General features: G+C 39.7%; 11 protein-coding genes across 14 annotated transcripts; 4 read left to right on the top strand and 7 right to left on the bottom strand.

Moving 5' to 3' along the window:
* Nucleotides 1-4,307: 4,307 nt before the first annotated feature.
* LOC128733972 (cysteine-rich motor neuron 1 protein-like) lies at nucleotides 4,308-32,786 on the bottom strand. 4 transcript variants are annotated; one of them, XM_053827897.1, is made up of 3 exons: nucleotides 32,700-32,786; nucleotides 31,919-32,016; nucleotides 4,308-6,857 (listed from the first exon to the last, which is right to left on the bottom strand). In XM_053827897.1, exons 2-3 carry the CDS (start codon nucleotides 31,974-31,976, stop codon nucleotides 5,908-5,910), a joined length of 1,008 nt encoding a protein of 335 aa, XP_053683872.1. In that variant the 5' UTR covers nucleotides 31,977-32,016; nucleotides 32,700-32,786; the 3' UTR covers nucleotides 4,308-5,907. The 4 variants fall into 4 exon arrangements, with proteins under 4 accessions (XP_053683872.1, XP_053683873.1, XP_053683874.1 ...); XM_053827898.1 differs by having other exon boundaries at nucleotides 32,631-32,750; XM_053827899.1 differs by having other exon boundaries at nucleotides 32,738-32,747.
* A 920-nt stretch (nucleotides 32,787-33,706) lies between these two features.
* LOC128738907 (cysteine-rich motor neuron 1 protein) lies at nucleotides 33,707-45,467 on the bottom strand. The gene is made up of 6 exons (XM_053834385.1): nucleotides 45,259-45,467; nucleotides 34,579-34,706; nucleotides 34,169-34,335; nucleotides 34,013-34,097; nucleotides 33,842-33,885; nucleotides 33,707-33,790 (listed from the first exon to the last, which is right to left on the bottom strand). The coding sequence occupies exons 1-6, from the start codon at nucleotides 45,465-45,467 to the stop codon at nucleotides 33,707-33,709; spliced, it is 717 nt and encodes a 238-aa protein (XP_053690360.1).
* A 2,308-nt stretch (nucleotides 45,468-47,775) lies between these two features.
* On the top strand, nucleotides 47,776-48,825 carry LOC128737979 (uncharacterized). The gene has a single exon (XM_053832772.1). The coding sequence runs from the start codon at nucleotides 47,776-47,778 to the stop codon at nucleotides 48,823-48,825; it is 1,050 nt and encodes a 349-aa protein (XP_053688747.1).
* Nucleotides 48,826-48,926: 101 nt separating this feature from the next.
* LOC128738908 (uncharacterized) lies at nucleotides 48,927-50,141 on the bottom strand. The gene is made up of 2 exons (XM_053834386.1): nucleotides 49,965-50,141; nucleotides 48,927-49,907 (listed from the first exon to the last, which is right to left on the bottom strand). The coding sequence occupies exons 1-2, from the start codon at nucleotides 50,139-50,141 to the stop codon at nucleotides 48,927-48,929; spliced, it is 1,158 nt and encodes a 385-aa protein (XP_053690361.1).
* Nucleotides 50,142-51,656: 1,515 nt separating this feature from the next.
* LOC128738059 (uncharacterized) lies at nucleotides 51,657-53,537 on the bottom strand. Its single transcript, XM_053832886.1, has 2 exons — nucleotides 53,169-53,537; nucleotides 51,657-52,013 (listed from the first exon to the last, which is right to left on the bottom strand). The coding sequence occupies exons 1-2, from the start codon at nucleotides 53,502-53,504 to the stop codon at nucleotides 51,657-51,659; spliced, it is 693 nt and encodes a 230-aa protein (XP_053688861.1). The 5' UTR covers nucleotides 53,505-53,537.
* Nucleotides 53,538-59,381: 5,844 nt separating this feature from the next.
* On the top strand, nucleotides 59,382-61,386 carry LOC128733672 (histone acetyltransferase KAT8-like). The gene is made up of 2 exons (XM_053827420.1): nucleotides 59,382-59,733; nucleotides 59,799-61,386. The coding sequence occupies exons 1-2, from the start codon at nucleotides 59,599-59,601 to the stop codon at nucleotides 61,143-61,145; spliced, it is 1,482 nt and encodes a 493-aa protein (XP_053683395.1). The 5' UTR covers nucleotides 59,382-59,598; the 3' UTR covers nucleotides 61,146-61,386.
* Nucleotides 61,173-62,270, bottom strand: LOC128733673 (haloacid dehalogenase-like hydrolase domain-containing protein 2). The gene is made up of 3 exons (XM_053827421.1): nucleotides 62,103-62,270; nucleotides 61,525-62,044; nucleotides 61,173-61,470 (listed from the first exon to the last, which is right to left on the bottom strand). Exons 1-3 carry the CDS (start codon nucleotides 62,192-62,194, stop codon nucleotides 61,297-61,299), a joined length of 786 nt encoding a protein of 261 aa, XP_053683396.1. The 5' UTR covers nucleotides 62,195-62,270; the 3' UTR covers nucleotides 61,173-61,296.
* A 5,293-nt stretch (nucleotides 62,271-67,563) lies between these two features.
* LOC128733898 (uncharacterized) lies at nucleotides 67,564-70,209 on the top strand. The gene is made up of 5 exons (XM_053827752.1): nucleotides 67,564-68,071; nucleotides 68,150-68,389; nucleotides 68,478-68,649; nucleotides 68,709-69,466; nucleotides 69,534-70,209. Exons 1-5 carry the CDS (start codon nucleotides 67,669-67,671, stop codon nucleotides 69,671-69,673), a joined length of 1,713 nt encoding a protein of 570 aa, XP_053683727.1. The 5' UTR covers nucleotides 67,564-67,668; the 3' UTR covers nucleotides 69,674-70,209.
* LOC128733897 (N-acetylglucosamine-1-phosphotransferase subunits alpha/beta) lies at nucleotides 70,008-72,543 on the bottom strand. Its single transcript, XM_053827751.1, has 4 exons — nucleotides 72,241-72,543; nucleotides 71,010-72,175; nucleotides 70,754-70,955; nucleotides 70,008-70,697 (listed from the first exon to the last, which is right to left on the bottom strand). Exons 1-4 carry the CDS (start codon nucleotides 72,355-72,357, stop codon nucleotides 70,170-70,172), a joined length of 2,013 nt encoding a protein of 670 aa, XP_053683726.1. The 5' UTR covers nucleotides 72,358-72,543; the 3' UTR covers nucleotides 70,008-70,169.
* Nucleotides 72,544-77,115: 4,572 nt separating this feature from the next.
* On the top strand, nucleotides 77,116-83,592 carry LOC128738595 (mediator of RNA polymerase II transcription subunit 1). Its single transcript, XM_053833848.1, has 6 exons — nucleotides 77,116-77,232; nucleotides 77,532-77,865; nucleotides 77,930-78,063; nucleotides 78,124-78,970; nucleotides 79,040-81,422; nucleotides 81,533-83,592. Exons 2-6 carry the CDS (start codon nucleotides 77,563-77,565, stop codon nucleotides 83,074-83,076), a joined length of 5,211 nt encoding a protein of 1,736 aa, XP_053689823.1. The 5' UTR covers nucleotides 77,116-77,232; nucleotides 77,532-77,562; the 3' UTR covers nucleotides 83,077-83,592.
* On the bottom strand, nucleotides 83,518-115,683 carry LOC128738596 (uncharacterized). Its single transcript, XM_053833849.1, has 5 exons — nucleotides 115,551-115,683; nucleotides 109,227-109,238; nucleotides 97,978-98,026; nucleotides 84,121-84,350; nucleotides 83,518-84,055 (listed from the first exon to the last, which is right to left on the bottom strand). Exons 1-5 carry the CDS (start codon nucleotides 115,681-115,683, stop codon nucleotides 83,865-83,867), a joined length of 615 nt encoding a protein of 204 aa, XP_053689824.1. The 3' UTR covers nucleotides 83,518-83,864.
* Nucleotides 115,684-119,567: the final 3,884 nt, after the last annotated feature.

A 119,567-nucleotide genomic window follows, 5' to 3' on the forward strand; every position in this document is an offset into this window, starting at 1 on the left:
TGTCGAGGTCAATTGCCAAGGCTAGGAGTTGGCTACTTTTGCTAAATGCCGCTTGCCGGATCACACCTTCCATAGCGATGTTGAATAATATACAGGACAGTTCATCCCTTTGCCGCAACACTTTGCGCGACTCGAGGGGACTCGAGAGTGGCCCCGAAATACGCACGTAGCACATTATTCGCTCTTGTTAGCTTTGATCAGTTTCGTAAATGCCAGGAAAACCGTTTTCGTGCATTATCTGTCATAGCTTCAGCACTGACGAACTGACATGACACATAGAAGAAAATCCTTTAAAAACCATCGTCCTACACACTTTGCTTGCGCACTAGCACCCTCTGTTATGCATGTCGCGGAGTAGCTTGCATTTGCAGGGTTTTATGCAGTAGGGTTTTTACATTTGTATGCTTTTATACTGAAAACTCTAAGCAACATTCGCGCGCCGCGGTGTGCCCATGTTGCGAAACATACTTTTTTGAAAAATGAATGGTTTTTGATTGGACGATGGAATTAACGCGAGTGTCTCGTCTGTTTGTCTGTGACTTCAGTATTGGCATCGGAACACGCCAAACGGCATCGGAACGCAACACAGAGACTACTTCGTAAGCAACGAACACCGGTAAATAAACGCGCTTTCAAAGATGTTAATGATTACTGCTTAGAATTGATGCAATATACTGCTCATTCTTCATTGTTTATACTACAGATAAAATGAATTCAGCATCACCAACCCAAAACCAACAATTTGACCGAATCACTTGCGTTCATGTTCATGTTCGTGTTGTTCTCTACATTCATTCTTTCTCGATAATAGTGAATGAAATCAAATGTGAATCATTCATTCATTCATTCGCTTTGAACTGCCGACTACGGCAAATGAAACTACAATAAACGTAATCATTGCTCCAAAGTATTGATTAATTGCCTTCAACTTGGCAGTCAATTTTAAAAACTAAACATTGAGACCCAAAATATCGGTCAAGAACAAGAAAATTGACTGACAGGTTAGACGAGCAAACATTCAGCACTGCAATTCATGAATGAATTGTACTGAATGGTAGAAAACTGAGAAAGATAAATACTGTCATTAGCTCAGTAGTCATATCCATGGGCTGACAGATAAAGGATACTACCAGGGGTAAATCTATGTGCGCTGAATGCGTTTTATATTCGCCTTCATGCAGGGCTGTCAACGGTCAAGCCTACGGTTAGAGCTGAATAGTTCTTCCTACAAATCCTACGGTTTGCGAAATAGTCCTAAAAGGATTCCATTCCTTTTAATGTGATCCTGGGCGGAGCGGAACCCTCGCCAATTACCGAATCTTGCGAATTGTTTGCCGATAGTTTTTTTTCTGTATTCGCTAGTAGCTGTACTACACAATCTGACGCTGAAATAGCTACGTCGGATGTCCTTAATGGTGCTGCTGATCTGGATGTTTTTGACATCACTCCACATATGGTTATTACTGATGCCAAGATATTGAAGAGCTTCTACTCACTTGGTCCAGATGGTATGCGGGCTATTATTTTCTGTCGCTGCGCTAATGCTTTTGCCCTGCCCTTCCGTCGGATTTTAAACAAATCGTTTGAGCAGCGAAAGTTTCCTACGTTGTGGAAACAGTCGTACATGTTTCCCGTATTCAAGAAGGGAGGAAAGTAAAACGTAGGAAAGTACAGAGGCATTACAAGTCTTTCTGCCGGATCAAAGCTTTTTGCAGTCATCGTCACTAGTGTAATTTTGAACAACAAAAATTATATTTCAGTAGATGCCGGGTCGATCTGTGCTGTATTCACAACCCAACATACATTTTTGTTGTATAACAGCTTATCATTTTTTTTTATCATTTATCATTTATAACAGCTTATCAAGCGCTTGTTATCCGGTAATTAGTTATAAAACGGTTGAATAAACTACTATTAAAAAAAAAGTTTGTTGGGAAGTACCTGCATCTCACAAATGGAAGCCGGAATACAAATCGATGCTGTGTACACAGATATTAAGGCCGCGTTCGACACTGTAGATCCTCAAAGACTCTTGCCACAAGCTCTCTGAACTGGGTGTATCTGATAGACTGACATCACGGTTGAACTCATATCTTACAGACCGTACTTTACGTGTCAAGCTGTATTCCACAGTTTCTCGTGCATTCAGCAATATTTCTGAGGTCCCACAAAGCAGAAACTTGGGGCCTTTGCTTTTCGCCTTGTACTTCAACGTCATTGCTATTATGCTGCGTTTCGGATGCGTATACTGGTATATGCCGGCAATCTACAGATCTACCTAGCAAACACTGCTGGACACCTTCGCTGATTGGTGTAACAGAAACAAACGAACAATAAGCATCGCTAAATGTGTGGTTATAACATTTTTAACATCGTTGTAGTGTGCCTATCTTTTTTGACTATCAGATAAACGGAGCTGTTCTCGAACGATCGAGATCAGAATAATGATCTTGGATGAAGAGCTGACGTTCAAACAAACAGTATACTGCTGTCAACTCTAGAGCTCCGCAGCAACTGGGTTTCATCACAAAAATTGCCCTGGACTTTAAAGATCCGCGTTGCTTGAAAGCATTGTACTGCGCATTAGTACGACCAATACTTGAGAACGCTTGTATCAGCTGGTACCCTCATAATTTGTGTTAGACAGCTAGAATAGAACGTGTTCAACGAAGATTTGTCCGCATCGTTGTAAGACATTTACCGTTGCGTCTACCTAATAATCTTCCTCGCTACGAAGACCGATGCCAGCTTTTAGATTTGGATACACTAGAGAGTCGTTAGAAGCTTCAACAAGCGACATTTGTGGCCAAACTTCTCAATAATGATCTTGATGCTCCGGGTTTGCTGCCTCGCATTGATTTTTGAGCTTCACGTAGACAGCTTCGTTCATGAAATACATGAAAATATGATGCATGGATACGTTGTAATCCCGAGATTTCTGGATATGTCGGAGATCGGAAGCGCTCTGCACTTAGGTGATGCGTGGGAGCAAGTGGTGCGCTCCGTTGCGAATTATATTTTGACGTTACTTTAGATAGCATTTAAAACGTGCTGTTGAATAAGTTGTAGACTTAGAAAGCGAAGAGCAGCAAGAAGGCCATCATCAAACAGAACAGACCCATGGTCTCGGACAGGGCGAAACCCCTACCTAATGGTGTAGGAGAACATACCGATACCGGCACCAGATCCAGCGAACTTCGCGGCCGAAGTTAGGACGGAGGTAGGCTTTCATTCCGTTGAGAATCAGGTTACGGGCGACTGGAGCAAAACGAGCAGCTGACGAGCAGGGATGGTTCGATCACTTTGACTCAATTTTGATTCATTTGACAGTAGCGTCCTAACCGAGCAAAATTTGACAAATTGATGTATGGGACATTTGTAGATAATAACTAGATCTACAATTTTGCTGAATAAAGTGTTGCTGTATCTTTTATAGTTACGGTACTACAATGCTAGTACATCATTAGTAACTAAATGAACGTTCATTTAGTTACTAAAGAGGTACTAGCATTGTAGCGCCGTAACTACAAAAGTTACAGCAACACTATATTTAGCAAAAATGTAGATCTAGTTATTATCTACAAATGTCCCATCCACCAATTTGTCAAATTTTGCTCGGCTGAGACGGTAGTGTCAAATGAATCAAAATTGAGTCAAAGTGATCGAACCATCCCTGCTGACGAGACGATCATTTTGAATTAGTTTTGCTGTGCCGTTAAGACTGTCGGAGAAATTGCGCACCGCAACAACTATAAACTAGGCGATGAAACGCTGGAAACATCCACAGTGGAGGCGGGGGCAATCGCAAACAGTTGATCACTGCCGTTCCTAACCATTCCAGCCCTTACATCAAACAAACTGGCAAACTTGAGTGGCGTTCGCCCACCGGCTGTGGAGGTAACAAAATTACCAGACACTCTGCGGCAATGTTGGAACCAAATCCAGTATCCTTTTGACGTATTCTGACGTTAATGGGCCAAGCAATTTCAGCCTTGACTAAGGCTCGCCTCATTTTTGAATAGGTCCTACTGTCGCTTACCAATTGTAAAAACCAATTACCAGAATTGTAAATAAATTGTAATTGTAACTCAAGTTGAAACTTTTTCATATTGCAAAAGCAAAATTTACCTTTTTAAGACGTTTATCATAAAATCGAACACCCGAAAAAAGGGTTGAAAGCCAACATTTTCCAGGAGATTCACTCGGATTACCATTTTTAGGGATAATAAAACAAGTACATTTCGGATTCGCTCCAACCACACCGCGTGCGGTGTGGATCGTGAAATGAAAACTCAAACCATCGCCATGTTTTTACTATTTATTTACATCTCACAATGATGTCGATGTTTTTTCTACATTCTGAACATAGATTTCTGTTTTGTTAGTAGGCAAAAGTGATAAGAATTTGTTTTATACACAATATAGAAATAATGCTGAATTATTGCTTTACCAGAATAATTGAAAATACGCTTCTGTGGTAGGTGTGTTCTGTGTGTTAGGTTATTTGCTTTAGTTTGCTTCTTGGTTTTTACATATATTGCCGTGTTAGGTAATGATACCATGATTTGTTTGTTTGTTATCTGTCCATTAAACTGCAGCTAAAAATGGTGGATATACCTATGCTATAGTTTTTTTTGCGTACATATCATAATGCGGCGCCTATTGTTCAATAGAAGCTTCCAGAATGGCTTTGGCGACTATATCCGCTCTCTTATGCACTATTCGAACATTTACTTACCAACATCCATAGAGATGTTTGATTTAGGAAATACCGATTGTGTCTTTTTTTGTTATACTTTAGAGGAAGAGGTATTTTTTAATGATAGTAACCATTAGTGTAGACAAATAATTAAAAAAATACAGGACATCTAGATGTTTATATGAACATTCAAGATCAGGATAAACTGACAGTGTAGTTATACAATACAATAATACGGGACTGTTTTTTTTTATTTTGAAAAGCTGTGGCCCCTAGATTGGGACTAACGGCAAGCGAAAGCTATTAAGGTTCTTGTTATTCCATATAAAAAGTTGATTAATAGAATGCGGGCAGATTTACACTGATACATCTGCTGCTGTTCATTTGATAACGATTGATATCTGCCCTCATTGGAAGCATTTTAGTCTATTTCGTACCTCACTATCCTCTCTTTCGCTCTCTTTAATCAATGTCTTGCTCAAAATACTCGATAAAAATACCATAACAAAAATCAAAATAAATAATACTTAGATTTTATAACGGCAAAAATAAAAATTAGCTTATCGTTTACGGCTATCGGCGGTAGTTTTTAATAAACAACTTGAACAAAGACACTCCTGTTGGTTGATCAAACTTTGTTCATCGGTGTGTTTTGTTGAATCGTAATAAATAAATAATTTATTTTTGCCATTTCAACAGTCTAAATTCAACAAAATAAACATTTTGCTTGCGTGTTATATTTTTCCTAAAAACAATATCTTACAACAGTAGTATTAACAAGTTTGGTAAAATATTTCTTTGATTGGGTATAAAAACTAAGTAATTTTGCAAAAAAAATATCGTCTATGTACAATTTATCACAATATTCTTAACTTATCGACAGTGATTTGTGGATGCACATAAAGAGTTTTTATTTTTAGTACAGATATGCCATTGATCTGCAGAGCCACGCAAGTCTTCGCAGCTGATGGAAGACTATCACTCGGCTGTGCATGCTATTCAGACTCTAAATACGCTATAAAATAATGTCGAGGGTGTACTATTAACAAATAGTTGTGGTCTTTCAACAGTTTATAAAACCATAGCATATATAATATTATATTTAATACCGTTCTACAGATTTTCCTAAATGATACAATCGTTTTGATTGAGTAATATTCTACGAAGCAGTTCTGTATGGTTATATTGTTACGAGTACTACGCAGTTCTCACGCAATTTGTACAACACTGTATTTGGTGTCTTTGCGGTTATAGCAGCACCACCAGATAGTCAGGAAGAATACTGCAAACCCACAGAAGCACAACAGCACTACAATCCAAAGTGGGGTACTGTTGAACTCGCTACTGCTATCACTATGCGTATGATGGTGATGGGGACCTCGGTGAACACTACCATTAGTATTGTCGTCATCTGTAACAGTAACGTTGACTTTCGGATGTGGAAAATCAGTTTCGATGCTTGTTTGGTTTCGAACTACTCTGGCACACGCACATAAATCACAATTCCCCTGTCGTCGATACCCGTATTGGCAATGGATATTGCAGTGCTGAATATCTTGACAAAAGTTAGTCGCGTCGTCATCGCAAACGGGGCAACATTCGCCTGGAATCATCTTATGGTTGAGACAGCCTGGATTTTTGCAAACAGACTGTTGACACTTTACTTCACCGTAGTGGCACACGCAAGTAGTACACTCATCACTGCGCCATTTTTCGCCATGCTGTCGGTAGATATCGTGCATACAGTAGCTGTTTCTACACGGAAAGCAGCAATTGCCAGGGACTCCATACGGTAGGTCGTTCGGATCGGTGGGTGCGGTCGTATTAGCAGGTATATGGTCTGGGGGACATTCCTGGTCGCAGTAGTTCGGCTTGCAGACACACTCGTAGCTGGGACAGCAGTGCTGAATTAGCATCTCATCATCGGTGATACTACGCTTGTGACCGTGATGCTCGTAAGCGCCGGGAATTATTTTGATGGTCTCACGCTGCCGTGCATCGGAGGCTATGGCACGTTCACGGCGCACAATCTCACTAGTTTTGCTGCGTATGTGGTGAGGAATGTTACCGTACAAATGGATTACTTTCGGTTTCGGGTGGCTGTCGGCGGGACATGGCTCCGGCCGAGGGCATGCTACGTTCTTGCACTCGACTTTGTCTGCAAATAGAGCATAAACGGGCGTATTAGGCTTCGGTCACAGGGCGAGCGAGGCAATGTGAATAAAACTTATCATTTTTAACGCAGGACTGCGTCTTGCCACATAGTGTGTACATATTAAAGGTCTTTTCTAAACAGGCTAGAGCACAATGTGTTGTTTTTTACTGTTTTATTTTTAAGAAGTTATAAAAAATTGAATTTGTGTTATTGATTCCAGCATCTCGCCGTTTACGGTGAAATAACGGTTACTATTAGTGCAACATACGTTTCTCATGGTTTACTGTGACTGAGTATTGGTTGCTACTGTCAAAAACGTGGTTTCGATTAATCAGGAGCCCCGTTGCTATGCACGCTCGAAGTATTTTACAATGTATTTTATCGGTTAAGTTGATTCTTGAAAATTTACTTCATTAAACAGTTTAAAACACCAAAAGAAAATGTTTTGGGTGATAAACATTGAAGACGATTAGATAAATATCGGTGCACCGGATAAAGTGATAAAAACTAGGTATATGAAGTAAACAGAAAATTGTACGATTCATTGTGAAATTGGCTTCAAATCTTATACCCAAGACGGCAGACCTGTCTGCGAGACTAGCCATCGGAGCCCTAGGAAGCTTACTCCTGATATGTGCAAAGACAAGAAAAGGAGCCTGATTACCGAAAGATCGGAGGTGTCCAGGCGTTGGAAACGACATTTCGATGTACTGTTGAATGCGAAAAAGATAGAGCTGTCAACAGAAACAGGGTAACAATTAAGGATGATGGACAAACTTTGGACGAGGTTAAAAAAGCAATTAGACAGATAAAAACGACAAAGCAGCTGGAAAGGACGAATCGGGAGCGAACGGCTGTATTATGCAATCCATCAGGTTATACTTAAGGTATGGACTGCGGAGGTATTACTTATCGACTGGTTGGAAGGCCTCATACACCCTTTTCACAAATGATTCAAATGCAGCACGACGGACCAAATGTTCACCTTGTGACAAATCCTTGATAAATTCCAAGAGCTCAATTTGCAGGGTCACTTTTCGTTTATAGACTTTAAAGCAGAGGATGATTCAGTTAAACGAAATGAGGTGGGGTGGATTATGCTTGAACATGGTTTTCCAGCAAAACTGATTGAGCTGATACATTCGAGCCTCGACGGTTCCAAATCAAGTGTCAGAATAGCGGATGAGACATTCTAGGTGCTAATGTGGCCGTCATGCTCCATACATTACCGATGTCCCGTTTATAGGTTTTGGCAACTGAAGCTAAGCAGAAGCCCAAGACCGGTAAACGTGCAGATACCCAAGTAACAATCCACAAGCAAATTGGTCTTATTCATTTCTTATAGTAGTTTTATCAGAGCATTGCAAAGTCTATCAGGCTCAGCGGTTTTAATTAGATTCTTCTGCTAGATTAGTTTATTTTAACAATACTGCCAAAAAGCTCTATTAAAACCGTATATTTTTGAAGGAGAAATCATACTCTTAAGAAAGAGCATTCTAGAATCTAGCGTAAACAACTAATCTGTCAAAATGGGCGTCTGAACCTGGAGATTAGTGGAAAAATATGAATCTTTTAAACGAAAGTTAAGCAAAAATCTGTCCAATATTTTGAAAACTCCTTCATATGAACAATCAGCGAAGTCACAAAATAATGAAGATGTCAGGACTAACTGAGCTGGGAAAGGACGGTGCCGGTGATGATGCATCAATGGTAGATTTGTTTGTAATTAGATAAATTTGGTTCGACAGTCTGTGAAAAGCGCATGATGTCTTGCAGGTGTTCTTTGAGAAGACAACCATAAAATTATCAACACTTGTGGTGGTTTTCTTTTAGTTTTAAGCAACCCTTGGAAATACTCTTATGAACATTTTTTAGTGTGGGCCTCCCTAGTTTTATAAGGGTTTTATGGTTGTTTCATTGCAGTTTTATAGAATTACAAGTTTTTGTTTTAGTAGTGTTAGAATTACAAGTTATCTTCTTCGATCTAAATCGAACTTACGTCTATGTCTAAGCCCAACACTAAGTTCAAGCTAAAATCCACTTCCAAGCCTAAGGCCAGATCTTACCCAAGCCCACACACAGCCCAAACCCAAGTCCGGATTCTTGTGTAAGCTCCGTCGCATGGTATTTCGTACCCAGAACACAACTTTTCTGATTTTTATATAACGGTTATATGATATTTATTAACAACTAAGCTCTTGCAACTAAGCTGTTTGTTCAATCTAAAAGCGTGATCGACTCGACTACTGCACTGCATAACGCTGGAAAACCTCCGGCCCCAGGATACTCTTCTAGATGCCGTTACACCGGCTGTTATTAGACCGGTAGCTTTTTGTGGACTTGAAGCTGGGACGCTTCTCATGGAGGACGTACGCGCAATGGTCGTGTTCCAGTGAAACGTGCTGCGAGTGCAAACTGTAAGCGGAGAGTGGCGGAGGCGTATGAAGCACGAGCTGCTTGAAGAGATTCCGGTCGAACATTTGGCGAAAGTCAATATGCTACAGTAGGTCAGACACAGCGTAAGGATGCCGGACTCAGTGCGACGATTCTCTTCAAGAACCCTACCCGAACGTGCCAAGATGGCTTAACCAGGTCGAAGTTGTGACTTCTGAGACGCCTGAGAAATTGGTGGTGACGCAAGATCGAGTTGAATGGAGACGACTGCTTGAAACAGCACGAGCAACCCTGACTCTATGGTGACAACGACAACGACAATTTCGTTACTAAAAAATTGATACCAATGAATCCCTCAAAATAGCGCCCATCGTTAACTACAATTGTTTTCCATCGGTAAGTCTTCGCCCTTTGAAGTTATCCTTAGATCGAGACATTTTTGATGTCTATATCAGCGAGACTGCTTATCAACCATCATGTATCGTTAAACGATACAAATAATAACCAGTCGGTGCAATATCTACAGAGAACGGGCGGGTAGGATGGGACTGTCAATTTGATGGTTTTAACCATTTATGTAGGTTTTAACGGGTTGGCTTCTCAGTTGGTTTCATGGTACGATACTGGTTTAACAAGCCAGTTGTTGTATGTTTGAGTTTCGGCAGGGAGTGGTTGTTAGCGTCCAAAGAAACCTAGCACTAGCCCCGTTAGTGTCTTGTACTCTAACAGCTGGTTGCATAGTCTGTTGGACAAAAACAGAAGGTCAAGTTTCGAAAACGAAATATAGCATCCAAGCCGTATATTTACCGTGCTTGGCATCGTGAGGTCAATCATTGTCGTGCTCAGTTTTAACAGCTCATAATAAAAAAACACAGGTCTGATCTAATCAAATAGTTATACAGTGTAGCTTTCACAGCGTAAATAGTTGGTCGAGTTGACGATATAGAAACACGAGACATTCTTTTCTTTGGATTGCTGCAATGAATACATGTTCATCACTTTGTTTTCAAATCATAAGGAACCCAAGTTCCTTTGCAAATCATCTAAATCCATGTTGTCATACCATTTGCAGTGTCAAAAACTGGATCGACTTTAAGTTGATCTACTAAAAGAAAAACAAATTCGTCAAAAATTCGATACTAAGCCAGGCCTCATTCGGCTTCTTTTTTTTATTTTTTTATTTTTATTACAGTCACTTTAACAGTTTAGGTAATTCGTGATCACTTCTGCAGGGCTGGTATTCGAACCCGGGTCCTCATTCGGCTTCATTTTAAGCGGTTTTAGACCAAGATCCTTGCGTAAAGTCTTCCACGTGGCCGAGTAACACAATCTCAACTGTTGGGTACGACGATGAATGGACAATTCACGGTCCCCATCAACTTCGGTGCATTGAATGTTCGCTTACTTGACCGATTGTGACGACCATAAAATGGTCTACGTTTACGAAGCACATGTCTTCCAGAGCAGCAATTTTGATAGAAAAAATTTAATGATTTGTAAATGTCACCCGGGTGTAAGTCTTTCCGTGCTGAAATGGCAATACAAATTGAGAATTGTGTACCTTGACACCTGTCACGAATCAAGCGTGTGCTGTCAAAAATAAACGTTTGAAAAGCAAACCACCCAAAAAATTACTTTTTACTTTATCTTATTTCATTGCACATCACGGTTACGTTTTACGTATTTTATTTCACATCAGAGATCACAAAATGCATACCGAATCAAGAACCTTGAAAACAGTCAACTCGTACTGTCAGATAGTGTGTACGGAAATAAAGTTTTTCTTTTCTATTAGGCCGGCTTGAAACTGTACGGTAACAAATTAAAACGTTGTTATGTTTACCTGGCGTGCCATGTAGTCAATATATGGCATGTTTATCATCAGTTTCTACATAAAAAACCCTACCCGACAGTGCTGCTATTCGGTAATGTCGAAATCTAGTCAGTGTCTGTCAACGGAACAATGACACCTCTTATCGGTCCCGTTATCACCGATTGCGTCTTCATTACATGCAACAAATCGCAACAAATCAGTTCTACTCTGATTCTTCGTCCGTAATCACGCATAGTGAAGTATAAATAACCGTACACGAGGGAAACCATGTTTAAAATAATAGTCGTTTTAGTCACTGCGTTGCTATTTGCTTTGATGAATGGCAGCCCCATTCCGACGGACAATGTGGACTGTACGGATCAAAGCAACCAAGGTGTATTCTACCCCCATCCGGCGTCATGCCAAAGTTATCTCGTATGCTTCATGGGCCAACTTGTCGAGGGACAGTGCGGTTTTGGACTGCTGTTCGATCTAGAGCGGCAGATGTGCGAAGCTGAATCACGTGTACGCTGTAGAAGCCGAAGATTCGAAATGGTGAACAGAAAATAATCATGCAATCTGCCGCTTGCTGATGAGTAATCGCTAATGATATTTTGATGAAGCTGTAGCCCTTCTTCAGTCATACGACGGTTTGTACATCTGTATCATGACTCAGTTTCCTCGACATTGATAGTAGTGATATTCTTTACCTACAGCTTTCCCACATGTAGTTTGTCATAAACTATTTTTGTACCGTATATACACCGTTGCGATGTCGACATCGTCTAGATAAGGCCTGCCAGGACTCGAAACAACCAGGATGTGCAGCTTGCAGTGCAGCACATTCATCTGGTTTCTGATATCAACTTTTAAAGGAGCTTTTATAATTTGCAGTCCATACCGAGAAAGACTAGTTAGTGCTTATGAGTAGCAGTATTTTGTACAATCTGAAAATTAGCTATTTTGAATGTGACGTTTAAACTTTAACTAGGGTTGAAGAAGCTTTGAATTGCTCAATAAATAATAAGACAGAGAGGTAAAAGTTCATAGTGTCCTTATCAAGTTGAAAAAATGAAAGAACTTTCTAGCAGAATGCACCGGTAATAAATTGCCACTGCAATCCGCTAGGGAGTACGGAGCGGGCCAAAGCTAATGTACGGTTTACTGATTGTTAAAAGCATGCAAGCATGAGGAATTTTTCCACTACTTAGAAAGCAAGAACATTAAAAGATGCAAAGTTGACATATTTTTCCTTACCGTCGACGTACGGTTAAAGGGTATGAATTATGCTAGCCGCATACGATTTACGGTGGACTTTGCTCTTACTGTGTGTAGCAAATCTCTGATAGGTACATACAATTGAAATATGTCTTTTTTTGCAAACGATGGGTAACTTTATAAACCGATACGGTTGACAGTTTCAAACTTCACTATATGCTATGCGATGACGCTGCACGGTCGAACTGGCGCGTGCATGCGAACAAGCAGGCGGGTTTGTTATTGGAAACTTTTACTGTCGATTGCCAGTGCCAGTAACAAAACAAAACGAGAGAAAAAAATCTGTTTTTCATTTTATCAAGTTAGTCTATGAAGCAATCTCATGTGAAATTGTTACTGTGTGGTGTAGGTACTGAGGATCAAATTACGCGAACAAAACAATTGGAAGATCAGCAGTTTATTGCTGTCTGCCGGTTCTTTCTCTATCGTATATTCATATAATTGAATCTGACTGTATGAACAAAATGAACATGTAAACCCAAAAGGATAGATGTGATATCGGACTACGTCCTTGAAAACGAAACGAACGATTCTATGATACGAATTCAACTGTCTGTTTAATTAGCTCTCTTTACCTTTTATAATCGTTTGAATGGAAACAACTGGTATAAAAATCATTAAGGTAGTTTAACAAATTATAATCAAAATCAATTAGGCGTTACAACGGACACCACAGTATTATATCCCGTCCCGGCGATAATCAGTCATCGCCAGAATCACCTAAATAATCTTCCTCATCATCACTAGTCTCTACAGATGTACTAACTGCCCAGGGTTTCATCCTCTCCGCCGCGAATATTGTCGACGTTCGTTTTTGAGTAAAACGAACTCCAGGAACGTCGGTAATCAGGTAACGATCGTTTCCAACTGCCTTTTGAATGATGAACGGTCCCTTGTAGCGCGGCTCCAACTTTTTGCTTTGACCAGTGGAATGCACGTCATTTTCCACCAGCACTAAATCACCTTCACGATATTGCTGCGCCGGCTGCCGTCGTTTGTCGAATTGCATCTTCTGCTTTTGTTGTTCACGCTCGATCCTGGTTTGTACAGTTTTGCGCAGTTCTTCAGATCGACCTACAGGAGTTTCCACTGAGAACATCATCAACAACTGGTTCTGCATTATGTCACGCGGATTGTAGCTAAACAATAACGAATGGGGCGACGTCTTTGTTGAATCGTTTACCAACGTGTTCAATCCCCACTGTATCAACCGGAGTTGCTTATCCCAACATTTGTCGTTGTCTTTCACCATACATCTCACTGAATGCAATACGTTCCGATTCTCGCGCTCAACCTGTCCGTTAGCACGAGGAGTTCCGACTGCCACTCTTACATGAGCAATACCCAGCTGCACACAAAACTCTTCAAAATCCTTTGACGTGTATGCCGTTCCTCTGTCGGTAATTATTCGGTTAGGCTTACCGAACGTAGCGAAAACGTCACTCAACATTTGGATCACTGGTTGCGTCTTCGTGTTTCGAACAGCCCTCAATACAACGTATTTAGTGAACCCATCTACCAACACTATAATGTACTCGTTTAGGAGAGTAGAACGAATAAATGGGCCTAGATGGTCCAGATGGATCGTGTCGAACGGCACAGGAATCTTTTGTATTGGATGAAGCAATCCTTCCTTCCTACCGCTCTTGCTCTTCACGTAGGCACAATACACGCACGAATTTATATACCGCTTCAAATAGTTTTTCATCCGGCGAAACCAAAAATTTCTTCTTACAGCTTCAAACACTTTATCAGCACCTTTGTGGCCTAAATCGTCGTGGTAGCTACGTGTGATTCGCCACCGTGCACGAGTAGGCACTACCCACTTCAACCCATCACTGCACCGTCGCATCACACCTTCATCGCGCAAAGCATACTCCTTATGTATCTGCCTACCACGATTATCAACCGGAGGTGCAGACAGAATCCGCATTAACTCGTACAAATTTTCGTCTTCTCGCTGCAATAATTTTAACCACTCATCTTCTCTGATATCAATTTGCATCACACTGGCCATCGCAGGCTCGGTTTCTTCACACACTGGCTCTTCAACTGGGTTGCGACTCAAGCAATCGGCGTGCTTCATTTTGGTTCCTTTTCGATGGTCGAGCTCGTAGTCATACTCGAGTAGTTTTAGTAGCCACTTTCCCACCACGGGTAACATTTGCTTTTTCGCGACCGTCTTCTTCACAGCTTCGCAGTCGGTAACAATTTTCACATGGCGGCCCAGTACATATTTCCGAAAACGTTCTAATGATTCCACTATAGCCAAAGCTTCCAGCTCATAGCTGTACTTCTTACATTCGGTCGGTGACGTTTTTCTACTGAAATAACTGATTGGATGTAAACCGTCATCCATTTTCTGCAACAGAATACCCGACAAGCCGTGAGAACACGCATCTGTGTGTAGCTCAATCTCTTTTGCTGGATCATACATCACTATCACTGGTCGATTTACTAATATCACTTTGAGTCTCTCAAAGGCCGATTGTTGCGCATTATCCCACAGGAACTCAGCGTCTTTTTTAGTTAACCGAGTCAAAGGTTCGGCGATCAAACTAAATTCTCTCACAAAGCGTCTAAAATAATTAGCCAGTCCCAAAAACTCTCTAATGTTTCGCACATTTGCAGGAACGGGAAAATCTTTGATAGCACCAATTTTTGCCAATCCTGGCTTTATTTCCCCCTCACTGATTTCAAACCCCAAAAACTCCACTTGCTTCTTTAAAAATTGTGTTTTTTCCAAATTCACTGTTAATCCATTCTCCGATAACGCATTTAACAGTACTTCAAACTTTTTCATCACTTCACTTTCGTTACATCCACCAAAAGTAACATCGTCCAGGTATGCCACGAATCCCATACGACGAAGTGGTGCAATCACAGCATCAATCATTCGCTGAAATACCGCACTGCCATTGGACAACCCGAAGGGCATCTTCAAGTATTCGTAATGGCCCATCGGTGTAGAAAAAGCTGTAAACTTCCGGCTTTCCAACGATACTGGAATCTGGTGGTAACCGCGGAACAAATCCACCGCTATAAAAAGTCGTCCTCCCACTAATCTGTTCAAGCAATCCTCGATGATCGGCATAGGCCATTTGTCCTTTACCGTCTTTGCATTAAGAGCCCGGTAATCCACCACCATGCGCCAATCTCCACTCTTTTTCTTAACTAAAACCGTAGGACTGTTGTACGGCGACTTTGATTGCTGGATTATTCCTGCCGCCAGCAGGCTCTCCACTGTATCGTCCACCACCTTTTCACGGGAGTATTCCATCGGGTACTGTTTAGTGTATATGGGCTTCTCATCTACCAATTCGATTAGCATCTCACAATTTTTGGCTGTGCCCATCTCTTTGTAGTTCTTTGCAAAGCAATGCCGATATCGTTTAACTACACTTAAAATCTTTTGGCGCTCATTATCACCACCATCCACATTTATCTCAGTAGCTGATATAGGCTCGTATGCCCGAATGTTACACATATTCGGATGAGTGCCACTCGGTCCTGAAGATTGTTCGATACTACTAAAGGTGATCTGTGGTTGCTCTTCATCGATTTTTTCGATACGAACGCTTCCCTTCTCTTTGACGAATCGGACATCATCGCGATCGAGAACATCTCGTCCAATTATCACTGTATTCATCTGCACTTTATTCGGCACTACTAAAAGACTAACTTCCAACTTCAATCCATCCACTTCTATTTTTTCGGAGCTACGCTCTCGCACTTGTACTTTATTACCGCCAAATCCAACCAATTGCATTGTGCATGGTTCCAGGTTAGTCAAAATTTCTCGGCAACTTTCCTTTATAGTGGTTACCGCCGAACCGCAATCATACAAAGCATCTACACTGTGTACACCAATTTTCAGTGTTTTCACATAGCTACTCGTTTGGCCAATTTCATGCATCACTTTAGGAAAAGCCTTTTGATTCGGGATCTTGGTACAATTTTTCGCTACATGACCCCTCTCATTGCAACGAAAGCATTCGATATTAGAGGAAGGTCGTGTACTTTTCCTCTCACTGCACATTGCTGCTACATGCCCAATACCACTACAACGATAACACTTGATACCCGATCCAGCATCTCCTTTTATCACTGGTTTAGAAGAAGATCCACGAGAGACATCCGTCGTTTTCAGTTGCTTCACTTCGGCCAGCCACTTCAGCTGTTTCAATAGTTCCGGCAAAGTATCGACCTGAGCGATTGTTCCATAACGGCCTTCCAGACCAGACACTATATATTTGATCGTGGCCTGATCAGGAAGTTTTCCCTTTCTAGCCAATGCCACGTGGCTATAGAAATACGTCTCCAAGCTTTCTCCCGCCATTTTCTTACGATTCATCATAGTTTGGTGAATGTTCACGATATCTATCGCCGTTGGAAAATCGATTACCAGCTTAGCTTTAAATTCACTCCAATTCTTCACCGTAGCACCGGAAAACCAAATTTTGGCTGCTCCCTGCAAATTCACTATGCCACATTGCAGCATCCAGGCATCATCGCCGTTATACAATGCTGCCGCCTTCTCGATGGATTCGATCCATTGTTCGGCAGTTGGCGTCGTTGGCACATCAGGGTCAAACGGTAGCACTATGTCCTTCACATCACGTACGTCGAACCGGCGCACATTTCCCGCCGAAATTGTTTGCAACGTTTTAATCAGCAATCTCATTGTTTCGTTATCCATTATGTCACTGTTATCACCTGGACTCTGCTTATAGCGCGGATCTCGAGCGTTTATACGTTCAAATTGTTCACGATCAGATTGGATTGTCTCGTTATTAGAATTGCCCCCACTGAACAAGTTTTTCAACAGGCCCAAAGCACCAGCACTATGCTCGCCCGTTTCCGTATGTCCAACAACTTGTTCGGCTACCTCTCTGGAAATCTCTTCCAACTTTTCGTCGTGATCACTCATCACCTTCCGGCAAACACCAAAAATATCCAATCTACCGCTACGATCGCTAACATGAACTTTATACTGACCGTCGCGACAATAGCATTACGCGCGCTAAGTATCTATCCTGTCTACAGAATTGTAAACCCAAAAGGATAGATGTGATATCGGACTACGTCCTTGAAAACGAAACGAACGATTCTATGATACGAATTCAACTGTCTGTTTAATTAGCTCTCTTTACCTTTTATAATCGTTTGAATGGAAACAACTGGTATAAAAATCATTAAGGTAGTTTAACAAATTATAATCAAAATCAATTAGGCGTTACAAACAGAAAACTAAAATCAGCTGTTTCCTGAACACCGAATACCTACATATAAATGAATAAATATAATCAATATAATCGTGGAATAAAATTAATATTGTCTTTTGTACATTGACGGATTTCGCAATTCTGGTACTACTGAAATACACAGCATTTCCATAACCAATGAAGCCGCTTGGTAAATAATATACTAAGTACGGTGTGGTGCAACGATTTTTTAAAAAGCAGATCCGAGGTGGAATAAATGACTTTTTAGAAGAGCAGCGAACGAATTACCATGTGATTACCAGCCTTTCCGCCACTTCGAAGCTATCTGAGATTAGCCTCAGCGATCGAATCCTACAAACCACGACCAGCATGGTTTTGTTAGACTTATTAGACTTCATTACCACTTGTTTGACGGCTATGGATGGCAGAACACAAGTTTATGTCTGAGATCTGAGGATCTGAGAGTGGCTTTCGAGAAAATTGATCATAAAGTATTACTCCGTAAATTATTACGAATGAGAAAATCGACCAGATTGGTGAGGTGGTTCCCCTGCTATTTGTTAATATGGCTGGGGTTCCGCATGGGGGTAATTTTGGACCACATTCGTTCGGCATTTTCTTCAACGATGTTGCACTCTTGCTTGGTTATAGATGCAAATTTATTTGCGCTGATGATTTGAAAATCTACGTAGTGATGCGCTGCATCGAGCACTGCCTCCATTTGTAAATGTTGCTAAACGTGTTCGTCAGTTGGTGTCAGCGAAACAAACTCGTTATCAGTATTGCAAAATGCAACATTATGACCTTTTATCGTTCTAAACGTTCCGATTATTTTTAACTATCAAATCGACGGTACTATTCTCAACCGAGTGGACCATGTAAGCAAAGCAAAGTCTTGGGCTCAAACGTCTTTCTAAAACTTGACCATTCTTTATCGATAGACTTCGCGGCCGGCTGAACTACAGGACAGTAACAGGTTTAGTACAAAAATCTGCTGACTCTATCTAGCAGATTCGAACATACGACGACTGACTTGTGCAGCATGTAACGGACCTTGATTCTACTGGATCCTAAGCTTATGTTCCATGCGCACTTACATGTCTATTATTTCCCAGGCCAACAGACAACTTGGCTTCATCTCCGAAATTACTAGGGACTGTACGGATCCCCATTACCTGAGGCCGTTATATTGTTCCCCCGTTAGACCGATCCTTGAAAACGCTTCCGTAATAAGGACACCGAACAACATAACATGGGAACTCAACGATCGAACGTACCAAAAAAAAAAAGATTTATACGGCTACGACGCTTTCAGAAATTTCCTGTGGCATGAACCTTGAAATCTTCCAGCGTACCCAGATAGGTGTCAACTGCTTAGTCTCGAGACGCTCGCTCGGAGACCATAGATGCAGTAAGGTCCTTTCGTTGTTGAACTACTTGCCGGCGACACCGCTTACCCCATCGTTTATCCCTTCAAGCTTGATTTCCGCGCTTCTGGAAGGACCTTGCGACAGTTATTGCAGCCAGGATTTTATCGTACACGTTATAGTTACAACCAGCCTACATGCTGCGATGGTTCACCTATTTACTTCTGTCGAATCTGTGCTCGAGTTTGGAATGTCTTCATTCCTATTTTCTAATTGCACTCACGCACTTACTAAGACAAATTTTTTAGGTGAACTGGTCAAACGTTAGTTTGGTATCAAGTAAAACAGCAAGGTTACCTTGGTCTACCTTACGCAGCTCAGTACCATCGATTTGGTAGTAAAAACGAATCGAGGTCTTCGTGGGATAAAAACTCATAACTTCACATTTTGCCACACTCAACGTTAACCAGATTCAATTACACCGGTCGACAAATATATCGAGTAAAACAAGCAGATGGCGACAGTCGTCCAGTTTTTCAATAGTCAGAAACAGTTTTAGATCATCAGCGTCACAAGTCTGAAACCGATATCCAACATCTGAGTGCCATCTTTGCAGAAAGGTGAAAATAACAACGGTCCCATATTGCTTCCTTACGGAACACCAGAGGTATTGGAGAATTGCAACGAAATACAGAAACCAAGTTTCACGCGCAGTACCCTGCCTTGCAAGTACGAGCTCAGTCACTGCACTAATTGTTGATGTACAGCGAGACGGCAAACTTTACGCAGTAGAATTGTATGGTCAATCCGGTCAAAATCTGCCTTAAATCCGTGTAAATTACGTCAACTTGCTTTTTATGCTCTATTTGCGAAATATAGGTCGAGGTAAATTCAAATAAATTCGTACAAATGGAACGGCCAAGCATAAAACCATGCTGAGCTGATGATATATATTTTTTGTGTGAGGCGCTATTACACCACTAACAGTAATCTCGAACAGTTATGAGTCATAACTTATGACACAACAGAAAGGCTAGTAATTCCGCGACAATTCCTTACGTTCCAATGCTCGCCTGTTTTATAATCTGGGAACATAAACGACTGCTTTCACTCGGGAATATACCTTATTAAATGATTTGTTGAAACCGATGCATAAAGGAATGGTCAATGGTTCAATACAGTGAGTTAAAACTACAGCTGTATTGCCATTTGCAAATAGCTGACAAGAATCAGAAATGTTTGTAGATTCAATTCCATCAGAGGACTCGCGGGATGGAATAGATGAGCATTTCTTTTTCGAATTGACGAAATTCTCAAAGTTTTTAGTTGTTTTCGGAGGTCGGTTTGTTATTGCATTAATTCGGGTAACCATGGATCATTTGGGCACCAATTTCAGTTTACAGGATAACTCGGATAACCGCCCAGTTAGCTTCGAGGTACGATGCTGGTCTAACAAGCCAATCGTCATATGTTCGAATATCGGCTGGGCGGTGCTGCTAGAATCAATAGGTTCGTTACATTAGACCCCTAATTGTCCTGTACTCTAATAATCGGCTGTGAAATCTGTCGATAAAGAAGGGTCAAGTCAGTCTAAAAAAGACGTGTTATAACCCAAGACATTGTTTTTTGGCTAACACGAGGTGTCAGAGGTATCGTACAGTGCTTACCGAATAAGTTATTGCTGCAGTAGAGTGTTGTGTCAAGGACGAGACGAATTAAGCCATTCGGCATCGTACTTCATAATAGAAGTATAGAAGAATCTGTGAAAGCGTTTGGGCTCACAAATTGATTAGAGACTTATTTGAACCTCAATTACGGGTCCGCAATGTGGAGGATCTATTATTTCTACAAGATGGTGCAACATGCCACACAGCACGTGTCGCAATACCATTATTAGAAGAAATGTTTCCCGATCAAATGAAAATAACAAATTTATAACAGAATGAGTTCTAAATAACAAGCTTTTATAACAAAATTTTCTTTGCATTTAGTTATAAACTTGGTCTCGCTAGTAGTTAAAATAACAAAAATTGTAACAAAATCCGCTCTAGACATATCACAATTATATCAAATTATGATATAATTTGTTCAAGTTTATTTCAAGACGAGTTACAAAAACCAGCATTCTGCCCTGCTTTATGACCAAATTTTAACAAACCGTGGTATAAAAAGCAGAACGAGATAGATTCTTTATAAAACATTTCCTGTGTCGTAAGTTTTGCTATCACAGTTATAACACACTTTGATTGAAATATCAACTGGAGCTACAATTCTGTAATATTTTTGTTAGAATCATCTGATCGGGTTGGGGAACGAATAATTTCGCATAAAGAAGCCGTATCGGTCTCCAAGATCATACATTTTAACACCATTGGACTGTTTATATTAAGTAAGACTGTCTGTGAAGTCTTTAAAGCCAATAAACCACAGACAATTTTCACCTTAGAAGACAACAATCCCCACGTTACCTTTGATTCACGGCCTCCATTGCTTCAAAAAATGATTGAAGATTGGGCTTTCCGATTGGGGTTTTCTCCGACCTAGCCGAGGTAACCATAGGCTAGAAAACATGCTTAAGTAACAATGGCAAAATATTTCAAATAAATTTCTTGCAAAAAACACTATTGAGAATTTATACATTTTTAATTATTAGCAATTTTCGCCAATTCCATTTCAAACCAATTAGTAGAATTTCTAATCGATTGATGCAGAAATTTTGAATTTCGATTGATGCGTTATGCGTTAAAATAAAAGAGCTCTAAACGTTCAAAACCAGACCACTCCTTCATTTCTTAGGTCTTGATTTTACACCCTTGCCTACACGTGATCCTACGTCAAAAAATCGCCACTGTGCAATGCGTAAAAAAATCGACTAAGCGAAACAAGAATTTGGCTTTTAAATTGTTATTAGATTCGACAGTTGACATCCTGGCAGCTTTGAACATAACAGGAAAAAGATTTATAAATTATTTGCGTAAATCGGAATAATTGCATGGAGGGTAGCTTCAGATAGCTTTTTTCATCAGAATTGTGAACAACAATGGTCCAAAGGGACTGCCTTGTGGTGCAACTGAGTGTACAATAAACTGGTAAAATTTGTTGATATGACGCCAGCCACGAATTTCAAGTTCTTCAACCAACTCTGTTACATTCAACATAAATTGCTAATAAAAAATACAATTTACTAGCTTGAATGAAGAGGCGCTTCTACATAATTTATTGTATGCATAAATATAGAGGAACGAACAGCTACGACAGACAAACACCACGTGATAAACATAAAATCCGATGATTATCCGATCCGACGATCATAACTTTCATAACTAATTTACCATTGATACACCCTAATGTGTTCACAGCCTTGCTATAATGTTTCACCTGGGAAAAGCTAATAAGAAATATAGTATTTCTCAAGCGTTGATGTGTAAGAAGAATCCTAGAAGATTCAATTATGTCCCTCTTGGAACAGTTTACATGTATGTTATATACAGGCGATTAAAGCATTACTGTTGATCCTTCTCATCAGTAAAAAAACAACGCTTTTATTGCTGAAAAAGACTCGAACCCGTTGTTAAAACATTTGGATGAAACAACCACATGTCTCATCAAACAATTTTCTTTACCCTGTTTCTTGATATCCTTCCAATTGCAAGTCGGTAAAATTGCTTGACGAGCAAATTGATGCTACCTGAAACCTGTGTAAGTCTCGTTCGCAGTTTTAGAGCCAGAACTAGTGCCAGAACAATAAACGTCCGCTCTATGACGATTTGCCATCAAAGCATATTAGCATCGTCTTGTCCATTTTAACGATGTAAAGAGCTGTAGAAAATTTGCTCGATTTTAGTGCCGAACAAGTGGATCCTATAATTAACTTAGTTAAAAATTTATTGAACTCATCGGTAGAACTCGATCTTGGCAGCAAGTCTTTGCCCATTTTAGAAGAGAGAGTTAATTCAAGTTAACAAATTGCCTTCCATGCATTGTTGATAAAGCTCTAGAATCATGCATAATATATAAAGTTTTGTAGCCGAATGGCAAATAGAGGTAGCTTCCCTACGAACCAAGCAGAGTAGAATATTTTAACAGCCGAAAAACACCCGTATACATATGTTGTTAATTACCTGAACGCCAGTTTGCATGTCATGTTGATTTTTTTTACTACACGAAAAGTTGCATCCATTATGACATTTCAAAATACAGCTATATTTTAAGTTCACGAACATTCATAGTAGAAAACCGAAAAACTATAGCAAAACAGACAAGCACGTGTTAATCCTTCATGCATAGTGCAATGAAAAAGTTGCTGTCAGTGAGAAGAAAATTGAATGCATTTATTCTGGTATTTACTTGGATAGAACGTGCTTAACCACACTATAACGCGCGAAGCGGGAGCAACTTTTTATCTCTGACCCACCACCCATAGAGATGCACAGATGATTACTGTATTTTTTGCATAGCTCAAATATTTGAGCAATGCGATTTGATTTGTCTATCCTCGTGGTTTCCTGACGCTCCGCAGTGGAAATGAATGGAATCCTCTTAACAGTGCTGCTGACGGTTGAATTTTCAGTTTCCTCAAGCAATTTGTTACATCGCCCCGGTATCGGGAAGATTTATTTACCGCACTTGAAAAGGAATTTCCGAATGCATCGGAGAATGGAATGCGTTTGGCATGGATGCTGTTTTCATTTCCAAATTCAACGTTTGACTGTGTTCCGTTTGACTTCCGCCAGCATGCTGATGTATCATGTATGTACTACAGTGTGGAACCAGTTCGGAAAGTTCCCGTTGACAGACGAGAGTCGCACAATTGCCCATCGGAAATCGTGAGTTCCGTTCGAGAGTGAACACAAAAAGTCACTTGAAAAAGCCGAGGAAATAACCTTCTATTCAAACTGTTAGTTTAATGGAAAAAAGGAAAGGGAATCGCTTGCGCGATTCAATTTCATTTTTGGAAAGTTTTACACGGGAACTTTTCATTCATGCATCTGTTTAGGATTTTTATCCGGACAATTAATATTATTGATCTAACGTCTGCCTCTCACACTTTACGATTATTAACATCCTGCTAGATCGAAGTGCTAATAAATGTTTCAAACTGAAACACAAAAGCATAAATCGCTGAAAATGATACTTATGTAGCACAAAAGAAGTGCAATACATCAAAATAATCACTTCAAGAATACAATGCAGAAAATCAACATAAATTTCTGAAAAAAAGATAAAAGATTTTTATGACCTTTTCTGAATGCAATGATTCATTGTCGAACGCTTATTTGTTTCTCTTGATGCTTTTTTGAATTCATAGAGAAAGACTGCTTTTATCATAATGGATTGAAAAAGCACCATCGGTGAAAAACAAATTTTTTCAATGCCTTTTTTAAAGTTCTGCGTTCTACCATGCGTATATTTTCATTGGCAATATTACCAAAAACAATGTTCCCGACTTTGGATGATTTACTACGGATTGTCCTAGGGCATGATCAAAGTGCTCTCTTTGATGAAAATTGTAATTCCAATCGTAAATATGTGCATAGTTTTTTTTCTGGTTTTTTGAAGTTGCTCAAAGGATTAAACGGTGGTTTTAGCGGAACGATTCCAATTCGATACACCTAAAAAAACAGATTACCGAACCATAGTATCCTGCTGTGCTATTTGCTACTTTTTGCTTTAGGTACATACCGTTGTAACCGATGTATGTAGCTCTATCGAGTGGTGGTGAAAAAACGTGAATACGAAAAAATCGATTTTTCCACATTGTAACCACAATTAACGCTTTCGGTTCCATGGAACGATCGAACATTGCCGGCGGAACTGGGAAACCCGGAAAAAACGGAGCTTCGCTATTTTTTCTGCGGTCGTGAATAAACATTTTTATTTTTGTCAATGCAATCGTACCCAAACGAAGTTACTTTTCGACACACTATTCATTTGCTCAAGTGGTCTCGCTGCAAAGGGCGCATCTCGCTTGAACCGACATTATCTCCGCTGGCACCATAATCAATGGCAATGTTCATTGTACGAAATGCAGACGAAGATAAACGGAGTAAAAATTTTATTATTACATCATGAACATGAGAGGAAAATGAAAGCGAAAACTACCGCCGTAAGAGGCACACGTTATAAGACTAGACTCATCGCCATAGAATGTTAAGTGGAATTTCACAGTAGAATGCTTATAATTTTCTATTCTACACTTCGGCTTGAACTGGTCCTGTTGTCTAACTGCCAGACGGATGGTAGGCAGTGCCATTTAATCTTGCCGTTCGTTTGGCCTCATACCACATGCCATCACCTGATGGAATTTTCAATTGCATTTGCAAGTAGATTGCACTTCGAAATTGACGTCAACAAGTATTTCCTTGAACAAATCTTTTGAAGAACAAAAAAACCTACATGAACGTGTTGGTTCTTGCAAGTACTACTGTCGATAATGCACCGTATGAATTACAGGATTGTCGTTTCAGCATTAGATGTAAGCAAAAAGCGTCAGCTATCAAGCCCTGAGAGTATGAATTATGGCTTGGATTTGAAGTACACCGATGCTGACGTTATCGTTCGCTTGTGGAGATAGTCTACGCAAATAGGCAACAAGATGCTTTTAGAAACGTCACCGTCAATTGCAGCCTGTTGTACAATATTACTCGTGGATACTTGATGACCACACAATTTGGTATCGAATTTAGAACATCCCCGGTACCGATGACATCGCCGGCCGGCAGAAATTTCGGAGCGTTGTGAAAATGTGAAACTCACCTTCAGAAGAGGAGCAAATGGAAAATTTTGCACAGAGGCACTCAGATGATAGCAAACTTTGGATATTGAAATTAAATATATTTTAAATTAACGTATTGCAATTCTATCGTATCACATAGCTCGCAATGCGTAGCACGTTCTGCCCAACCTATAATATTGGGCACGATTTGGCAAAATATTTGGAAATCGTGCGTAGTTTGTTTGACCGGCAAAAACATTTCATTTTATTTGGATTTAATTAAACTATTTCAATAATGTGATGTATTTTTACTCGGGTATTAAATATGTTTGCCCGGCTTGAAGAGTCTTGAATCAGCGCCCACCTTGATCGATAGCAATCTTGAAGAGCTGTCAAAGCTTAGCCGAGGAAATTATGCAAAACAAACCAAACACAGCTCATCGTCGTTTCAGATCCTCACCGAAACCGTGTTCGGACCTTTCATCAATTCGACAATCAAATAATCCGATCATGGTATTTTAATAAAGATTCTAGATATTAACTATGAACTGGACAACGGATTCAACTTAGCGGTGATTTGTCAAAGAACAACAGTTAGTTACTAATCATAAGGTGAGCGCTAATAAAAACTTAAACGCATTAACAAGCGTTTTGTATCTGGGACATTCACGTAATAAAAAACTATAGTTAGGTCATTACACACAAAAGTAATTAAACTTCCGTAAATTCAGGCAAAATTGATCACTTTTCACCGTCACCGGCATGCTTCTCGTGGTAGGAACCGAAACTATTTGACATAACTTTGTTTGCGTGTTTATGAAGAGCAACTGGTAAATACAAGTTTCGTCAAAATATTACACCACGTTGCGGAGCAGTACAGAATGGAGCTCGAACGACGTAAAAAATCACCAAAGAATCCAGCGTGGTCTAAATTAAAGTTTGCTAAAGTACTCAAAATATCAAAATCAACAGTCTTTATATGTTCTGAAGGGTTTTAAAGAGAATGCAGGTAGCCACGAAGAACCTAATTTGCTAGCCAAGAAGCGTGCAGGGCGTTTGTACGAGCAAGGTTTGATGAAATTTAACGGATGGACGACGAAGCCTACGTAAAAATGGATTTCAAGATACTTCCCGACCAAAAATTTACCTCGCAACTCAAGACTGAATTTTTGAACTGGGCCATACATGGAAAAATGGTTAAAGAAACGGATTTTGTCATTCATTTGTAAACATAAAGGTAACGTTATATTCTGACCTGATCTAAAGTGATGCTAGAGTGGTATGCAGCTTACAATATCGAATGCATACCAAAAGAGATGAACCCTCTAACTTGTCCGGAGTTTCGACCTACTGAAACATTTTGGATAATTGTCAAACAAATACTGCGACGAAACGGGGATACCGTCTACAGTGCTAAAGAAAGTGGAAGAAACATGCTGAGTCAGTCGTATCTTCAACGGGGCAGGGTATGATGAGTTTTATTTAGAAAAAAGTTCTAGAGTTTAACAGAATCACATACACTCAAGTACTTTTTTTACACGGTTTGTTTTTTCGATTATCAAGAACAGGGCAACTTAGCAACCATTCATTTATATCTCAATACATTCGGGAGAGGCCCGACATTCCTCACGTAGTTTGCAAATGGTCCCTCAGTTGTACCGTTCTTGAGTAATGGGAAAAACAAACCGTGTAAAAAAAGACTTGAGTGTAAATGTAATGATGTTCAGTGATGGTAAAAACTCAAAATCTCAAAACACATCAAAAATTAAAATCAACTGTGAATTATGTTAGCTTGATCCTATGCAGAAAAAAATCACGCGTTTTTTTGTTTTCATAGCAAGAAGAACAAAACTCACACGTATTTTTTCCCGCTTGATCACATTCTGCTTTGCTTCAACTGCTACCCGGAGCTATGCACATTTTCATACAAATTCCTTGTTGAACAGCATAGGCATTCTCTCGTGTGATACGCAGCTGTGAGTGAACGTGAGGGAATTAATCTCTAAATAAATCGCAAAGTTAAACTAAAACGCACATTTAAATTACATGTTAATCTAATTCTTATTAGCCTTGTTATTTTATAGTTAAGAATATGTCGATTCCCGCGAAGGAAAAATGTAAGAATATATTTGCCATCTTTGCCAATATATTTGCCATCTTAGTTTATGAATGTGTGCTGCATTTTTCGCTGCTGATGTTTTCTTTGACGGTAGATTCTCTTTTGCTCTATGGTTCGTTGTATGAAATGCCGGCTGCGGAAGAATTAAGCAAAATGCTCACAGCTGAATTTGGTTCACATAGCATAGCAACAGAGACATTGCGTATAATAGCGAGAGTAATTCATATGGGAGTTTCGCGCTTGTGATCAAGGTTGAAATTTCATGTGCTTGAAGTTTTTACTGGTATGAATTTTTCAACACTGATGATGTTATTCTATGTAACTTAAAGCGGAATAAAAATACTGCAATCTAGTCATTTATGGCTTTTTGCGACACTAGTCCCGAATTATAGGTTGTTCTATGCGTTCAGAATAACTTTTAGCTAGGCTTTACTAGTTACGACGCCTCCGAAGAACCAAAGACTTAAGTGGTTTGATAGCGAATTCATGTAGTTGGTGGTGGAGGAGAAATACTTGAAGAGCACATCACGATGTTGCAAAACTGTACGAAAGCTAATTTCGAACAGAAGTTCTTAGTAAAGCTTAACACCAAGGCTATGTGCCTTTGGAGGGAAACCTTCTCATGAGTGAGTGTAAGATGGTCGAAAAATAGAAGTAGTAGTGAACAAAGGCGGTACGGTGATAGACCTAGCAATAGGTATAACCGATGACCGTTTCCTAGTCATCGGTCTTTAGGATCTTGAGGAGAAACAATGTTAAAAAGCAATAAAGCTACTGGTATCGACTAATTATCGACCAAATAGAGCATTCCGATGAGCAATTATTAAGAAATACGACGACGAGCTTGCTGGAGCTGGTGCGCATTCCCACGAGTTCGGAACCTCAAAGTACTCGTGTGAATGCGCGCATTGAAAATGCTTGCAATCACGGCTGACGTTTCGTTCCGTTATGTTTCCATTGCAAGATATCGACGGTCAGTGTCATTTCAGCTATAATCTATGGCTATGGAAGATTCATTATGCACGAACACGGATTTCCAAAAAAACTGTAGAAATAAACATATAGTAGAATTTAATTTGGAAAAGTTTTCTTCTTCAATTTCTGGGTTTCGGCCTGGTGTTTAATATTGCATTAGAAAGTGTGTCCATAAGTGCGGGGATAGATAAAACAGTGGTACGGTTTTACAGAAGTTAGACCAGCTTTACGTAATGTGCAGACGATATCGACATCGACGCCTGCAATTTTGAGTTTTTGAAGCAAGTAGAATTAGACTCATTAAACTTCCACCCAGAACTCCGATTGACGGTGTCGATATCGAGTATTTGGACTGCCGATAATGACACTTGACACCAGCAGAGAAACACATTAGGAAACCGTGCTTACTTGGGACTCTGAAGGACGCTGCAGTCTAATAAAGTTCGTCACACCACGAAGTTGACAAAAATCTACAAAACATAGATATAACCGGTATACCGCGGTAGTCCTCTAAGGCCACAAGGCATGAGATATCGCAAGACCAACGCGCCTTTGGTTTCTTTGAAAGAAAAGCATCATCTACGGTCGAGTGCAGATGGGTGGCGAGTCGTGGACAAGGCGAACAACCGTGAATTGCACCAGCAGCTGGGAGAACCGGCTGTTGAGGGGTGAACATATTGTAGAGAAGTCGGATGATAACCAAGTGAAAACGGTTTCGATAACGACCCGACAGGAACTAGGAAAAGAGGTGCGCAGCGAGCAAGATGGATCAACCGATATTGTTGTTGCAGTTGAAACCCGTAATAATCGACGTGCGACATTCAGTTTTATTTATTTTACTACGTCTTCAGTTAAAACTGTACAGACTGGATGCTTATGACCTATGTTTATTCTTATTCTGTGAGTCGCAAGTAATGCGCACTATAGCAGATCACTGTGCGATTACAGCGTACTACTTGCGACACACAGAGCAAAAATAAAATCGTTGTGCGACGGTTATCACGGTTTTCAACTGCAACAATAATACCTTTCAAAAGGTATATAATACCTTTCTTTAAAATATTACGATAACATTTTATAGACTGAAAGCAAATTAGTCTCCAGCTGCATCAACATCCCTTAGTTCTTTATTTTCCAATATAACTTTCATAAATTTCCGTTGCAGCTGAAACATAAAAGCGAAATTACACACTAGGTGCAACCGAAGTGAACGATCCAATTTACAAAAATAATCTGCCGTGTGTTCGAGAACCAGAACCCTGTTATGTTTCAGCTAGACCATTCAATTGTTGGCACCGCGATGACCAAATGTTGTTAAACTTCAAGAACACACGTCAAAGAAAGTGAAATAAATATTCATGCAATCAGCACTCATTAAAACGAAAACTTGCAACCTTCGTCGTCAGCTATTGAGCTGAGTAAAATAAATTATTATAGGTGCATCATTAAGGGTGATAAAATCTACGTAAAATTCAAATGTTAATTGCTTTCGCATAACACATAATTGGCCGTCAGCGAGGATCGAGGCGAATATGACCGCACAATGGTGACAGGTATTTTTAAAATAAAAATCTGAAAGGTAATTTGAAGATGTGGCATTCGAGAACGTTTGCAACGACGAATGCTATCTTCGATCCGACCAGCCGCGCAATGGCCCTCTTTTTTTTTCGTTGGTCGGGATTCATGATAAGAGCATTGCAAAAAAAATACTAGGGTTGTATCCTATTACAATTTTTTTTGTAACATATCGTGTTAAGACAAGATATAAATACATTTCAACCAACCAGAATCGGTATGTAATCATTATTTTAGGAATTGTTACTGTTTGTTGCATCATGCAGTTCAGTTTAACTACCAAACACATTTTAGAGGGTGGTGAGTTAAATTTTAACCTAGAAGAAATGTTTGCCGGTGAATTTTACAAACGGATTAACCGAGTGTGGTGTAAGCTTATTTGTATATGAAAATCAATAGAATGTTAAATTTTAATAATACAACTTTTTGCTTAATGGCTAATTTCAAGTGAAAATCATGTTGATTTTGTTGGTTTTGATTCACTAGCAGGTAAACAAACTAAATGTGTTTTTATTCACTGACTACTGAATTATTGCAGTTTTGTAAATTTAATAAAATAACAGAAAATTGTTTTTTAATTGACTCCTCAATTCTTTGCGGTTTGTATTTCTCAAACCTGGCGAGCAATCAAAAATATTGTCACATTATCAGATATCATTTTCTGACCGTGACAATAAAGATGGAGAGACAGATTTTGTTTTCGGTGCGCGAAGATATTTACAGTTCACGTACAAGCTGTATAAAATATGTGAAAGTAGTTATTCAATTTTAATCTTGATCTTTGATGCGATATATCAAACAACAATTAATATAGTCAATTAAAAATAGTGTGTAGTAAAATTTTGTGCAATTTATGGATTAAATTCGATATTTCATCGGTTTATTCTGCTACCCTGAATAATAAGCCAAAATGGACATACGAGTGCGTATATTTTATGGGTACAGACTTACTGAACTAGGTGTACCTAGGAACACGTTTAGTCGCAAGTAATAAATATCAAATGACTAAATATTAGCACATTTTATGCACACTTCATAAAACATCAAATATATCCCATTTCAAGGCTTTTAAGCATCGAAAATCTAGTGCACCGTCGTTACGCATGTTATAGTCTCCGATATATTCATTCCTTTTTGTTAATAGCTGTACACGTTCGAAAGTAAAACTTGCAAGGCAGGTAATGCTCGTGCCCAAATGATGCAGATTAAAATAATACATGGCAGGCGGTCGGTACCTTCTTCTGGATGTGTTTGACTTTAAGACGCACGTCCACGCACTACGCATCGGAGAGAGTAGGAAATGCCGTAAACCTAAATTTACTGTTTTTGATTATTTATTATAGCCCAGTCTTATCAATGCTTGTTGCGAAGAAGATAACACACCGACATACTTGCGAATATCATCGCGTTCTCATTTCAATTTGTTATTACAAATTTGTTCTAGTCCACCTTGCAATGGCGTCGCAAAGTTTTACTTGCAAGCAGGACGTGTTTGGTTATCACCTACAGACTAGATATACGGTCGAGTTTCGTTTTTCTTTTCCTGTTCGGTTGAATTTTATCTGATTGCCTTGATAACAATTGATACTATGACATCAATTACCTGTGAAGATTTCCTGCGGCACAACTACTAGCAACGCATAAATGATCAATACTTTCATTGCTCCTGGGCTCCTCTTGGGCAGGGTTTAATTGAAATCACTGTAAATGGCATGTACGACTTTAGTTTTACCCGGAATGTGACCCTAGAGTTACAACATTTCAATAATAATAAACTTAGCGAGTGTGTGTGTTCGGTTCTGCGGGTGCAATGGACGGTTCGTTTCACCGAGTTTGTCTTGACGCGACACTTTTCTAGATCATTTCAACTCTTTATTACATCTAATCGAATGATAAATGATATATCAATATGTACTGTTTTATTTCGTGCAGGAAACTGGGAAGCGACAACTGTCAACGCGAGGCACTGCTTGCTTTGTTTGTTTACATCACACGCAAATTTCGACACTGTTTGATATGAAAAGCTTATTCGGAAGATGAAATATTTAACGAAATGTGCATCTGCTTCACTCTACAGGAAAACTGTGACAATAAACACTTTTGTATGCACAAACTGCGTACTTTGCAAGCTTCGATGCGTTATTTTTATCAGCATCATTGATCAATTTTACATACAACCCGACCGAAATCAAAGGCACACAACCATCTGTAGAAGCAATATTCAATACCAGTCCGTGTCGACGTTCGATCGTTTTGGCAGTAACAATTTTAGCAAATGTGTCGCACTTGAGTTGATTGTTTATTTCAATACGTACTGGTACTTATATTTGGAAAGTTCGACCGAAAATTACTGCAGTTTGCAAATCAAAATAAAATAAGCTTACGCGTCACTTCTTGTTTTTACTGTTGTATCGTATCGTACGTTTGTCTGGTTGTATCAACTGCTAGAGTAAAACTAACCAACAACTGCTTCGTCGAGCCGCATGCCACTTACTGTCGCCACACAATATTCCCACACAGGAACAAACTTGAACGGACTTGAACACATCGCCCTGTAACCAATTATACATTGCGGGTTTTTATTTCTCATACTATATGCACACGCTGCTGGTTAACGTTGTATGGTTTAAACGGGTGAAATAATATCTGCACCGTCACAGTACAGCAAAACCCGTCTATATCGTCATATTTCACCAACACAAGAAGCATCAAAGCTGCTTAAGTCATCATATCGTTTTGCTAAAACAACCAATGTTTACAATTTCGACTTGCTGCGGAAATCTATTTTTACCTCCACATACAAAAGTATATTCTGGTATTGGTGGTCCGAAAGCTCGCAATTTCGATATACATATGTACTATGTTGTAAACTAAAACTTGAAGAAACAGATCAACGTGCGTCGCTGATGACACATTACAAACTAAAGAGAGTGCAGAACCAAATGTTTGTGACCATAAAACACTATGAACAAGACTTAGAAGGTTGAACTATGATGATGATGATTGCCCCATCCTCAGTATTGCTGAGCTGATTCGTGAACCGCATTATGCCACGTTAACAGGTTTAGACTGCGTCTGGTCTGTTCCGATGCGGGTCTTCCGCCGTGCATGACGATTTTATTTTTGTTTCCCCGTGCTAAAAGGCTCCATTTTATCGTATAATCGGGATCAAGGAAACTTTAGCGGCGAACGGTGACTTAGCGTAAAGGCACAAGTAGAGCGTTTATTACCTAATATGGGATTGCACCAAGAAATGATCAGGGAAAAATAAAAATAGCAAATTTTTGAAAAATCGATAATTAATTGCTTCAAGCAAAACCATAATACACACAGTAAAATTTTCTCATTAGTTGGTAAATGCTTTGCCACCAGGTTCAAATCAACAGAAGAATTACAAGTTTGTATCACTAGATGTAATTGACACTTTGTTGGCCGGTATTATGATCGTAAAACCACGTATTAGCCTAATTGCTCCCTGACAAATAATTCAAAGATTTCAATTTAAAAATGAAAGTTTGATTCTTACCTGGATTTCTCCTTTCAACAGTCTTTTTTTCAAAGCAGATTTTCCTGTTGAAGAGAAGTAAACGAAATGAAAATATCGAAAACTTGTTAATCGTCACTGAACTTCCAATTATTCGGTTATTGCTAGTAGGCATAAATAATATTCTAACAAACGTCACGAGCCGATGCTTACCTGCTGCATTTCTCGGAGGAACGGTGTAGTCTTCGTCGAAGTCCAGTTCGGATTTAACGAGGCTGGCCACGTTCAACCGACATTCCTGTAATAGTAGAGTGTTTCGTTTGGATTAGTTCCGTGCAATTTCGTAAAGTATCGTCGATATAAACCCACCTCTAAATTGTCAAATTCCCACTTGGTGATAGATTTGTTCTTACACAACTGCATTGTGTCCCAACAGCGACATTTTCGGTTCACAATTTCACATCCCGTTTCAACGGTGACTTTTTCGGTACAGTTTTGATAGTGTTCCGGATCTTCCTTATCGTGTTTGGGCAAGTCTGTAAGTACAAACGTTTAGTGCGAACTTAGTTGATACATTTGAGGCTCTACAAATTTCTAACGATTTCAAAAATTAGGTACTGGAATATTCAGCGAGTGTAGTCTAAGCTGGTTCGAAAGCATGCTATATTTTAATTCAGTTACTTAAGAATGTGACTTTAACATAAAGCGCAATAGTAAAGTTCAACTGCAGATAGTTAGTGCCTAGCATGCTAAAAATTGGAAAATTCAGTGTTCCTTACCCAAACAAATTCCTGGTCCTCCAAAGGGCGCTTTAGAAACGCAGCTCAAATGTGGTTCGCACGTGCCAGAGAAATCTCCTGGGCCTCCGCATGCTTCTCCGATTGTGCGTGCACAAACTTTGCAACACCTGCAATGAAAACCAAAAAAAAATCTTATAAATTTATTCATTCCTAGCAAGCATTTTGCAGCACTTTTATTAGTTGATTACTTTACATGAACATTAGAGTTTTTTTAATTACATTTTTTTCGGATGTTACAGTTACTTTCTTTCATATCACGGGATTTTTCCAAATTATTTTATGAAATTTTAAATACGTGCATCATTCATGTACAATAGAACTAAAACAATATTTTTTTGAAATTCGAGGTGTCATATTTTCCTAGAAAACATTCCAATTTTCTCGGATATCGCTTATTTCAGAACTTCAGCAAAAACTAACAGGAAATAGCTTTCACAAAACCTTCTGTAGTGGTAAAGAGCATGAAGGAAAAATGGCAAAACTGTATGAAATTTTTCAAATATTATTTGCTTATGCGTCAACTCTCAATCTTATAGTGATGAAAGTTTTACGATAGGATTTTTTTGGTTTTGAGTTATGCATTGCTAGTTGCAAAAATTCATATCTATTGCATCATGCATTGTAGAGTAGAATATTTCACATGATTTTTCACAGTAACTAAAGCATAAGCATAAGCATAAGCATAGGGTGCCCGTGTGCTGCTACTCCGTTATTGACCAGGACCGATGAAAATTGCAAATTGATGGCTGGAAAAAGCATACTTGGAACAGCACGCTATTCCTCATGGTGCAACCTTATCCGGTCCCTGCATGTAAGTATGTAAGCACCAGTTATATGAGACTAACCTGGATATTCGAAAATTTTCTTGTAAAACCAGTAATTACGAAAATTAAGATATAAAAAATACCTTTTCAACAAATTTAATATAATGCCAATGGTGCTCATATACAACAATAATTTAATTTATATCGAAAATACTATGAACATGCAAGATTTACGACTCGAAAACTACGTAACAACTTGAACTTATTATAACTGACAATACAAATCAGGGATAATGAAACGAGCCAATACAGTCCCTAAGTTGATAAGCATTTCCTCTTTTTTTTAACGAGTAGGGAAATCTGCTATCAGACACCTGAGAAGACAACTCAGGGAGTGGGGTTTGGTATCTCGACCCCCCTACTGGGGCGTGAGGATCCAGACCCACTAAAACCCTACTCGAGTCTCCAGCCTCAATCCCCCCTGGCACCACCTTATCGGTATTACTTCAGGGAGGAAGCATTTCCTCTTACCAACGCTAATATGCAGAGATATAGCGCCCTACACGCTAGATGATCTTTTACAGTAACTAAACGCTAAAAAATCAAAAAACGTGTATTCCTCCTCATGTAATACTTTTATTTGGAGTTTTCCACCTTCGTGGAAATCAAAAGCAATTCAGCACTGGTAGAGTTATAATCAAACAGAATCTTCCATTTTTTGTGACACTGGCCCAAATCTAAATTTTGATTGACGTATAAAATGTAATAAAAACTTGAATCCTTTATATTTTGTACCTCGAAAGGAACTGCAACAAAAGATGACGTGGTCCCAGAAAACCAGAAGAGAGGAGAGATGTTCTATAGTATCACACTAAACAGCACCATAGCGAGGAAATGACGTGATTGAAAATATATGTTGCAACCTGACAGACAAATTAACGACAAAAAACCTAAATGCCATTGTAGACAAAATAAATTTAAAGTTTTAATAAACCGTGTCAAATAAATAAATTAAAAGAAATCATATTAAACAATAAATAGCTAAAAAAAATTAATGTACAAACCATTTTATAAATTAGTTATTTTATAGTAGTAAATTTTATAAAAGTTATCCTGATAGACCAATTTCGGATTGAACCGAGGGAGGCACGAACTCTTTCTAGTTCATGTGGGTATATTTCAGCATGTGAGTTTTCTAGTTCCAATGATTCGTTTTGTGTCGATGAATTCTTTGTATGATTGAATAGCATGTTGGATATTAGGCTAGCTTCTGCTTTCGATCATTATTAATACTACTTCATTACAACTTCTCAGATAGCGGATCTTTCGATGTTATATTAAAACTAGGTTGACCCGACGTGGCTAGCCACGATACTTTGGTATCCTTGAAAATTGTATTATGATTTACGATTCAATAGCGCGTATTAAAATTGATTAGTCAAAAATTGGCAACCTTCTATTAATTAAAACACGTGTTAACTACAAACGAAGCAAACCGGGCTCAGATAAATGGGTAAAAATTTACGAATGGTAAAGAACGTGCTGCTCGAGGAAGAACATTTTGAAAAAAGTAGTCATTTCTAGAACCGATACAAAATTTAAAATCTGTCCCGCCTGAAATATAATTGCAGAAAATATTGATTGCATTATACCGGGTAGACACTTGCTATCTAATTCGCTACTCCTCGTTGGACCGCAACTATAAAAACATTCTTCGTTTTAGTAAACCGGACAATCTTTAGGATTAGTTATTTGCCTGAAATTGAGCCAATACAATACAAAATCCTTGGATATTTCAGATCTCAACGGCTTTTTTGCGGCCCAGTCTCATAAAAAATTAGAATACTTTTGAAACACTTAAACAAAATATCTAATGCTACTTCTACTAAATTCTTTAAAACTTAAATATTTATGTAACTTTATATTGAGATATTTCAGATCTTGTTCGTAAATCGACTTAACAACAAAATCAGGGAACTATACGTTCCACATAAACCACATTTGGATTAATTCTGGCTTTTTTATCATCAAAGTTTCAATGTGGTCGGCGTCAAATCAGACCGGATCAAGTCGTAAAATTTAAAAAAAAATGAGTTAATGATAGCAAACAATCAAGAATTTTCTAAGCTATATTTACTCTAACCAGATCACCTAAATGTTTCAAACAACTAAAGTTATAAGATGATTTCGAACGATTGATAGCTATGAACCATACAGAACAGTAAAGTTTGAACACGTTTTTCTCGAAATCATGGTTTTGTCACTTGGTTCAATCTGACTTAATACCAACCATGTGTCCTTGATAAAACATCAGACTATTTAAGAAAACACGCTACATCACCTCTGTTTGATTCACCTGAATCAGGAAGGGTTTTAACTACCATTCTCGTAAGGAACTCCGAAAGAAGTAAATGTAAATATAAAAATACTCAACGGGATATGCGTTTTCGCGCTTTATATTGATTATGCGCTACCTTGGCAGTTTGATTAAATCGTTGGCTATCCTTATTACCACGTGTCAAATCCATTGTTTAAATTGCTCCATGAATCTCAAACGGTTGACGTTTGCTTCAAAAATTTGTTTTAAAATCAAATGTTTTTATTCAAGCGCAGAACTTGTTAAAATCAGTATCGCACTATGTGGCAGCTTGGCAAATTGCCTATTTCACCCACCCACCCACTGACTGAAATCATTGTTACCTTCACAACGCATGTTGGAGCCTAGAAATTTTTTTATTCAACAGCTTGCTTAGATCTAGCGTTACAGTCAGACACAAGGAAACTATATATAGTAATAATGTCTTCTAAAATGAACTAGCCTTCTGCGTTTAGCGCATATTCAATTTGTTTTTGTCACTGGACATTTTTAAAAATACTTTAAATACTTTACTTTAAAAATAATACTTTAAAAATAATGGGCTTTGCACAGCTACCGCACCATAGTTTCTGCTTTCGAAAATGGCTGTCCATCTCATTCATAATTGCTGAATCGATTGGCTTTCTACGAAGAATCTGAATCTGGGATTTGACATACTTGTGCGATCGCCCAACTTTAAACACCTTATCAAGATTATGATTATCTTCGAGACATTTCCTATTAACTTTGTCATTGTGCTGGGCTGAGTTGCGAATACAAACTGATTCATCGTCATCTCACTCGTTTGATCACCGAAATTACCCAAAAAGACTTGGATTTTATAGGAATCGGTCAAGCTATTTATTTGGTCGTACCTGTTAGTCATTCGAGGGGCAAGTTATTTATCCAAAACTAACATCGCGCTTTTCCGAGAATTCATAAGTAACACTACGTCTTACCACAGGCGAGCATTACGAAATAATGAATATGAACGTTTGAAGGATAATATTCCTGATTTATAAAAGATGCAGCAATTGTGTGGTTATTAGTATAACGTTGTATTTCAATTGATAAATAGTGAAAATTAACGAAAAGTTTCAAAGTCAAAATTTTCCCATTCATTTTTAGTGTTATCACCTTACTTCTTAGCACAGACGACAATTGGACATATATTCTACGTACTGCAATCTCGATCACTCCCATTTACGAAAAAAAGTGACAAAGTAGCCCCGTTTCAAAAGGACGGATATTTTTTTCGTTCCTTGAGCCTCGACCAATAAGATGTTCCGATGTCCCAAAACAATTTAAAATCAGTTTTAACTGTACTTTCAGTTTATATACGTGTACTTCAGTTGCCACATTTTGCAACTTTTCAGCCTTTGTGCCATTTTTTACACTTTTTTTACACATACACTTACATTTTTTACACAAAATGTGCCATTTTTTACACTCAAATCTGTCAATAACTCAGTCTGAATTGAAGATAGGGCTCGTGGTCTTCAGCAAAATGGTGTATTTTTATGATATTCACATATCTGTAGAACATTGTTGTAGTCTAAATTGTATAGTTTTAAATATATACAAACTGATATACCATTAATTTTAAGGGGGTACGTCGTAAGTGACGCCTATTATCTCAAAAACTGTGATACGTACAAAAATGACATCTTCAGTAAATATTTTTTCAAAAAGATTATATACAACTTTTTCGAAGAAACCATAGCTCAAGATTTAGATTTTGCAGCGCCACCTGTGGTTATGTTCCGAACTAAATCTAATGATCAACCGTTGCATCTATTAATATACAAAAATTCTCAAAAATATACTATAATAATAAAACCACTATTAAAAGTGTTTACGATCTGAATCAGGGATTTAAAATATCACTGTTATTACGGAGAAATAACCAACAAAAAAGAAGAGCCAGATAAACCAGACTCTGCTACTTTTATTGGTCCTTTAGTTAAAAAAAATCACTACCGTCATCCGGGGATACTTGCAACACTTTTGAACTTTGACTTGGTGTAACTTTCGAAGTGTACCATTTAGAACCAAGTGTAAGTAGCCAAAACTTGTACAGTGGTCAGTACTTTTGATTTATGATTATGAGAAAAAATATCAACTTAATGAATCTGTAGAATGAACCGAAAATAGGGGTGTTGCAAGTTACCCAGTAAACGGGGTTACTTGCAACACTTTTCTGATTTTGCGTTTCTTATGATTTTGAATTTGATTTCAAATCGCAAACAACTATTGTTTAGACATTTTGAGTATATTATCAGTAAAACAAGATATGCTAGAGGCATGTTTGCTTCCCAATTTTGTCTATAGATTTTTTAGAGATATTCGGTGAAAATGCAGCATGTAGGCAAACTTCAAATGGCCGTTTTAAGGCTCGTAAAATTTTTCATAATTTTAATTTTTTTGGAGATGGTAGTGGAAAAACTATCCACGAACAGATGCAAACTTAATTTGTACATACTGTCTATTACCATAATTATCTATTTTACAAGTGCTGCACGCCGAACCATATTAGAAGTAACAACACGAAATCATCGTTTCTTCTCCAAGTACAAAAGATAAACAAAGCACAAACTTACTATTTGTTAGCTAATATGACGCATTAATTGTGCACAGGAACTAATCGAAAAAATACAAGTTCATGTAAATGCTTTGTCTTTGTCTTTGCTCACCCATTTTTCCCATTTCTACTCTGAAAGTGAAATTACTTTCCAATCGTACAAAAACAAACAAAACAATGATATAATGGATTAAACTTAACTAAACAATAGGTAAATGTTTCTTCTTTAAACGGCATTAGCTACAAATGGTTGTGTTAACAAAGAAATGCGTTAGAGCTGTCAAAAGCGCGGTACGCATAAGTGTTGCAAGTATCCCCGGATGACGGTATAGTGCTAACTTCTGAGCTACCCATGTAAACAAAGCATCACCAATGCTATTCAAATTCAAATCAATTATCATTTAAGTCACCTTAAATGCTATTTTGGCAAATTATTCGGCTAGTTTACTGCTAACTTTCTTGTAGTGCTGACAATGCTTATTTGAAGCTGATAACTGACACGAAGAATTTGAATTGAATTTTGGATGCTAATTTACAACACCTATACAATCAAAAAGCTAATGTACAACAACGTGCCAGATATGTTAAAAAGCAGTTGATCCGGTGCTTATGTTAATAAGTTTTCTTAAACATAATTGGTTGTGAAAATCAAGTAATTTTCCACAAAATTTTCATGACGTTCGCAAGTTCAACTCTCGACTGGGAGAGGTTGTTAGATTCAATAGGATCGTGGCATTAACCCCGAAATTGTCATTCACAACTATTGTCTTCGTACAAATGGCTGCGAAGTCTGTCGTATGAAAACACAATAAGGTCCAGCTTCGATATCTAGTATCTAGGATTTGCTTTTAGCAATTCTTTTAGTCGCTAATATTTGATGGTAGTGTTATTTTTCATTCCTGAGCTATGATCGAATACTGAGACAAAGTGTTATATTATAATAACAAAGTTATCATAGCAACCATGTTTCACGCTTTCTTTTGTTAGGCATTTTGTTTACTTTTTACAAAAAAAATCTAACATAAAGTGCAAATCAGCATTTTTAACTAAACAAGATTGATCTTTCTTAACATAGACTGAAGCAAGTACTTCCTGTATTCCTGTTTTCTGTATCAAATAAATAGCTATTATGGTTCTTATTTATTTTCGATAAACCGGACAATATAAAAGGACAAAAAGAATTCTGCTTAAACGCTTCTTCAGCATCATTATGACAGTTAACCCATGGAAAAACTGTCAGAATAACGCTGAAGAGCGCACATTCCCTGCTTTGCAAAATACTACAATCAGAATTTTCATCATTAGCTTTACGAAAAAATTCATATAAACCTAGAAATAATCACAAAAGCGTTAATCAAAACTAATGCTTTGAAGTGTACAAGCTCACGACCAAAATTGTGTTGCTAACCTACTTTGTTAGCGTTAAAACAACGAAAGTTTAGGAAGTGCAATCTAGCCATCAAACGGCAGGTTGAAAGATTTTATTTTGACTGTTAGCAGTAAGCAGACAATTCAGAAATAAATTTTTGGTTCAAGCTTTTCAATCAACTATTCGGGTTTTCTCAAATAAATTAAAAGATAAAATCAACATAAGGGCAAATGTCGCAAACGTAAAAAAAAACCGGGTAAGAGTTGATTTTCCTATGCTGCTGGTCCAGTAAAAAAATATTCTCACTCGTTTTGTTTACACTTGCGATATTCGCCTTTTGTTAATTATATCTCGAAATAAGAAAAAACACACTACGAGTTGAATCATTAGCCACTTCCTTTCCCTAAGTCAATCAATTATATTATTCGACTGTACCTATAGGATTTTTTCATTGCCATTCTTAAATTTTACTATCGTTTATGAAGAATCTTGCGTTGCAAGTTAATAGTTTTATAGTTTTTATATTACACAAAAATTTTTAAAATCGTACTGAATCAGGCACCTCCATCGATTTCAGCGAAAAATGGCGACGCATAGTTATTTTTCAATAATCTATAAAAATAACTATGCGTCTCCTTTTTAATTGAAATTGATGGAGGTGTCTGGTTCAGCACGGTTCTGAAACTTTTTTGTGAAATAAAAAGATATGTGTATCGAAGAAGAAAGTCCAAAGTGCTCTACAAGTGCCAAAATGTGCCATTATTGACTTGTAGTTGTGTAGTTGTATGTAAGGGTAGGCGGGGCAAAACCGCCCGCTTAAGCAAAACCACCTGTGTAAAAAAAAGTTGTAGCTCAATTTCTAATTTATCTGCTTTAAATGAACAATTGATCTATTACCTACATGTAAAAAATAAAAAAAATAAATATCTGAATGATTTTCTATTTTTTATTGCGATTTGGAAACACGTCCAAAAAATAGAGTATTTTTTCCATGCGGGGTGAAACACGCCCACTAACGGGGTAAAACCGCCATAGCGTATAACTTTAACAATATTCAACCGATTTGAACGAAACTGGTGGCATTGGATTCGTAAATTTATCCAATTTAAACAAATTGAATCAGTTTGCCATCAAACAATACATGGTTCCCCGAGATTCGCAATTTCAAAAGAGTGTCCGGCAACCACTCGTATTGGAAGAATATCAGTGATATTGGTACCAACAGTCTTGAAATTGATACCGTGTAGTTTCCTTAGACAACAAGATGGATCGGGTTAGGCATCATGGAGTCAATCTATAATGACTAGAGAGGATTTAAGACAAAATATAACAATACGGGTTTTGAAGTTCCTGCAATTGATCCGGTGGGTCATTTTTTGACATTTCAAATTGTTCTGATTGATAAACCAGATACATATTATTTTTGCATTGCTAAGAAAATTGGCTATATTTCCATAAAAAAGTGTTTATTCCAGTATATTCGTTCCAAGAAGGAGGAATTATTGAAAAAAGCTATATCCGAGAAAACAAGAAAATGTCCATAGTGCCAGCAGGGAAACTTGGCGATTTAGATTTTTCCAAACAGTCTACCAGCTACAAGTTAAGCACATTTACATTGTTTTATGTAAATCTGAGATCCTTTGGTCCAAACTATACAATTATTTTAAAAATCTCCTTATCGCACTAGCATTATGCACGACGGTCTTGCGCCGTTCGTTGTGGGCGGTTTTACCCCCAAATGAGCGATTTACACAATTCACTATTTATTTTAACAAAACTGCGTGAACAGTTATCTAATTTAGGTACTGTCGGATGAAGACAGGATCAGAGATGCGATATGGGTTGGATTTACTAAAAGTTTTAACGTTTTGAATAAAATAAACCCTTAGTTCTGCGGGAACAAAGTTATAAAAAACGAAGCGATTATAACGAAAAGTCTGTTTTTATTTATTTCTCCGATAGTTTACACGATATTGCTGTACAAGGTATTGTAAAATATTGCGTACGCATTCAGTAATATGACTGTCATCAACATTTAACACCAATTTGAGCAAGGCCCTGTAAAACCATGGTGGGCGGTTTTACCCCGGCGGGCGTTGTTACCCCGTTTACCCTTATTAATCAAACATGTACTCTGGGCAAGATTGATCGTGTTCTCATAAAGTACCATAGTCATAAAGCTATCATAAATTGTATATAAAAGTGATTGTTTCAATACATTATTTAATTTGTAGCAATAAAAGATAAAGGGTACATATCTTGATCATTTCCACAAAGTAATTCATGAATATTTATTTATCTAGTAAACAAATTCAAAACGAATGAAAAGCATATTAACAATACAATCGTTGGAATCATACAAATGTAAAACGAAAAAAGTTTTAGTATGCAAGTATGCAATACGTTTTATTTCCATACCAAACCAAACTCGTTGACGTGGAAAGTAGCGATAAAACACAGTGCAAGTACTTCACTGTCAAAAGTTTATCGAAACAACTATAGCGTTTTTATGACCATTGAACTTTTGCCATGCACCACTGTGGATTAGAATGTATTTTAAATTGATTTTCTAACTTAGAAATACTTTAATTGACTTAATTACAATTCGACTAATTGTTCCGATTTGCGATGCTGTTGGGACGTCCGTTAGAGGATACCATTAGAATATATGTTAATATATCCTATGGTAGCAAGGAAGCAAAGGCGAAATTTCCTCGAACCGATATACTTATATTTTCTAACACCTGTTGAGAAAGCAATTGTCCCATCTGTTTCCGAAAAAGTTTTCTCTGCCAGCGATGGCGATTGAATTTGAATTACAGTTTTAACGACGTAGTTTGGCCGGGAAGCGTCAGGTGTAACCGTGAGTTTAGTGCGGAAAGTACACCGAATAAAACCAATTCGTTACCTAAACCGCTTTCTTTCAGCACGGCAATTTTCGCAGATATGTGGCAAGCGGCAGTACAGACTCCTAATCTTTTATTGCTCCCACTTTCATCCTCAGGTGATAGAATTGATTTTTACATCACAGAATCCTTTTTTCACACATATCAACACCGTTACTTAAACGAGTAGGTTGTCCCGATTTCTTTCAAGCAATAATAAAAGTTGTATTTGATTTTGATAGTTAATTAGTAACGACAAGGAACCCATCATGTTTAATGTAATTCTGAGTCATTTGCAATTATAAATCGAAACAATGTAATTAGTTTGGGTTTGCATGGAACCATGTCAGTTTTCATGATGAGTCTTAAGTTCTTTCCACCCCCGTTCGCAACTCGTGAAAATGCTAATGTACAAAGCTGGGAGAGAAGCATTCAAATATTTTGCCCGAACTGAAATATGCACGTTGTTGTCACTGGTTAAAGTTTTTTGAAAGTATCAAAGGTAATAACACGTGAACGGTTTATACTGTTGGAAATCGGTAGTGTCAATCTCAAAAGATAACTGGAAAGTACAATTTGTGAAATTTTTGCGACTTCGAATTAAATTACGAAAATTGACTATCAATAACGAATTAAAAACATTAATTATAATTTTAATTAGGACTGAACCAAACTGGATAGTAAAAACCAATTAGTAAACTTACCTGCAAGGGTCCCAGATTGTGTATCCTTTCCCGGGGCAATCTTCTGCTCTGATAATATCGCACTCGGTTGGATTGCAGACACACTTCAGTGCAAGTATATTCGAATTCACCATAATCAGTAAACAGCACACTATCAGTTTCGCACTCACTCGCACACTTGATATGGTTCTATGCGTTAGAACGGCAAGGTAGTCAAAAACTTTTGCCATGTTATTGCAATTCACTAGTAAGTTTCGTTGTCGATGTAGGACTACTTGTAGTATTAAGGAGGAAATGCTTCAATCGAGTGGAGCATAACTATAAGCGTAACAATCATTGCGGCAAGAAGCTTATCGGAAAACTTTGCTTGTATAATTCAATTGCCTTCAGGCAGGGATAACATTTATATCTAAACAACTTTGTTGGAATAGCACGTTTAGCAAAACTTGTATATTTCATTGTTGTTTTTCAATACTCTGAATACGTATAGCCGGTTTGCATTTATTTCAGACTCTGAAACGATAAGAGAAGAATAGTTTAGAACCGCTGAACAGACCTGCGAATTGCAATGTGCAAGATCTTAATTAGTTTTCGTTTCCGTTTCTGTTTCATTATCCTGATTTGTATAATCTATTGAAATGCTCAACGAAAATTTTCCGAATCTCACAACATGTATGTATATAGCGAAAGAAAATACATTTCTTATAGGATGTAATATATTACGTACAGATTAAATCTCTCGATGTGCTTATAGCCCCACTTTTGCGCTTTCCACCCTCATTTCGTTGACGCCATCCGATATGTCAATCACTTTTCTTTTCACGGCATATTTCGCACTTTATGCTACTCCAACGTGCCTCCTTTGAAAGCAATTTTCTTTTCCGGATACTACGAATGCCGGATCACATGCGTCAGCACACAAAGTAATCAATATTTTCAAGTGCTTGTTGATGTGAGAGCATACATTTTAAATTGATGTAACAGGATTTATCAAACATTTAACATTCACGAACTGGAAGTGAAATGGTTCTGAACAAAATTCCTTTTCACAAAACTCTACCTAATTCGATATTTTCCCCGGTTTTCACAGTCTTTTTTAAAACCTAAAATTGTTCCTTGCTTCGTAAAAGTGATATGATGTCGCGTTGTATGTAACTAAGTTAGTCAACTATTGCTTTTTGTAGGAGAGTTCGTTACCGAGAACATAGTTTCACAACTGCAAAAAGCGTAATGTTCACGAGTTGTACGAAAAAAGACATAATATAGAGAAAATTCGTACACGGTTCTCCTGATCTGGAAGGATTCCCATTGCAACGGAAACCCGCTGCTCGCACAACTCTCAGAGTATTTCCGGCTTCCATTGCATCACAATAGGGGAGGCAGGCATTTCATTGTATTTTCTACTGAAACTAATCAATTGTGTTTGAATGGTTTGAGTATAGTTTGAACCAGTTTACAGTCAAAACTTTGGCTTGACTAGAAAGCGCTCTCGAAGCTGTTGTCTTTTTGTTTGCATGTTAAAAAATACACAAAAAAGTAATTTTTACACATTAAACCCAAGCTTCCCCTGTATTCCTTTCTGGGCAACAGCTGGTGTTAAAGCGTAAAATATTTAAAACCTCTCAACCAAAATTGGAGAATCACTCTCCAAGAGTATTTTTAGATGAATTCAAATTTAGTTGAATTTGGTTAAATCGCACTGCGATTTTCTTGAAATTATTTTAAATCTAAGGGAAAATATATATGTATTGAAAAGTTTAGATGTTTTATCGTACATTTATCCAATTTGCGTCCCATAACATTGTTTCACGCTTCGCCAGTCAAAATCTAATATTTCTCTTAAGGATTCGTGACATGTTCTGCGCATGCGATGGAATAGTGAAGATATAAACAGTAGAACCGAAACACTTTCATAATTCAGTAAAATGAAATAAAAATCGGATCTCTAATTTCAGCAGTGAATGCAATTTGAAACGCATTCATAAAGTAGCTTGTGTATCAGCTTACCTACATTCCTTTTGTTTGACCACCAGATAAATGCAATAAATCTGTCGAGTTGCAAAATTATCTTGATATGGGATGTTTTGCTTTTAGTCTCTTCAGAGATAAGACAGGAATGTGCACAATTAACATTCCTCATCGCTGAGCAAATGTATACTTTACTAATGGTACTATACTTGGAGATATTTTCAACACAACAGGGATTGCAACAAAGAGATGTCAGTCAAGCCTGCGAGAAAGTTTAATCCCATTTGAATATTGCGGCGGTTATGAAAAATCCGCATAGGGCGGCGGTGATAACGCGCTCAAAAGATACCCGCGAGATAAACGCAATGTCAAAAGTCAGGTTGTTTTGTTTTTTTTTCATTTGCTAATCGAGTTCAACTAAACATGTTGTATACGGATGATTCTAAATATTTTATTGGTAAATAATTCCATGAAACTTCTTCAGAAATGGATCATTAATAATCCTGAATTGAAATTTTTACACAATTTTTACAGGTATGTGAATTCTCTTGTGGCGATCTCTAACTCTAAATGGCCGGAATACGCGAAAATGTTTTTGGTCGTCATGCTTCCGTTAACACCGTTTACCACTGTCTCTACGGATATTATTATTTGGGCGTCAACAAGTCTACATTAGCTAAAATTTATGCTAAACATCGTTCCACAATTTCTCAATGGATTCGGCTGTATGAGGAAAATAAGTATTTTAGTCGAAAGGAAAGAGAAAAAGTATACTTGGAATTTGGCCCGAAGGAAAGGTCTTGGATTGTGGATTTGTACCGAAATTGTCCTATTCTGTACCTCTACGAAACCAAAGAACGATTTCAAAGGACATTTCATAAGTCTATCAGCACTGCTTCGATCAGCCGGATCCTGCATGCAGAAGGTTATAGCTGGAAAGTACTGGAAAGACGAGCAATTCAACTACGGCAACGAGATATCTACCGATTTCATTCAGATATGAGCATCATAAAATGGGATATACACAACCTGGTGTTTTTTGATGAAGTATCTTTTGATAACCGTGGCATGCTTCGCACTAAAGGTTATGCACCATTGGGAAAACGACTTATATTTCGTGGGGAGTTTAATAGGCGCCCTAGATGCTCAATGTTAAGTTTCTTGGGATGCAATGGGATTATTGAAACCTTTTCCACTGAAGGTACTTTCACGCGGCAAAAATTTTTTGATTGCGTTCGCTCATTTGTGTTGAGTGGAGTAGTAAAACGACACCCAGGACAATATAGTACATTGATAATGGATGGCGCTCGTATTCATTGTCATAAGGCAATTGTAGAGTACCTACGATCATTAGGTATTAATGTCATCTTTTTACCAGCATATGCTCCTTTTTATAATCCCATCGAGTACATATTTGGCTACCTTAAAAGGCATCTTAAAAAAACATATGTTGAGAATAGCTCTAAAGATATGATTATTTACATTTGTGAGGCTTTGGGTCATTTCAAAAACTTTAATTGCTCGAATATCTTTAAAAAATGTGGGTATTTCCCCGGAGGAATTTTTGATCCCAGCATTGGTTTGGGTCAAGATATGAGAACATTTGGATTCAAAACATAAATTAAATAGTGTAAGGATATCGACCTTTGTACAGTATCTTTAATTTTATATATATTATATATAAATATTTCTTTATTCGTTTAGAAACTTAAAAGAAATTTTTACTCATGGTCTACATCAATAGAATCTGTTACTGATTGTGCCAACTCTACAGAAAACTTATTTTCCCTTACTGATATTGAACTATTCATGGCAGTGAGCATGTTTTCATATTCAACCTGCTTTTCCTGTAGCATCGAGATTCGCTGGCCGATAACGGATGTTATGTTTACCAATTGCTGATGATCTTCTTTTAGATCATGTAATACTTTCACATAAACATTATTTACAGTGGAAGCTACCTGCATATCTAATCTCGCCTTTGCCAAAAGAACATCGCTGTGAACAGGAACCGTACTGAAAAGTCCAATAATATGCTGGGGTGGTGTTTGTCGCATCAAGTCATCGCGCATGTTTAGTGGTTTGCTGCAAATCCAGTTTGCCCAGCATCCCCAATTGACGTCATCAGCACTCAAATAACGTCCATGGCGACCCTTAAGCTCTTCTTTGATTTCATTAAGTGATGTTATAGATTCAGCCCCTGCACGGTCTGTTGATTGCGAGCGTAGCAATTGGCTCTCCAATAAGTTCCATTTTTGAAGCGTAGAAACAGCATCAGAGTATTTGTACAAAATAACTGTTACGTCTTTCGTCAGCCAGTTTTGGAGTGCATGGCCATCAACTTTAGAAGGTGCAATATTTCGCTTGCTGACTTTATCGTGGAACGTCATGAATTTATCGCAGTCTTTATACATAGGTGGATCTTCCCATTTTAACTCTCCTCTATCATCGGTCGTATCCGGAAAAATAACCCCGCGATAAATAAATTTGGTACAATATTGCCAAATCTGTTCGAGTACGTCATCCACATAGTCGCTGGATACCATTATGTTACCGCACCGTTCGAAAGACTTCTGGTTTTTAAATTTTTTTTCGTAAACAACGCCTTTGAAGCAATATTGTTTATCCTTCTCCATGGATCCAAGCAACAGCTCCTCTGGCACTGCTAAAACACTTCGATTTCCGGGTTTGTTCGTTTTTCTCTAGAAAGGAATAATAATAATTTAATTATACAAGATAAGACATTAAAATGGACTTACTCGTTTAGCTGGATTTGATGGTCCGGGTTCCGAACAGAGCAGTGCAGTAGTATCACCACTGTCGCCAGCATTAAAACTATCAAACGTATTTTGTCCGTCGAGATCCTCGAGGAATTCCACCTCATAATCGACATGATCGAACTCGTGTTCTTCCTCAGTCAGTTTTTCACGTTCCATATAGTTTCCGTTGGAGGCAATTGTAAACTGCAATGTCCACCAGAAATAAAACCAAATCGAGTTATCTGGAATGTATAGTCAGGAAAACAGATGACAGGTGCGTGTAAGTTTTACCCAATGAGATATTAAAAGGTATAGAAGAAAAAGGTATTTGTGGGTATTTACTATAAAGATATCAAGATATCGATTATCACACTAGCTACGACGTCAAATAACCGCACCAAACAATGGAGTTTGTTTTTAAAATTAAGCGTTGCTCTGTTTCGACATTGCTGAACTATCAATTTAGAAAATATTAGAAAAATATTTGACATTGCATTAATACCCTGTTTGCAGCATTTTCTCACCTGCATATAACGCATTGACTTTAATGTTAAGCGGTTACATTATGACAACTTGATCCAACATGTCAAGATAATCGCATTTTGAGGATTTTTCTTGCAAGCTGCAATAACGATAACCTCGCTTGTGAGCCAGTTACTGCAACCAGAGAATCGGAATTTTTCCGTCCCGGGGAGGTTCGTCATAAATGAACCAAATAATAGTTGTTTATCACTCTTGATGGATAGTTTTTACAATTATTCGATCATATGCCATGAACGGAGTTTACACGTGCAGCATCTCGAAAAGCTGTTATTTGATTTTCTCAAATTAAGTAAAATATTTTTGAAAGCAGTTTGCATGCGCAATACTAACGAAAATTGTTAAACTGTCAATTTTCTGCGGGAGAAAAAGTACATAATAGTACTTAAACACGACAATCGATCGTTACACAATTCGCCTCTGTGTCCATCCAAGATTTAAAGTCTCCGTAAACAAATAAAAACTGACCGACCGATCATTACATAGCGGAAAAGTTTTAGGTGATTATTATAGAAACCGAAACCCTTTTGCTATAGAAAATGTGTAAAAAACACAATGCAAAAAATTTAATCTTTAATTTGTTCTTGGTTGAAATTATCTAGTAAAAAACTGCCACTGCAGATCACTCGAAATTATGGAGGATTTCGTGGCGTATGTTAAATCAGTTGCCCGAGGCCATCAAGCTGATTAAAATAAATCTTATAGCGTTTTTGTTTTTTGACCTGTGTTAGTTCCAACTCGACCACTGAATAAACAAACGTTTTCAGGTTGTCAGTGTATTGCTCATGGCAGGGTTGAAACTGTAAAAATACCCAGAGCGAACCTGTCGTCTAAAAAGTTCAACCCAGAGCGAAACTAAGTTCAAGAATCTCCCAGTTTGGGTAAAGAGGAACAGTGCACAACGGTCTGAAGCGTTGCTTCAATGACCCTTGCTTACCTAATTTGCCGCAGTTTTCACTTTACGCCTTGTTCCATTCTGTTTGGATACTATCAAACATATTTTTTTCGTTACTTTATTAAAATAACTTTTAATAAAAGAAAAAAAGTGAGTATTCGAGCGAGACGAAGAAAGCATTAGAGCTGGGTGCTTATTTATTAATTTATATATATTAAGTTATTAAATTAAAGCAATATACAAACGCAACACGTGCTTCAACTGTTCACTTGATCGTAGGTTGGGCTCATCGCATTCATTCCGTTGATCTCGTCCGCAGCATCAAGATCTTGCAGTGCTGCCTGGTACAGCAAGTTGTTGATCTGATGCTTCACATTTAGCTGCGTTCTAGGGCGAAGCTTTCGTATCTCATTCGTCACATACTCTGCGTATATCGCTAGATCGTCTTTCTCCACCGGTTCGTTCAAAACATCGTAAGCTTCTTCGGCGGGATCGTCCATAAAAGCAGCCGCAGGCTTTCGTTTTTTACGCGAGCTTGTCGATATCAGGGAGGTGTCAAATTCTGTTTTGCAGGTTAAAATAGCTTCTTCTTTTGTGGCTTTATCATAATTATCCTAAATAAATAAATAAAAAAAGAAGATATGTAACTTAAATGTGAACCGTGTAACAATGACTTTATTAACGTTTTATTTGAAAACCGTAATAATGCAGTCAAACATTTTGGGTGTGCACTTCTGGTCACTCAATCAACGTTTCATCAACCTTCATGCAGCCAATAAACAATGTTATTTAAAGTTGAGAATAGTTAAAAAAAAGTCTCCATCTACATCAGCTATTCGCTATGACGGCACCGTACGACCTCTTTTTCACTTACAGAACTGCCCGTAGCTGAATGCCTGAAAATTATTTCTGTCTTTTGCGCTCTTTAACAAATCGCTATTCCTAGTTACCTGCTACAGCATCTTCAACCAGGGATAAACGATCGGGCAAGGTCATTTGTTATCCCACATCACTCAACTTCCAGCGGAAGGAGCGTGCTCATAAGCGGGGCAGCGATGTGGAATAGCATACCTTTGGCCGTTAGGCAATTACCATCCTTAGCCTTATTTAAAAAACACCTCAATTAGAGATAATATTTTTATATTGCGACATTTGTCCCTATTTAGACTACCCCGATTTACACGATTATCACAGTCTAATCTCGCACACGATTTCGCTGAAGAAAAATGAAGTGAAAAAGAAGAAGGAAAAAGAAGTCAAACTCATAAGTTGATTAAACTAAAAGCCTCTCTAGTGTCAGATTAACAGTGCAAAACGCGGTATGTTGCAATAAATGATTATCACAGTAGTCTAAATAGTCATAAAAGGGGCAATACTACTTTATAATTTTAATCTGTAGCTTAATATTTGTTTACCCACTTGATGTTTTATAAATGTGCTTTCCTTGACCTGAGTAAAAGCAATGTAGCTAACAGGTTTTCGTCATATTATTGAAATAATAAATTACAAATTCTGCTTCACGCTAACTTAAAAATAATGAAGGTGTCTCCACTGCGGCGCCGTCATAGCGAATAGTTGTTACTTGGTATACACAAGTATTTCAATAAGTGAACGATGACTGTGCCGGTTTTCAGGCGAAACAATAAAAAGCAGGTATCTGGCACGCAGCCAGTATAAATAACAATTTATTGTCAGTGGGACTGACGGCTGCGTTTTTAACCACAGGAATACATAGCCAATGTTAGCCAGTTACCTGAATACACACTTACCTCGATGTAAGAATCAGTGAACATTCCTTTTCTATCAGCAGTATCCGCCGAAAGAAGAAATTGTAATGATCCATAGAAGCACCATTGGGTTTTTGGAGAACGTCCCTGTCCAGCGGCTAGTTTCACCGCCTTATGCTCGCGGTGGAACTGGCTGCGCAGGTTTTTGATTTTCTGCTTGATTTCTGCAATAGTGCAGCCCAAGACTTTCGTCATTTCCTTAAAAACATCGAGCTTTTTACTGTTTAATTTATACTCCGGCAATGACTGATTCCACAAGATTTCATTATTGTGGTACAGCTCAATGAGCTTCAACGTAGTTTCACTTGTCCACTCCATTATGTGATTATATAAACAAACGCAAACACAACAAATCAAGCTTCTTTGATACACGATGTAAACAGATATGCACTGGAAACAGCGTCAACAAGAGAAAACATTGGATGCGACAATAGGCAACAAATAGCATGCAACATGTTCCATGCCACACGTTGTCCTGAGAATGTCGCTCAAACAAAAATCCAAGGGGATGAAAACGTCTAACTTTTAGATAATGCTAATTCAGGATGGCGACTTCCAGAGCGAACTCGTCGTCTAAAAAGGTCAACTCTAGATAGAATTAACAAAAGAGCGAATGTCGCAAATGTAAACAAAACGAGTGAGAATTATTTATTGCTGGACCAGCATAGGAAAATCAACCCTCACTCGGTTTGTTTACGCTTGCGACATTCGCCCTTTTGTTAATTCTATCTTCAACTTGAGTGATAAAACAATCAAACGTTCGATTTGAATTGGAACGAACCTATTGGTTGGACCTCGGCAAAAGCAACAACGCTAAAAATACAGCAGTTTCCCGGATAAGGCGGTGGTTGGTGCTATACGTCCACCGGACCGCATTTCCTTGGTTTATTTTTAATACGGTACCGTGGACCCCCGTTCGTTTGACCGTCTTTAATCTGAACACTTTAATTTGAACCCCGTTGGTTTGCACGACGTGCAAATCAGAGATGCCATATTTTCTGAACAAAAGTCTGGAACTGCTCGAAAACCGAAAAAATCGAGCAGTTTTCCGGCTACTCGAATTTTTTGGTTTGAAAATAATCTGCGAAAATCTGCACACTTTTTTAGGAAGTCTGTGAAAGTTTAAAGAGCTTCGAACAAAAATCTGCACCAAAACAATAAAAGTCATAAAAACTGCAAATATCTGCAAATTTATAATGATCTGCAAGACCGTTCCAAAAATCTGGAATTTGCAGACAAATCTGCAAGTCTGGTATCCCTGGTGCAAATTAAAAATGGTTCAAATGTCATTCTCATTATGACATCATTTGCTTATGCAGACGATTTGTCTGTACTGAATCGTGTTCAGTAAAGCGTGTTCAAACTGTTTCACAATGCGTTTTCCCAACGATTATGGTAGAAATCTGATCGGAGAATGAAATATTCGTTGCTTGCAACTGCCAACTGAATCAAACCACCAAAACAATAACAAAGAACAGAGCAGCCAGTTCACACAAACTCCAGCATATTTAAGGTTACCAGTTGTTCAAATTAAAAGCTAACTCCGTTAGTTTGCATGATGAGGAATCGTTCAAACGAACGGGGGTCCACTGTAGTTAGCAAGTAATTGACTTTAATAATATGTCAAAAATCAGTTTTGTTGATCGCTAAACAGCTGCGAAATCGAGGTGAGAGTACAGTGGACCCCCGTTCGTTTGAACGATACCTCATGCAAACTAACGGGGTTACTTTTTAATTTGAACAACTGGCCACCCTAAATATGCTGCAACTCGTATGAATGTTATTGCTTTGATTGTTTGATTTAGTTGGCAGTTGCGAGCAGCGAATATTTCATTCTCCGATCGGATTTCTATCATAATCGTTGGGAAAACGGAATGTGAAACAGATTAAAGACGCTAGAAGGTCAGTACAAACAAATCGTGTTTATGTGCATTGTGTGCATAAGCAAATGATGTCATGTTGAGAATGACATTTGAACCATTTTTAATTGGCAAGTCGTGCAAACCAACGGGGTTCAAATCAAAAAGGGTTCTGATTATAAACGGTCAAACGAACAGGGGTCCACGGTACAGCACCACCCATCGCTTTATTCGGGGGATTCCGGTAGTTTTGTTATGGCATGACTTACCCGAACTGACCGATTCGACTTGGTATTGGTACCCACTTTCTGATTGGAAGGGTTAAAAGAGTAGAATCAATATATATAGAATGCCAGTGTCGCTGTTTTTCTACAGGACTCATTGTGGTAAACATGGTACTAACAATCTGTATCAAGTCTGTGAATCGGGAGCTTCATTGTCAAAGTTGCTCATTGTTATTTATCTGTTCTTTATCTGTGCGCTGGTTGGTGCTGTCATCAGTGCGCCCATCGCTGTGTTTGCATGCCAGTGAAAAGTTTTTGAACGCTAATTTTCTTTTCATCCGGATGATTGAACCCCAAAACTGCACCTGTTTGCACCGATTTTTTCAGAAATTTGAAGCCAGCGAAGTTTACAATCACATTACTTGGCAGCCATATTCGAAATTTTAAACTGGTTGTCAAAGTTTGACAATGAGATTCCCCTTTGGATGAATCTCAGGCACACACACATATGCATATATAATGTAAATACATTATCTGAATATGTGGTAAACGCGCACTGCAGCGACACTGGCATTCTATATATATTGATTATACTGTTAAAAGCAATGAGTCGTCATTGATTCTATGAACTTCGGGAGCAGTTTTCAGGAACAGTTTTTGGGCACAAGAGTTTTGCTTTTAAAAATGTATTCCCTACATTTTTACCTTTGTTATACTATATTACCTTTGTTATACTATAACAAAGGTTTAAAAATTGGTCGAAAAACACGAAATTGATCCGAGGCCCGGAGGGCCAAGTCACATATACCAATCGATAGGGTTCGACGATTTGAGCAATGTCTGTGTGTGTGTGTGTGTGTGTGTGTGTGTGTGTGTGTGTGTGTGTGTGTGTGTGTGTGTGTGTGTGTGTGTGTGTGTGTGTGTGTGTGTGTGTGTGTGTGTGTGTGTGTGTGTGTGTGTGTGTGTGTGTGTGTGTGTGTGTGTGTATGTATGTAATGATTTTTTCTATCGCCTGTTTCTCAGAGATGGCTGAACCGAACGGTTCGCTATTACTTTTGTTTGAAAGGTGTTATTGTCTAGTAGATCACTATTGAGTTGTTTCGTGATACGACATTTCGTTTAAAAGTTATAAGCAAAAATGTGAAAAATACGTGACACTGGTTTCTTCGGAAATACATGACCGATTTCAACGATCTTAGTATCAAATGAAAGCCCTTATTAAAGCTAAATTGTTCAGGAATTTTCAATTGAATACAAACAAGTAGTTTAAAAGTTATGCTTAAAAAACCTGTTTTGACAAGGTAATAATTATCGCCTGTTTCTTAGAGATGGCCAAACCGATTTATAAGCTATTAGTCTCATTTGAAAGATAATATATCCTAATAGATCACTATTGAATGGTTTTTTGATTGGACGTTTAATTCGAAAGTTATGAGCAACCGTATACACCACACCAAAAGTAACAATAATTTATAATGATTTTAACCTACATAATTCACCTAATTTCAATTATTTTAATATCAAACGAGAGGTTTTGACACCACGAATATATATGCAAAATTTCATAAGAATTGGTTTTACCGCTTAAAAGATATTAACCCTCGAACACTCGCGCCAACTTTTGTAACACAGTTACTCGCGCGCACAATAGCCCCAAACCAAAGAAAACGTGTGCACTAGAGTTTTGACTGGGAAAACTTGGTTTTAGGTTTATCGAACCTTTGGAAGAGTTTCTTGAAATTGAAAGCTCTATCGTCTGGTGGAATTTAAATTTTGATTAATCCCCCTAAAAATGAAATATAAAAAATATTTTTCTTCAGTGTCAATATAACACATTGATGTGTTCTGCAAAGTTATAGAGCATATTATTACAAGAAATTTTAGTAAAGATAGTACCCTTCTATCTCTGCAGAGAAGATAGAAATATCTTATTTATTGTATATGAATTTGTAAAACCAGTTTTTCTATTTTTCCTCTTTTTGTAATTGTTGTATGACTTTTTCATGTACTACAAATTTGTACAAATAGTAAAAATACACAACTTTGCTGAAAATAGTATACCTGTATGTTTGCTTGTTTAGAAACCGTAGAACTTTGATTATAAAGAATACCCTAATTTTGACTCCGAATCACTCGACTACCAGCAGACGGATACATTTTAAACATTTTACATTTGCTGATAGTTTTGCTGCATAAATTTTCCCAACAATTTAAATTATTAATGCATTGAATAATTATGATATTTTGCTCACAATAAGTTTGTTGAAGAATATACGTTAGTTAAACAACGATTTGTAACTTTATAACAATATGGCGTTGAAATTGATGAAAATTATTCAAGAAAACTCTATTCATGTGATATAAATAGAATGGCATTACAGGAAACTATGCATAGTTCTAAAACCTATAAACTAATAACTCAGATTAATAACAACTTACTAATCCTTACTCAGCAATTTCATGAAAAAAGGATGTATCAAAATTAAAGTGTTCCTATTTTGTTCAAATATTGTTAACTTAATCAATTTTTAAAAATTTTATGTAAACCAACGTACTACGCAACGATAACCAATACATGAATTATGTTCCGAAGACGTGTCGATTTCTATCTCAAATAGCAAGTAAGACCGTATAACAAAGGTTCCTTTCACCACTGGGTGGATTAAATCGGGTTTTTTTAATTAATCTCAATTTTCATGTTCAGATTGGAAGAGAAGAATGCGCAGTGAAAACATTTTTAAAAACGGAATACCTGTTTTGGGCCCAATAGCTGCTTCCGAAATTATGGGTTTTCCAACGAAAAGTTGAAGACGACTACCCCTTAACAGTTTTCCATATTTACTTTACGGCCACGGTCCTGCTAGGCAGCCATGTTTTTGCAGTCAACATCTAACCATTTGCGTAAATGAAACAGCATGACACCGTTATACGTTCTGTTCGTCTCACTCTGCAAAGCCGGTATGCTGGCAGATGGGTATAGTATTTTCAAATCTTAGCCAGATTTTTGCAAATAATACCCACGCCGGCAGTAGATGTTGGCTACTGTCAAACACATTGAGTAGGGATAGAGTTGCCAGTCCCGTGTTTACGGTGCAACATTTCAGAACAGAAGTTACCGAAGTTGCATGCTACATGTTGCCAACATCAAACGCGCCTTTTCAATCATAGGGCTTTTCACACTAACACTAATGTGACTTCTGGGGGGCACACATTGCATTAGGCCAGCTCAAGTTAAAATGTAAACATTGAATAAAAAAGTGTTTAGCTGCATTTCTCACTGCTTTTTACCATTTTTTTATGTACGAAAAGTGAGTAAAAGAATATTGTTTATGTTTAATTGGTTAAATCTTTAAGCGAGAATATAATAAAAAGCATTTTACTTCGTAAAACTTGAGCGAAATTTAGACGCGGTGTTCGTGGGGATCATCGACCAATTTTTATAATATTTCTTATAATACTTAGAATCTAACATACATTAACTACTAAAAAGTTGCAGTGAAAGTTATTGCTGCAACATGTAAACTTGCTTCTTCCAATCTGAATATTGTCAAGGCAATTGCAATATGAAGTTTGAACCAAGGTTTGAACTATTTTGATAATATATAGACCACTTATTAAATCTTAAATCTTTGAAAACGTCTAGTCTACAAGAGTAGTTAAACATTACCTTACTATTCTGCTGACATTAACTATATTTAAATATAGTACTTTAGAAAAATGCCATTAAATTTGCCGCCTTCAATCTTTGATAGTAATTATTAAATTGTTTATACCTTCAACATTTTGCAAGCTTAAGGACTTATGTATATGATTTTCATGCATAAAAATTGGTTAGATACTTAACGATATCAAATTAGATAACGTTTTTCGGTAAAGTATAGGTTAAAAAATACTTTTAGTACAGTTGACAGGAAGCAAGACCTTTCCAAAACTTTTCTAAAGCAAACCAAAACATTGTACATCATTAAAACTTATCGCTATGCTGTTTCTGAGTATCTTAAACGAAATACTTATTTAAAAAAAATTAAAATAAATCTTATTCAACACCTTTCCCATTCATTTTGGCCTGGCTGTAAGGCCATGTGTGCCCCCCAGATCACTAATACATTTACACATAGGCAAAAGCCCTATTGCACTCACTAACACTACCGTCAGTTATAAAGCGTTAGCGAACCTTTTCCTCGTTGCTACACCCTGTACCGTAATCTGTATCTGACACTAGCGTGTAGCGTTTGTAAGAAAAAGTGAAACCGCAAGAAAATTTTTGTGAAAACGTAAACGTTTAAAAGACACAGTAAATCCGCATCACAGCTTGCGAAATATACCGGAATGGTTGCCCAAAAAGCGCTGAAAGCAACCGAACAGGCGGACAAAGATGGTGAGAGCGTTTCTGGAAGGCAATCCGTGAAAGCCGTACCAGCGAGTACCAACGCCATCAGCAATATTGTGCCGGGTGCCGCAGAGGTAAGTGACATCTTTCGCAAACATCAATGGTATTTCGCTTCATTATGGCTTGTTTTTATTTGCAGCATCCAAAGGGCGATGATACCGAGGAAAAGTTCGTCATTGGAGCCGAGTATATGGTACAGCGACAAGATGGCTCCTGGCACCAGGCTCAACTCATTCAAAGTCGACAGAATTCTTGCGATCCAAAACAGTACGAGTATTACATTCACTACGAAGGCTTGAATCGGCGTCTGGACCAGTGGGTTTCCAAGGATCGCATTTCACTGGCACCAACGAGTGCAGGGGACAAAAAACCATCTGGTCCAGGGAAAACTCCTGTGGTTCAGGACTACAACGGAAAAAGTCCATTAACCGGATTATCTGGAAACGCGAAAGATTCACCGAAAGTTGGCAAACCAATCGGTGAGATAGATATTGCAGATGGTGATCCGGATAGGAAAATAACGCGCAATCAGAAGAGGCGTCATGATGAGATTAATCATGTACAAAAGACATACGCCGAGATGGATCCGACCACCGCTGCTCTCGAAAAAGAACACGAAGCTATTACCAAGGTAAAGTACATTGATAAGTTACGTTTTGGAAAATATGAGATCGACACCTGGTACTTTTCTCCTTATCCGGAGGAGTATGGCAAAGTTGGGACTTTATACGTGTGTGAATATTGTCTACGATATATGCGCCTTTCTAAGACCCTGCAGCACCACAAAACTACATGTAGCAGACGGCAACCGCCGGGCAACGAAATCTACCGTAAGGGTACAGTATCTATTTTTGAAATCGACGGAAAGGATCACCGTTTCTACTGTCAGACGCTTTGCTTGATGGCGAAACTATTCTTAGACCACAAAACTCTCTATTACGATGTCGATCCATTCTTCTTCTATGTGCTGTGCGAAATTGATAAAGAGGGTCAGCATATTGTGGGTTATTTTTCGAAGGAGAAAGAATCACCGGAAGGAAATAATGTGGCTTGCATTTTAATTCTGCCTCCGTATCAGCGCAAAGGCTATGGAAAGCTGTTGATTGCCTTTAGCTACGAATTGTCCCGTCGGGAGGGCATCGTAGGAAGTCCAGAGAAGCCGCTGTCGGATTTAGGTCGACTCAGCTACCGCAGTTACTGGGCTTACACTTTGCTGGAGCTAATGAAGGAATACCGTACGACAACCATTAAGGAGTTGAGCGAGCTATCTGGTATTACGCAGGACGACATAATCTACACCCTGCAGTCCATGAAAATGGTTAAATATTGGAAGGGACAGCACGTGATTTGCGTTACGTCCAAGGCGGTTCAAGAACACCTGCAGCTGCCGCAGTTCAAAAAACCTAAGCTGATGATCGACTCTGCATATCTCAAGTGGGCCCCGCAAAAGCGTGCCATTCCAGTAAAGCAGATCAAAAAAGCTTGAACCGTAAGTAAGACAACAAAATTGAAGGCGAATTATGTTCTTTATTTTTTATTCCTATAAGCAAACGTCTAAAATGTACGACTATTTTTAATTTTTACTATCTAAAAGTAACGTATTTTTGGTAGCATAGCTGTAAAAGAATTCCTTAGGGTTACTGGCCAATATGTTCGGACAAATAATCGACAACTGAGCGAAAATCTTTGAAGATACCACTAACCTTGGGGATAGTATCCTCAGTATACAGTTCTGGTTGATATTTTCCTGTTTCTACTAAGAATCCTTGCATTCCGATAGCCATTGCCCCCAAACAATCATCGTTCGGATCCTGCAAAAATATGGTCTTAGCATGTTGCACTACGCTTAACAAAAAAATACTCACATCTCCAATCATGACGCACTCTTCGGGTTTCAGTCCTTCCGGTAACGCGGACCGAAAGAAGTATTCATTTGGTTTTCCAACACAAATGCTTTTGATTCCGGTACTATATTCCAGACCCTTAACAAAGCATCCTGGTCCGAGAGAAATTCCCTGCTTTGCTTTGTAGTATTTGCCTTCGTGAATGGCAACTAAGCGGGCTCTCCCTTTACTGTGGTGAAGAATTCGAAATGCTTCATCCAAAAATTTATAGGAAAAACTCTCCGGTGCTAAACCGATTACCACCGAGTCATATTCACGAGAGGCATCATGCGCAGGAAAGTCTTGTCGTGCATCGTCCGTTACAATATAGTACGGATTAAGTCCGTTGGTTTGAACGTAAGCCGATGCTGCGATGAGCGAACTGCAGATTTCGTTTTGCTCCAATTGAAAACCAATCTTCACCAGGCGGGCGTACAAGGACGACACACTTTCCTTAGTGGTGTTTGTTACAAATTTTACCGTTATTCCTAGACTTCGAAGCCTGTAATAATGACCTTAGATAGGACAGATTAAAATAATACCCTCAATGGAATGAATACTTTTGCAATGCTTCGACAGCTCCAGGCGTTGGCTGGTCGTCGACGTGCAGAGTTCCGCTAAGGTCTATCAGTGCTGCTTTAATTTTTGCCATTTGTGTTGCAGGCCAATTACCGGTGTAATTTCGTGCCGCCGCTATTTGTAGAAATTTAATTCTATAAGTTGCCTTGAACTGAAAAATGTTTTGAATGTTTGTTAGCAACATAATGACAGTCGGTGTGTTGCAAAGTGCATCATTGAAGAATTGAAAGAAATATCCCTCAAACGTCCTTGTCTGCAGTTATGGTTTGTTTCAGGAAGGCATTTTCTTTCATGTGCTGATGCTATTTTCCAAATGAACGGTGAACGCAGGTAATTCCGAACTGTTCCTGATTCCGATCACTCAACCAAGGTAGCCGATTTTTAAAAGTTTGAATTAAAATTCATAGTTCAAGGTCAAGCTTTGATCATAAGGATTCTCATTACCTATAGACTATAGTCGAGCTGATCGGAATTACCTACGTTCACGGTATCTATCGTGTACATGAACGTGGAGCAGTGCAAGCTGTTCGACAGGAAAAAGGGTCTATCATCGCATAATGCTGGTAAACGCCACCTAAACGGTACTCTGCCAGAACGTGTTATGCCGGAGTAGTAACACAACCTATCTAAACTAAGCTGCTACGAACAATTAAGGAACTTCGATTCGGATTATTCAATACATGACCAACGAACATTGAACTAAATCAATCATATCGACGGTCAGTTTTATTCGTACATAACCAACATAGAACATCGACTCGGACCGTGAACTAGTGGTTCTTATGTTCGCTCAACACTATCGGAAAAGTATGGGACAACACTGAATGATCCTCTACCTTCCTTCGATGGTAAAACGAAATGTTTTGGATTGCAAGTTAACCTGGGACTCTGCGAGTGCTCACAACCGCAGCGTTCAGGCTCCCGATATCATTGCATTCGACCGAAGAATTAACGCAAACGAACTCTCTCGATGCGAAAGTGGTGCAGCGTACTCTTAACGAATGCAAAAATTTCTACGAGGTAACTACAGCGATGACTTTTGAAAATTGAGGTGGGACCCTCAGACATTATATTGCGGTTACATAGATTAACCTCAATCATTACGACATGGCGTAACAGTTCCTCTGGCAAACGCTGAGGTGAAGTGCGCTTTGTATTGCTATTATCGCAGACCCCTACCGTGTGCCTCGGGGCAATGGATGACGGATAAGAGGCGGACGGCAGCGATTACTGTCATGGGCCGATACCCCATCCAAGAGGTGGTATCGACCGACTAAGAAGGGTACGTGATTACTGTTGTCGATGTCGCCTAGGTGGACCCCGGAGCAGTTCGATCAGATGCTGGATAAGCTTACGGATGAGCTCACGGACCGTAAGCCGGTTGTCATTGGAGGTAAATCTGGCAAACGAGAGTTCCGTCAGTACCTTTTGCATAGGGGTACAACAATCGATCATCGATTCACCTGCAGTTCCACGTTGTTGCGTAGTAAAAAATTGTGTTTGTAGGTCTATGCTGTGACGCTGGTTAAATACCTGGGGTAGTGCCTACCAAGTGGTGATGAAAAAAATGAAAGGTGGATCGACACCGCAGGGAACCTGTCCTCGAAAGTTAAGATTATGGAATGATTATTCCCGCAGCACGTAGTCTAGTAGCGTGGCCTCCTATCCCGTACGAGCAAACTAATGACACCCTTAAGCCTGTCACGAATGAGGAGCTCATGCGGTTGCTAGGGGTTTGCAGATGATGAAGGCTTCCGGTTCTGACGGGATATCGATCGAGGCACTGAAGGTGACGATTTAAGCATATGTTTAGAAAGACGCTTCAGAATTGCCTAGAAGCAGGGAATCAAAATATCATTGTTTATAAGCAGGAAAAAACCGACAAAAACAAAGAGTGATAAACCAGTTATTCTCTGCTTTTGAAACAAATATACGTAGCAACCAAAATATATTACGATAACAAACTATTAGGACAAATGAATGTCCCTTTACACCAGCAAGCAGGACAACTTTCGTTGAGTATATATTTTAATACACATTCGCTCTCACAAGAGCTTGTTGTTGGTGATGCAGGTATACAGTAAAATATGTCTTTGTCGCCAGTCGGCTGGTTAAAGACAATACTTTATCAGAAACTAGCTGACCCGACAAACTTCGTATTGCCACAAATTAAACTGTGTTGTACATAAATCGTGAATCTCGGATGACCTTTGTCACAATCTTCAGTTTTGCAAGTTTCTGGGGAGTTCATGAGTGTTTTATAATACAAATTTTCCTCACAGTAAAGTAGAAGACAACTCCCCCCCATTGCTTAGCCCGATAAAATAAAGCGGATAGCATTTAAATATTCGCCATCATTACAAACCATTTCGCCGAATACCATTTTGCGGAGCACCAATTCTGGGTTGACCATAACGCGGAATATAGAGTTTCGCAGAATACCATTTCGCGAAAAACCTTACGCGGGATGTACCATTTCACGGAAAATCGTTTCGTAGAAAGTACCATTTCGCAGGGGTGACTCAACTGAAGGAAAGTAATAGTGGTCAGTAGATCTAGGAAAATAAATAAACCTAGATAGAGGTGATCTCTACGGTAGATCGCCGGCAACACTCGCGACCTGTGGCCGTCTCGCGCTGAATTATCTAAGGTTACTATAGATAGTTTTTGGTGGTCTTGTTATTGATTAATGTTTCATGAAAGAGTCCAAAATTTCTCGAGTTCGATTAGTTTTTGAGTTACACAAAAATTTCTGTTTTATTTGTATTAGAGTCCTTATGCCCCTACCACAGGGGTGAGGGGTCTCAAACCATCATTAAAAAAATTCCTGCCTCCAAAACCCCCAACATGCCAAATTTGGTTCCATTTGCTTCATTACTTCTCGAGTTATGAGGAAATTTGTATTTCATTTGTATAGGAGCCCCCCTCCTAAAGTAGGGATAGGTTTCAATTCACCATAGAAAACATTCTTGTTCCCAAAAACACCTACATGTCGAATTTTGTTCCATTTGCTTGATTAGTTCTCGAGTTATGAGGAAATTTGTATTTCATTTGTATGGAAGCCCCCCTCTTAAAAGGGAGAGGGGTAATAATTCTCCTTCTAAATAGGGGGGGCGGGGGTTCAATTCACCATAGAAAAAAAATTGCCTGCAAAAACACCCACGTGCTAAATTTGGTTCCATTTGCTTGATTAGTTCTCGAGTTATGCAGAAATTTGTGTTTCATTTGTATGTCTCCCCTCTTAGTGGGAGGAGGGATATCTAACCATCATAAGAACCTTCCCTGGCACCAAAAACCCCTACATGCAAATTTTCTCTCCGATCGGTTCAGTAGTTTTCGATTCTATAAGGAACATAGGGCAGACAGAAATCCATTTTTATAGGCATAGATTTGTATGCGAGCCCCCATCTTAGTGGGGTTTTTTGCCATCGAGAGAACCTTCCCTGGCCCCAAAAACCACCACATGCAAATTTTCACGCTGATCGGTGTAGTGTCTGTCTCGGTTGCCTCCGACAGAGCCCTCCGGAACACGGAACAACAACGTCCGTAAACGTCTACGTTCGTCCAAAAACTGACTCTTTGTTTTTAGAGCAAGCTTTATCATGCCATGTGTCAGTATACGTGAGTCTCATATTGAGCGATTCAAGATTGCTCTCCTTGTCTCTTACCGTTCGTATGACAAATTCTCGCAACACATGCAAAGCAATTTCAGTTACACTGAAACAAATGATTTAGTTTCATTAGATTTATTTTACGTTAATTCTTCTAACTTCGTACGTTCCCTACAATCGGTTCAGTAGTTTTCGATTCTATAAGGAACATAGGGACAGACAGACAGAAATCCATTTTTATAGGTATAGATTTGAACAAGAGGGACAAACAGCAAAAACCTTTAGAAAAAGACTGGCTTGCTTTGACCAAAAGTCTGACGTACAAAAGATACCAACGTTACCTTGGTAACTACCAAACAATGCCGCTGCCGACACAGTGTGACATGATTAGGATTGCTTTAGTTACGTACAATACGTATTGCATACAGCAGTGTGTCTTTTTCGCAGGCAACAACATAATTAAGGCCCAACAGAATGCTGCGTCAACGCATCCGTCAGCGTCAATTTGACAGTAAACCCATGAGAAAACTGTCAGAATAAAGCTGGAATCATACGGACCATCTGCGAACATCATCGACAACGTATCGTGACGGAACGTCAGTGATTTCAATGTGCGCATTCATACGCGTCCGGATTCCGGAACGTCAAGGCACTCGTGTGAATGCGCTCATTGAAAATGCATGCAACCATCACCGACGTTCCGTTACGATTACGATACGTTGCTGCTGATGTTCGGTGATGGTCAGTGTGATTCCAGTTTAACGCTAGCGGCCGCGTTGACGCAGCATTCTGTTTGGCCCTTTAGGGAGCGATCGCCCTAACGCTGCACAAGATGTGTGTTCCGGACAACCTATGCAGGTTACTTGAAAGTTACTTCGAGAACCGGATGCTAGTATACGAGACGGCTGATGGCGCGAAGAGGTACGAAGTAACCGCAAGTGTTCCACAGGGTTCAATTCTCGATCCTACGCTCTGGAATGCCATGTACGGTGAGGTGCTGGGGCTCAAGCTGCCCAAAGGTTTTGAAATTTGTTGAATTTTGTTTGAATCACGTGTGTTGCTCATGTTTGTCAAGATGATATTTTATTTTCAAGATAATGACCTAATAACTATATTTTCTCAGCATTAGAAAATGGTTTCCAAATTAGTGGCAGTGCATCGAAATTGCATAGGTACAGAGACATTGGAAGAATCAATCAATTTTTAATTGTTAAATTTTCCCAAATTTTTCCTCTGTTGAGAAAGGAAATTCCTTTAAAAACGGTGATAAGACTTATTTCTCTGTCCAATGATGCTTACATAATCGAACTAGAGTTATCAGATAAAGCTAAACGCAGTTGGGATTTTCTGCACCATGGTCATAGCAATCCTGCTTGAGATTAACCATCGATTAGGAATGAAAGGAAAGTCGAAACTTTTTTTCACAATTAATTTAAACGCTCAAAAACAAGTAACAAGTTAAAGATAGTATCATAATAGGTAGTATCATAATCATCATAGGTTAGTACAATAATATTAATTTTGGGTTCATAAATTAAAATTGTTTGCGTTTGGTGAGCATTCAATTTTATGGGTAAACTTGTAATAGTTTAATCAACGCCCCGTTTATTACAACAATTTGAGATGTGTGCGGGGAAGATATGGTCATCTGCAGAGCAGTTGCACATGTAAGTGCACATCTGATGATGATGGTACTTACAGCACAGCAATAGAGAGCCGGAGTATGGAAGAGAATTGTTTATTTTTAGCCCTCTTGTTTCGCGACGCGCTGCTCGAAAGCGGTTCCCCAGTAATACACGCATGTCATTCGATTGTGAGTGGCTGATTAGCTCGTTCGAGTCTGTATCGTAAATTGTGCTCCGTTGTTATTAATCGTCTGCTGCACCGTGTGTGTCCTTGTGTACTTGAGGAGCTGTTGTTGATTAAAGTCGGAATTATGCCAAGCGTGGGCGTATTTTCAACAATTCGCCTCCTGTTGGCCGGTTCTTTGTTGTGTCTATGGAGAAGCGGACTGGCGGATGGTGTCACTCTGTTTCCCGCAAACGCATTATCGATCATGCAAGGAGCGGGATTTTTGGCCTATCTAATACCGGATCAATTGGCTGACGCGGGGCAATGGGCTCATTGCTCAGTTGTGATTAACGGTAACCGATACAGTCTGGATGATGATCAAATACATGTGGTTGGTGTGGAAAGCAAAGTGCAACGGTTCAGTGCCAGCGTTTGTGGTATTCGAGTGGAAAATGTTCAAAAAGATTTGCAACAAACTTGGACGATATCAGCGTCGGATGCGGGTGGCTCGAACCAAGTGCAACAAAATCTGTTACTAACTGTAATTGGTAGGTATAGGTTATCTTTGACGTATTTCTGGCGTATAAATCAAATTAATGGATTAAATTGCTTTGTATTGATCTTAGCTTACAAGACGATTAGTACCCAGAACATCACCATCAGTGATACGATAAAAACAGTCACTATTAGTTGCCCAGACGACTCGTCCCGGCGTTACTGTCGCATCCTAGACCAGAATGGCAACATTTACGATGGATGCACGCGGAGTTTCGATGTTTCTTGGGAGGCCGCACAGTTTCGCTGCCGCATGCTATACTGGGGCGATATGGATGAAATCGAGTCCCTAATCAATGTGAGCCTTGAGAGTAAGTCGATAGCAAATGCAATCTCTTCGGTGCCCGGCAGAACGTGATAAGATGAAACTGGTTACTGGTGATTTTCTTTGTGTTGCAGAAAGCATGCGAGATGTAACGATGTCATTGTCGGAGGATAACTCACACTTTGTTCTGACGTGTCAGTATCGCAGCCGAGTGATTCCATGCCGGGCGGCTTCCGTTGCAAGCAAGCGGCAGATGTTGCTGCTGGATGGGCATCTTGGCGATCACTACTCGGCCTACGATACGCGGTGAGAGTGTTGTGTTTAAATAAAAGGCTAAAGTGTTAGGTATTAATCTTTTTGTGTAGAGTTGAGACGGGTAGATGTTCCTTGGAAATACGCAAACCACTTCTGCAGGAAGATTACGGAGTTTGGCGCATTTATCTAGAGCTTTCCTCGTCCGAATATAGTGGGTGCGTGTTCAATATTCCTGGTCCTAACACAGATGATCCGTCGATGGAAAAAGTACCCGAAGCGAAAGCGAAATTGATTGAAGTTTTTCACGATCAGCGAACTCCCACGACGACAAACACGGAGCTGAGATGTGAAGTACCATACCCTATTGATTATTGCTACTTGTCGGGACCGGAGGGAGGTGATTACAAACCGAATGAATTTGATAGACTTAAAACGCTAGGAATTTGTCGTTTTGTTGTTCAGAACGTAACCACTGGTAAGTGGGCTTGCGGTGTGAATGATGACCATGCCGACGAAGATCACTTGAGTTACTTTGATGTGAAAGTATACGATCAACCGGGCCGAGTGATCACATCGAACGTCAGGGCCAGCGCTGGGGATGAAAATAAGCAGTTGCTTTGTAAAACGATTTTGAATTTACCGGTTGAACTGTGCCGTTTCGTCAGTCCCAGTGGAGAGGTGCATGGCTTATCCGACAGCATAGCACCCAGTGAGAATTCCAGATTCCGATACTATGGCGAAGGGCTGAGGGCTGGCGAATGTGGACTGGAAATTGTTAAACTTGAAAAGGAGGATTTTGGTCGCTGGAAGTGTTCCATCCGAGTTCAAGGGGTAGATTATGCGATTGGTGTGGACCTGATCGAAGAAGGTGAGGTGAGCGTCGGTTGGAATGTCCTGCATGTTGCACTAATTCATACTTCTTTGCTTCTTTATAGTTATGAGCAAATCTGCCCTAGTGGCAATATCGGTTAGCGTGGCAGTCGTCGCATGCCTTATTGCGGCATTCTTCGCTTACAAGAAGTTCTACAGGCGGCAAGTACCTTACCGTAATGAGCTGCACGTAAGTGCGTTATAAGTACGTAAATGTTTGGTGTTTTAATGTTGCCCCTCTGTTACGTATCTTTCCTAACCGCGTGGTTCTTTCTTTACTGGAGTCTGTTTGACCAGAAACTGTCAAACTTGTCAAGTTTATTGCTTCCTTTTCAAAGTGAAGGTCACCGTATTGAACACGGAATTCAATTTGATGATTTGATTTGTACTTCAAAGTAGAGTTTTTAATTTAACGATGCTGGGACTAACAAACGGGAATGCTCCTTTTGGTAATGCAGTACTAATTTTGACGACTTCTAACCAATTTTTTGTCTAAATTCATTAACTGTATTTTATTCTGAAACATTTCACAGCAAGCATATGTCTGCCATTTCAAAATGCGAGGTTCAAAGCATAGTTAAACAATAAAATCAACTGATCGTTCGTTAGATTTGGAGCTTGTATTCACATTATGATTTGTAAAGTTCAAATAAATAAAACAAAAAAGATTTTGCCTATCTACTATGTATAGAGTCGTAAGTTCAGATTGAATTATAGTCAGTTCTGCTGCTGCTACTGCTGCTGAAGAAGATTAGTGTTCGAGCGAACTTTCCTTTGTGCCGAAAGCAAAGCATTTTAGTGCATACCACAAAAACTAGCACGCAAACTGCGTAGACCGCGTTTCGTAGCAGTGTTTTCCGCGAAAGCCACGCCTTGTAATCATTGTAGTATTGAAATCTGTTGCGATAGTTGTTCTCCAGCTCGAACTGGCTACGAACCGGAAAGAGTGAGAGGTAGAAATCCTCTAGCAGGGCTGAGATCAGTTGGTTCTCCTCTGCGCTCTCTTCGGCAAGGTTGTCGTTGATGCAGTTGAACTTTTTCGGACTCTTCCGTAGCTCGTCCAGAGCGTCTACCACCTGGGTGATGTTGGATGTTAACATCTTGAAATTGCTGAAGATGCCCGTTTTCTGATTGATGTGAAATCGATGCAACGGTACCTGACCGAAGTTCACTCGCATCATATCGGCAAGCTCGTGACATCCCAGCACTAAGCCTTTGGTAACGGTTGGCTTAAAAAAAGATTTGATTAAATCGGAACCACAAAATTGCTGATAAAACAAATTACAATAGTGGAATCCTCGTAGCGTTCGTATACCAACGTCGGATACACGAGTCTCTGTTCTGGTTGGTGTTCTAACGGGAGGAAATTGTTCTGCTGTAAAGAACAGTTAGTGACTACTTCTTCGAAGTACCTTACAGCGGACCAATCCAGGGGAAGACTGTAAATTTTCGCCAGCAACGTACGAATTTCCCTATCGGACCACGTGCTGGAAAAAAACAATAAAATCAACTAGTCTAATTCTATCGCTTAAAACACTTACCCAGATCCATCAGTATCGAAATCGTCGAATATTTCCGATACGGTTTTGTTTCTGCTTTCACTCATTAAAAAGTGATAATAAGTAAAAGCATATTGCATATCGTCGTTTGCTCGGAATCGATGACTCTTGGTAACTGCAAATTCTGATTCAAATTTCTCCAACATACCTTCAGCAATGTCAACATTCAACAGGAAACCAACATGGGCAAGCACCTTTCTATTCTTAAACCCATAAACTCGGTTAAAAACCTTATTTGTGTGGATCAGCGAACGAGCAAAAATATCCTGCGAATTAGAAAATCGCTCCTCGCTTTTCCCACCATGTTCGGACTCGCTGTCACCCTTCGACTGATGCCTTTTCGAGCTAATTTTGCTACTTTTCATCTTATCCCTATTGAATTTCTCCACCAGCTGCTTCGTGGAAGACGACGTGTTCGACTGCCGAAACACTTCGTAGATATCGCGAACACTATCGGCCTTTTTCGCACCCCGTGGAACCCGCTTGAGCACATCGATAAATGCATCCTCTGCCTCGGTCATCATGTGATACTCATCGTCATGCTCGTGCTCATGCTCATGTTCCTGATAGTCAGGATGATCACAGTCTCCCCCATCGAACTGACACTCTTCCAGGTAGCAGTGACTATCGCAGGACCCATCGCCCACGAACATCCACGGGCAATCCGGTGCACAGTCCGGCACTAGCCAGGCTGTGAAAACTTTCACCCCTTCCGAAAGAGTCATCAAATCATCGGGGAACAACGGGGCACCTAGAAAAATGTCATCGTTCATATACAGAAAGTTTTTCGAAAGTCCAGGAATCCGGTGAATAAATGTTTCTATCGTAGCACTGGAAAATGTCGGTAGTAACGTTTCTTCGTCGGCTATGTCATCGTGCTGCACCAGCCGCACTCGTGGATGGTCCAGGTTGAGCCAGTAAGGAATTTGGCCGTTAGTCACGATGAAAATCTGCCTGATCCAGGGTGCAAATTTATCCAGCGATCGCAGTGAGTATTTAAGTTCATTTTTGTCATCGTACCGTGCTCGATCCGGCGAGTCGACGTAAAGTTTTATCTTATCTAGGAAAATCTGATCACTTCCATTCACCCACGTGTACACGACGTCGATTGCTTCGTAGCATCTCGCACACTGGTTCTTGGTTGAGTGCTATTCGATATAATAGTATTGTTAGAGAATATTGCATCGATAGTATTTAACAAAAACCAGCTTACCGTGATTATTGCGTTTAGTAAGAAATAGAAAAAGGTTCCTAGTGCTAAAATAGTCACAAAGCAACAGCAGCGAAACCGCACTGTTCCGGCTAATCGTGGCAGAAAACAAAGACGCATACCTACTCTATAGTCGATGATGAAGATATTCTGTTTCTGGTGATTTTGAACTTTTCCTATGAGTGAAGCCTTACTTCATTACGGATGCCGGCATCGTGATTACAACTAGACGCAATATTGTAAACACACAAATGCATTTTGTTACAATAGCAAATCGAAAAATCTGATTAGCAGCATCGCGTACAAATTTTAAGCGACGTCGGATGTAAACAAATTAATCCCAAGTCTCCAGGGATGCCAAAAGTTGAGGAAAATCAATTTGAAATAATAAATTCTCTAATTCTAATTGACGGAGGTTCTCGCTCGAGCTTATTTAAATTGAATGAACCACAAAAATGCACACAGTAAACTGCAAAAATGTGGATTCGATCAAAACGTACTTGGCAAATGTTGGTGTACGTTTCAAAAGTTAAATGCGGTACGACATGTATAAGGATAATTTAAAGGTAGAATTTTCATTGATCGTGCTGCTGATATTTTCGTACGCTTTGTGTGACAAAAAGAGGAAGGAATTGAAAGTATTTCATAAGTTTTTTCACTATGTTTTTCGTACGTTGCATAAAATGTTGAAAATAGAATGGAAATGATTCCATTCCATTGCCATCATTCGTCAAAGACGGCGGCCTAAAGTGGAATCCCCTGAATGCATCCCTCTACCTATATAGTTTACAATTTACTATTCTACTACTGCATTTTGGATCTTCCAGTCCGTTCGCACTTACGCAAAATCCTGTAAGGAGCTATCAACGCACGTGAGATGCGAAAACCTTTCTCTTACTATTCCGTACATTCATTACGCAAAAATAAATCAACTACCAACTCTGTTTCTCATGCCTCATGTTTCTCAAGACGAGGAAAACGAGAAAACCGTCTACTTCTCACCAACCCTCACTAAACCGCCAGAGCTGCCAGTTATACTGAATAATATATAATTTGCGCTAGAGCGGGTCTCGGGCTATTCGTACTGCATCAGACGAGCTAATTTTTGTCTAAAAAATGAATCAGCTTCTTGCAGTTTGACTGATGATTCATAATTTATGACTGTGTAAATAAATTTTCATTTTAAATATTTTCACCTAACAATTCTGGCATTAGGGTAACCAACATATTTTGGACCCCCTCAGCAGCTGTACATAATTTGGACACTTACAGCAAAATCAAATGCAAGTGTCCAAATTATGTACAGCTGCTGATGGGGTCCAAAATAGGTTGGTTATCCTAGTTTTCAAAAGGTCGTACAATGCATGTAAAAGGCTTGATTATGCGACCTTCTGAAAACTAAAGCCAGAATTGGTGGAAACTACTCAGAACACTTAATAAAGGTTGCTGACATTTACCGCTCGCACACTTCGCCGCGTATACGTATACGCGGTTTGTTTGCAGGTGGAAATTTTTTTTCAGTGAATGGATTAACTCAAGAAATTCTTTGTATCTAGACATTAACAAAGACCATTTTATGAATTATGTTGGCTAGGCAGGGTAAATCATTCATTATTGCTCATTAGGTACTTCTTTTTTTTTTTGACTAAATTCATGGGTATTTCTTGTTTGTTTTTGTTTCTTACAATACAAACATTTTTTAGCGCTTAGCATCAGCTTCTCATCTTTGTTATACTTCTTGCTCTTTGCGTTAACTTAGTTTGTTTAATTAACCTAATATTTTTAAATATTGAAACATTTTTGTTTGTTATATTATTAACATATATCCTACCTACTTATCTAACTTGAAACTAACTAACGCCTTAACCTAATGAATTGAAAACTTGAATTATTTCATATACTGAGCGGGAACACCTCTCTCCGTATTTTAGCTTGTATGCATCAAACTTAGTTTCCAGGGCGTCCATGGCAGCGAGCTCATACACTCCGCTTGTTCGCGTCTACGGGGGTAGATTCAGGATCATTTTTGGGCGTTTATTGTGTACGCGCTGAAACCGCAGCCTGTGTCCCAGCACAGCCGGACCAGACCGGGATCGCCGGTCTCTATCACCGGGTAGATAATTTGCCGATTCGCCAGGCTCAATTTGGATGTTTTGCATATCATCGAGTACAAGAACCGGACGAGTATGGTACATTTGTCACTGAAGATCAGCTGCTTGTCTAGCGTGAGTCCGAGTTAATCGATCTCATCGGACCACTGTATGATGGAGTCGCCGAACCTGACCCTTACGTTCGCAGCCGGGATTAGCTTTGGAGATTTCGAATGTGAAAATAGGAATGTCTGAGTTTTAGCCGCATTGATCACAATTTTCCAGCTCGTAAAATATTCTGTCACAATATCCAGACCTCTCTGAAGCTTGTATGTGAGGGCACGTATGGCACGACCTTCGTACATGATTGCAGTATCGTCCGCAAACTGAGACAATACCCCACCCTCTGGGAGGGGAGGGATATCAGATGTATATATGTTATACAAAATGGGCCCAGGATACTTCCTTGAGGCACACCGGCAAGAATTTTGAATGTTTGCGAACAGACACTATTTAGAGATATGTGGACACTGCTTAACAGAAAGCTTCTGATGATTTTGATAAGATACCGTTTTCTCTTTTGGTACCTTTAATCTGAACATTTTTAATCTGTACCCCGGCGGTATTAATGCATTCACATTAAAAACCGATCAAGCGTCATACACAATTGATGTTAAAGTTGACCGGGTAAATTGGAAAAAAGCAAAAAAAAACTTCATGCGTTTCCTCCTGCTCAAAAGCTTTGGCAATATAGCTCAAATGAAACTTACCTCTCGCTAGCACTCAAAATAGACCATTTTAGTCGAAGCTGCCGAGCCAATTACCTCTTCTACAAGCCGGACGTTTAGAATTCGCGCATGTTTGAAAAGTTTTCAGTGTTTTTCATATTAGCGGGGGTTGAGTGTACATCGGAAAATTGCATCGATGCAGCTTGAGCACCAGGGCACACATCGTGTCACACATTGTCGAATGCTTTTTCGATATCCAAGAGATTGCGGTCGTCTTGGATATCGACTTGTTTCGCTGGATTATGTTGGTAACTCGATGTAGTTGATGGATGGTGGACCTTTCTTTGCGGAATCCAAACTGTTCCTCCAGGAAGACACCATTCTCATCCGCGAACGTAAGAGTCCAGTTTTGGATTGTCTACTCAAACAGCTTGGAGGGGGCAGAGCACAAGCTGATGGGCCGATAGCTCTTTGAAACATCAGGATCTTTGCCCGGTTTCAGCACTGGAATAACTTGAGCTAATTTCCTCCTTGAAGGCAAGTAGCCAAGCTCCTAGCACCGGTTGAACAGGTTTGCCACAAAAGAAAATGAGCCATAGCGGTGATTTTTTCTTCCTCAGGTACCAAGCTATTTGATCGATCGACCTCGGCGACTCCCTCGGCACCAGAGTACTCGTGTGGGGTGTGGGCTGATAATATTCTGTTTATCCCAGATTGTGAGACATTACAAACTGCTGACGCAGCGCGTGCGCCTTTTCACTTGGAGTGATCAGTAAAATTCCATCGCTTGAGCCACCTGACGCGGCTTCTTTTTGAGGACTTTAGTCAAAGACCAGAATGGTTTTGAATGAGGCGGAATTCGTGGCAGCTTCTGTTGGAATTCCTTATTTCTTAACTCTCGAATTCGCTCTTGGATAACCCTGGCAAGACTGTTTGCCATCGATTTTTTCTGCCGGTCGCCAGTGCGCTGGTATTGGTGCCAGTATACATTAAGCAGCCTCATCAGATGTTTGATTGCGGAATCTATTTGAAGAGAGGTGTTCACTTGCAGTTGTTGTTCAGGGACCGCACTTGCCCGGGCAACGGCAATCGCTCGCTTAATCGCTTAATCGATCAGTTCCGGAGTTCGGGATCAGAGGCAGAGGCTGTTCGGGATCGATGTGGTCGTCGACGATACGTTGAAACTCGATCCAGTTGGTACGATGGTAGTTTCGTTGGGGCCGACTGTCCACCATATCGGTAGAGGCTATCAGCTTCAGCATCACTGGGTAGTGGTCGGAGGACAGCTCTTCGAAGACTTTCGGTACTGCGGAGATGGTCACGTTTGTCATAAAGATGTCCAAAACGAAGTGGACCCCGGATCTAGAAATTCTAGTCGTACTGTCCGGCGCCAGGATGTTGTAATGAACTGCCTCGAAGTCTTCCGCCAATATGATCCCATTCTGATTTCTTCTTCGGTTGTTCCCCATTTCATGGCGAGCATTGAGGTCACCGGCAGTGATGTATTTCTCCCGCCGCCGCCGCCGCCATCTAGTGTCATACCGCCACTCAACCACTTTGAAACGCGTCCGGCAGACTTTTTTAATTGTTGTTATCATTGTTGTTGATAATGTCGATGTCAGTATCCGAGCCTATTGCTCCGTTTGCAGCAAGGTGCTGGTACAGTTGTGTGGACAGTGTGAACAGTTACCTTCCCAATTTCTTCTTCATTCAGACCCCAAAAATCTTCCTGTAAAGTAGAACCACAAACATAATTGATAAATTATTTTAATTTACTAAGAGTGGTTTATTACTTACCGTTAGCAAACATGATTGAGGCTTGATTGAGGCACTTCTTCAAGAATATATTCTAAAAACTTCTGAAAAATATTGACGAATCTTGTTTAGATCCCCAAAAAAAATTCTCAGAGAAAACTTGTCTTGCCCCTCGGTTGTTAACAAACCATCAAGTTTAATCAATTTTTGGAAAAAAACTGGCAGCTCTGTCCACCATGTATCATGTCGCGAGAAAGTGTGAGGCCTAAGTGCTATCACGTCAAGTTGGTGCTCTGGATCTAAAAGTGAAATAATCCCGTTTTAAACCGTGAAAATGTGTTCGGAAATATCGTAAATCTCAACCCGAGCGTTTTTAGTTTGTGATTCACATGTAGGAACGGCCCGTGCTGCCGTGTAGATTGGTAAGTAAATCGATCGAATTGGTCTCGGGGAAAAAGTGAACCCTGCAGTGATGGAAATTTTTCCCATGCTCAGCTCGGACTGTACAGTGTGAGTGCATTAGCTTCGGTTGAAGTGAGACAGCAATGAAACGACGGTTTCACTTTTTTCTGATGTTCGGCCTTCTCACTTGCGGAACGTTTTTCCACCCCCTTCTCAACCTTCTCAGCGATCTAGTACATGGAATTCGCTGTCAGTTTTAGAAATTACTCACTTAAAAGAAAATGACGACGGGATTGGTTTTTTTTCTCTTTGGCAATAGGTAAGAAGGAGTTATAGAAGCTGTGGGTAGAATGTCCTCGACGACAGCTGGCAGCCTAGGCTCGATGCTTCCGGCAATGATTTTGTCCAACGGGGGCAAACAACCGAAGCTCGAACCGGGTAAATCGGGTGGCATGGCTGGTAAAGCTACGGGTCCCACCAGCTCCGCTGGATCGGCTGCAGCTGGACAGGCGAAACTGATGCCGCCCGGTTCCGGCGACAAGCATGAATCGTGGCAGATGGAGCTGCTCATGGAGCGATTGCGGAGCAAAGCAAAGTCGTCACAGTACAAATCGTTCCAGGAGATGTCCAAATCCGTTCGGATGTCTCTGCTGGTAAGTGGTTTAAAAGGATTGAAAAGTTAGGAGACCACTGATCATACGGTTATTTTTTTCCTAGGAAAAACGTTATGCCTTAGATGCTGTGGAAAAATCAAACTTGCAGAAGACGTTAGATAGTATGCAGTACTGTATTAAAGTGACATCTCGGCAGGGATTGGTAGAACGTTTGGATTGTCTGACCAGGCAACTCGGGTGAGTGCAAGCTTTTCCCGAAAGAAATACATATTTAGTGACCTTCAAATTGTTTTTCAGCCTAAAACTAAGCGAAGACACATCAGGTCTTTTCATATCTTCAGATATGTTTTATCTAGAAATAATACTTGACTGTAATGGAATGGTTCAGGATGTGAAGGTACACCACGAGTGTAAGATGAGGCAGCAAAGCTGCAGTGAGCTTGTGTCCTGTCTGCAACGAGGCGATTTTGCCGATTTCACAACGCAGCTTGAGGGTCTTGCTTCTATATATCAGTTGAATGCGGAGAAAAAGATTAAGGTGAACGCCTTTGTTGCGCTGCAAGCGCTGGAAACCGACCTGTTCTGTCTGTACTCTCTGTCGATGCCACATTTTCCCGACATTCATACGTTATTGTTGAAATCACCGCTGGGAATAGTGCAGAAACGACGCGGCGGACATCCGATGAAGCTGACCTATTTTGTTGCGCCATATGATTTGCTTGATTTAGAGGGACGGACAATGAAACCGCTGAACGTGGAGACGATTTCCGCGGAGAAGGTCGGCCACAGCGTGGCGGTTAATTTGGAAGCTTCGACTGCGAATAAGCTGCAGATTCAGCCGTTGCTCGTTCAGCAGGGTAACTCGCCCGTGTACAGCCCAATCGAGAAGCACAATTCCACCTCGCTGCCGGCTACGTTCGTACTGAGGCTAAACAAACCGATGGCACTGAACGCGGCGGTGTTGAAGCAGATTCGGTTGATTACCGGGGACAGTGTGACGGCGATTCCCAGCTTGACTTGCCTGATCAGCTTGATTATCCAGCATGCTTCGAATGGGGTGGTGAACGATGTTGCGAAAGGGTTGTTGGTGACACTGCCCGATCAGTATCATTGCTATTACATGACGGTCAATCGGAATCTTCAGGTTTGTGTGTAGTTTTGACGGTTTCTAAAGGATTAGTTGAAAAATAATCGTTTTATTTTTTCTCATTAGGGTTCGATTGTAAGCAGTATTCCGTTTACTGAACCGCAGCACGTGTCTAAGATTCTGGTTTTGCTGCGCCAGCAAGCGCTCTTCAATCAGCTGCTGACCAGTTGCATTAGAAATAATGGAGCCAACAGTGCACGCATCACCAGCGATTACGAGAATTTGCTGGTATTTGAGGTGTCTGCGTTGTCGTGCCAATACATAACCGTTTCGCTGCAGCATCCGTACGAGGAATCCTTGGCCATGGTCGAGTTTGATTTGCGAGACATGCTGGCGATTCAAGTGCGCGTCTTCTGCAATGGATACGAAAGCGACGAGCGCATTGCGGCACGGGTGGCGTTGATTGTGCAGCGTACTATGTCGATTCCGGTGACACTGCGAGCACTGATACGTATTTGGGGAGACGAATACGAGACGAAGTTTAAGGGAAAGCTGGGATTGGCGGCTGCTATTGGTGGTGTTGGTGGCGCAGGTGGTGGTAGTGGCGGTACTGGTGGTTCTGGAAGTGCCAACGGAAATGGTAGCGCTAGTATGGATGAAGGAAATTTTAGTTTGTCCCTGGGTCCCGATGAAGGTGGTGGGAGTGGTCCCGGAGGCACCGGTGGAGGCAACAGCGGAACGGGTATGAATGGCAGTTTGAATGGGGGAGGAAGTGGAATGATGCATCAAGAGTTCTGCGATGTCGGACGAGTGAAACTGGAACCGATTGATCAGCCGAAACGACCACGTACGGAGGAGGATTTTTGTAGAAGCCCAAAGAGTAGGAAGGTAGAAGCAGTACCTGGAGAGGAAGACCTCGACGAACAGGACGATGATGATGATGAATATGACGAGTCCACGAATTTAAGCAGTGGAGACTCGAACAACTCTTTGGGTGGAAATCAAACGAACGTGGCACATCATCAGAAGACATCATCATCGCCAAACGCCGACGAGACGACCGGTGAAGCACCCCCAATGCTCGGACGGCTGGATTTTTCCCATCTAGATCCGGATTTGATGCGATCATCGAACAGTTCCGATTTGGACGATAATGAAGAGGTAGGTGACAGTAAAATGAGACTAATGGGTCCGTCCGTTGCGGAGGACAAGCACTCGTTCTCATCGACAACGGTTAGCATTACTCCGATTGCTATTGGCAAGCAGCAACCAAACAGCGCCGTAAATTCCGTCCTAAACAACATCGGTCTAGACAAACGACCGGGCATCGAAATCATTCCGTTAGCAAATACGGCCGCTGGCATGTCCTCATCGGTTACCATTACTCCACTACCAGTCAAAAGCAGTACCAGTGAAAGGAAATTCAACGAAAGTAGTCTACTTCGAAAGAGTAGCAGCAGCAGCAGCGAATCAGATCGCCTCAAGCTGGAAAAGAAAAAGAAACGCAAACACGAAGAGCAGCACCTGGTTCCGCTGCAGATGGGACCGCCTCATAAAATACCTTCCAAGGGTACCGCCGACGGACCAGCGTCACCCTCCGGTGCAAGCAGTCGGAAATTTTCCGTTTCACCAATCCCTTCCAAGAGCATCGGGGGCTCGGCATCGCTGCTTCTTGCCAGTGGCAGTCCTAGCCAAACGGCCAAGTCCAGCCCGAAGCATTCGCCCGGACACCACAGCAGTCCGAAGCACCAGGGCAGCTACGGGACGGCCTCACCTAAACATATCTCCGGTGGAGGATCGGGTGGAGGCAAACCAAGCATGTCTGCACTGAAATCCGCTGCCAGTGGCGGGTCGCCCAGTTCCAAAACGTCTTCCGGAGAGGCTTCTCTGGGTGCCTCATTATCATCCGGCTCGAGTGGAGTTAAGCTTAGCGGAAGTGCTGGAGGATCTTCAAGTCATCGTGAGCGAGACCGTGATCGAGATCGGGTCGATAAAAAAGGTGCACCCCATTCGATGGCTGGATCAAGCCCCAAGTTGAAAACACCGGCAATCAAACTGAAGCAGCTAGATTTATCGAACTGCAACGCTCCGCTGAGCGCCGGTGTTCAGCTGGAACTTATGAACAGCAACAGCAGCGGTGGAAGCAGCGCCGGCAGTGGAAGCATAGATTTTACCGACAGCGGAATGTATGCTGCCGGTGGTGCAACGGATCTTTCGAAAAACGCTTCGTCGGCCGTTAGCTCCTCGGCTGCCGGGATGTTTCTGCTACAACAGGCGATGAAGAATCGCAATCTCATTGCTGTGATCGACAAACTTAAATCGGCCCAAGGTGGCGACGAAAGCTCTCTGCTGCTGCTTCCGGAGCTGGTTCAGGCGGCAAATTTTTCCTTGAAAGAAACATCCGGTAAATCCTCCTCCCCATCATCGTCATCATCATCATCATCATCGTCGTCGTCATCAGCAGCAGCAGCGGCAAAAACAAACGCTGGCGGCGGTACTTCGGTTTCAAGTGAGTTTTAAACCCAAAATCAAAACATAATTTTCTCAATTCATTAGCACACACGAACTCATCTTTCAAACGAACAAAGAGTATAATATGCTTCCTTCACCCCCTCACAGGCCTCTCAAGCTCCTCTACCTCATCGGCTACACCTTCGATACGGGCAATAGCAAACGCGGCAGTGGAAGCGGCCGCCTTGGCTCATCTATCCGCGCTGCAACAAGGCAAGAGTTCCGAATATATGGTAAAGCCAAGCTCCGATGGCATGAAGCTGACCATTCAGAACAAAAAGGGCTCGAAAAGTCACAGCGGTTCGTACTCTTCCGGCAGCAGCAGCAGCAGCAGCAAAAGCAGCTCGAAATCGGGCCTCAAACCGGGCGTTTCCAGTGGTCCCGTGTCGAAAAAGATGCACAGCTCGCAGTCGTTTAGTGGAAACTTTCCTTCCGCGTCCTCGTCGTCGTCATCGAGCGGGGTTGGCGGATTTAGCAGCAGCAGCACTGGAAAATCGTCCAAAGTGCAATTTCAAAAATCCAGCTCGTCCGGTTCGTTGTCGCTTTCCGGAAGTGGAAGTGCAATGAAGTCATCGTACGTCAAATCAGGTTCTGGCAGTGGTAAGGACAAAGCTCGAAGCAGTTCGAAATCGTCTTCATCGCCATTCATGGCTGCAAATGACGCAATGGCTGCCCATGCTGCCGTCAATGCCACCGCGTTCAACATGATGAAAATGTTCGGTATGACTTCCTCCATTCAAAATATGGAAGGATTCGTCAAAACGCTAGACAAAAAGTTTCAGATACCGAAACTATCCGCCCGCTCTGCCGGTAGTAGTGGCAGCGATATGGACAAACTGAAAGATTCCCGTCCAGCATCGTCGTCAGCTCCGAACACACCACTGCCAAGCGTGTCCCAATCGCCAACGGGCAGTCAGGATTTTTCACTTCCCTTCAACAAACTGCCCGGCGATGTCTCGCCGCTTCACTCGTCGATGCTGCCAAACGTTATGCAGAAAATGTTTTCCGCGCACGATATGCTGCGACGATCGCCAATTCTCGATCACCAAACGTCGAACAGCCGCGATGGATTCCCATCGTACGGTCCGAAGGGATCTTCCGGAGGTGGACGAACCACACCAACCACCACAATCCCGCCACCGTTTCCCTCACCGGTCGGTATCCAAAATCACGCCATGGATTTCTCCAGCAGCAACGATTCCGTAGATGCCGGAATGGGCAGCACCCTGATGCGACCACCGTCTCGGCCTAGCAGTACCATGTCGAACCACAGCTCGTCGCAGGATAAGCTGATCGATGCCACCGTCAACAGTAATTCCATGGATGGGCTGCCGGCGCCGGCAGCAGGATCGTCCTCACATGCACAAGCCTACGCCGCGGCAGCCGTCGCCGCCCAGCTAATGAACAAATTCGACAATACTCAGCAGTTGGTGGCTGTTCTGAAAAACCACCACCTGGCAGCGGCAGCCGCGGCCGCAGCTGCTTCCGGTTCCGTCGGTCCGGGACCGGTCACCTCTCCTGCCTCGGTTTCGGTACATATTGTCAAATCTCCGGCACCGAGTCCGTTGCCACTGCATGGCGCCTCCAGCGGCGCCGGTGTCGTGGACGACGACCTGATGGACGACGCACTGGTCGGGATCGGCGGTAAATGACCGCCATTGCTGCTAGCGGGGTACTGTAAATAGTGAGATTATGAACGAATGTTATCACAGGATCAGGATTCCGAAAATGGACGCCATGGGTTGAGCTATTATTTCATTTTCATCGACAGCATACTAATCAGCAAGCTATAAGAATCGTTTTTTTTTAGTTCACGGTAAGACACATAGCAAAAACAAAGTTTTCTATTTTTAAATTGAACTAGAAATTAGAGTGTTGTTGGTTCCTGCCATTCGAACGTAAATGGTAAAAATTTTGATTGCAAACGAATAGGTACCAGAAAGAGTAACTATAAAGATTTTGATTAAGTGGGTTATTCAATACCAATAAACACAGCTATATCGTATTTCGTCGAAGGCTTATGATACTGGGCTCGACCTATTCGAAGTTGGAAGCATTTCTCTCGAAGTAATCGGTATTAACAACTTCGTCAATTCAACTTTATTATTTGCAAATGTTTAAATTTCAATTTTTATTCAACCAACCATAGCCTTGTAGAACACTTTCGACACCATCATTATGCTTTAATCGAGTACTATAGTGTACTTCATTCATTTTTTTTAAATCCTGTCCTATCCTGCTTATTAACACAATTTTCACTATCTATTACCGTTCGTATCAAATCACTGAACTAAATTCCAACTCATTCAATTATTAAACTCTTGTTTAGCTTGGCTAGTAAAAATTTGCCTTTGGTTTCAATTTTTGTTTTTTGTTTTCTTATTTTTTGCTTTGTGATTACATACATCGTAGTAGCTTGGGAGTGTGAGCTAGAGCTTTCCTATTGGGCATACTCGTTGATGACACCCATCTCGTCCGCCAGCTGGCTGGTGTCCAGGCTGAAAACGTTGCCGTCCAGGCTGTCCCCGTCCCGGAAGGGGCGCTTGTTGAACTTGCCGTACCGATCGATCTCGTCGAAGTTGCGCTTCACGTAGTTGGCCATACTGCTGCGGCCCAGGCGATTGTTGAAATCTGTGCTCAAGAAGAAAAGTTAGGAAAACAATAGTAGGCTTTGCGTAGGTGAATCTATCACTTACTGGCATATCGGTCAATCTCGTCGAATTGGCGTTTGTTCGGAGTGTGCATTCGTTCGCCCAGATCCGCGAGTTCAAAGCTGCGTTTGGCGTTGAACTTGGAGTACCGGTCGATTTCGTCGAAGTTTCGCTTATCGTACATCGGAGCCAACCCGCGAGCGTAGTATTGGTACAGCAGGGTGCGCCGGTCGGAGTTGTTGAGCGATCGTTTTGTTTTTATTGCTGCCAGATGGCTGTGAGAAAAAAGGGGATAGCTTTCAATTAGGTTTTTTTTATCCTGATAAGACTTGGTAAGCGTTCTTTTGAATGGAAAAATCAAACAAAGTCAATGGAGTTTTGTTCAAGATACGACCGGGACACCTCATGGCTGAATTAAATTGAATTGATTGAACATCATATTAATTCTTTTAAGGTAATGGGGCTTTTTTGGAAGGTGAGTTAACATAAAGGTGCGTTTAGACTGGGCAATTTTATGGCAATATGTAGAAGGCAACATGTTGCTAGTCGTTGCTCAATGTTGCTACTGTCGCCGCCTGAACATTTGTGATACGTTGCTATAGTTGCTTGGAAACATCGGGCAACATTTTGGAAAAAGTTGCATATCACATGTAGCCAATTTAAAAGCACATTAACAAAACTGTTGCCACGGTGATTTCATCCATCCTAGTAGTCGCACATGCGGTGACCCGGTGACAAGTGAGGAGGTGTGAAAATTCTTTTTATTCTTGTTTCATCCTGTAAGCAATAAAGATCCTAGTCCTAGTCCGTCTAGTAATTTTCATTTATCCGGAAGCGTTCCGGATGTAACAAAAACAAATTTCGTTGCACTGCACAGTGGGGATTTGTACGAAAAAAGTCTCTTATCTCTATTTCACGACATGCCGCTAAGCTAGGTTTTAACTTTTATTGCCGGAGGGAGTGACTTTCGGATGAAACTTGAAGGAAAATTGACTGGAATTGAACGAGCGCGAACCAGATCGGCTAAGACAGCTGCCCGTCAACGATACGCCGAACTGGAGAGGGCTGTTAAACGTGCTTGTAGGCGGGACAAGAGAGCCTGGACTAACTCCCTAGCCGAACAAGGAGAAACCGCCGCCGCCAATGGTGATATCCGTTGTACGATATTTCTCGCCGCTTTAGTGGTGCCAGGATGAATACAAAGATGCCGCTAAAGGACAGAGCTGGTCGGCTACTGACTGACCGTACAGTATAGCTTAAGCGATGGACTGAACATTTTGAACAACTCTTCCGAGTTTCAAATGTCAGAGACCAACAAAACCAGCAGCGTATGACGCCTACAGTTCGTCGAATTAATCGCGTCAACTCGGAGGCGCCATCGCTGGAAGAAATTGTAGCAGCCATCAAAAGTATGAAACCCAATAGAGCGCCAGGGATAGCCGAAATGCTCAAAGCTGACCCATCTTTGTCAGCCCAGATGATGCATCAGCTTTTCAGCAATATATGGGAAGCCGCAACTTTTTCGGTGGACTGGATGCAGGGCATATTGGTCAAAGTTCCTAAGAAAGGAGACCTAACTGAATGCGGTAACTGGCGTGGCGTACTCTGTAAGGTGATCCTTAACCGGATCCAGGAGAAGATCGACGCTACTCTCTGGCGGCAGTAAGCTGGATTGCTGGCCGATCATGTGTAGACTAGCGAACTCCAGGACTCTCTTCAGCTGGTGTTTGTTGACTTAGAAAAGGCGTTCGACCGACTTAACCACGAAAACATCTGGGGTGCATTTTGGCGTAGAGAAGTTCCAGATAAGCTAGTGTTTGAGAGAAATATTTGAACTGGAGCTACAGAGTCAAACTATATCTCGAAGCAGCAGGAGTTTCAGACGTTCTTACTGGAGTCGTTCCGGAAGCACCGCCGAAAAGGCTAAATTCGAAGAGAAAGATCAGAAGGCAAAATCTCTACTGGTGAGTTGTCTTGCCGATGATTGCTTGGAAATCGTGCGTGAGAAAGGAACCACCTGTGAAATGTGGCAAAGTCTTGAAACTCAATTTGCAAAGAAGTCTGTCGCAAGTGAAACATTAATCAGAAAACAGCTGGCACGTTTGCGATTGAAGGACGGCTCTGGGATGAGGAATCACCTTCTGGAAATTGACGGACTAATTCGGAAACTAAAAACAGCTGGGGCTACACTAACCGAAGGAGATCTGGTGGCTCAACTTTTTTTAACCTTACCGGATTCCCTCGATCCACTAGTAACGGCACTGGAAAACGTGAAAGGAACCAGGATTTAACACTTGAATATGTCAAAGAGCGATTGCTGGCTCATGACATGAAAAATTCAGACCGACAAGAAAAAGCTGTAGAAGACAAATCAGCGGTGTTCTCTAGCAACATGCAGAAGAAAAAGCAGAAATTTGCGGGAAAATGTCACAAATGCGTAAAACGTGGACACATGAAAAAGGACTGCCGTAGTGGTGAGGCCAACTGCGTTATGAAAAATTCGGTGAGCTTTATGGCTGACGTTGAAAAAGGTGAAAGAAAGAAAAGGAAAATTTTTCTTCAAGCTGGATTCGGGTTGCAGTGACCATTTGGTATGCGAAAAATCCATTTTTTCATCGCTCAATAGACTGAAAAATCCCATTACCATCAAAGTAGCAAAAGAGGGACAAGCAATGATAGCTGAAGAGATTGGATTGATCGATACTTTTAGTGACAAAAGAGTGCTGTTCAATATGAAGGACGTCTTGGGTGTTCCTGATCTGCGCGAGAACTTGATATCTGTGAAGAAGATGGCCAAAGGTGGTATCGACGTGCTTTTTTCTGACAATTTGGCTATACTAAAAAAGAATGCTGAAATATTAAGCCGTATGAATAAAACAGTTTACTTTGCTTTTCCCGTATAAATCGTATGGGAGCAGTTGCTCTAAATCTTTTATTCATACGGCCTATTGGCGACTGGTCAGCTCAGAGGAAGTTTATACGAACTGGAACTATCGCTGAATGGTTGCTGCGCAAACGTATGCATTTCCGAGATAGGACGGCTATGGCATCGTCGGCTAGGCCACATTGGTCAACACGGCTTGGAAATCATGGCTCGAAAAGGCATGCTAAAGGGTGCTGAAGGAAAGGCACTACAAATTGGTTTCTGTGATATGTGTCCAAGGTAAACAATGCCGCGAACCTTTTGATGGGACAAGGATAAAGGCAATTCGGCCACTTGAGCGAATTCATTCGGATATCTGTGGGCCAATAGAACTGGCAGCATGGGATGGTTCTCGTTACATTCTGTCTTTTATCGATGATTACACTCATTTTGCGATGATATATTCACTGAAAAAGAAATGTGAAGTCTTCAACAAGTTTCTGGAATATGAAGCTACCGTAACCGCAATGTTTGATAAACCAATTTCGAAGTTGACTGTGGACCAAGGACGAGAATACTGCTCAACCAATCAAATGGTGTACTACAAAAGCAAAGGTATCCAATTGGAAATGACGGTGGTATATACCCCTCAGTAAAATGGTGTAGCGGAAAGGTTCAACAGGACACTGATTAAAAAAGTTCGCTCCATTCTCATTGAATCCAGGGTGCCAAAAAGCTTGTGGTCTGAAGCAGCATTAGCATCGGTTTATCTCTTGAATAGAAGTCCGACATCGGCATTACCAGTTGGCGTTACTCCGGCTGAACAATGGCTGGGCGTAAAACCCAGTTTGGATAAAGTACATGTTTTTGACTGTAAAGCATTTACCTGGATTCATGGACAGCAACGTAAGAAGTTGGACCCGAAAAGTTGTAAGATGGTCATGATTGGATATGCTCCAAATGGCTATCGACTTTGGAATCGAAACACTCGAAAGGTAGTTATTGCTCGTGACGTCAAGTTTGAAGAGTCTTCTTTTCTATATGCTGCTTCGGTGGAAGATGAAGCAGATGTTTCGTTTTTGGTTCATTTCTCGTTCGAGCAAGAGGGTGAAGATACACAGCCCTGTGATGAAATTGTTGCCGAAGAGATGAACCAGAGATGAATCGCAAGCAGTGAATCAGAATTTGATAGCACACCATCAGACACAGAAGAAGACGACGCGCTCCCTTCGTAATCAGGAAGACACGTTCAAGGAGAAACGTCATCAAGGCACAGCGAACGGGAGCGCAGGATTCCCGGTAAGTTGTTCGACTATTTTACCTGATTTAGAGCAACTGCTGGTGATTCACTTTTCTCAGATGTACCGGAAGCATATCATGAGGTTCAACATCGTCTAGATCGGGACAAGTGGGTAGAAGCTATCAACGACGAATTGCAATCCATGAAAGAGAATAAGGTTTAGTGCTTCACGAACTGTCCAGAAGGAGTCAGATTGCTGAAGACAAGGTGGGTGTTCCGACTAAAGGACAACGCAGATGGCAATCTGAGGTATAAGGCTAGGCTGGTAGGGAAAGGATTCCAACAAAAGCTTGGCTTAGACTACGAGGAAACTTTTGCTCCAGTTGCTAAGCTTGCGACTATCCGAACCGTTTTAGCGGCAGGTGTGCACCTGCAGTTCTTTTTCCACCACATGGATGTCAAGACGGCATTTTTGCATGGCGATCTCAAGGAAATGATATATATTGCTGTTCCAGATGGTGTAGATGCTCCACCAAATACAGTATGTCGACTGGTCAAGTCGTTATTTGGTATAGATGGAAGCAGTCTCCAAGGTGCTGGAATGAGAAGTTCAATCAGAAGCTTATGGATTTGGATTTCCATTATTTTGTATGTGGATGATCTGTTATTTTCCTGACGAAAACTCGAATCGACCTCAAAATTGAAAAGACAGTTGAAGTTAATTTTTACCATGAAGGATTGTGAAACGACGAGCTACTTCTTGGGCATGAAGCTAGATTACAACCGAGTGGAGGGCTCTTTGCATTTGTCCCAAGTAAGCTGCATTGAAAAACTACTGGCGCGTTTCAACACAACAACCTGCAACCCGGTAAAGGCCCCAATGGAAAAGAGTTTACAACTTTATCGTGACGGTGATCCAACAAATGAACCATATCGTGAATTGTTGGGATCACTGATGTATGTAATGCTTTGTACAAGGCCAGATTTGTGCTACCCGATTGGATTTCTTGGCCGTTTCCAGCAATCCCCTACTACATCTCATTGGCAGTCTCTAAAACGTGTAGTACGTTTGTTGTTTAAACGAAATACAACCGCAAAAGCATTGGTAGGATATGCGGACGCGGATTGGGCATCAAATACAGAAGATCGAAAATCAATAAGTGGTTACATCTTTACGGTATTCGGTAACGCAGTATCGTGGTCTAGCAAGAAGCAAACCACCTTTGCAACATCGTCAAGCGAAGCTGAGTATGTGGCACTTAGTTCGGCTGCTTCTGAGGCAATTTGGTTATCTGGCATACTCGAAGAATGCAAAAGATCCAGCGACAATTTTTAAAGACAATCAGGGGAGCATCCATATGGCTAAAAACTGCGAGTTAAAACGATTTAAGCATATCGACATCAAGCACCATTTTATTCGGGACCACATAGCTAACAAACGAGTGAAACTGAAACATATTAGTACAACAGATCAACCAGCAGATTTGTTTACCAAAGCAGTAGATGCTGGGCGTCTCAATGAACTTTCTAAGATGATTGGATTATCAGATTGAGAGGGGGTGTTAAACATAGCAACAATCGGCTAATAGGTTGCGATGAAACAGTAACAACTCTGCTAGGTTACGTGTTTGTTATAGAAATCACAATTTAGATTTTTTCATTCCAATTCAACCTTTCATCCTGTTCGGTAGCTTTAATAAACGTTCAATATTCAATGCCAGAGTTTCAATTCCGGTACCTAGTTCCAATAGCTAGTCTATCTCATCGAGGCTCAGTACGAGGCGTTCTCTTGCAAGATGTTGCACGACGAGGTCTTGTCCGACCTTGTGAATAAAAGAGTTAGAGTAAATGCTCCCATACGATTTAAACGGGAAAAGCAAAGTAAACTGTTTTATTCATACGGCCTAATGTAGCGAAAACTAAGTCTAATGGTAGTGAAAACTGACAATTTCACCATCTTTACAGTAGCGGGACAACAAGTTGAGCAGGTAGACGCCTTTCAATATCTTGGTAGCCCGACAACGCCCGATGGTGATGCCAAGACTGATCAGGAAGGATCAGTCCCACACGGATCAGGAAGGCCAGGGGTGCCTTTGCAGGTCTGCGAAACATTTGGCGCTCAAACCAGATCACTCTACGTACGAAAGCCCGAATCTTTTATTCAAACGTTAAATCCGTACTGTTGGATGCCTGCAAAATGTGGTGCGTCTCAGCAGAGCCTGCGATATATCATTCGTGCCTGGTGGCCTGACAACTGGATATCCAACGAGGAGCTCTATGGTCGATGTCATCAACCGCCGATAGCAACAGAAATTCGTGAACGTAGGTGGAAGTGGACCGGGCACACCTTGAGGAAAGGGGCGAACGAGATTTGCAGAGAAGCATTCGACTGGAATCCACAAGGACAGCGTAGAAGAGGCACACCCAGAGGCTCATGGCGACGGAGCTTAGCCAACAACATCCGGGCTGTAGACGAGAACCTGTCCTGGCGAAGGGGTAAAAGCCATGGCGGGTAACCGTCAGCAGTGGAGATCTCTGATTTCATCCCTTTGCTCTGCCGGGCCGGCGGACATGGACACATAAGTGAGTAAGTAAGATGATGCACAAGCTGTGGATCCACCAAATTTGGACGAGGTTTAAAAAGCAGCGAGAGCTGAAAAACGGCAAGGCAGGAAAGGACGGCATCTCCGCCGAACTTTTGCAAGTAGGGAGCGAACGGCTGTATTGTGCAATCCACCAGGTTAAACTAAAGGTATGGACTGAGGAGGAACTACCTATACAAACTGGTTGGAACTGGCTATTTACAAAAAAGACCATCGACTCGAATGCAGCAATTAATTATCGAGGCATTACTCTCCTCAATGCTGCGTACAAAACTCTCTCTCGCATCATGTTTCTGAGACTGAGGCCGTTGCAGGAAACTTTTGTTGGTGACAAATGCGACAAATCCAAATTCTGAGAATACAATTTGCACACTCTCCATTTGTTTATAGATTTCAAAGCGGTGTAAAATTCAGTTAAACGAAATGAGCTGTAGTAACAAAACTTATTAGATTAGGCTGATAGCTGCTACAGAGAAATCAGATTCGTTTGTGACGTTAGAGGGTTTGAAGCTAGGTTACGGGCTATTGAGTTTCCTGTTCAATATTGCATTGGAAGATGCTATTCGAAGTACAGGAGTGCAGAGAGGCGGTACCGTCATAACGAAATCTCACATGCAGGTTTGGCACGCTCTTTTCGCTTCGATTTTGCTTTTTTGATTACTGTACCTCAACCAAGCAGAATTTGAAATTATCTGCAATATTGTGAAGCATTGTTATATCTTTTGTATTTAGGGCGCTATGACACATTACTTTCTTCAGAAGTATTACTTGCTCTAAAAATGCCCCTTACACCACTTTTTCAGATTCTGCTTGGCTACGGTGCAGTAATCAAAAGAGCAATATCGAAGCGAAAAGAGCGTGCCAAGCCTGCTCGGGTGTTGGAGATACTTTTGAAGTGGTCGACGAATTTGCTTACTTTGGTACGTTAGTGACATGTGACAACGGTGTGAATCGTGAAGTAAAAAGACGGATAGCGACTGCCCATAGGACCTTCTACGGATTACGTAGCCAGCTAAGGCTCCGTAGTCTGCAACACCGCACAAAACTCGCGCTCTATAAGACGCTAATTCTCCAGGTGGTGTACATTCAAAAAGGACTACCGACGAGCTCTTGGCGTTTTAGAGCATAAGATCCTGCGGTCAATTCTTGGCGGCATATTAGACGAAGGAGGGTGGTGCAGGCGCATGAATCATAAAATATACCAAGTATACCAGGGATGCGAATATTGTGAAGCGATCAAAATACGGCAGGCTACAGTGGGCTGGCCACGTAGCAAGGATGACGGATGAGAGACCAGCGAAAACAATATGTAGCAGAGAACCCGGCAGAGGCCGACGACTTCGAAGCAGACCCCGTACCCGTTGGATGAGCGCTGGTGACGAGGATGCTAGAGCAGCGGGTGTTAGGGGCGACTGGAGAGCGGCAGCCCAAGGCCGGGAAATATGGAGACGACTCCTGAATTCGGCAGGATTCGTTAAGCGCATCATCGCCGAAAAAGTAAAGTAAGCTAAGCAAATCTGTCAATAAAAAATGGTCAAGCCTTGAAGACGATTATACCCTGGCTTCCTAGTTTGAACACTTTCAAACGAATCTAAACGCCATACGTCATACGTACGAAAATAGTAATTTAGAAATGGTATTTGAAACGTCGTGGTATTTGAAACATCCGAACTCTTCATGCACTGGCCCGGACTGGCTTGCTTGCACCAAAGTGTTGCGCCGACTAGGAGTGAAAATCGTCGCAATTCAGGAGGTTTCGGTTAGAGATGGGTCCGTACAGTAGATGCTATTGTATGCATTTCTTTCGTGTCCCACGTGTATTATGGTGGCAGCAACGCATCGATAGGTGGGGTTGGTTTCGTAGTGCTGGAGAATAAGAAGCCATCCTTTGAAGACCCAAAGATGATCGTGTGTATGTATTGAGAATTAAGGGCAAATTCTTCAAGTATATTTTAATTATATCTACGCGCCGACAAGCTTAATGAGTTCAGAAGTGCACGGACAAACTCATTACTTGTTTCTGGATTTTGAGGCGGTGTACGATTCAGTGAAACGAAACAAGGTGAGACAGACGATGCTCGACTATGGTTTCCCGAAGATACTGAATAGAAAGACGTATAAGAATAGCAAATGAGACCTGAATGGGCCTGACTATTACCCGCAAAAGCGTTTATTTGAGAAATATATTTGAAGATTCTGTTGCAGAATTCACAGATTTGCGGAAATTTTAGCGCGCAATTGTCTATGAAACATCGGTAAATGTGCATTCCGCACCAGCAGCAAGCTGCTACGAAACTGTGTTGGATCCTAATAATGGGCTCCGTGTTTTCTACAAAGGCGATTTATTACTTATTTTCTCACAACGGCTGAACCGATTTGATTTTCCTTTCCTTCTAGAAAACCTATTCTTGAATTATTCTGAAGCGCGATGTTGGAGGTGATTGGAGGACGACTACCTTGGACCGATGATATTGAACAGCTAATATCTTTTTGGTACTGAATCACCGATCGTATGTTGCCACAAAGCGTGTTGCCTTATAGTCAGTCCCATTAGTAGGGTATTGTCGTTATCGTCGGGCCACTGTTATGGTCGGGCCAATACGATTTTACAGTTTTAGTAACTCATGATATCTATGATCATTTATCATTTATCATTTATTTATTTGATTCATCTGACCATCTGGTCTCCATGAATTTATGGTAGGATGGGGAAAAGCCCCCTTGAGGTGAAGCCTCTTCAAGAGGGCGTAAAAACCCCATCATCTTTTGACTTTGAATTACAATCATAACATACAATAATTACATATAATAATAAATATCACTGCTTACACACTAATATTATTTACATACATTGTCGGTCTTATAATCTAAGTAATACAACTAAACAAGAAACATTTAACTAATAAATCTTCTTATGCGATTTTTAAAAACATCTATTGAAATAGTAAAGTCAAAAAGCACATAAAATCTATTAAAAGTGTTACACATCGCCCGGACGGGTTCGTTTTGGCCGTATTCAGTGCGCTGAAAGTCAAGCCTCATAAAGTCCCATGATCTCAAGCTTCTAGTAGGGGCATTAATATTGATTTGGGCAAGAAGATGAGGAGCATCAATTTTTCTAGTTAGAAGCTTTCCAATAAAAACGGCTCTGGAAATATCACGCCTTTGCGCAAGTGTATCCATGTTAAGTAGTCGACAACGCTGCTCGTATGGGGGTAATTGCATTGGGTCACGCCAAGGTAGAGATCTAAGAGCACTACGTAAAAATCTAGACTGTACAGCCTCAATTCTGCTTATCCAAACATCTGCATAGGGGCTCCAAATTACTGCTGAAGTTTCCAAAACAGGGCGAACAAGGGAGTAATACAGTGCCCTCAAACAATATGGGTCAGTGAACTCTTTGCCAATTCTGGTGATAAAACCAAGGTTTCTATTTGCCTGTGCAATGATCGATGAGTAATGATCTCTGAAGGACATGCAAGAGTCCAACAGAACCCCAAGATCTTTAAAAGTTGACACTCTTACTAGCGGGTGACCAGAAATAGTGTAGTCCCATAGAATGGATGTTTTTTTGCGTGTGAAGGAGATTACGTAGCATTTACTTATACTGAGGATCAGCTGATTATAAGAGCACCATCCAAATAAATCGTCGAGATATCCTTGCAGTTCAATACAGTCTCCTATGGATCGTATCGCAAGAAACAACTTGAGGTCGTCCGCATATAGTAGCCTGCATCCTTGCGGGATGACAAAACAGACATCGTTGAAAAATATAGAGAATAGCAGTGGCCCGAGATTGCTTCCTTGAGGTACGCCTGATGTGCTGACGAAGCTATACGATTCATTGTTTCCGATCTTTACAGTAAGTGAACGGCTAGTCAGGTATGATTTAAGTCATTCTACGAAGCTAAACGAAGCGCCCAGCCGAGCAATTTTCGCCACCAGAATGGAATGATCCACTCGGTCAAATGCAGCTTTAATATCTGTATAGATGGTATCTACTTGCGCGCCGTCTTCTATATGTTTAATACAGTGTGAGGTAAACTGAGCCAAATTAGTAGTTGTTGATCTACCAGGGAAGAAGCCATGTTGATCGATGGATATGTAGGATTTAGCTTCATGTAACATAATTTTTCCTACTAATATTTCGAAAAGCTTGGAGATAGCACACAGGGAAGTTATACCTCGGTAGTTTGCAATGTTCTGCTTATCGCCCTTTTTGAAGACTGGAAACATTACAGATTTTTTCCAACATGCCGGGAATACAGCTTGCGATAACGATTTATTGAAAATCATTCTCAACGGAGTGCAGAGGGCAGCCGCGCATTTTTTTAATACTACTGCGGGAATTCCGTCAGGTCCATATGAGGCTGATGACTTCAGCTTACCGATCGCGGCAATAATATCATCATCGGAAAAAGTAATGTTACCAATGTTCAGTACATCGCATGGAACATTACGGAGAGCGATCTCGACGTCTGACGAGCTAGCAGAAGCAACTTTGAACACACTGGAGAAGTGTTTCGCGAATAGGTTGCAGATATCGCTTCTTGTACTTGATTGTTCGTTATCAAGAAACATGTTAACTGGGAGTCCGTTCTCTTTTCGTTTTCCTTTTACGAATGACCAGAAACCTTTAGGATTTTGTTTAAGCTTTGATACATGCAATGATACAACCATTGTAAAACTTCTTACTGTGATAGCTAACTTTTCACAATATTGTGAGTTTCAATCGTGTATTCAAAACACCCGTACTGAATTCAGTGACTAAACCTTACAAAAAAAGTTTTCCAGGCGTAATGAACTTTTCTTCAAGAAATGATTCATGAAATGCAATTATCGAGATAAATTTTGAAAATGTATGAAGTGTGTTGTGCTGCACACGAAGACTATAGAAAAATCCCCCTCCAGTAAAGTGTTTGGGAAGGCTAAGATGAAATACTAGAAAAGCTCTATTTGTAAAGGTCGGGCCACTTAAGTAGTCATGGTTGGGCCACCATAATTTTAAGCGCAGAAGCGCAATAATCGCTAGAGAATGTCAGTCACGTAAAATGAGATGAAAAAGAGTAAAATTAATACGATAAAAACTTAGATTTTTGTTGTTTCTTTTTCATTGTAGTTGTACACTTCGGAAAAGTCGATTAAAGCAATATTGATTTTACAAGATCGCCAAAATTTCGCAAAAATGCAATTAAAAATAGGGTATTTGTACCTATGTGAGCCGTTGTTCACGGAATTCATTCTTTTCATGTCTCTATGTAGAATTTCAATACGTATGTCTTAGATTTTCTGCGGTGGCCCAACCTGTACAACATGGCCCGACTATGACAACATTTTTTGTCTTCACGTAAATGCCTATAACTTTTTATTTTTCAAGCAATCAGTTCAAAACTTCTCGGAAATATACCTTATTCTTAGACCTTGGCAACGATGTATTTAGATTTCCAAAATTCTTTATGAAACGAAAGTTATGGGCGAATTCTAAAATGTGGCCCAACCACGACGACACTCACCTAATTAAACTAATTACTTCTATAGCTGTATATTCGTAGTTCCATGTCAAGTATGTGCTCCTAGGCAAAGATCATTCTATTTTTTCCGAATTTTTGAGTGGTAAGGAGGTGGAAGTGGTTCGAAGACGATTTTTGTTGATAAATAATGCCTTAAGACAGATGGGTATGAAATGGGGAAGGCAAATGAGGAGCGTCCAATATAGCTCTAGCTATCCCAAGCCCCTACGTGGCCATACCCGGTAATGCTCTATTGAGTAGCCAAGCTAGGAGGTGCGATACTGGGTGGTTCCCGGCTGCCTGATCTCAAAATCGAGTTTTTGGGCAGACGGCGGAGCCACACGACCTTGTTAATAGGTAAGCATAAAATAAGTTATTTTAATTATTTTTTTCGTTTTAGCTTATGAAGCACCTCCTGCTATATAAAACTTTGGCCAATACGAGTGTTAAAACTGCACATGGATATTGGATACCAGAAGAAAAAATTAAATTAATTATTAGAAGCACTTATGGAAACTAAAAGGACGCAACTCTATTCCATTCGAAGGACTGCTGGTGAGATTGTTCTATTTTTATCCATATATACCACATTTTATAAATAAACTAGAATGGGGAAGAGGGAGGGAGCATCAGAGCACTTGTTTGAAGCGGTGGGTCTAGGGAGAGTGAAACGGTCAACTTTCTAGGGTTAATCTTGGCCCGATTAACAACACATCGTGGATAATGAGCGGCCTCTTCTCCCCACCTGCTGAGTCATTCTGCATTAAGACGGTTTATTCAACGATTGACTCAGGCGACTTAGCCCTTGGAAGGAGATTCTCTAAATCCCTGGTACGTGTAAGTGATGTTGCTTATCGACCAATTCCCTTTTGGCCCTTCATACAAGAGATGGGAAGCATGACTAATCGTTGAATATCTTCAACTCTTTTTGACATGATAGGCTTATTGCTATGAACGGATGTTCTGCTAAGGCAGATGGTAGTATCATATATTCATATTCATATAAATAATGATGATGGTTTTATTAAGGACCTTTTAACTTAAAGTCATTCGGGTATATAAATAATGCCTTAAGCCAGATAAAATTTTGAATCGAATAAGAACAATCCCTGCGTCCCTTAAAGGTGTTTTTCAAATGCCAAAGCTTTTTCAGAAATTACACCAGCTGATGCGGATTAAATACAACGATTTCAAGCTACAGCTAATTCCAGTAAGGGAGGAATTAATGCTTCGAAATAGGAATCATACGATTCAAAAAACGCACACTACCGGGTAGTTACGTAAAAACTTGTAGCTTGTATCACATGTTAGCATTGACAATCAAATTGATTAATTCATGGATGTGGAATAGAAATCAATCAATCGAAAGAGCACAGAAAGCATGATATGCGGAAATTCTAATAAAGATCGGAACCGGTCGTGTCCAGCGGCAGACACAACAAACCAAAACCATGCTGGAAATGCTGGATGGCAACAAATAATCCATAGAAAATATTTTATTTTGTGATTTGGTATCGGGCCGTTTCAGAAGACTGACATTCACAAAAATAAAATGTGTCCGTATTTTATTAATAATCCTAACCTAAGAAAAACCTCTATCAAGTTTGGTTTATTTAAAAGTTTAATCTAAAATGGGCACATAAATGATACAAACTTTGAATTATCTTGTCATGCTGCCAAACTTACCTTCTTTCCTTTTCACCGGTTGCTTTGTTGTTGCTGACAGTCCCTGGTGCTGTAAGGAATCATGACAATTAGCAAATGGTTCTCCAGTGAGAATATTATCATTGAATTAGTGAAGCAAACTTTACGGTATCATTAAGTTTATTTTAATAAATAAGTTACATTATTTTATTCACGATTAGTTACGGCCGCATGATTCGTTTCAGTTGCACAGTTTTAGACTCTTTGTTTGTTTTTATTTTTCTTCTATTTGCATGCATACAATAGCTGAAACCGCAACAGTCAAAATGCGATAGAGAATCAAGTGAAGAGGTAAATAGTTTCTGCCAGAAATTTGACTTTTAGTAGTGTTTTGTTACTTCCATGTACAAGTTTTAGTTTTGTTATTATTTTCCAGCGGCAAACCGTTTCACAACCTTTTACACTATTTGAAAAAAAAATTAAAAGAGAAAACTTCCTCTGAATTCTAGGGCCAGCTGACTGGAACAAAAAACTAAAATGACAAAAAGTTTATTTCTTCAACAGATTGCCTCCTCCAATCGAATCCAGCGATCGTTTGAGCAGATTTCCACCACCGATGGAATCCAGCGAGCGTTGATTTCGGCCAAAAACGGCCGAACGGCCTTCCAGCGGACCTCCTCCGTTCAGCAGAATGCGGTTGAAGTACAGGTACTCTACAATGGTCGAGGAAAAAGGCGATAGAACATCTGGTTAGAAAGCCAATCATCCGCTCGAGGGGCCGGTAATAATCTGTCGATACCTGACTTAACGATGAATGACAGACACAATGGGTGGTAGGTTGGTTGGTTGGTTGGACGAGCACATACACAGAGACACGGGGAAAGAAGGCACATTGAACACACGCCGCGTGGGTTAGACGGTTGGACACATGTTTTTTTGATACACGAAATCAGTGGGTGTCGATTTCTTTCACGTATGATAAGTTTTATTGAATTATTGTTCTGAAGTTACGAATGATTGATTTTTGGGATGGTAATTTGATTAGGAAAAGGTTAGAATTGGTAAAGGTCAAAGTAGTTATCGATGAAAATTGGACCAGAATGTGGCGTCTCCATTCTATTCGGCTACCATGGAGGCGCACGGTCTTCGGTGGGGTTTCTTTAAACAAAGTTGATACATTCGCTCTGCTGTAATGGACCAGCAGAGCTCAATTGATTTTTTTCCTTACTACTTATGGAATGCACTTAGGAATGGAAGTGCATAGGCAAATACATGGAAACAACATCAAATCACACAGCTTGATGCTTCCAGTGCCATCGCCGTTATTTCAATACAGGCAGGATAAAAAAAATAAAGAGTAAAGCAAACAAATTAAAACAACAACAACGACCATAACACCATAAGCTGTCCATATTTTGTGACAATCAATCATCGGGCCAAGACGACTGGGTCAGCTGGTTCGAAAGTCGTTCGCAACGGGATTGCTCACATGTTTAAAGTGTCAAAAAAAGGAGCACATGTTAGATTCAGAGCTGCTTCAAAGGTGTCATTTGACATTTTAAGTGACATTTTCCTTTCTCCATTTTGTGTTTAAGATATATCACAAGCAATAAGGTTGCTTAATATTTTTCAAGGATCGTTTCAATGCCTTCTCGGGGATGACACCTTCTAGTTCTGCAAAATAATTTTCATTTAATTCACAAGTCTGCTTTCCGGTATCGGTAGAATGACTACAGAATGAATGAAAATGTATTGCAGATGAAGAATTTATCATAGTGCTGTCCTTCTCATAGCGTAGTATTTCTATTGCATGCGTCTTCTGCATGTGGCTGAAGCATTAAATATAAATTCTTTATCATAAAACCCAATAATGTTACGTTACAAATTAAATTCTCCTCGGAAACGCAATCTGGACTGAATTTTTTCTTTAGAACGTAGGCAAAGTTATTGGATGTGACTAAGCTTTTACGGATTTATGTGGAACAAAGCATTTTTTTTATTTTAAATTTCGAAAAAATTCGAAGGGCTAGTCCAAATAACAAAAGAATGACTCAATATGTACTAGTAGTGATCCCTTTCGGTATCTATATTTTTGACTATTGCAGACTATACGGTATAGTGATAGCATTTTGTGTAAACACTAACGGTAACAGTTTGTTAAACAAGCGATAAGCTCATTAAGCTTTTGTGGGTCGATTGTTACCGTAAATTAACAGGCAATCGTATTATCCGAAGAAATGTAGTAGAAAGATAGCTCTTATCAAAATACCACCCACGTTTCGGGGTAAATCATTTGCAAGCGAAAGCGAAAACGCCATTTGAATGCTATTAATGGCCCACATCGACAGGTGTATCTAATTTATGCGATACGCACCGAGCGGTAGGAGATTAAAAGTTGTCCTTGTGCGAACTTCATATCTAAGTTAGTTAGAATAACTATTTTTTGTTGGAACATTATTATGAATAATTGTCAATTTCGAGATTAATTCTGGTAAAAAAGTTGTGTGACCGCAGCATGGTATAGTCTATATTTTATCGTTCCGTAATTTATATTTCAAGCAGACTTCCTATAAATGTCAATGCCAAACGGAAGATAACGATAGCATAGCGGTCAGCCTGAAAATCGATTAGGCTCAGAAGCACGTTCGTCCGCCAGCCAGACAATAATCGACAAATTAGTTTTTTTCTCATCTGTAATGGCTTCTCGCCGGAAACTAGTTATTTCATTTTTCATCCGAACGAGATTTTCTTTGATTTATGCAAAATGAAGGAAGTGATTTATGCAAGTGAATAAACCCGTTTTGTTAATTGACTTCCGTTTCATCGAAGTGATAGCTGGACAATATATATATCAAACGATAACCACTGTTTCGGTTTCCAAAGTTTCATTTTCGCATTCGTGAAAAAAATAACTAAATTTTCATCCAGCAATGCTGGCTCAATGCAAAATATAAAAGAAATTGGGTACGTCTAGACATAGCTCAATGTCAAAAATTGTAATTGACACTAGGAATTAGGGAGAGATTTACTGAGCCTACTCAACGACTCAAGAAAAACACAGAGTTGACGCATGTAAAACATCGCTTAGATTGGGATTACACCTGGCAACGAATATCCACCAAAAAAGTGCCGCTGGATGGTTTGTGCGAAATCTAAAAAGAATGTACCGGTACCGACTGCGGCTAAGAAACGTCAATCATCGCTAAAATATTGATCGAAATTCGGCGAAACCCTTTGATTGACAGGTAGAGCTCCTTTGGAAAATAATTTTTGCGAAACATGTGAGAGTACCGGTTTGTCTGAATTTTGCATTTGATCATCTTGTTTGAAAGGAAAGGCCGAAATTTACTCATAATCATTTTTTATCGTAATTTTGTTTCAAGTAACATTCCTTACCATTCCATGATGCCAGTCTGTTACATAGTAATTGATAAGAAAAATGCAGATGGAACGATAAAAGTTATAGTTAAAACTAATTGCAACCAGTTTCACTGACGCTGCCTGGCCTGGCAGTCAATTATGAAGTGAATCGGGGCAACTACTTCAATTGAATTGCAACTTTCTTTGGTCCATCGTCGCGCGACGATGACTTTTAATGAAATGTTCTTTTGCCAGGCCCTGTGTGTCTAAGTGCGAATGCATTTATTTAATTATAATATATTCTCATTGTATTAAATTAGGGTAAGAAAAGAGCGGCCATCATAAGGAACAGCATTCTATTAGAATCCACCCACCCAAACATATGCTGATTACGATCACTAAAAAGTCCTGACCGCAACGTGGGCTTTTGGTCCAAAGTAAAAACGAGCAAGGTTGCAACGAGCAATAATTGAAAATGTGCCCCGAGGAAGTGAAGCGAAGAAACATTACGTATGTGTTGCCCTGTACGTTGTGCATAATTGTTAAAAATATTACACAAATGGAAGATTTTATTCCGAGACGTCGCCGGAGATGTTTACACAGTCGCCAGTTATACATGACTACTGCGGAATAACCTCCTTTGGGGAGTGCTGTTTACCAAGAATGGTACTCTAATCAGCAGGTTGATTTTTCAACTGTCTTGTTACAGCTGCTCTTCTGTTTTACGATTACATGTAAGTCCGGGTGTCATTCCATAATTTAGATTATAGTTACCGTCACGAAAATATGAAAGATTTTGAACGCTAATAGCTCTGCCAATTATAAATTATGATTCTGATGATTTGAATACCGATCGATTCATGATAGATGTAGCAATTATGTGATTTTTATTATAATTTTTCAATCTTCAATCACTTAGTAGTGTTAACAAAATTAACGAAAAGTTTCAAGGTCGAATTTTCCCATAGATTTTCTTCGTGATCACCTTGCTTCACAAGCAGGGACAACAGTTGATACACCATCTGTTTACTGTGATTTTAACTACTTTCCGTTTAGAAAAAAGTAACAAATAGTCTCCTAGTTCCAACAGTTCGAAGATTCTTAATGATGATTAAACCTAGATCAATTTGACGTCTTTACTTGGGAAGTATACCAGAAAAAGTGACGAGAACTCCTCGTCCCAGCTCGTCGAAGATCTTTTGCGTACACCGATTGAACCTAGACCAATTTGAAGTCTGTGTTGGAGAAGTGAGTCAAAAAAGTGACAAAGCCTCCTTGTCCTAACACGTCGAAGATTCTTTACGACGATTAAACCTAGGTCAAGTTGATGTTTTTGTTGGGGAAGTGCACTGTAGCTGTACTGTTCAGTTGAATAAGAATTCTTTTTGTTCATATCTATGGCTGCGCATGTTTGTAATTTCATTGGAAGAATTGTGAAAAGAGAATGAAATGTGTTGTAGCAAGGATGTGCTACTGATAAAAAGAGATCGAATTGGTAAAATGTCTTCAACGTGGCAGAAGGGTTGGTAATAAAAACAATCTAAATGAATTGTATAAGTTAAAATAAATCTAAGTTAATTGTTTTCAAATGCACATTTTTGCCAAGGCACCTAAAGAAAAAAAGACCTTTTTTCCGATCTCATTGTTGCTCCAGGGAAGGTTTGAAAGTATCAGGTTTAGGAAACTTATACAGTGAAAACTGTGAAGTGAAACAGTGAAAAATCTACCATATCTGTTACTCTTATTATTTTATGATTGTTTTAGGAATATTATTAATAAATTTCAATAAATTATTGAAATTGACATTATGCTCGTTTCTCAATATTGAAAAATAAGACTTCTTTTTATGATGAAATTTTTAATTTTCTTTGCGTTGTCCTACGTTAACACGGCGTTAGTGTCTCAGTTGCAACCTTTCCACCTGTATTCTATTTCTGTAACCTGTTCGGCTGGGTGTTTTCGTCACTTTGAAGTAAGTTTTGACCAGTTCTACTATTCACATCTGTCTAAGAACAAAGATTCGTGAGCTGTTGAGATCATGTTTTGTGCAAATAAAGACAATTTGCAAATTAGATTGAAGCTTTAATTTTCCATCTATCTAATCTCTAATCACTAATTTTTATTTATTTGTAAAGTGAATTCTTAAAAATGACTTAAGTAGAGTAGGGCAGGGCATAAGTGCGACGTTTGAAATCGTCATCAATTTTCATGAGATATAAGGGGCACAACAGTAAAATATATTTTATATTGATGCAATAACTCAATATCTTCACATTCAAATATAATTCATCTGAGGTAATAGTGTTATGCAAAATAAATTCTTCATTTTTCTGATTAAGTGCCGAATCGCACTTTTACCCCACTAGCGGGGCAAAAGTGCGTATACCGCGGGGCAAAAGTGCGAAGCTTAAATCTATGAAATTAGCACAACAGTAGCTAACAAAACCATAATATCTTCAATCTGTGATAAGTTTCAAAAAGAAATATGCTCAATTGGCACCTTTTTTATATTCCGCTGGTGTACTGCAGCCTCCGCCAGATCGAAACTTTACCAAACGTTTATTTTTTATATAACCAGCGGATGACCCTGTTTTACTTCGGCCAGCATCTGTAGAGCACACAACATCCTGCAGATCTTCCACATCTAGTATGTCTAAACCGGTATATAATTACCTACGCATTTTAGCTTCGTCCATGAGTCGCACATTTGCCCCGTCCGCGAATCGCACTTTTGCCCCACTAGGCGTTTGAGTGATTTGAGCAAATTATGCAAAAACGAAAGATATTTTGTAAATTGTTTTCATTGCATTTTTAAAAGGAAATATGTGAGTGATGTAAAACGCTGCTACAATTTTTCGACAAGTAATATCCTCCTGTTACTGGAAATATTACATCAAAACCGCTCTACAATAACATTTACCCATAACTCAGCAACTATGCTTCGTAAACAACAAATGTTTACGATAGGTTCAATCTGTCAAAGTAGTCACCCATCCATGCCAATGTAGTCAATTTACTCGGAATCTGCACTGGTGCTGGAAAAAATCACTTTATCGAAACTCAAAATGATTGATTTTAAGTCAATACAATATCAAAACTCTTTTTTCAAGAAGGAATATGAATATTATTATCATTGGAATAAAAATTCATTGATAAACCAAGCCGCTGAGCTTCGATGTTGCTGTATATTCGTTTCGAAAAATTCATAATGCGTTATAAAAAAGTCAGAGCTGAATATCATTTTCAGTTCCATGGCAGTGAATCTGAATATCAGTTTCAGCGCCTTGTACTGAATATTTATATTCTATTGGATTGGAACGCAACAGATTGCAGTAGAAAACGTTTATGGTGAAAACAACGCTTAGTGAAAATATCAACACCTCGAGATGCAACTGACATTTTTGATACTGAGTATCATTTTTCTTTTCGAATTCGTTGATACTGATATTTGATATTCAGTTTTAGAGATGGAATAATGCTTATCTGTTCCAATAATATCGTTACTGGATATTGAAATTGATTTTCATGATTTCATGCTGATAAATATCAGCTACATAGGGAGCGAGTTGATATTCAATTTCATGAGTATCATCTGATAATTTTAAGCACTGGCACTGATAAATTATTGAATCGCACTTTTACCCCCATCGCACTTTTACCCCTCGTTACTCTATTGGTATTTACATTGTCAAGTGCAAGAATTCGTTGGCGGTAAATGCGTGATGGTTTGTCAAAATTAAAAAGGTCAGCAAAGCAGTTGAATTGTCTGATCGTGGAAGCGGTGGGACAGCTGGCAGCGTATTGCATTGAATAGGAGTCTTTCTGTAGCACCATTCTGGGTCGTAAAACTCTCGATGATTGTGTAGAGTCCAATTTGCGATAGGATGTCCGGTGCAGCATATTCGCCGGTAAAAGGCTTGCAGACAAATAAAAATTACGAAACATGTCTACGTCAACTTAGCATGCTTAAAGCCAACAACAGACGACAGCGGTCTACGTACGGCTTTAATTTTGCTAATCCCTCCAGGGAAGATGACGAAGCCAATAGCGAACAAATTTTCGTTGTATGTTTTCTAGCCTAGAGAATCACATAGACATAGATAGAGGGTTTCAAGCAATGCTCGCAAACTCCAGCGTCGACCGTACAATAAAACAATAGAGAGCTTTGAAGTAAAGCTGGTCATTGAACCCAAGACCACGATTGGACTTGTCAATGTTGGCAGAAATACGGAACTTCATGATGGGTTTCTCGTCAAATATTACTCCAAAATCCTTCACCTGTTTTACCCTATTTAGCTTTGCTCCGGAAATTTCGTAATCAAAGTCTGCCTCTGCTTGTGCTTCTAGTGCGGTGAAAACACATCTCTACACTTAATAATAATTGATTCCTTACGCACCACTCACTAAATAACTCCAGAAGTCTTAATTCGTCTGACTACAAGATAGATTTTTAAATCATCAATGAAGGAAAGCCTTCCGCCTTCATTGAGCGGTAACGCTGCATCGTTTATGTAGATACAGAATAGCAGTGGTCCCAAATTGCTACCCTGTGGTACACCAGAATTATTCGTACAAGCGGTAGACTGGCAGTTATCGAGCTGTACGGAAAGTTGCCTATCCGTAGGGTATGTTTTCAACCATCTGCACAATCTTGTGGTACACCCAAGTTTCTCCAACTTGCTCAAAAGAATATATGTTTAACGGTATCAAAAGCGGCTTTCACATCAGTATAAACAGTATCAACTTGCGCTTTGGCACTCATGCTATTTACGCCGAACCAAATTTGATTCTACAGGTCGCCCGAGAAAGAATCCAAGCTGTAGTTAGTGTGCTTATAGAATTCTGGCTGGCTGCAAATATTAATATGTCTTTCATGACAGTCTCGAATGTTCTGGATTCAGCACACGTTATTCCTCTGTAGTTTACGACATTGCCGACATTATGACATTAGATTGCCGAATAGTATTGCTGCTGCAGCGACAAATTAAACATGCAGGTCAATGGAGATACCCGGCATTCGGAGCACTGTTTTAAAATAGCTGTAGGAATTATGCCAGGTCCAGGTGAAAAAGACGACTGGACGCTTCGTCTAGCGGACGAGACAGAGTGCTCACTTATCGTAAAAATATCCATGCTTACCCGAGCAGGAGGCCATACTAAAAAGCATCTTACCAATGTCCTATGATAATATATTTTGTTATTGAGTAGATATTTAGAACATTGGTAGTAAGATTAGTATAGCTGATTGCGTTATCGTATCTTAGTATGTCTTTAAAATGACATTCAATATCTTTCATGAAATGATTTTTTAATGTCATATGCTACTGCATTTGATATCCAGTACCTCAATAATACTAAAACATGTTATTCCAAACCCTGAATACAGTCATGCTATTCCTTTGTTATTCGCTCAACACAATTAGTTATTCTTTTGGTCTTAAAGGAGCAAAATTTTGATATTATATTTTGTTATTTTTGTTAGCCAAAATAAGTTATTCGATTTCCGTAACACAGTTTGATATAATTTTGATTTTCGCTGCTATTCGTGTAATGAATCCAATGGAATATTGCTTAAAGATTGCGTATCAGCGGTCGTAATATTATTGATGACACTTGCAAAATGCCGCGCAAAAAATTTAGGAGCCTTTTTCAAATAGAACGATAAGCATTTGAATAATACGAACAAGGAAAAAAGAATAAGTGATACGTCTATAAATAAGACTTTTGTTGGTCATTGTATTTCACCGTAATTTTTCAATTTCCGTGATTTCGTTAGGACGTTATGGCGTTGGTCTACAGTCCGAAAAGAAATCTCTGATACACTGATAAGGTAATTACATGTAACCGAAACGCAAAACGTATAACCAAACACACAAGCGTGAAATATCCGAAGAAAAAACTTGTTTTCTCTTAACTCTTTGCAAAGTAGTAGTGGATTATAGTAAACGATACCGATCAACTTTATGAAAATGAGTTTAAAACCATAACATTGGAATAAAAGTTTTCGCTTTCGTTTCGCTTTTTAATACCGTTTTGCCACGGAATGAAATTATTGAAATGTAAGTCGTTGATTGACAATGATTGGAGCTTACTTAAAGCAGTCAGTACTTTTCGTCATCCATATTTTCAATTGTGGTTTTTAAAGTTTTTATAGTTTGTGAGCCATTTTTGTGCAAAAATGTTACTCGGACGTAAGTATTATTAAATAGATAGTCATCAACACTGAAATACTTTTAGCCCAGTACTTTTTGAAGAGAACATCACCAATACCGGAGATCAAACTAGAGGTCTATGCGGGTGAGTATCATCGATCCAATGTGCTAGAACTTATCTTTTTCTGTTTAACAGAGATCAAGTAACCGAATGCGCTGATCTGTGCTGTTCGCCGAAAGCAATTGATCTCATTCGGCCTGGGCAAAACCCGCTGCACAGATAGGTCGATGCGGATATAGTGGATTGCAAATTTTCCGCCGAAAAGAGGGATCATATTGCATCTGGCAGACTGTCCCCATTCGATGGCACACATCATTTTCAGCAGAAAACGCCTAATGCAGTTAGTAGCCCTTCTGAATAAGTTAGTGATATGCATTGTCGTCAATCTTTTTCTGCATTGACATCCGAAAGCCAGCAGGTTCGGATCCCACCGCTGTCACCACTGACATGTAGTGCGGGGTACCTGCTCGTAAAGTAATAGAATACAGTTTTCCTATAACCGACCGGACGGTTCGGCGGGTAAAATCGGAATCCTCGTTTATTCTAACTTAATTTCTGCGTAACGGCAGACATCACGCCGTCCGTCGAGCCTCCCTCTCGCGCATACATTTTTGGCCCTCAGCTAGACATATACTTATGAGGCTGGCACGCTCCGAGCATATCAGCCTCGCTGAGCGGCCAACCCTTTCATGTCAGTTCGCCACTGCTAAGTTACATGGCCTCAACACTTCAAACGGCCGTTCAATTCGGTATTTAGCGATTCGGTGAAATCCGATAGCATGTTTGTTTTGCCACCGATTCTTGGTGCGGGTTAGGAAATTCGCGCGTTCGTTTACAGGAAATGTGTGGTGCGAACGCGGCGGTTTAATTGGTACGTTTACTAATTGAATGAACAATGTTTTCGCCTTACCGGCACCGTTGCTCGGTCGGATCACTGACCGGCACGGGTAGAAATAAATCTTAGGTGTCATCGGCCTGCCCGCGATTAACTCTTCCGGGTCCTGGCTGATAAATCTGCGAGATCTTGCTAGCAGGGTGAGGGGGGGGGGGGGGTGCATTGCACCTGAATTAAGGGATGTTTTGACACGATGCTTGGGAAAAAAGCGGTAGCGTGTAATTGGTCAGGGCAGTTATGTGAGTGGCCAGTAATGGATATTTGGTCACGTTGGCGATCTTGCCACGATAATTCTGGACAGAGTCGTGTTGGTACACGACTGGTATATTACATGGTAGATGGGATTAAGATATTTACACGTGAAGGAAGATTTCGAGTTGCCGGAAGAACTTGTTTTGGAGTTGATTCGGAAGTGGGGTGTGTCTGCAGTGATTAGGCTACGTGGTTTTCGCTCAAAACAGCACTTTTGCGAAGAAAGGTTATTTAGATGAGAACAGATTATTTGGTTTTGAGTACCAGCGCCGGAATAAGCATTCATGACAGACCACCAAAACAATACCGTATTGGGCGAAACTGCCGAATTTTCGATATCTGCATATCGATTTTTTCACATATCGTAACAAGCGCTATGGCTAACAAACAAACAAATAAAAATCCAGGGGGCTGTCATGACGTCATATTTTCGTTCGCGGCAAACTAGAAACGATTTTACAAAATGCAATTAACTAACCATTTTCACAATTTTGCATCAATTGCCTACTTGGCACTGGCTGTGCTAAAAAAACAAACAACCAACAAATCCAACGAGGTTGTCAGCTTGAGCCCATTTGTGAAGCTGTCAGCTTGGACCCGTTATATGCAGGTTAATTTTTCCTTTTACTTTCACTGACTTTTTCGCGGTCAAACGTAAACTCTATTTTGTTAAAGAAGAGGAGTGTTTGGTGCGAAAAATGTTAGACTGAATACTGGGAAAGTTTCGATCTGCGGCTAAAAATATATTGGGTTTAGTTTGTGGCAGTGGGACTCCAACCCACAATTTCTCGATTAGTACTCGAGTGCTTTACGCATTTAAACTATACCACACCCATGTATTAATTAGTCTCAGATCTAGTTTTGTCCCTACCAGTCCAAGCATGTCATCTTTCGCACACATACGCTTCCCCGGTGACGGTTATTATTTGTAATATAACTGCCCTTTGCTTCTACCACGAGAAGATAGACTGTTATCGACTTTATTGTTGTAGAAGCTAACAGTCTGGTGCCTACTGTTGTCGAGGCACAACGGTGTTAAACCACACTAGATCTGAGACTAATTAATACATGGCACACTGGTCCAAACAGCGAAATACATTATCGTTTGATATAGCGCTGAAACGTGAAGTTTCTGGCATATAGTGTCTTTAGGAACATTTCTTTGTATAACAAACTCCTTCTTGTGAGAGAAATCTTTGGGCGATTAATTTCCTTAAAAGTGAGATACGAAATTTATTTTCTCGAATATTCGAGATACAGGTTTAGTACTTTCGCAAAGTTGTAGTAAATATCAATACAAACAACTTTGTCAAAGACACCATACTTGTATCTCTTCATGGAAATTGTCTATGAAGCGTTATTCATGGACAGACCCTTCAAAACAGTTTTTAAATCCTGAGTTATTCTGGTCAACTTTTACGTGTTCATAATGTTCTAGAAAGTTGTTTATCTTGCTAAAATTAACGATTTTGTTGATCATTATTATACCCGATTTTCTGCAGTTTCGGAGATATTGAGCATTTTTGATGAAAAATAGTACTACTTTGAGCTTAAGTATTTCCCAAGGTGGCAAATGGTGGCAGATCAAACAACTCGTACTCAAAAGTACACCAAAATATGTGTTGCTTATTTTATTTTTTGTTTGAGTAAAGTTGATTGCTAACTGCTTGTCAATTCGTGTTTTCTAATTAAATAGACTAAAAAGTCATTCCGACAAAATTCGGTCTTCTGTGACTGTTGTTGAAATTAGGCCATTTGGATTTCGGCCATTCGTGATTCGACCATTTGTGTTTCGGCCATTTGGTACCAGCCCATTATGAGTGAGATCTTACGAAAAGACACCAATCGAAGGTATTGAACGAAATAGACTGAAGTTAGTTATTTGGAAGCTTTTCTGTTATTAATTGCGTCAAATAATTTTCAGTCTACATTCATTTTCGACTCGAAAATAGGCGAAAAAATTGCTGGTAACTCAACTTGTTAGAAAAAGATTGTCAACATAAACAAAATGGCGTTTATTGCATCCGAAGTACATTTTAATTGTTCGATAAACATGACTGTGAAGGATTTTTAAAACAACTATAACCTTTGAGGATACAAACAGATACAGTCAATTGACACTTGATTTTAAAGGTTTTTTGTTGTACTTTTAAGTAGGAGTTGTTTGGTCTGCCACCATTTGCCACCTTGGGAAATATTTAAGCACAAAGTAGTACTATTTTTCATCAAAAATGCTCAAAATCTCCGAAACTGCAGAAAATCACTTATAATAATGTTCTACAAAAACGTTTATTTTAGCAAGATAAACAACTTTCTAGAAAACTATGAACACGTAAAAGTTGACCAGAATAACTCAGGGTTTAAAAACTGTTTAAAGGGTTTGTCCACGAATAACGCTTCATAGATAATTTTCATGAAGAGATACAAGTATAGTGTCTTTGAAAAAGTTGTTTGCATTGATATTTACTACAACTTTGCCGAAAGTACCAAACCTGTATCTTGAATGTACATGAAAATAAATTTCGTATCTCACTTTAAGGGAATTAATCGCCCAAAGATTTCTCTCACAAAAACGGGCGTGTTATACCAAGAAATGTTCCTAAAGACACTATATGCGAAAAACTTCACGTTTTGGCGCAATATCACACGATCACGTATTTCGCTGATTGGACCACTGTGCATGGGTGTGGTATAGTTTAAATACGTAAAGCACTTGAGCATTAATCGAGAAATTGTGGGTTGGAGTCCCACTGCCACAAACTAAACCCAATATAGTTTTAGCCGCAGATCGAAACTTTCCCAGTATTCAGTCTAACATTTTTCGCACCAAACGTTCCTCTGCTTTAATCAAAACAGGTTAAGTTTACTGTATAGGTTCAAATAGGAAGAGTCATTCCTGTGTAAAAATCTAAATGAGAAATAGATTGCGCAGAGTTTAGCACAGAGAACAGACATCCAAGCAAAAGGTCCCCACTTGGATAAAACTTATGTCAAATTAGTTGGGAAACTATAGTGATGATGTCGCTGAAGGCGCATAAAATTCTACACTAAACTCACAACAGCTAGCTTCTGGCGCTAGCATAACGCTTATAGTCCATATAAACTAGCGCCAGAGGAGCCAAAGGTTGTCAGTGTGCAAATCAAAAGAATCATTTAGTTGGGAAACTATAGTGGTGGTGACGCTAGCATATTAGGTGATTTTAATTTGAAATTTTATCCAACAATTCCCAAAAAATTTGTTCGTGAATGGATGTCTGTTCTCTGTGAGTTTAGCTCATAGCCAAACAAAATAAATAAATAAATAAGAACACGCCCAAGTAACAATTTGGGTTTTATTATACTCTTATGATGGCATTTAAGACCAAAATTGATAATGAAAACCGCCATAAGAGTACAATGAAACTCACATTGTTGCTTGGGCGCTTATGAAGATTACCACCGGAAAGGGCCAAAGGTCAACGCTTATTAAGGTCTCGTTGGGAAAAGGCAACTTCAATAAGACAAACAAGAATAATTAAACTACTGCATCAATACATAAATGATATAATAGTCTTCATACTTGTCCTGAAACTATAACTTAAATATCAGTTGTTTATTTTGCGCATGGGGAGGATGTAGTATCCTGTTATTTATGCTATATGTAAGGTTTTGCCTGAAGTGAGTAAAGGGATGTTTTGACACGATACTTGGAAAATAGGCGGTAACTGGTCGGTTGACAGAGTGTGATCGAGTGTGCAGTGGATGCCCGCAGAAAAGGTAGTGGAAAAGTGACTGGCCAGTAATGGATATTTGGTGAGGTGTCACAGATACGATATCTAACTTGATAGGTCAGTCGTACTTCGTTTTGCTTCAGCGAATCTCCATTGCGTTTTACTAATTATGTAGTACACTCTTCGAGAGTGGCTCTATTCTCTCAAGAGACTTTATCAGGGCAATGTGAAATTCATCTTAAGATTCATGGTTTATGATTATTCTAGAAATTACTCTTCGTCAGTCTCGATGGTTCAAGAGTTACACACCTGGGGTAATATAGTATAATATGCCCTTCTTAACAAGAAATGGGTACGTAAAGCTCAATCGGGCTTCTCAACATTAACGTTACAACTGCACAGTTTTTAAAGCAAAAAATTAATTGCAACTATTTACTTTTGTTAATATTGTAAAATAAAAATGCATTTAATTATTTAATAACGGCATGTATCCTCTGGGTTTCTCATCTACGCTGGTAATATGTTCCAGCTGTAGCACTATAATGTGAAATACTATTAGAAGTTAACAGCAGTTGAATTTCACTTTACGCTTACAGCAACATCTGCAATTACACTATCGCAAAAGTATTAAATCCTAAAGCAAATCAAGCGTTCCATTCCAATTTTTTTGTTTGAGATAAAAACCGTCGTTCAGCATTCTTATGCACTCTCGTTCGACGAGTTGGTTCAGCCATTTGATATTGCTGACAGAATGGATCCATTTTCGTTCAACAAGCTGATCCGGCGGAATAGAGAATAATACTGAACCTACTAAAAGTTCAGTTCTTTTTTGTAGGAGTCTTGAACGACAGTGACCATTAAATAGATTTATTGTGGTAAAAAAATCAGTCGCTCTCATATGACCTTTGCTAGTTTTTAAATATTCCATTCTTTTCCCTCTAACCCTCTCTCTACGTAAGGGCCCTGTCAATGTATATAACTTTATTACTTTCTTATATCATTTTCTTTGCCGTTGTCTACAGAATTGTTATAAAGATTATAAAGAAAGAAACAAGAAATTTATATTAAGTTTCGACTTAAACGCTCAGTAGAGGAACTTTATGAAAAAAATAAATCAAAATACACTTTATCGACAGTAATGAGAAGGCAATCTCGATTTAAATTACCATTTCATGGAACAGAATGTTTGTTGATTCTCTACGCTGATAAGCAAGCGTGATGTTTTGGATAAACAAGAATTGCTATCAAACTTGCCTCAATGTTGTTTAGAATTATTTGTTTACTTGCAGTAATGTTAAATAACGTATTGATATTGCGTGACATTTAATTGTTGGTTTCTATATTGAATGAAATTGAAACAAATGCATTTGACAAACGGAATGAAAAACCATGTGAAATTTCAGGAAGCAAAGGTTTTTGAAATAGTATATTAGGAAAAAACATGAGGTAAAACGAAAGAAGAAAACAAGTAGCTGAGTAGCAATTGAGCAACTAAACGTAATACTGAGAGAGTTGGTTTAAAAATCACCATCTATTCTATAATATTTTGTGCTCTTTCATAGTTCAGCGGGATGAGAAGTCCAACACATTATGACTTCTCGCCGTATCAACACCTTTCATTCTCCTAGAAAGCATCCACGGTCTTTAGAATGTGGCTTCCTATTACTCTTCGAAAAATTCCCAGTACATAACTGATGATTAGTACATATACAGAGCGTGCTTGGTGGCAGATTTAATATTCAAACCCGTAGGAGCAACACTGCCAAATAAGTGCAATCTGAGTAGATTTTAGACACCATTTTAGAAATAGTGTACAGCGAAAAAAAGTTACAGTCTAAATTAATAATCAGGTAGTAAATTTATGACCCGTAGAGGTTGCGCCCACCAGCCGACCCTAATTCGATGGATTTTTGCCTTAGGTACTGGTAGTAACTATTGCATTAATGCAGATCAATGCTTTTTAGGATATTTACAACAACAAAAATCCTTGCATGCTAAAAGGTTTTAGTGCCGGTCGTAAATGTGAATTTGTGAAGTGAACCAGAACGAGTCAATTAACGCGATGCGTTGACGTGTGATCAATACGTTTGTATGTTTACAACATACTAGGCGCTTTTGTCAGCATGTCTGCTAAATTTGATTTATGATTCTTTCATTGTTTACATTTGATTGAAATTAGCATATTTCGCTAGCAACGGAAAGAGCACCGAACGCTGCAATTAAATTTTTCAATCATATCGAGGATTAAAACGTGGTATTCGCATATTCTGGTTTCTCAAAACAGGAAACCGCAATCGGTGCGGAAAACGTGATTAATTAATGGATAACAGATCCATAATGTGAAATATATTATAATGATGTGTGTGCTGAGATTACTGAGAGAAAGGTTTAATGCATTGACGTTAGTCTTATAAGCATTGTGGCACTCCGAGTCAATGAAGGTGCAGAATCAATAAGCGGTAAGAATTTTTACAGAGAAATTGTTTTTTTTTATTCATTTGAAAATTAATGTCATTTGCATGAAATTGATTTTGGCTTTGAATACTAAATTTAAAATGTATGGTTTCTTGGCTAGTCATAAAATCAATTTATCAAAGACATAGAAACTAATAATAACCCTTGCTTAAAATGAATTAATCTGAAAATAGAAAGTCTGATAATCCAGAAAGAGTTAGAATGTTTTGATCAAGAATCCTATGATAAATTTTAGGTTAACTGTAGAAAAAAGTTGTGTTTGGATAATAAACGGAAGTAACTTGTAGAAAATGTTTTGTAAATACAATGAAACCAAAAAAAATTCTAAACATTAAAAGAAAAAGAAAACAATAGTTACTGTAAGGAAACAGGTCCGGAACCCGTAACTTTTTTTAAAATACGATTCCCGCCATCGTAGTATGTAATTATCATTACTGATTGAAACAAGCAGACCATCTGAACAAGCCGAACAAGTCGAACGGAAATTGAAAAGAATGACTTCTTCACGGAGGCGGACACCGAAGGCGTTAAGCGTTCCTTGACACTAACTTTAGTAACAGTAACAGAACACACTGTAACGATTGACTGGGATACAAACAATTTGTGGGTTTTAACTTGACAAGGGACACTTGTTTTTGTTGTTTCAGACATTCCACTGAACTCGCAAGCGAGTTTTCACACAGAGACACACATCGTTAGAGATAATTTACCATCGTTTAGCTGTTTGATTTGCTGCAGTCTGTCGATTAAATCCTCAACGCCCTGTTCCTTGACTGGTAACGCTTTAGTCCAGGCTAGGCAGACGACCAGCAGAACGGCACAAACCACGTGGAACTTGAACATTTTGTCACAATTTGAAACAACTGTTGCTCTTGTCGGCGGGTACACAACTGCACTGGTGTTCTAGCACTGGAAGGATAAGATGCTTATCGGTCAGCGGATGTTGCGTGATTGTTGGTACACCGGTGCGACGGAATCCTTTTATAGTACTCTCTCCTGGTGTGTAGCCACCGACAATCGTAGCACTCTCCGATATTCGCCTCGCACTCGTTGATGACGGCCATCACTTGGTAGCGATGACGATAAAAGGACGAGCGAGGAAAGCATGGTTTCCGCTGCCATGCTGCACTCGAAGTAGGCGGGCGATGGCAACGATTAGGCAATCAACTTTCCATTACACCAGGAGGCAGCACCGGTGATAAATACCGTTTGGCGCCCGTATCTATTGATGATGAAACAATTTCTGCTCGCGGGGTTCCAAGAGAACAAAAGCGTCAGTCAGCCTGTTGTTGGTAGCGGCTCTTATCAGCGAGGGGAAGCTGACCGTGGATGATTTTATGAATAATATACTAATTTAAAGTGCACTTCCCGGGTTCGTCCTGGCCACAAAGTCATAAAGAACCATTTCCCGCCATCAAAATGATCCCCTTATTAGCGGGTTAGAATGGGCAAAAATAATTGCCCGAACGGGACGGGGGCTTAGAAAAGCAAACACTTTAGTAGTAAAAGTAGTCTGGAAAACCCTAACGTCATACCATAGGCTGCCATTAAATTATCAATTAGAGAGGATTGCATCGTTACAGTGCCATTGAGATCGGCAAGTGTCAAGCGACAACATATTGCGCCTCGTTCGAATAGGTCCAATAACACATGTTAACTCTTTGTTAATGTGCAGTACATTTCGTTTATGGCATCAGCCATATAATGAAGTAGTAATAAATCGCGTGCGTATGAACGAAAATAGTTCACGCTGATGGTATAATGTTGGAAAGATTGGCATTGAGTTGATGATTGAGTCCTTATTTCGATTATGATTATCTGTTGCGTGGGTTTTTTAACATTATCGGCCGTCTAGAGTTTTTTTTTATTTTTGAATTCATATTAAATTCAGGGTAGTTACAAAACCGATTTTCGATAAACATTCTCCTTAATTCTTATTCCCCATTACTCATTGCTGTGTGCATAAATATCAGCTTTAACATCCATATTACAGTTGCTCGATTTTGCTGTCCGACTGACATTTTACTGTCTGACTGACTTCCTAACTTTTCCTGGGATAGTATAGCGAACGTGTTTTACTGTAATACCTAGAGATCTGTTGTGTAAATAAAAATATTACCTACCGGTGTGGTGTGGCAGAATTCCGATGGTTCTCAATCGATTTAAAAAGTCAGCCAGCAGTTCGCTTCGCACTAAACAACGACGTGCCGAGGGTCCAGTTCGGTAGCTTACACGGTATGTCGCTGGAAAATTGTTCAAAATATTCATCGCCCATTCCCGTATTTTTCCCCTACCCTGACTTTGTCATGCTGATTGTTGTTTCAACGCTGGAGGAAATGTTGTATAAATTAGATACCTACCGGTTTGCAGGTACCAGGTACGGTTCGCAGAAATAAGCATTGCTCTAACTTTGGGAAAAGTTGCGATGAAATTCTCCTCCACTAAACAACAACAATGACATGGGTTTGACAATTATTTTATTCCAGGCAAGATAATTAACAAGTGCAAGTTTTACAGGGGGGAATAAACGAAGGTATTCCATTAAATATACTTAGGGCAAATATTACGACACATTTTCAATTGTTCGGTTACCGTCTATTTCAGTGTTTAAAATAGATTGTATACCGATGTCAACAATACATATGTCTACTCCAACATTATGTATAGTAAATAGTTCACTATCGTTCTTTCTTTGTTTTGCAAGCTGCACAATTTTCCAGCTTGGACAGTTGGCGGTTGAACAACGCGGAGATAATTAATTAAGCTTTCACACCGTGAGTGTTCCCATAACGCAGCAGGATCATATTTTCATTTTCATCTTAATTTTGCTTGCAAGATGAGATTGATACGAGCGGTTAAGCGGTTTCTGATCCACGTATGGATTTCTTCACTGCAAGCAGCGAATGCTTAGATTGCATAGTAACTGTGGTAACTTCAATCAAGTAGGCAAATCGAATAATTTTGTTTGGATATTAGGAAACCATCAACGTCCCACGTCAACACCTACTGAGTTTTTGATCAAATCTTCCGAGAGAAACATTAGTGCAGTGTGATATGATAGTTATGGATTCTTACTGAAATAATTATTAGTAATATTTAACTGTTCGCTTCCCTGTTTCTGTTTTTCTGGTACGAAAGACACTTGGAAAATCTACATTTTAATACTTGGATTATTTTTGTTTGATTTATTTTACTCTGTAAACCAATCTGCGTTTTTGATCATAAATCGGAGGTTCAAATTTCTTTTGAAATGTTATTATAATTTAGTATAAAATATATAAAAACATTTCATAATACTTTAGCTAAAAGTCAAAACCTAAGATCTGCAAAGTTCATTTTACGTGACTCTACGTTAAGAATCGTTGAACTATATAGTTCCATTTATTTCTCTTCTTCTTCTACCAGCCAAGAGCCACCCCGGCTCTATCAAGAATTCCTCTCCATTGTACATGGTCCTGGGCTACTCGTCGCCAATTTGTTGCGCGTCTCGACCAGGGCTTAAAAAGGGATCGCAAGTTGAATGTGACTGCCGTGAATGCGAACTTTCCGCATTCAAACTCCGATTTTTGAACGATCATTTGACCGTTTTTTTAATCCAGTCAAACTGCCGCTTGCGCTGCTGCCGTCGTACAATTCATGCGGCATCTCAGCAAAAGCAAACAGTCGATCTCCCGTTTTGCTTTGCGCTTTGAGAATATAAACTGCAAACTGACTGGAAGCATACGGTGACGTATTTTTTCGTTTCTCTTTTTGTCTCCAAATCGGCTGCTCACAGTAAAAGTTTGTCACCCAGACGTCGCACAGTGGTCCCATTGGTATCAGAACACGCGTTTTTTTAATTGCGCCGAAATGGTTGATTATACTGGTTAAGTACGTTCGGAGAAATTTCTCAGCGTTAAAAGCTCTTTCATATGGCATGAACGATTAGTTGATTAATCCCCCTAAAAGTTAGATAAAAAATTTATTTTTTGAACAGTAAGAGATACAGCAAAACAAAGTTCTACAAAATTTTTGAAAAGATTATTACAAAGAACTTTTCCAAAGAAAGTAAGCTTCTAGCTATTATAGTTTTAGAGATAAAGAACAATTTTTGTGGAGACTTTACGAAAATCAATTTTTTGACCACAGTTCTTTCTACAGTATTTATACGCATTAGACATGTTCAGCAAAGATTTTCTAACAGTAGAATTACATACTTTTGTAGAATATAGTAACTGGCTATCGTCAATATTTGCGGAGAAAATTAAAGTTTTCGTTTAAAAATTACTCAATTTTCAACAGCAATAACTCCCAAACATGCAAATATATTCAAACCATTTATTACCCATGTGAAAGTACAAGAAAAATACTACAAAATGCAAAACAAATTAGCTTGACCCTGGCTATCTCTCTACCAAAACACTCGCATTGAAAATTGTTACTCGGTTGAATTTAATATGGCGTAGTGTAAAAACCGTGTTATCCCGATCAAGTAAAGTGTGTGTAAATTATGAAAATGTGTAATCCAAGCAGCATGGATTATTAAGATTTTCAAAATTCGTTTTCGGATGAAATTTAATTACTGCAGTTTGTGGTGTACAAATTCCGAAGTGTATTTGAAGATACTTCATCCTCACTATCGCTGTTACTGTGCATATCAGACCTCGTCAAGTATTATCAGCTCGAAAGCTGCATCACTAAACTCGTTTTCTGATGAAGAACTGAAGACAGTAACTTTTTTCGTGAAG

The sequence above is a fragment of the Sabethes cyaneus genome, chromosome 2 (assembly GCF_943734655.1).
Source record: "Sabethes cyaneus chromosome 2, idSabCyanKW18_F2, whole genome shotgun sequence".
NCBI lineage: Eukaryota > Metazoa > Arthropoda > Insecta > Diptera > Culicidae > Sabethes > Sabethes cyaneus.

Bases quoted from the DNA above. Each gene is read 5' to 3' on its own strand.
- LOC128737979 (XM_053832772.1), top strand. From the start codon at position 47,776: ATGGCCGGAATACGCGAAAATGTTTTTGGTCGTCATGCTTCCGTTAAC.
- LOC128738059 (XM_053832886.1), bottom strand. From the start codon at position 53,504: ATGGAGTGGACAAGTGAAACTACGTTGAAGCTCATTGAGCTGTACCAC. The intron at 52,014-53,168 runs GTAAGTGTGTAT...TTATTTATTTAG, and splicing joins TCACTGATTCTTACATCGAG to GATAATTATGATAAAGCCAC.
- LOC128738595 (XM_053833848.1), top strand. From the start codon at position 77,563: ATGTCCTCGACGACAGCTGGCAGCCTAGGCTCGATGCTTCCGGCAATG. The intron at 78,064-78,123 runs GTGAGTGCAAGC...ATTGTTTTTCAG, and splicing joins TGTCTGACCAGGCAACTCGG to CCTAAAACTAAGCGAAGACA. The intron at 78,971-79,039 runs GTTTGTGTGTAG...TTTTCTCATTAG, and splicing joins CGGTCAATCGGAATCTTCAG to GGTTCGATTGTAAGCAGTAT.
- LOC128733898 (XM_053827752.1), top strand. From the start codon at position 67,669: ATGCCAAGCGTGGGCGTATTTTCAACAATTCGCCTCCTGTTGGCCGGT. The intron at 68,072-68,149 runs GTAGGTATAGGT...TATTGATCTTAG, and splicing joins TCTGTTACTAACTGTAATTG to CTTACAAGACGATTAGTACC. The intron at 68,650-68,708 runs GTGAGAGTGTTG...CTTTTTGTGTAG, and splicing joins TACTCGGCCTACGATACGCG to AGTTGAGACGGGTAGATGTT.
- LOC128733672 (XM_053827420.1), top strand. From the start codon at position 59,599: ATGGTTGCCCAAAAAGCGCTGAAAGCAACCGAACAGGCGGACAAAGAT. The intron at 59,734-59,798 runs GTAAGTGACATC...TTTTATTTGCAG, and splicing joins TTGTGCCGGGTGCCGCAGAG to CATCCAAAGGGCGATGATAC.
- LOC128738596 (XM_053833849.1), bottom strand. From the start codon at position 115,683: ATGTTCAAGTTCCACGTGGTTTGTGCCGTTCTGCTGGTCGTCTGCCTA. The intron at 84,351-97,977 runs GTAAGTTTGGCA...TTTTTCTCACAG, and splicing joins ACCGGTGAAAAGGAAAGAAG to CCATCTGGCAGCAATAAAAA. The intron at 84,056-84,120 runs GTAAGTGATAGA...TCTTGAGCACAG, and splicing joins CGAGATTGACCGATATGCCA to ATTTCAACAATCGCCTGGGC.
- LOC128733673 (XM_053827421.1), bottom strand. From the start codon at position 62,194: ATGGCAAAAATTAAAGCAGCACTGATAGACCTTAGCGGAACTCTGCAC. The intron at 62,045-62,102 runs GTATTCATTCCA...TCATTATTACAG, and splicing joins GCTGTCGAAGCATTGCAAAA to GCTTCGAAGTCTAGGAATAA. The intron at 61,471-61,524 runs GTGAGTATTTTT...ATATTTTTGCAG, and splicing joins AGTGCGTCATGATTGGAGAT to GATCCGAACGATGATTGTTT.
- LOC128738908 (XM_053834386.1), bottom strand. From the start codon at position 50,141: ATGGAACGTGAAAAACTGACTGAGGAAGAACACGAGTTCGATCATGTC. The intron at 49,908-49,964 runs GTAAGTCCATTT...ATTCCTTTCTAG, and splicing joins CATCAAATCCAGCTAAACGA to AGAAAAACGAACAAACCCGG.
- LOC128738907 (XM_053834385.1), bottom strand. From the start codon at position 45,467: ATGGCAAAAGTTTTTGACTACCTTGCCGTTCTAACGCATAGAACCATA. The intron at 34,336-34,578 runs GTAAGGAACACT...TTGTACTTACAG, and splicing joins AGGACCAGGAATTTGTTTGG to ACTTGCCCAAACACGATAAG. The intron at 33,886-34,012 runs GTAAGCATCGGC...TCTCTTCAACAG, and splicing joins TCCTCCGAGAAATGCAGCAG to GAAAATCTGCTTTGAAAAAA.
- LOC128733897 (XM_053827751.1), bottom strand. From the start codon at position 72,357: ATGCGTCTTTGTTTTCTGCCACGATTAGCCGGAACAGTGCGGTTTCGC. The intron at 72,176-72,240 runs GTAAGCTGGTTT...TATATCGAATAG, and splicing joins TACTAAACGCAATAATCACG to CACTCAACCAAGAACCAGTG. The intron at 70,956-71,009 runs GTAAGTGTTTTA...GTTTTTTTCCAG, and splicing joins TTCGATACTGATGGATCTGG to CACGTGGTCCGATAGGGAAA.
- LOC128733972 (XM_053827897.1), bottom strand. From the start codon at position 31,976: ATGAAAGTATTGATCATTTATGCGTTGCTAGTAGTTGTGCCGCAGGAA. The intron at 6,858-31,918 runs GTAATTGATGTC...CTCTATTTGCAG, and splicing joins GCCGCAGGAAATCTTCACAG to ACAAAGTCGAGTGCAAGAAC.